At 38.0% G+C, this 144,179-nt stretch overlaps 1 protein-coding gene across 2 annotated transcripts; it reads right to left on the reverse strand.

Moving 5' to 3' along the window:
* Nucleotides 1-15,749: 15,749 nt before the first annotated feature.
* Snca (synuclein alpha) lies at nucleotides 15,750-118,605 on the reverse strand. 2 transcript variants are annotated; one of them, XM_042273384.2, is made up of 6 exons: nucleotides 118,472-118,605; nucleotides 116,192-116,338; nucleotides 107,975-108,016; nucleotides 102,402-102,544; nucleotides 17,793-17,876; nucleotides 15,750-16,337 (listed from the first exon to the last, which is right to left on the reverse strand). In XM_042273384.2, exons 2-6 carry the CDS (start codon nucleotides 116,310-116,312, stop codon nucleotides 16,305-16,307), a joined length of 423 nt encoding a protein of 140 aa, XP_042129318.1. In that variant the 5' UTR covers nucleotides 116,313-116,338; nucleotides 118,472-118,605; the 3' UTR covers nucleotides 15,750-16,304. The 2 variants fall into 2 exon arrangements, with proteins under 2 accessions (XP_042129318.1, XP_076422988.1); XM_076566873.1 differs by lacking the exon at nucleotides 118,472-118,605 and adding an exon at nucleotides 117,534-117,714.
* Nucleotides 118,606-144,179: the final 25,574 nt, after the last annotated feature.

Raw genomic sequence — 144,179 nt, forward strand, 5'->3', positions numbered from 1 at the left:
TTGTTTGTGCTGAAATGTAATTTTGTCTGTATGTTAATAAATAAAGTTGCTTGGGGGTCAGAGCTAATAGCAAGACATTTAGCAAAAGTCTGGCAGTGGTAGCACACGCCCTTAATCTCTGTGTGTTCAAGGACACAGCCAGCATGGAGATACACGCCTTTATCTCAGTACCAACCATAGAGACCTGGAGGTCTGTATAGAAAGGCAATGATGAAGAAGTCATGTGGTTGGGTTTAGAACCAATGAGAAGGCAGAACAGAAAGTCAATAAAAAATAGACACACAGGAAGTAGGTCTCTTTTCTCAGGGGAAGGAAGGCAGCGGCTGGTAAGCTAAAGGCTATTGGCTAGTACTCTGACCTCTTGGGCTTTTAACTCTTTTTTTGGCTCTGTGTTTCTTATTTAATAAGACTGTTTAGAATTACATCTATAGTTGCTTGAATACGTCCTTCATAATATTAAGGCAATCAACATAACATAGAGCTAGAAGGAGTTCATGAGTTTCCACCCCTAACTGAGAAGCTGTGGACAGTTGGCTTCTCAGGCAGAGACAGTTTTCTTAAGGGTCTAGATCTGATACCTGATGGCCATGGTCCCCAGGGTACCAGGGCATGGCCCCACATCCATGAGTGTATGGGCAGAACAAATTGAACTCAGTTATTCAAAATAAGAAAAGAGAATGGAACATGAGGTTGAGAGGAGTTGGGAGGTGGGATGCTTATGGGAAAAGTTAGGGGAAGAAATGTAGGATTAATAACTTCAAAATATACTTTTTAATTCTCAAAGAATTAATAAAAATATTACATTAAAAACTGTTAACAGCTTCAAAAAATACTTTGGTATAGAAGGTTAATTTACCTTTCAATTTTTAATATCTACCTAACTTTCTGAGAACCAGTACTTGAAATAATATATCTTATAAAAACTGACATTTTAGTCTTTGATTCGTGAGGCAAGTTTAGTAACTATACATTATTGCGACGCTCCAGCTTCCTAACCTTTTCTGGGTCATGTCCATTTTAGAAGTGGCTGAAAATAGGAAAGTATCTGGCCTAAAAAATTGCATAGACATATGGACATTGAATTTTATATAAAATGCACAATTTGCATATTATTTAAGTGTGATACTTTAATCTAACATTGGACACTGTAATGAGGAAACCTGAACTTTTCAACTCTTAAAAAAAAATAAGATTTATTTCTGGTATTTTTTTTTCCATTCAACTGTGGATAATTTAAATTTAATTTAAATTTTGAAATTTTATTCCTACCCTTTTTTTAAGTAGGTGCTTTTCACTCTTGTATGCCTCTTTTGAATGACCTGAAAAGGGAATATATAAAGACAAGAGTGTTGCCGATCCTTGACCACATCCATAAGAGTAATGAAACATGATATAAATATTACAAATTCTTGTGGCTTAAGCAATAGCTCTGTGTAAAGAGTGCTCACTGCTTTTCCAGAGGACCTGAGTTCAGTTCCCAGCAGCCACATTGGGTAAACCATAATTGCCTGTAACATAGCTCCAGGGGATTCAACACCCTTCTTTGAACTCTGTGGGCACTGCACTGGTGTGCACATTCACATAGACACAATTAATAATAAAATAAATACTTTTAAAAGAATAGAAACTCTTAAATGTACTTCTGTAGTGTAAACTTCTGACACATTTAGGGCAGTGGTTCTCAACCTCCCTGATGCTGTGACCCTTTAATACAATTCCTCATGTTGTGGTGACACCCAACCATAATATTATTCTGTTGCTACTTCACAACTGTAGTTTTGTTACTATTATGAATCATAATGTAAATATCTGATATGCAGGATACCTGATATGCTACTCCAAAGTGGTCAAGACCCACCTGTTGAGAACCACTGCATTAGAGTCTACATGCTCTTGTTACTGATTTCCAAAGCTACAATACTGAGTTCAGCAACAGACTTATCACAGCCATGTGAGTAGCGAGGAACTCACTTTTTATGTTATTTTCCTCTATGTGAGTTATGATGCTGTAAGGTCATATTTGTAGATGTAACAGTCTTATTAAATAAGAAACACAGAGCCAAATGCAGAGTTAAAAGCCCAAGAGGTCAGAGTAGTAGCTAAGAACTGATACTAAAAACCTTTTCTTAATCTTCACTGCTACTGCCATCTTTCCCTTTGAAAGAGACCTACTTCCTGTGTATCTGTCTTTTTATTGACTTTCTGTTCTGCCTTCTCATTGGTTCTAAACCCAACCACATGACCTCCTCATCACTGCCTGTCTATACAGACCTCCAGGTCTTCTATGGTTGGCATTGAGATTAAAGGCGTGTATCTCCATGCTGGCTGTATCCTTGAACACACAGAGATCTGTCTGTCATGTGATCGGGATTAAAGGTGTATGCCACCACAGCCCAGCTTCTGATATGGCTTGCTATTAGCTCTGACCCCCAGGCAACTTTATTTATTAACATACAAATAAAATCACATTTCAGCACAAATATCACCATACATATTTACATGCTTCTTTGCAACCTAACTTAATACCGTGTTTATGGAGTTATTCTGAATCAACAGACATTTTGGAAATTACCAATTCTATATAAGATGAAGTAAAAGAAAATATTTCTGCATTAGTAATACTGCTTTAAACTTTATTTCAAAAATCTTTCCAGTTTTTGCCTTAATCTCTTATTCTTTCAGGTTTTATTTATTTGTTTTTAAAATAATCCTCACAGTAGCAATAGAAAGAATCACTATAATGTAAATTCATAGGTATATCTGTTTAGATAATATTTTAGTTTGATGGCATCTTGCTCTTTTTTTTTTTTTTTTTTTTTTTTTTTTTTTTTAAGTCAACTAATACAATTTATTTTTATAAAGATGAATGCAGGAAATATTAATATATAGAGTTAAGAATCAGGTAGATTGAAAAGTTTAACTATGAAATGTTTCTTTTACATGTCAAAATGCATCCCTTATTGACACAGACATTCATATCAGTCAAACATCTGAGTCAAATAGTGAAATTACAATTTTCCAGTAATATTGAAGAAAATCTAAAGTAAAAAAAAAAAAAAAAAAAAAGAAGGCATCTTGCTCTTAAAATTTGATTTTTTTCCTTTTATGATTTTTTATACCACTGAAGGTGAGAAGACAAAACTCTAGATCTTACTAACAATACTTTAGTTATAGTAAAGCTTATTTCATCTCTAAAAATGCATAAAATGCCCAAATTCTCAAGTTATATCTAATGTTCAGAGGCTAAGATATTTCCTAGGTTCACATGAGAAGAGTGTCAGAACAAAACCAAAGACTAAGAACACAAATAGTACCAAGATGTTCATATTGGGAAAATGGAAACATGTTTCCCTTTTTAATAACTTCAAAATTGTAGGACATGGTCGTGCATGTCCATAGTCTCAGCACTTGAGAGACAGAGAACAGAGTTGTTTGAATCCATGAGTTCGAGGCCAGCCTGGGTACCGATGGGACTGCATGCCCAGAAGTAGATGGCCAATACAAAATAAACTCTGACTTTTTGGAGAATTTTTATCTCATATCACTTTGTTTGGGCATTGGTTTAACCTTAATGTTCTTTTGCTTGTATCATATGGCTTCTATTTCTTTCTTTTTCTATTTTTTTATTTATGTGTTTGTTTTCTAAAGAGAGAAAGAAAGGTGGTGTGGAGTTGGATGGATGGGGGAGTAGGGAGGATCTGGGAGGAGATGGGCAGTAAAACAAACAAACAAACAAAAAACCCAAAAAAAAAACTGTGATCAGAATATACTGTAGAAAAAATCAACTAAAAGAAAAGATGGTGTCTCTAAAGAATAATAATGAGTATGACTTCAAAACACTGGGTCAAACTTGCTGAAATAAATAAGAACTTGTCTTTGGGGAAAACATCTTGAGGCTAAAGCTCAGTGACTGTAGCCATGCTTGGTGGCATAAGGATATGCTCAGAGCGATACATCTCTGGGCAATTCCATCACTGTTCACACAGTTTAGAACTAGAAAGTGCTAGTCTCTCATTATTAACTACGCACGCTGTCTTGTGTCAAGAGGCATGGCAAATGGTGCAAGACTGTTTTCTAAGTGAACTTTTGTCCTAAGTAGGATTCTAAAATGATTAATCACAATCGAAAATGATGAATAAACACATAAACCGGCCAAACCATTATTCATTGTCATTATTGAGTGTTTGGTATATAATTTTGTGCTATGTTCTTTTCATAACTGACAGCATGGTAGGTTTGTTTCCCGTGCATTATCATGAATGTAGACTCTGTGGCACTTGATGATGACAGTGCCATCATGGCACAGAGCAAGAACAGCTCTGGTCTCCATTGTGATTGTGATCTTACAGGAACACTGTAGTCATGTGGTCTGATGTTCCCAAACATCACAACTGTATAAAATTTACACAGTATTCAGGGTTCAGTTTCCTTTTATTTGGTGTTTCCTAGGACTGTGGAGACTGTGAAGAGGCCTGCTCTGATATCCAGATCTATGGGGTGCATACAGAAAATCCCTCTCATTATTTTAATACATTTTGCACACACAACACACACACACACACACACACACACACACACACACACACACACACACACACACATCTGTATCTTTTCAAAAGTAAATCTCCAAAGAGAAAACCCTTCTGTGGCTGGCCCAGTTTGTAGTCTTGTCTCTTGTGTAGTTGCTTAATTCACACCTGCTGCTTCTCCATCTGCTAAAATTTTAGATCAGTGAGACCTTCCCAAAATATATGGAAAATGTCAAACATAATCCAAAAAAGCACTGTCTTCTTCAAGATTATGGTGTCCTAAGCTGACTGATGCTTTTCCTATATTAGCACTGCTTCTCCTTTTTTTTCATTAACCTGGAGTCTCTGAATTTAAAGGATCAAGACAATTTGGTCATGGTTTAAAGAACAGAAAGATAGCATTTCCAAAGCAAATGCCATTGTGCTCAATGGGAAGCACTTGAAAGGTTATCTCTCCTATACTTAGATGATATTAATCACATGCTTGAATAATATAAGAAGCCTTAATGATGCATTTTGACATTCAGAGAGTATCCAAACAGCTTCTATCTCCACCTTAAATATCTAGTATGAGAAATTTTACAGGAACAGTAATATCCAATGACTTGATTTTTCATGTGAATATTTACTCTGAGCAAGATGGCTACAGAAACTAATATGAGGGATCCAAAAATATGTCCAGGAACTTGTTGACATCATATTTTTGCAGATGTAAACTTGGCTCTTAGCTGGTTGTATGTTTTGTTCTTATTGCTTTCTGTTTCTGGAGAATTTGGTGTTTACTTCCCCACACATTTATATAAGCCTTGTACCTAACATTTCATTACCTAAAATTTGTCATTTCATGGTTCACAGCAATAAGGAAGATCTAGGGGTAAAGATGATCACAATGGCTCAAAGGAGTAAGATGCAATGAATTTCAAGCATTAGAGAAACATATGTGTGTTTCTCTTCGAGTTACATACTGGGGTGATGTCAGTCTGTAGCACTGAATTCACTAATTGTTTTTGTAACAATAAAGTATTGATCCTAGAAAGTTTTATTTTAAGTCACAATGGTGAATTGTGCAATGTTGGGTATTTCAATGAAAGCACTGAGTAATTAATAGGTTATACAAATCTCTAATTCTGAGCCAGTCCACAGCTTTATGGTTATGCTGGTGTAGAAATTCATGCCATCAGGCAGGACTGAGTTGAGGCAAAAAGTAGGATTAGTCTCAGGGAGGGGGTGTGCTATCCGATTAGAGACTATGGAGATTAGATTTTCTTCCATCTGTATTACATCCTTGAAACTTCATTTTCTATATCCTTTATCAATGTAGACTCTATCAAACTGTGTCCTTACCCGAGGCAGGCTCCATCAAGCTGTTATGACTTTGCTGCCTCTTAGGGTATCTCACTGGAATAATCCCACCTGTAACTCCTCTTTGAACCAAGAAAATAAACACATTTGCCAGGATGAATAGTAATGAGCTAGTTGATGCTCCACCTATAAACCAGAACTTTTCCAGGGTGTGCTTTTGAGGACATTCACAGTGCCCAATGCCAAGCAGATGCCTCCTTGTAATTTGTATATTACAGAACCTTAGTTTATCCCTGAAACAAAATAGAATGAAGTGCACATGGGGTCTTAGAATATGTGACTCCCATGTAAGCAGCAAGTGGAAGTTTTCAACGTCCTGCCTTGCCTTGGACTGTGACATGTTGGAATATTTGTTTCGGAACAAAATTCGTAGCAACATTTTAAACTTTATTTGAAAAATAGACATTTGTTCATCTCTCAAAGTATCAAGGCTTTCTTTTTAGCTGGCTGAATGCCTGCCCTGCATCTGAGTACTTTACTTGATATGAAGATGCTGGGTGTTAAGAAGAGCTGATTGTTAATCATGTCATAACCTTCATGTCGTGTGTGTATGTGTGTGTGTGTGTGTGTGTGTGTGTGTGTGTGTGTGTGTGAGAGAGAGAGAGAGAGAGAGAGAGAGAGAGAGAGAGAGAGAGAGAGAGAGAGAAAGACAGACAGACAGACAGAGTCATGTTTTGATCACATTCACCCCTACAACTCTTCCAGGATCCCCCCCTTACTTACCCACCCAATGTTGTGTCCTATACAACTATTCTTGGGTGTGTGGTCTTTCACTGGGGTGTAGTTAACTTACCAAAGCTGAACTCTTTAGAGAGAACTGTCTCTTTCTCTCCCAGCAGATAACAATTGCCAAGAACCCCATGGCTAGATGTGGAATTTTGTGCCCAACTCCCATGTCCATGTTGAGATTTGGTCTGACTTGGGCTTGCCCAGATTGTGTATGTGCTGTTGCACCCACATAGGGGTTCATTGTGCAGCTGTCCTGATGTGTCCAGAAGACACTGTTTTGCAGTCTCTCTCTGACTCTGTCTCTTGCACTCGAAACACTCCTTCTTTGACAATGATTGCTGAGCTTTTGAAGGAGGGGATGCTGTATATATGCCCCACTTGGGCCTAATCATTCTGAAATCCATTACTCTGTGCACCTTGACCAGTTGAGGCTCTCACTGTTAATCACTGTCTATTGCAAATAGAAGCCTCTGAGGTGAGAGGGCTTAAAAACCCAATGACCTATGGGTATAATGATAAAACATTAGGAGTCAATTTAATACTATTTCCATTTAGCAAAATAATAGTAATAGGTTCTCCATTAGGGCCTGTGACCCTCTAGCCATAAGTCTTGATTGGATAGTGGTGCAAGGTATGGATTTGATATTGCGGAGCAAAACTTAAATCCAAGCAGAAAGTGATCTGTTATTCCCCTCCCCCATGCTTGTGCCACTACTGTACCAATAAGCACGTCTTGCCAGGCCAGTAGTTATTACAGCTCACAAAGCTCACAGTTGGTATGGTTTGTGATTATTTTTCTCCTTTGGCAGCTGCATAGCACCTTCCAGCACTACGGAATCTAACCAATAGGGATAAAACTTCCAGGTCAGTACCACCTTGATTTATCTATGTTCTATGACTCAAGTATGCAGTATCTTCAGCAACAGCATCATACCCTCTAATCAACTTATGGGAAGCTCTGCCATTCTACTGGTGATCCTCTGGCTTGGGTGAATGATGCTTTCTGCCATCAGACTAGTCTGGTAAATGCCACACATTTTTATGTCCAGAGTGCTGCTTTACCTGTATGCTTTTGTGACTTTTTGTTCAATTGTGAATCCACTATCTATTTTCTATTTATATATACCTATACTCTTCCCTGACAATTCCTTTTCTCCAAAGACAAGTCAATTTTACAAAGTTTTTCCCACCGGCATGATTCATACCTCTGTACCTCTGTACTGCAGTGCAGTTACCATGCCTTGACAACATATACAGGTCACTCTACTGCGCCCATTTGTTATGGAAAAGTGTGGTAGTGTTTTTAGGTCTGTCACTATGGTGGCACTTGGGACTGGGGTAACTAACTGCTTTGGGCAACATAGCAGAACTGACTATCTGAAATATGCTCCTGGGTGTTTTAACTCCTAGACTAAAGGGGTAGGAAGTACAATTGGTTCAAATCCTTTGCCATTAGTAAGCCTGGGGACCACCAGTATTTCTTCTTCAGGAAAATGTCCTGGTGATTAAGATGTATTTGACTACTAGAAAGTATAATTTGGAAGGGTATCATTTGATTGTGCCCTGTCTTAAAATAGGCATTTGGTGATAATATTAGAAATTTAATTAATTATTATATGCTACATTCTCTAGTTAAATTGTTATTATTTAGAAATTTTTTATATTAAAAAGTCAGCATTATTTCACAATCTAATGTAGTGTTTTGTGTCTGGTTTTGGGTGATAGTTGCTTGTTACGTTGTAGGTCGGGTATTATTTGGAGACAAATTGGATACAGATATAAGACTAGCATTCAGCAGTTGAAAATGTTACACACATATTACATGCTAATTATCATATATGAACATATCTGTTCTTAATATACTACATAATTAAATATGCAGGATGACAGATGGTCTGTGTTAAGCTGAGATGGGTAGGAGTAGGAGTGGGAATGGAGAAATTTGTCAGCTGAGGAACTGCTTCAGGAATTCAAGTCAATTAAAAACTGTCAATAGAAGTTTTCATCTACAAAAAGGGAAATAGATGTCATTCTGATTTCAAGAAGAATTACTCCAGAGGAGGAAGAACCCATTTCTAATGCATTCAGTAATGGTCATGAAAATGATGATCCAAAGATATTTCTAATGGCTTGCAAGTAGGTCTGGAGAAAGTAAGCAAAGCATGGCATTTGAATATCTCTCGTCACCACAGACAATGACAAGACAGCCATAATAATATGGATACCCAGAGCTCTCCTGAGACACAGCTTTGAGATATGCTAGACTCCTTAGACTGCATCAAGTATTCACCAGAACATTTCTGGTGAAGAAGCTGTGATTGCTTAGCCTCAAAATCCATTACCAACCATCTTGAACACTGGTGTTAGTTCTTGTATCTTCACTTACCTGAGAAGATCTTTGAAGTTGTGAGGAAAGTATTATCTTTGTAATTACTGTTTTGTTCATCCTCCTCAGAAAATGGCCTTGGGGAAATTATTTCATAAGTTGCTAAGGTCTCTCAAGGCTGGTGGCTAGGGACATCTGCCAGCAACACTTGACAGTTTCTCATTATTCAATATGACACTCCATCTTCTGCAGCAGGAACCAGTCCTGCTGAATTACAAATACTGGCAGCCTCTCAAGATTGGCCCTACCATTTCCACAGAGAACTGGGAGAGGCCTCATACAACAGACAGAGTCTGTTTGTAGGGATTATAATTTAAGAGTTAGTTTTTGTTAGGAGTTATAGCATTGGATAATAATGTTCTGCTATTCTTAGTTCCTGAGGCTGTAAAAAGGTGTAAGTGTCCAGAATGTGAAATATTGTCCAATTCACTGGCTTCCAACACTACCCCTCAGGGTGGTCCACAGGCAGCTGCCACAGAAAATACCTCATCTGTCACTTTCCCTTGGCTGTCTTCAACCACAAGCATAAAAGAAAACAAGCAGTACTTTCCCTGAAAATATACCTGCTGGCATCTCAGCTGTTTCTGGGATAATGTAGAAGCTGTCACATAAACATTACCTTCTTTGGGGTCAAACATTTAACCCAATAGGAAAGACATGGGGGAAGATTAAAAATGGATTAGACTTAGGAATCTGATGGACACTCATGTCTGGCCTTTAAAGTCATTTTTTTTCTAGTTGACAGATCAACTAGATCTTTTTACCATGATGTTTATCTTATTACCATGATGACCAGAACTCTAATCTAAAGCACTCTAAAGACTGTTTACCTATATGTATATATGTATCCCCCTTTCTATCAGCCTATTATCTCACCCGGTTGAGAAGCTAAGTGGCATGATGAGTATAGTTGAGTCTAAAGATAAATGTGTTCCATTAGCATACTGTTTATGGATAGACACATATTCATCTCCCAGCAATTTATAATTGTTCTGATAGCTTAACAATATTCAGCTAACTATATATGGTAGCACTGCTATTTATTAAGCTATTACAACGTTCCAACTTCAGTTAGTTAATAACTTATGGCTCTAGTCCCCAACACAGTTCTAACATCATCTAAATCCTGTTAGGTGTGTTCTGTTAAGTGTATATATAAATTATATAACTGAGTGCATGTGACATTTCTTCCATAGCTTAAAAAATATGACATATTCTAACCAATAATAGCAACATTGGCTCACTGTTCATTTACTTTAAGCCAGGAATAATCCAAAGCATTCTACTTAATATTTACCTTTTGCACAGTAATGCTTTGAAGTACTATGATTCTGATATGCATTTTTTTGGCAGATAAAGAGAGCCACCCATCTGAGTATCAAGGAATTTGCTCAAAGTAACACTAGCAGTATGTTAACCAATCTTCAACAGGCTTGTCTTCAACACTCCTTCTGCCAGCCTCCCCAAGCATATATCACTGACTTTTCTACATCAAGAGTATTATATCCTTCCTAAGGTAAGCACTTAGATTTGCTATTATATTGCTTAGATTTGACTTTTCTGGATCCCAGCTTTACTTTTATATTTATGGACATGGGTCAGATTCTATGTCTTCTCAAGTTATGAACATGATATTTATTTACCTACAAAAGAAGAAGGCTTAGAGGGACATAATTAAAATGCAACAAATTCCCAAGGCACTGTATCTTGCTGTGTTGCCATAGAAACAGTGGGAATTTCTGGTCACTGACCTTTGAGGGAATCCAAGGATACATTTTCATAAGGCTTATAAGAGAAGCCAACCGAGGAAATTAATCTATAGTTGCAGGTGCAGCATTTTGAAATGTCCTATGTAATCCTGGATGATTTTAGAGTTAAATTGTATTATTCATTCTTACTATAGAGTTAAAATGGAGCTTTCTGAAAACATGCTTTTAACTGATTTTAATAGGATCTAAGATAATCACAGCTACTACAGGAGCAGCAAAGAAAAGGAACTCTTCGATGAGTGTACTGGGATTATTAGAAGCAAGTCACCTTTAAAAAGTCCTGATGCTGTATCTGTTTGCTAAGCTTAGGCTTAGGCAAAGCATAAAAATGGCCTCACTGTATCAAAAATGTAAAAAAAAGAAGCTTATAACAAAATATTAAGTTATCAGCATCATTTACCAATGGAAATTCTTAGTTCACTCCCTTACTATGTAATATGTTTATACATTAAGATATTTCAATGATAAATCTGATAAATAAGCATAATTAAAATCCTACTTATGTGGATACTAGATGTAAAGCAAAGGGTAACCAGACAACCCACAGCTCCAGCGAAGCTAGTTAACAAGGAGGGCCCAAAGAGGGATGTATGGATTTCCCTGGGAATGGCATATAGATGAGACCTCCATGAGTAAATTGAGGATGAGGGATAGGCAATGGAGAGGATAAGGGATGGAGGATGAGAATATAAGGGAACAGGATGGTCTAGTTGGAAGAGGGATGTAGTGGGAGAGCAATGAAAGAGATACCATGATAAAGGGAGACATCATGGGGATAGGGAGAAACTAGTTGCTGGGAAGTTCCCAGGAATTCACAAGGATGACCCCAGCTTAGACTACTAGAAATAGTGGAGAGGATGCCTGACCTGACTTACCACAGTAATCAGATTAGTGAATACCCTAACTGTCATCATAGAGCCTTTCTCCAGTAACTGATGGAAGCAGATGCAGAGATCCACAGCCAAACACCAGGCCAAGCTCCAGGAGTCCAGTCGAAGAGAGAAAAGAGGGATTCTATGAGCAAGGAGGATCAAGATCATGATGGGGAAACCTGCAGGGACAACCAAACCAAACTAGTGGGAACTCATGAAATTTAGACCAACACCTAAGAAGCCTCTACGGGACTGGACTAGGCCCTCTGCATAAGCAAGACAGTTGTGCAGCTTGATCTGCTTAAGGGGCCCCCTGTCAGTAGGATCAAGATCCATCCCTGGTGCACCGCTGGCATTTTGGAGCCCAGTGCCCATGGTGGGACACCTCACACAACCCTGAGTCAAGGGGAGGGTCTCTAACCTGCCTCTACTGAATGTACCAGGCTTTGCTGACTCCCCATGGGAGGCCTTACCTTCTTGTAGGAGGAAATGAGAGGTTGCGGGGTAGGGGGTGGGGAGAAGGTATATAAAAATTTGTTATTAAAAATCCTACTCATGAATGAATTTATGTATTTCTTTGGCCATTTGGCAGAAACCAAATACCAATGAGGAAGTGACAAATCTTGCCTTTTTTAGACCATTGTTACTCTTACATCTATATTTTCATTTTCTATTGAAAATAAATAACTAAAATCATTTAATTTTAATAAAATATCCATTAGAGGATGAGTAGTATTCCTAGGATCAGAAATCTCTCTTCAGATATGAAATTCTCATAGCACACAAACACCTGAAGGAAAACAGAAACATCCTAATAATTGTACCTTGAGAAGTAGATTCCACACCACACTGCTTAGAGTTCTGGAAATTTCTCTTATATAGTTGCACATTCTTACTCTGAGAGACATTGTGAAGGCTGGGACTCCAGGCCCTGCCACTTACTAGTGAGACAGCCTTGAGCAAACTTCTTATCCATAAGCTGCTTAAGCTCACTCATGGAGTATGTGAGACAGAAAATTGAATCTCTTAGTGTTGTTTTGAGAATTAAATGACCTAAAATTACATATTAGAACCATACCTAACTCTATATTGGGAAAAGAATGTTTTCTTAAAGTATATCCAAATCCAAGGACAGGGCTTGCATGATCATGCCAGTCCTGATGTGTTGCACTGCCCAATGCAGAAAGAACAAAGTGGATGAGCTCATCTTACATAGGAATATAGCTTCTCCATGGCAAGGAGAGGACCAATGTGTTAAGTTTGTAGTTAGAAGAATATATTTTCTTCTTTGGGATGGGTTTGGCTAGCACTGTCTTTGGTAAAAAGAAAAAAAAAAAACAACCCACTTTTCTCCGCACTAAGGCTCAGGGTTGAGTTCCACAAAACTGTCTCTAACTTCAGATGCCAATAGCTAGTGCCGGGTCTTCTAGTTACTTCCAACTTCTGACTTGGCTCCTAGTTATAGGTTCCCAAGATTCTCTGCTTAGTTTTGATAATTTTCAGGAATGGTTCACAATTTAAAAAGTATATCATCAGCTTATTCCAAAAGATACAACCCAGGAGCAGCCAGATAGGGGAAATGCAAAGGGCAAGGTGTGGGGTTGCTGCTGTAGAATTTCAGACTGTTTCTGGATGCTTACTTGCTCAGAAGCTCTCTGAACCCAGTCTTTTAGGGACTTTTACAAAGAAATGGGGAAGATGGGTCTTGATGTCTAGATCTTTTCCCTTCCTGGGATACTGGAATAGGGTCTGAAAGTTTCAAGTTTGTAAACATGACTTGGCCTTTCTGGTGAAGAAGGCCAGGACTCAGCACACATGCCTTGAAATATCACACCTTGGCATTCTGTGTATTTTAAGCTGAAGGAAACAGAAAGTTTCACAAGGGTCTCTCTCTGTATCCCCCTTCTCCTCTCTCTCCTCTCTTTCTCTCTGACCTCTCCTTGTTTGAAGACCCCCCCCCCAAAAAAAAATAACAGGCACCTGCTCCCAAAGGAAGAAATGCCGAAAGAAGCAAGACGAATACAAACAGGATTTGCCAACTGCCCCACCCCAGTATATTACCTGAGATTATACCACATTGTTATTTAACCATAGTTCTATACAACAGTTTTGTTTACACAAAACTCAAGCATAAAAATGCATAAAAATACAGTTTCCTTGTATTTTGGGCCCTTGACTCATGAGTACTTCTATGTCATGTCAAACTTTCCTTAGCTAAGTTTGTTGTTCATTTTGCCTGTCTTTGTTACAGGGATGTTATTTGCCATCTTTGTGGTGAATGAGGAAAATATACTACTTTCTCTCATATACCAGCTTCAGATGCCAGAAGTGTACTTCATCAGAACAAGAGTCAGAAAGTTCCCTGACATTGGGTGCTTGTCTAAACCAGGGATATAGATCAACTATTAGAAGAAAAGACACACTCAGCAAACTTAGCTGATGTACACAAAATCACAATGCTTTTAAGTACTCTGTCAAGAATTAGAAGCAGAAACTATCTGCATATGTGTTTCTTGAGACAGTGACTCAAATACATGATCCTCCTGCCTTTGAATAGATTACAAATGTACTAGGTGTACGCCACTATTTCCTGGCAAGTGTGTGTGTATATGTATATATACATACATGTTGTGCATGTGTACATATGTGTATGTACATATATTTTCCATTATATCACTAATAGCTACAAAGTTAAATATACCTACATCTTACAATGGAGAAGAGATTTTTGAAAAAAAAAAAAAAGTTGGAATTCCAAAGTATACACTTGAATATGGTGTTCTGCCTATTGTGTGCCCAAGCCTGTTGTGGAAGGCTTTCTTTAAAGTCCTTGGTGGACTCATGACAGATCGAAGAGATTGGACTTGGGATTTACATCCTCAAAGCTCAAGCTTTAGACAACAGCCTCCTCAGGCCATACTAGGCAGGTCCAGGACTCCTGTCAAGGCTTGTGTGGACTGAGGAACTTTGTTAAGTGCTGAATGAAAAATAAACTATTAAGATTAAAAAAAAAAAACTAATTAACTGCTCACACATAAACAGCCAGAATCTGCTTGAGGAAGCAAAGCTTTATAATATAATTTCTATCAACAGAAGTCCTCAAGCTCAAACAGTTTCTTTCTCCACCCTACACTGCTGTCAATTTGATTTTATTCTGTTACTTATTACCATTTATTTTTCTTTTTTTTAAAGAGATGGTAGATTTAAAACATACCTTAACAACATTGGGAGCACCTTAATGGTGACGAATCATTCATCAGCTCCCAGGAAACGTAACAGAATTGTCCCTTCTCTCCAGTGTCAAAGCACACATGCCTCTGAACACCCTGAAGTCGTCATCTCTCAGCTGGGCAAAGGGAACTTCCAATGCTGTCTTCAGAGTCTCTCCTTCGTCTTCCTTTGCTGTCACTGCCCAACAGGCGTCAAAGCACTCATCATCATACATAAGCCACAGCATCCTTTACTGACATTATGCCGTCTGCAAACAGCTTCCACCATGACTCTGCTATTTTTCTCCTTAATAACCAGAAAGATGAACTGAATAAGTTTTCGATCATAGTCAAGTTTTTTTTTTTCTACACTCATGGGGAATTAATTAATCCTCTTTAAAGGAAGTTTTTCCTAAAAAAATATTCTCAAATCCCTATATTCACAAAATGAGATTTCTTTTTGGTCCATTTTGCTTTTGTCTTCCCATACCTGCTAAGGTATCATATATGCCAGCCTGCTAACTGGGAACCCTGAGGTATTTTAGGTATATATGTAAGGAATTCCAAGGTCAGCCGTTTCTTTTGGGAGACCTTTGATATGCTAATGTGTCTTATGAATATGTAAAAGGGAGGTAGTCACTACCACTCACACTTCTTAGTTCCAATGAACTGTTTCTAGGAGCAGCCAGCACTCAGAGCAGCACTGTAGGTCAGAGCTGGCTCTGGGCAGTGGCATTGGGGAACTCCTCCTGCAGCTGAATGATCCATCTCTCACTCCTCTCAATTTCTTAAGTCAGTGTTGAAAACTTTAAATTCAGGTTCTTTGTGTCAGTGGTCATTTCTGTTTATGTTCCTTATAAGCATGGTTTCAGTACTAAAGGGAAATGGGAAAATTTTTTTTTGCAATGAGATGATTATTTTATTTATTTTTCACAATTTATATACAAACACAAGTTAATAAAACACATCACAAAACTGTAAAATTCATAACTGATATTTATAGGTGCATAGTTTCATGCTCACATATTTTAAAATATATATTAACAAATTTCACAATACATCATTCTTAGACAGAAAGAATCCTTAAGGACACCTAAAACTCTTGTAAGATAGCAAATCACAACTCCTCAAGAACAGCAACAAAAAATAGTGAAGATTTAGAAATAAGTGGTAGTCACTTAGGTGTTTTAAATTTCTTCTAACGTTTTAGGTTTAAAGCCACAATATCCACAGCACACAGGACCCTGCTACCATGTATTCACTGTAGTGAGAGGGAAGCACCGGGATGCTGAGGGGCAGGTACAGGACGTCAATCACTGCAGATGGAAGACTTTGAAACACACTGTACAGCTTTGATAAAGGTCATGAATGGGCACGTTGGAACTGAGCACTTGTACGCCATGGAACAGTGGCCGGCAGATCTCAGGACACTGGGAGCAAAGACATTCTTAGGCTTCAGGCTCATAGTCTTGGTATCCTTCCTAACATTAGGTAAGAAGAGGGGAGAGGGAGAGAGAGAGAATGACTTGTCAGTGAAAGTGACAATTATCAAGTGTCTACTTCACAGGAGAGAGAATCCAACCTTCCACTCAGATAAAATTAATCCTCAGAACAGTGTTTGGAACATTTCTGTCACAAACATTTATTTGTTTTTTCATACTGATCATGTATAAGTTATGGGAGTTGTCAGCGTTAGTTTATTAGGCCTAATTCCATATGTATCATTTGATTTGTGATCTTGTCCTACAGTATGAATCAGCTGGGGCTCTGGATTTGTTTCCCTAGCTGTGCACTGTAAGCTGTTAGCACCAAGGTGAACTGCCTGGGACCTCTTTCAGACCCCTTGTTCCCAGAAGCGACAATGCTTAGCGACAAGGGGCACTTCCTCTGCTTTCTCTCTCCCATTAGGAAACTCTGTTGGAATTCCTGGCCATTCCCCCAGCTGCATGACTACACATGTGCAGTTCAGTAGCCAAGTAAGGGGCCTTGCATCCTACGGAGTAATCCTTGCGCTGAGTGATTACATAATTTGTGCCCAGTGTGATCACACAATCTATGCGCATGTGTAGCACAGCTCCATAACCCCATATGCGCATGTGCAGAGGAATCCATATGAAGCAGGACACAGACTCCTCCCATCTTCCTCTTCTCCTCCTCCCCGCCTTCTCTCTCTGCATGTGTTGTCTTCCACAGGCCTGATCACACTCTCTTCTGTCCCTCTCTTCTCCTTATAAAGCTCTGACAGTGCGTTTTGTTGTGCCTTGTGGCCTTTCTCACACTGTAACAGCACCACCTAATAAATAACATTTGCACTGCCACTTTAAAACCAACAAACTCCACCTTCATGGAAGGGTTTATTGGCTCCTTTTTCTTCATTCTAAAGCCCAAGCCTCCTGGACAAAATGTGGATGACGTTCGCAATGGTAATAGCCCTAACTGACTGGATTAGGTAGCCTTCCTCAAGAATAACTCCAATTATATGGAGATTTTGCTGTTAAACTAAACCTATCTTCATACACTTGTTTTTGTTTTGTTTTGTTTAATTTTGTATTGTTTTAAGTAAATGTAAACTTAAATGACAAAGTTACCTTGGTGTTCCCCAGTTTGTCCATAACCTTAATTATGTTCTCAGTCTTAATTTGTCATTTTTCTGTTTTCTAAGCATGACTAATAACTGTGCACTGTTGCTCAGACACATCCATGTGCCTTTGTTTCTGGTTGTCTCTTATACTAGAATGTTCTCTTCTCATTTTTACCTATCATATCTCCTGCACAGATCAAAATCATTTCCTCTAAATTTTTTTTCTTGGCTGAACTACCCAGACCGTAATTCTGGAGAAATCTGATAGTCATAAGGTTTTGGTGGTACCTGTTGGCATGATCCAAATTCAACACCTCAATCATTTTTCTTAGTTTTCTGTATATAGGCCATTTACCTCTGAAGGCATTTCATAAGCCTCACTCCCAGGATCCACAGGCATGTCTTCCAGAATTCCTTCTTGTGGGTACCCTTCTTCACCCTACCATCAAAGAGGGAAGTGAAAAGTACAATGAGATGGTATCTTAACTTTTGAAACATCTATGGGATACTGGAAGGATTGTTGTCAAAACTGCACTCTTTAGTACTGCCGATGGAATTCTAATGTATCACACCTCTGGAAAAATACTGTGCAAGCATGGGTTACCAATCTGAAGAGTACAAAGTTTTTACCCAGGTAACTAGGAAGTCACCAAAGCTAGAGTCCATAAATTCTCTCCATAAAAGCAATGCAGTCATAACACAATGGTTTACAATCAATGGGTGATGATGAATCAAATAATGGTGATGTATTCAAAGTATTATAAAAAACATGTTAATTTTCTAATAATGAGAACCTACCTATGGATTAATGTTTAGCAGGACATCATTTTTGGACAGAGCCCATGTAGTATTTGAATGTAAAAGTAAAAAACTCCAAAACAGTAAAACAAATATTGACAGACAAATTATTATTTATTTTTTCCATAAATTTAATAAGGTAAAGTATATATAGTTTGTAATTCACTTAAAACTTATTTCTATTTTATGTGTATGGGTGTTTACCCTGTATGTATGTCTGTGCACTATGTGCATGCCTGGTACCCATAGAGGCAAGAAGAAAGCATTATATTCCCTAGAACTGGAGTTATAGACAGTTGTGATCCTCCATATGGATGCTAGGATTTGGGCCCTCTGGAATAAGAATCTGTGCTCTTAACAACTGAGCCATATCTCCAGCCCCAATAATTCATCTTTAAATGCTGGCAAAGAAATAAGCTCTCTTCTCAAATATGAATTTGAAAATATACGTACTTGGAGTTAAAAAACCAAAGATAAGATTGAAACAATTTTTCAAGTTATCTCTCCATAAATGTAGACATCCTAACATTCAGCCCAACACAATGCAGCTTATTTGTATTCTCCATCAAAAGTCTTCTGTTCCTTCCCATTTGTTCCAGCAAGACAATTATTAAATGACTGAGTTCAGTAAAATTTCAAAGATTAGAGATGCAGCCAGAGTCTAAATGGGCTCATTGAACATGTCAAAAGATACTCAGCTTATGTGGACAATATCCTTAGGTAAATGTTAACTCCCACTGCTTTTACCATAGACAAGATGGGCCAGTAGGCAGAGGAAAAAGACAATAGTCGACAGTGAGGCATGCTTTTGGTAGCTGGGGAAAACAGCTTATAGATCATCCTATCGTGCTTTCTGGACACCACCAATCTCTGTTTACAAACCCAGAGAGACCAATTTGCTTATAAGTTAAATAAATTACAAACCATCCCACAAACACCTCACTTCAAAATGTGGAGTAAGATTACTTTCACAGTATTTCATACTGTAATATAAGAATCCAAGTTTTTGTTATGTGGTGGTTCAGCACCAGGATTTGGTCATAAGACTCATGTTACAATTCTATTCACACTAGATTATCAATCTTCTGTGACCCTGGACACATTTCCTATGCCACTCCTCAGCATCAATTAGCTTTAGTAATAAAAGAAAGTGGAGAGATCTTTTTATTAGTATACAACTGGAAGAAGCAAGTGATACCATTGACCTCTCGCACTGATGTTTAAATGCTTCTTAGAGACAGTCAATATAAGGGAAATATGGTAAACCACCAGCTCTGTGCATTTTTAATGTAATCTGTGAGATTTATGTTCTGAACTGGATGAGACAAGTGGAAAGCCAATCTTGGGGACTGCTGACTCTCAAAAAAAAAGTGATTCTGCATAAGTAGGCGAAGAGAAGACCACTGCATGTTGGTGTTCATGTCCATGAGGGAGTAACTGTTTTCACTTCAAAGTTCAGCCAAGCAATACTGGATGTTGCTTGTGGATTTCTTGTCATGTACTATAATCAATTAAAATCCATCCTTGTTTCTTTTAAATATAATATCAGCCAAATTGTAAATGAATAACGATTGGTTATATTTTTAAAATACAGTATATAAGTTTCTGAGTATAAATTTTTCTTGTGCTAAAGACTGATGAAGCAAAATATGCACTTATATTGAATTAAATTCAAAGTATAAAGATTGTACTCTCCTGGATCTCATTTAGGTAACATCATATTTCACAAATTCTTGAGGAATTATCTTTGTCAACTTTTTTTTTATCTTAAGACATTCAAAAAATGTTTGGAGGCAAGGGTTTTAGAAATCATAAAGGAACCAGAATTTCTATAATAAAAGTGAAATCATAGACATATGTCCATAAGTTTATCTGTGAACATGTTTCAAGGGAGCATTATATCTTTATGGTATGAATATATATCCCCAAAGAACAAAACAAAATGAAATATTTGTTTAGATAAAAAGCAATAATGTCTTAATAAAACACTCTGATGGGTCACCAGCATGTGTAAAACACCAGCCAAAGGGCAAAGATAGAGCAAGGTTTTGGGACAGATGAAGTAGTCATACAAAAAACAGGCTCACATCAGCCATTGTTCCTGCAGAGAAAGTTGTCAGAATCCTGTAACAAGGATATTTTATATTGTACCTCCTCTTTGTCAGGGAGATCTGTACTGTAATACCACCTGGCTCCTTATGCATAGCTTGTATCCTATCTAAACTTTTAATGAACAACATGCATGCTACCTGGCCCTTAATATGTCCTGTGTCCTATCTGGCACCTAATAAACAGCCTGCATTTCATCTTGTCTTTAATGCACAGTTTACCTCCCACCTGATCCTCCATGCATAGCTTGTATCATATCTGGCCCTTACTGCATAGCTTGAATCCTCTTAGGCCTTAATGCACAGTTTTCAACATGCCTGACTATTTGTATCAATATACAAGAATCCATAACCATGCAAATTATTTAAGGCTGATATTTTACTAAATTAGTTTACTACCTTCATATTCTATAACTATCAATTTTATAAAGTATCAGCCTTAGATAATTTGCATGGTTATGGATTCTTATATACTGATACAAATGTAAACTATTTTTATATTCCTATTTAAGATCATTTGTATATTGATACAAATGCAGGACTATATTTGTTGCAATGTACATATATTTCTACTCCTATTTCAAATATTTTGTAAATTGATACAAATGTAAAATTATATTTGTATATATTTGTATAGATATTCATGCATATCTCACAGTTTCTTTGCCCTTACTGTATAGCCTGTGTCCTAACTGTCTCCCCATGGGTAGCTTCCATCCTACCTCGCTCCCATGTATAGCTTACATCTTACCTCCCCTTAGCTTGCACCAAAATCGTCAATGAAGTTTGCTACAGAGCATTCTGTGTAGGCTGGTTCTTGGTGGCAAAGTAACAATACAGAAATATAGAAAACATGGATTTATTCATGAAGTTAGAAGGAGGAAGTTAAGACCAGAACTGACCAATATTTCCAACTGATCTTGGAAATTATTGTCCACCATGTGCAATCATTTGTAACCTACATGGTGTCATTTAGTATAAAAACAGAACAATATACTTGCTGCCAGTGTGAATACAATAAAATAAAAGATGTTCTCTACTTCAAAGTTTATGGAGGCTTATGAACAGTTGGGGCTTCTGAAAGACTGTACAACAATACATAGTGATATCTTCAATGGCAAAGGTTAACCAATTACCTGCTATCTACAGCTAGAACACTGAAAGTGACAGACTGAGATTTTGCCCTGCTGTTCTTATGCTAAGATGGGTTTGGGATATAATCACTATTTTGTTATAATGTCAGGCAATGTTCATCAGGCCCCTGAATAAAGAAAGCAACACATTTGCTCAATAGAGCAGATCACAAAGATGGAGGAAATAATAACCATAAATACAAAGGAAGAAATTTAAAAGAAATAAATTTGACATAAGAGGGTAAAGGTTCTATTATATGTAATTTTACTATGTTAAAGTTAAAACCTTCCTTTTTGATTAGATAGAAAAGGGGAGGTGCTATGAGACATCTTTCCCTATGTTGTGAATATGTGTTGCTTTGATTGGTTGATAAATAAAGTGGCATTGGCCTATGGCAAAATAGCTTAGAGGCAGGCAGAAATCCAAGCAGATAGACAGGAAGAGGAAGGAGAGGCAGGGAGACACCAGTCTGTTGCCCAAGGTACAACATGCCAGCAGACCGGTAAGCCACGGAACACATGGCAAAACATAGAATAATAGAAATGGGTTAATTTACGTTATAAGAGCTACCTAGCAAAAAGCCTCCCATAGGTCATGCAATTGGTAATTAACATAAGCCTCCGAGTAATGATTTTATAAGCGGCTGTGGGACAGTGGGCCAGGCGAGACTGGAGAAATCTTTCAACTACATTGGTTAATAAGCACACATATTAGTGTGTTAGGTGTTTCTAATATAAAATACAACCCAGAACTCTGTTTTAGATGAAAATAGCACAGATTTCTTTAAAATGTACATTGCTGAACAAAATTTCTCCCCAAAGCCTTGGGTTATTAAATCAAACATCAAATGCCAGAGGTGGGATGTTTTCTTATGACTTATTGATCACAAAGATCCCACAAAACACCCAAACAATAGCAGCTCTTGTCATTCTTCTTTGTTGTCTGCCAGAAGTAGATAAGGCTCTATTGTTAGACACACTAACCATCTTGGATGCAGGACTAAGAGAAGTCAGTCTGGATCTGAGCTGGAAGCTTCCTCCCTATGGCCTAGCTTTCACAGTATTAGAAGGTGCTATGCAAGATACTGGAAGTAAAAAGACATCAGTGTTCTTATCTCATTCCATGATCTATGAGGCCAACTTTCCAAGCACAATATACAGTAGTGCCACTATTGTTCGGGAGGTAACCCATTGCTCTCTGGTTGAATTAGAGTCCTACTTCCAATGAAGGAATCCAAGTCTAGTATTATGAACATGACAAAAACTGAAATCCTAGTAGGAGATATCATAGGTCCTTGGGGAGTATTGAATAGTGTTGTTTAGCAAATTGACCTAGTATCAAGCTGCCTCTAAATATTTGTTATGCTCTTAAACAAATGATACTTTGAGCCTTTAGCAGAGAAGCCTCTTTTTCTAGTGAACAGTGGTGAATGTAGACTCATGACTGTAAAAGGCACTGAGAATTGGTAATCAGCCTTAAACAATATATTTATACTATCCCCTTTAAAGATCAGTGGACCTTGAAGAAGTAGTGACAGAAAGAGCCAGAAGAAAGAGCGAAGGGCAATGAATTGTTATTTCCTTGTCAAGACAGAAATTTCAATCACGAACTCATAGCAGCTGCAGGTGCCTGCTCTGAATATGCATAGAAATGAGCCTGTCAACAGGCAGGCATAGATAGAAGAAGGGCTCAGGTGACCCCATCTCTCACTACTGAACTATTTTCTGACTAATTTAGGGAAAGGGTAAATCATTGCCTTCAGTTTTATAACCACTGATGATTCCACTATGTAATAATAGACAATTCCAGCCAAATGTTCACATAAAGGGGCCTGATTAAACCAACTGGGTCACAAAACCAAACCCAAAAGCCATTAATTTGGGAAAGGGGCTGTTAGCAATGTTAGGAGTAAGGTCTTGAATGGGATGAGAGGAAAATATAAAAATGTTAGAGAAAGAGAATTAGGAGGTGTGTGTGTGTGTGTGTGTGTGTGTGTGTGTGTGTGTGCGCGCGTAAAATAGTCAATTTTAATTGAAAATGATGTAAATACTATATATTCCACTTCTAATATAGGGAAGTCCACATATGTATAAATTAAAAAGCACATTTTACTAAGAAAAATAGCTATGTACTTATGGTCATATTAAAAAGTGAAGTTGGCAGGAATGAAAAACTTGTGAGGAAATAGGTATAAGATGTATTCCATGTATTCACCTTTTTTTGTTGTCAGTTTTGCTAGGGCCTAGACATTCACCACCATCAACAATTTACAACTTGGAAGGTCTTTGTTCGATATGAAAAGTGCATGGGGCTGGAAGATGGCTCAATCAGTGAATTGCCCTCTCTAAGCATGAACATCTGTGTTGAGTAGCTTGTGCTTGTAATCTCTGGGTAGGGTATATGGAGGGTTAGTGATGGGCATGAAGTGAGGATGTGAGAAGTTGATCCCTGGAGCTTGCTGACCAGCTAACCTAGTGTACTAGTATATGAGTTCCAAGTCTGCAAATGACTGTCTTCCTGGCACCTGAGGAACAATACCTGTGAGTTGTCTTTTGATATATACATGCCTGTGACTAGGTATACAAACACTCCTATTCACATGCATGCACCCTATATTCATAAACACATAAAATGCAACTATGAGTTCAGTGGTTGAGGTTTTTCCCTTGACCTTGAGGTCTACTATTAAATTAACAAAAACACAACTATGGCTTGATTTTAGAAGAAACAACAACAACAAAATGACTAGCACAAAGCTGTCTGAAGATACATGGTTCCTGGCTCATCTGAAAGGCTACTTTGCTATCATAGTGACTAATCTGCCCTCACTTGTTACATCTAACAAGATTTCCTCAATGGACAGCAAATTGCTATGGCAGCAGCTACATGTGTCATGTGGAAATAGCAAAGGTGTGGAGCACTGGTAAGCCATGCAGTAAAATACACTGTTCCCAGGTCACACCTGTAAAGAGCTTTTTGAGATTATGAATGCAAATTTATCCAGTTAAGTGACATATGTGGAGAAGCTAGTCCTAGACAGAAGTAAATGTGTACTCATGTTCTCATTGAACATGGGCATGTTCTCCTTGGGAAGACCGATAGGATAGCTCATTCCTCATTTTCTTGTCTTCTTTCCTTCTGGCACAGTGATTTAATCTCAGCAATCGTGTCTCAGATGGCTAGAACAGCATAGAGAAAAGATGAACACCCACTTATCTCATTGTTTTAAAAGGTTTAGGAGAAGAGGAAAAAGGTAAGATAATATATTAAATACATTTGAGGAATCTCTGTAAATGCTTTCTATCAATTATCAAAAACCACTTGTATAAAACACTTGGCACATTAAATAGGTGTCTGTGTAAAAGCCTTTTTAAGGAGGGTTTTCAGTAGGTAGCATGCTATCTTAATCCTCATTCTCTTTGGGAAGCTGTGTAGTGCATGCCATATTGAATGCACAACCATGTCATTAGCTGACTCATCTAATGAGACTGCACAGCATAGCAACAACTACCAGCATTTGTTCCTGTTCTTTGGATCTGATCTGGTTGAAAATACTAACACACAATGGAACCCAGAGAATAAACTGTGTTTTTCATGTTTAAGGACTGTTGAGTGAAAATATTATTCTATATGTTTAAATATATGTTTGAGATTTTTACTCTTCTTTTAACCTTGTATGGATTGGACTCATAAAGATAAACTCCCTGGTTTGAGAGGGCATAGGACATCATCAGAGTTCAAGTGGGCTGAGCTGAGGAAGATTTGTTGCACACTGCACTCAGAATCAGCTACATCCTCTTTGCAAGCACACTGATCTTTGAAAGCAGGTCCTAAAATCAACAACTGAATGAAAGGGTAGATTTTGCCCCAAGTATGAAACAGGATCAGTGCTTTTATTTCAGGTGACTTTAGGGAATCTTGAAGATCTTAGAGGAAAAAGTAGGAAACATTAATAATTTAATGAGCCAAGGCACAAGTGTTTGCTTTAAACAAACAAACAGCAGACATTCTCTCTTACTATCTGACAGGTAGGAAATACTTCAGGCAAAACAAGCTGTTTGTCTGAAAAAGATGGACAGGAGTTATGGGGCTCTGAAGCAGACCATGGAGGCTTAAAAATCAGTAAATATAAAATCAAGAAATCTCAGAGAGCAAAGGAAGGCCATGTGTTCCTTACCTAAGTGATTAAAAATATTTAAGAAATTTGGAGCAGTAATTCTAACAGAGACCAAGTAAAGTCGAACAGGCCTACGGTCTAGAAGGAAACGTTCCTCCACATCTTAGGGTTGAGTGTGCTATGCAGTGTCTACATGGGACCAGAGAGCACTGAGTAGCTAGTGCCTCAAAGGTCCTAACATTCTACTTCAAAAGGACTTGAAATTTCTGTCACAATTCAATATTGTCACAGTGGTATAGTCACTCTCTCCTCCTCTGTTTTTTATTTTTTGTTTGTTTGTTTATTTTTTTGTTTTTATTTTAACTAGATTTTTTTTTTTTTTGGAAACTTCTAACCACGTCTGAACAGATTTGTGGTAAAGGGAACTTTTTACCAGATTGTAAAGAAAGCTGATGAGCAAGGGGAATCCTTAGGAGGGAACTGAAACCCAGCATGGTGGCTCATGCCTGTATTACCAGCACTGGAGAACTGAAGCAGGATTTCCAAGGATTTTAGACCAATCTGGGCTTCATTGTAAGCTCCATGCAAATATACTGAGACTTGCTTATAAAAATAAGTAAATAAATGAATTAAATTAAACAAATAAAGAAAGAAGATAATTGGTAAGAAATGTTACTAAAATGTTTTCTTTTCCATCTTATTTATAAATGAGCAACAGTTAAAAAATAAAAACAAAAACAAAAAACAGACTTTCCTCGGTGCTTCATAAGGTTCTGGGCACATTCCAAAGACCTTAGAAACTTTACCTGAACTGAGAGTTCCTGTTGAGTATTCAACAAAAGGAGATCTAAAGGAACCAAATTAAAGAATGGTCCTTTGAGAATGTTGAACAGAGCAGTGGATTGACTTACTGAGAGTTTAATAATATAAGTAATCCAGAAATAATGGATGCTTTAAAAGTAATTAAAAGACTACAAAGAAACACTTAGTACCTTATTATAAAGAAAGGAAAGACAACATTGAGCTCATCAATTGTGATGAGGAACTAATCTTTTCTTCCTCTTCAGATCTTACATGAATAAATAAGCAAACTAACATGATGACTAATTGTGGCATCTGCCCAGTGGACTTACTTAATGGATCATTATGCTTTATTGTAATAATCAAAGTGGACATAATACAGGGGCTTAGGAGGGATTACCATCTTCAGTGCTCAGCAAAGCTTTGCTCCTTGTCAGCATGGGAGAAGGAAGCAACTTAAGTGATGATAATTCAAACTATCCTGCATATTTTTAGTGTCGGGGCCTCTGATAAAATAGCTTACCACAAATTCAGAAAAGAATGCTGTCTGAGTAAGGCTCTTCATTAGCAGAATTTTGTTCATTGTCCCCTAAATAATAATAATAAAATCTCTTTTTGTCCGTGGCAAAATATTACACACACACACACTGAATTCCCTTGGCAGTCTGAGATTATTTTTCCTGCTGCAAATAATAACATGCTTTAATTAATACCAGGGATAGTTCAGGTATTTAATAAAATGTTTTACATTTTTAGAAATTAATTATTCCTTGTTCATGGAGTCTGGCTTAATGTTTTATTATGAAGATTTTATTTACAAAAATATTTATAAAAATACAGCACAAGAATTAAGAGGGTGGGCTTTGGAGCCAGGTGCACTCTGTTCAGTGGTAGATAAAATCGGATCATAAGGACAGCCTTATCTAAGAGAACAATGTAAGCATCTCCATGATTGTGAGTAGTAGCTGCAGGCACTCTTGTTTGGTGAGAGAAAAGTGTATGTGAGAGAATGTGTATGTGAGAGAAAAGCCCATCTAGGGAAAACTGCCAGCTCAATCAATTTGGGGAGCAAATAAAAGCTTCCTCACAAAACCACTCCAAGCATCATGTATCAGGTTCCCCTCCTAGAAACCATATACACATGTTTGGAAAACTGGAGAAAATATGCTTTATCCTCAGCTAAGTATTTGGTAACCAAATAACAAAGTGGCAAATGGTACCTGTGACATCACAGATATTAAATATGATGACATAAAGTAGCTGGTAATGAACCAGGCAGTGGTGGCACAAGCCTTTAGTCCCAGCACTCGGGAGGCAGAGCCAGGCAGATCTCTGTGAGTTCAAGGCCAGCCTGGTCTCCAAAGCAAGTTCCAGGAACACAAAACTGCACAGAGAAACCCTGTCACGAAAAACCAAAAAAAAGAAAAAAAAAAAGTAGCTGGTAATGACTAATGGTTACATAACAGAATATTTGTTAAGAATTTACTAGGTGCTAGCATAGCATTTGATTTTGTTATGTATTTCAATAAACACATACTATTTCACTAATGAGTACTCATTTTTACATTATCAAGTTATAGCTATTTTTTTCTTAGAATAGACTAAAGTTTAAAAAAAAACTCTATATTTTAATAATAGAAACTTTTTGTCTGTTTTCATCAATTAGTTACATTTGAGTCTATAAGGAACCTCTGTGTTTGTCTTTCTCAAACTGGTACACAGGCCCTTCCCTATCTCCATCTCTTAGCTGCCCAGGAATGTGTATACAGACTACAGTAACAAATGCTGAAGTCCTAAACATGGATAAGAAACATCCAGTACATCCAGTACGAGACTAACAAAGCAGCAGCTAAAAGCACAGTGCTCTCAACATCCTTCCCTGCAGGCTTATTCACAGCAGCAGGAGCAGGGCTTACAGTGGACTGCATGGAAGTGGGACTCTCCATCTTGGTTCTGGAGAATGAGTAGACTTCTATTAGTTTGTGTGATGGTACTAAGAAGTCATTTCTTAATCTTTCTGTCACTGGTCCTCTTATGGAAGGCAAAATAAGAACTCAATGAAAAGCATGACCTTTCCTTTGTAGACCCTGGGTTCAAACTCACAAATAGACTAACTAGCATGCTGCCTGTGAAACTTTCACAATGGAGACATGAACACGGTTGTGATCTTAGAGCTGACAAATAATTATTACATGATATTAGTGGCTATGATAGTGACTGGTTGCATGGTGGCTAGCTTCCAAAAACATGACCTATCTTGTGTTACAAGGTTATATAACTTCTACAAATGTAGACTTAATGTTATTTTATTTGAAGAACTGACCAAATCATAGAGATGTTGTGATATTTTTATGTACCAGTAAAGACTTCAAAATTGGTGAAGGTCTTTTCCCATTCTGTAGGCTGTCTTTTTGTCTTGTTGACTGTGTCTTTTACCCTACAAAAGCCTCTCAGTTTCAGGAGGTCCTATTTATTAATTGTTGTTCCCAGTGGCTGTGCTGCTGGTGTTATATTTAGGAAGTGATCTCGTGTGCCAATGTGTTCAAGACTACTTCCTACTTTCTCTTCTATTAAGTTTAGTGTAACTGGATTTATGTTGTCAACTGAAGACTTGGTTAAGAAAATGTGGTATATATACACAATGGAGTACTACTCAGCAGAGAAAAACAATGACAGCATGAAATTTGTAGGCAAATGGATGGAACTAGAAAATATCATCCTGAGTGAGGTAACCCAAACCCAAAAGGACAAACATAGTATGCACTCACTCATAAATGGATACTAGATATAAAGCAAAGAACAATCAGATTGCAACCCACAACCAGGGAGGCTATATACCAGGGGGGACCCTAGGATGACTGTGGCTTATAATAAGTTTTGGTTTTACTCAATTACTGGGCAAGCCTCAATGAAACATTTCACTATTAGGATAAGAATTGATACTGTGTCAAGCTGATAATAGAAAAATAAATAAATAAATAAATAAATAAATAAATAAATAAATAAATAAAATGAAAAAGAAACACAAAAAGCAACATTTTAAAAAGTCTTCAAAATTTTCATAAAATTGAAATAGAAAATGTTATTTCTCACAGTCTAATTCAGTGATGGAATCTATGTTTTATGCTACCAAAACTGCAATGTTCCTACAATATCAACCTATCTGTCTCTTCAAGTTCTATAATAGATCCTAAAAAACAAATTAGAAAGAAACAAACCAACCACTGAGAAGCAGTATGTAATAAGAGAGACCTTGCATTGTCAGGGAAGACACGGAGCATAAAAAACAGAACCTGAGCATCACCATTTGAGGTCTGCTCAATCAGTCCAATATTCCAAGTTTTCTCTAACAGTTAAGACTTACTGCTGTGGGATGGTCTGTATGTCAAATGTGTTGCTCTGATTGGTCAATAAATAAAACACTGATTGGCCAGTAGCCAGGCAGGAAGTATAGGCGGGACTAACAAAGAGGAGAATAGAGAGAACAGGAAGGTGGAGGGAGACACTGCCACCCGTCGCCATGACAAGCAGCATGTGAAGATGCCGGTAAGCCATGAGCCATGTGGCAAGGTATAGATTTATAGAAATGGATTAATTTAAGATGTAAGAACTAGATAGGTAGAAGCCTGAGCCATTAGGCCAAACAGTTTAAATAATATAAGTGTCTGTGTGTTTATTTTATAAGTGGGCTGTCACTTGGCAGGACCAGAGAGAAAACTCTCCAGCTACAACTCACTCTAAATTTTTAATCTTTGAAGGACAGAAATTCTTAGAGGCTGTTTTGCGTCTATAGTTAAAAAATAAATAATGTCCAAAGTAACAGATAACAAAGTTTCTTCAAGGAGAATCTTCAGGTAGGTTCTATACAAGAGTCAGCAATACTACAGTTACTAAATGCTGAGTCAAACACATGTGTAACATGTATGCAAAATAGTCTGCTATCAAAGTCCTAAATTAAATTCCTACTTATTAGTCATAAAAAAAGATTTAAAAGAAAAATGTCACTTAGACATCAAGCAAACATATAAAAGAAAGCCTATACGCAATGGACTTTAAAATTAAAAGTTGGCTGCAATAGGAACAGGATCTATCCCTGGTGCATGAGGGGGCTTTTTGGAGCCCATTACCTACGGTGGGACACCTTGCACAGCCTTGGTGCAGGGAGAAGGGCTTGTATCTGCCTCAACTGGATGTACCAGGCTTTGCTGACTCCCCATGGGAGGCCTTACCTTTTCAGAGGAGGGAATAGGGGATGGATTGGGGGGAAGGCTGGAGGGGGTGAGCAGGAGGAGGGAAGAGAGGGGGCTCTGTAGTTGATATGTAAAATGAATAAAAAAATGTCTTAACAAGGAAAAAAATTTCCTCTCAAAAAAATTAGTTGTTTTTTGAAATTAAAAACAATCAGGTCTGTTTTTATTTACTTGTTCTGGACAAATACTGTTTTGCCTTCTCTCTTTTTAGAAACTTACTACTCTGCTTACCTATTTTGATACATCCTTGCCACTTTAATTGTTTTAATTAAATTTTATTTTTACTTCTTGAGACTGTCAGACATGGGTAAAATGCACATTGACTCTAACACTTAGTTTTGACAACTCTCTACTCTGAGTTATTTCCTGGTGACATCTGCTGAATGACAGCAACCCCCTCCCCCCTGAAAGTGTGTCTCTTCTTCGTTACTATTGTGCCTTAAACTATAATTTTTTGTCTAGTACCTGAACATCGGATCTCTTCATGATCAATTATGGTGTAAGCAACACCAAGATGAAGGGTGAGAAAGGCCACCACCATGTGGGGGGACGGCAGTGCACGCCACTTCCCCAAAGCTTTCTTTTGAGATGTGTCCTAGGCATCCTAGTGGTGAAAGCTTCCTTGAGCCATGGATATTTTAAACCACAGTACACCACATTCAGGTTGTATAGCTATATGTCTATGCTTCTGCTGGGAAATAAGGCAGGTTCTCTAAGGCTGAAGGTCATGACTACTGCCCAGATGGTCCATTTGATTGACTTAAGCCTCACTGCCATCATCATTTTATTTCACAGTTGCCATTACGAAAAAATGCAAAACAACACTATTTATAGTGTTGCCTTGGCCCAGAAGACTTGGACACAGAAAATGAATCTATAGTGTCCATGGGGGCAAGCATGACAACTACAGCCATGAACTCACTAGTGTTTCTATCACTGATATGATAGTTGATAAAATGGAGTGCTGCTGATTAATAAATGAGGTTACTTTCACTGCACTAAAAGATTGTTATTTTACAGAGTACTGAATATGCTGCATATCATCAGCATACCTATAAAATTGGGGGTTTTCAAAACAATTACTCAATGAGAGCCAATTAGGAAAACTTGGGGTTTCCCTTTTATTTTCTTCACAGTCAAGCAAAATATGGACTGGATGAGTCACCAAACTACTGCAACTGGTTGACATGTCTTATTTTTTGTCACATAGAGAAGAACAACCATTTGTAAAGAGTATTTAAAATGAACCGGCTCATGTATTGCTCCCAAATCTCTCTTACACTATTAATTCATCTGCTTTGCATGTTAAGTGCTGTTCCTGCCTCAGGCCCTCTCATCAAATGTCTCCTACCTCTGAAAGGAAGGATGACTAACCTTGCTTAGTGAGTACACACTACTGTAGAGCAGAAGGCACCTGCAAGAAAAGGCTACCAAAACCAGGAAAGCAACCCAGGAAAAGAAGAAAGTGCAGGTAACAGAGCAGATACATATGGTCCAACTTGTAATCTACTGTGCATCTGTCACAAAAGGAACACAAGGTGCTTTGAAAACACAACATGACCTGTGGTTAAAGTTAACACTGTGACTACTCAATATAAAGCACAATGTTCCTTCTTTCTTGAAGGACATGCAGGACATCTAGACTTGAGAGCAAGCTCTGTCTCTAAAGTAATTTTACACGCTTATCTTGAGATTCATGGAGAAGATAACGCTTATTATTTTTAGGAAGCAATGCCATAATTCAAGTCAGACAGGGTCACCGAGAAAAGGTTTTTTTAAAGGCTTAGAAATAAACCCAAACACTTTTATGTGGTTTCAGATTGACTTAATGTGTGAAGTCCAGAGAGATTCCATTTCTTTTTAACTGAAAAGATGGAAAACAAATTTACTTGGACTACTACCAATTATGAATTTAAGTCAACAGGAAATTTAGTTAATGGGTATTTGAATATGCTATCTTAGCAAGATTTTTCCAACACTGCCCATCACTGGAGTACTAAAAAATGCTGTCCTAAGGAATGCCACATGTTAGGAATGCAACACATTAGGAATGCAACACATCGATGTCTGATCTCAACCTTAGCAAATAATGCTCAACTGTTTGCTGTTCTGGACAGATCTTATTTTTTTTTTTTTGCCTCACATTATTCATTTCTATACTAGTACTTCCCAACTTTATTTTTAGTTAATCCTCTAATTTGCAGCATTTTACTTTGTATTGAAATCCCCCCATGGAGACTTTAGTAATGTTTGAGTTTCTGATATGCAGCTGACTTTGTCAAGTACAAACACCAACACAAATGAAAAGATTTTAACAATAGAAGGCCTAAATCAACACAGAAGGTCAAGTTTCTCAGGATGTCTTATGTCTTGAAATTACTCCCTCCTGTAATTATCTGAAGCTTTGGTTGGATAATTACTGAGGGACTCTGCAGTTGTCCCTTCTGTCTACATAGGTCACCACATTAATTAAGAGAGCTTCACTGGGGACAGGTTGCTGCTCTGCATTTTAAAGTATTTTATTTTTAGTCTTTTATTTCCAACAGAGGTGGAGAAAACATTAAGGGAAAAAAAAAAAGCTGCTTCTCAGCTGAGTTTCTCACACAGAGATTTAAGAAAAGGCGGGTGGAGGGGAAGCAAAAGCAAAGGAAAGAATCTTCTAGAATGAGCCTTCACATTGGTACTTTTACACATTTTAAAAATGAGGTCAGTTTGGAATTCACACATCTTTCATAACTTCTAATATACTTTTCTGGCTGATTCGTTTGAATTAGCAGAAACATGTGAACCAGGTGCTGACTGTTGGCAAGGGGCTAAAGTTGTCTTCACACTGCATCACCACCACTATCGAGTGTGAAAACACAGTGGGACAATGAGTAAGCTGAGAACTGAACTGACCAACAGGAGACCGGTCCACACCTACCCAAAGGGCTCCTCTTGATCAGATACGATGGTGATGGGGAAAGACAATTAAATCATGTTTCCCATAGAGCTTTCCCAAGGCTGCCTGTGTTACAGTAATACTGTAAGCAAAACAAGCCATCTAAGTGATATACTTGAACTCACTTTCATCACCAGTTGTCCTAACTACCTGTGCTAAGGCTGGCAGACATTCCCCTAGAAGAGAAGGGGTGTGAGAGGAATAACCTAATGGTGTTCCCTATTCTTAGATCCTGGAAGTGGTAACCAATAGCCAGCCTTGGTGATCTTCTACAATTATCTCTTCCCTGTGTGCTTCCTCAAGTACCCTCCCACATACACCACCAGGCTGGAGAGTTCTGGTATAGGTGAAAAGCCTTATTCCTCTAGGGTGGTGAGTATCTAAAAGCAAGGGAATCACAGACTCCCATCTGTACCTTCTATAGTTCTTTCTTCAATGCCTAGCAAAGCCTGCCAATGAAAAACACAAGTATGCAAGACAATTTAACTATTTTCAAACAGCAAACTCAATGTTTTGTGGCTGAAATTTAGACTCAGATTTAAAAAAAAAGAAAAATATGAGTTTTTTATATCATAGGCCAAAAATGTACATTGCTTGATGTTGAGTTTTTATTTCACTTTTTTTCTTTTATATTTTGAGATTATAATATAATTACATCATTTCTGACTTCCCTCTCCCCCCAGCCCTCTCATATACCCCTTGCTCTTTTCAAACCTGTAACCTCCGTTTTACTAATTGTTGTTACATGCATATATGTGAATGTATTTCTAAATATAACCTTCTCAGTTTTATAGCAATACTGACACGTATGTTTTCAGGGCTAACTGTCTGGTATTGGTTAGCCAATTGATGTGCTCTTCCCTTGAGAAGACTATTTCTTACATCTTACACTATGGGAATTCCTTAGTTGCCTGTAGTTCTTTGTGAAGGTTTGACATCTCATGGGCATTTTTTCCTTCCACTTAAGCCTCTCTTGTTGCCCTTGTTGAGCTCATGTTTAGGCAGTCATGTTGGTGAAACTTTATGGGTGCAGCTTCTGACACTACTAGAAGACACAGTTTCTCAAAATTACTAGAAGATAATTTCTATGGATCAGGTTTAAATCGTTAGCATCTTGACAATAAAGGAAGCTGTAAAGCAGAGCACTTATGTTGACATACTTTTGAAGATTTGTTTCTTGTCAGGTGAACATTAGGAACATTACCTCTGTCTTAGTAGCTATGCTCCAGGATTAGGCATACTCTGTAGATGATTAACCTAGAGCTCTCAGTTACAGTGGATACAATTGGAAGTGTGGCTGTGTTCTGAGCTACCAGGCTTCCATGCCTCTCAGAGCACACTCCTGTGTGGCTTCAGGTTTAGGAGATGAACATGTCAGCTTGACTGAAACCACTTCCTAATATTTACCTTGTGGTCTGAAATTCCAAGAAAATGAGAAAACCCTTATACTTTAAAAATAATTGAAAGTGTCATTGAATTCATCCATAACATACATGATACATTTTCCAGCACTACAGTAAAAGTATAACAGGTAGCTGGGAACTTTATAATTGATTTGTACACAAATACAAAAAGTACTTGTTTATATATGAAAGTTTTTTTTTTTTTCATTTGACATCTTATTCTTAAGTCTGAAGTTCTCTGGATTTGGCTTTAAATTCTGCCACATTCCTCAGAAACTAATATGTCTTCTTACAAACTTCTATTAAATGTTTAGGAAAAAGGAAACAGACTGAACACAGTAATTCCTTACACTACCAGCAGTCTCACATTGCTTCTCTAGAGGGTAACACCTCTTCCACAGTGGTCAACAACAGGCAACTCTGTCTGTGTTAGATACGGTTAAAATGCAGCTGTGTAAGCAGCACATTTAGACCATGCTTGTGGTGGGCATTCTTTCTGAGAGCTGGTTCTGGGTCCCTGAGTGGTTCTTTACTTTGGTCAAGTTTCTTAGTGTTCATTTTCATGAAAAAATAGATTAGAACTAATGAACTGCTGCATGTCCTCTATTTTCCTTTTTTGGTTTTGTCTATTTATTTCTGTGTGTGAGCAAATGCATATGTGTGTGGCGGGGGAAGGGGAGAAAGGCCACAGGACAGCCTTGAGTGTTATTCCTCAGGATCTATCCAACTTGTGTCTCGAGATAGAGTCTCTTTTTGGCCTGGGACTCTCTGATTAGGCTAGGCTGGCTGGCTGGCTAGAGAGCCGCAGGAATCCATCTCTCTATGGTTCCCCATTGCCACCACAATGAGGCTCAAACTTGGGTCCTTGTGCTGTGAGTGACAAGAACTTTATTAACTTAGGTATTTCTCCAGCCTGATACACGTCGTGTCCTTTAAGTGTGATTTTTATTAATCCCTGGGTTTGACTTTGTTAGTAACAATTTGACTAGTGCCCCAACACCTTACAGTTATATCAATAACTAGTAGTATTCTGCAGTAGAAAGCACAGGTTCACTGCTTTGTAATGGTAATGTTAACCAGTTCCTGATCATTTGTCAGGCTCACCCCCTGGTAATGGTAATGCTAATCGTCTCTGCCCACTGGTCAATTGATTTCAGAGCCTATGACCCACTGTTTCATTCTTCCCACCAGTTTGTTAAATAGTTGGGCATCATCTTTGACATGTGTTGGTTTTGTTTCTGTGCAGGAATAATATTCTATAGCTTTTGTAAAAATGATTCATCAACTCTAGTTCAGCAACTGCTGAACAAAACTGAAGTGTGGTGAAATCATTTTCTTTTTTTAGTTTTAATAATCTGTATAATTTAAAGTGTTTTAAACCTCAGAAAATGCCTTCTTGGTCTCTATTTATAGACTTTGTCAGTACTATAATGTCATCCAAGTAGATGAGAAAAGCTCCACACAGACTACAAATGCCAGAGAAAGCTGTTTTCCAGGTATCCAACTGTGCTCTCTATAATGGATCTTGACTCTAAGCTCGATGAGATTGAGCGGATGGTTTATAGTACACTCCAATGGGATATCACTGTAAGTCGATTTTAGAAATTGCATTGTCTCTTTCATTTATTTTTGTATTTGAAAATATTACATCCTTTGAGAATTACAGAATAAACATGCCACTTACTCAAAAATTTTTTTTTTTCTGAAGAGTACAGGTAAGTGTGCTAAGAGAAGAAACAAGAATAAGTAGCTGATCCTCTGTTCAAATGGCCTCAGAGCACACAAGCCAGAGCTTCTCCAGCTGGAGGAGAGTCTAACCACAGGGAAGCCCTGGAGAGGCAATGCTTTTCATAGGCAGCATCTTTCTGTTGTGCTCCAAGGACAAAAGAACTCTCCAGATAATACCTTTTCTCATTCCCCATTCTTTTCTACACATAGACCCAAAGAGATCAATTAACAGTTGTTCCAGGAAGAAACACAGACAATTGCATCCGTATCACGATATTCCTTTGTGAATAAGTTTGAAACTTATGGAGAGGAAGAGAAATGTTTTGAGAAGGCAGAATAAAAACAAACCCCTTGGCCTTGTTGCTTAACAAGGTAAAACCTGTGGTAAAATAAAGCAAAAGCATGGTGTATTGAGTGTGGAATGTAATTGTAGGCCTGGTCTTCTGAGAGGATTACATAAAATAAATGAAGCGTCTAAAGTCCATTGTGCTCAGAGGAGGTCAGAAGATTTAGCAAGCAGACAGGAATGTTATGAGCAGAAAGGCAGAATAGGGTCCAAGTATAAATAAGCTTACATAGTACTGGTATAAATGGAGCTTCATTTTGTACAACAAAATCTATGGCATATCCTCAACAGTTTTAGAAGTGTCCTTGTTCTTTCAAGAAATCCAATAAAACCAATGCTTTGAAGACTTGGATAATTCTGAGCCCATTTCAATTGGTAAATTCCAAGTTCACTTTTAAATTAAATGTTTAAGTTAGCATGTAAAGTGATTCATTTCCTTATGGTATTTTCAAGCATGTATATCACTGTGCTTGATTATATTCACCCCTATTGTCTTCTTGTGACCCTCTCCATCATACCGGTATCTGTCCTCTTCCTAAGTGCTCCTCTTCTCTTTCCATGTCATAGTCAGAGCAATATATATTTAAATCTAGATTCCATGTATGAGAGAAAACATGAAATATTTGTTTTTCTCCCACCATTGCTGTTTCAGTATCCCTCTTTCCCTCATTGGCTCCCTTTCTCCCAAGATTAGATGATGGATCAAGAATGTATGTTCATTAACCAGATGAAACTAAGGGGATACATAATATACATCTGCTTTTGTGTGATGGTTTGGAACCCATCAACCAGCCAGTTACAACCTATCTATTCATAAAACTACTTGAAAGTACTTAGATATAATTTGAATAATTTTTTCTTCCAGAATTCTAAGAAGACTAAAAAATTATACATGGGTTAGCTCAATAGTGATATAATGTTTCTCATTAGCAAGTGGAAACCATTTTTAGCAACCATCCCCAATAAAAATTAGTATTCACAAACACAGGCATATAGAAATTTATAAGCAAAGTAATAAAAGGTCTTTACATCTTTATACTGCATAAATACATTTGTGACCCAGTTTACCACTATCATTCCAGTGTTTCTGTCCAGGTTTAATGTTCCTGGAACATGTCTAGTTATAAGTAAAATATGTCTTAAGTTGGATTATAATAATCTCCTTCATAAAATACAACAAGTCTATGCACAAAATCAAAACTTCTTGCTATGGCTGTACTAAGACATCTACCCGCAGGCTGCATATCTTCTCTCCCTCACTCTCTCCCAGTTCTCTGCCCTCTTTCAAGCCTTTATGACACAAGGTTCTCATATCTCATTCAGGAAATTTCTCTGCTTTGGATATGTTGGTCCTACAATCTAATGGCATCATTCCCAGACATTCTGTTTTTGTGATATGGCTTGACTCTTTGCTTGTCTAATCTGCACTGAAATGTGGTCCTTCTGTATAAGCTTTATATAAATTGGGCTGCCTTACCCTCCTATTTCATATGCTGTTATTTTATGAAAATTTGGAAAATATGTGAACATGTGCATGCATGCATTTACAATGGACATAAATAGCTATGGGAGAGATTCAGGTAACATTGCCTGTTCCCAGCCTGCCTTGAAGGATCACACTACTGTCCATTATGGGTACATCACCAGAACTGTTGATACTCCAGCTTAAATACTCCAGAAACAAGAAACAGGGTCACTAGTAAGGGGAAGAGAGTGGCATTATTCCTTGCTGAGTAACTCATAGGTAGCTGGTTACCGCAAGGACAGCCAAGCAGATCAAAGTGAACACATTAGTTCTCAAGTGCATGAGATGCCCTTGCAGACACCAATAAATCACCAGTGATCCTGGAAGGGTGGCTTAGGGCCCAAAGATAGCATTTACAATGGATGAAAACCATGTTTAGCCTTGAATCCATCATGTCTGAAGATTTTCAGGTTAAGTAGATGAACTTTGGGATGGAAAGAGTGACGATTAGCAGTTACAGATCTATCTCTATACCAAAAATAGATACCACCGTCTAGGATTATAAAAAGCTACAAATCCATTTCAGTTCCTTATCAGGAACTCACTCACAGTTCGCCCCTTACCTCCTTGCTACTCAACAGCTACTGGGCAGCTGTCAAACAGACAAGAGGTGGAGATGCACGTTGCTCTGTGATTTAAGGTGAATAATTAATGAAACTTGGTATTAGCAGGAATTTCATCTCTTTTTGAACAAGCTTTCTTTTAGCAAAGCCACAAATCCACCTGTAATTGTCTTGAACTCAATGACTCACTGCATATAAGCATTCATTTGCCTTTCAACAGTGAAAAACTGCAGCTAATTTGACAGTAAGGATCTGTTCTCATCTCTGTACATATTGCATGACACTATCAATACACAAGCTTTGAGGGTCTTTTTTTTTTTTGCAATGTCAGAGAGCTCAAATCATTTTATATCTTCATTGACCTGCTTTAAGTAAAATAGAAAGTATTTGAAAGGCAGTGGCTGTGGCAGAGTATATAGTTGGCCATTTGACTATTCTCTTATATCAAACAAATAATGTTTTTAGAAAATAAACACAGCATATCTATTCATTTTTAAGACACATATGCTATCACATCATCAGTGATGAAATTATATAAAATTCTGTAATCAATAAGAATAAAGATTCTGTTAAATTGAGATATTGGATTGCTGTTTTAATCTCAAGGGTTGTCATTTAAAACAGGTATATAAACATCTATTTCTTAATCTAAAAACAACTTTAAGCAATTAATTTATTTTAAATCATGTTTATATTTAATAGGTTCTACAGTAAATAGTAAATGTTTGTGTATTTTAAAAACATGTTTGATATCCTCTACATATTTCTGAACATGGGCAAGATTTTGAAATCTCCAGGAACTTTTATTCACTGACTGAATCAAATACAAAGAAACTTAAGGGTTCATCAAGTGTTAATTTAACATCTCAGGTTTTATTCATCAACTCATAAGGGAGGTAATGAGATTCAAAAGAAGAGGCATCATCTGTGAACAACTCTGTTTCCAGACTCCAATTAAGCCATTTGACTATTTATGGCCCTGAGACTGAGTCAGACAGGTTTGTGTACCCTTCTATGTGGCCATATTGTGCAACAGTAGGGGGTTTGAAAAAATAGGCTCACTCATCCTTTAAGGCTCCAAGAGAAGTGGAGGAAGCTTCAGTTTGCAGCTATGATGAATTTCAAAATAGTCATGCTATTTACAAGTCTATGTGGGTCCAAAAAGTAAAAATACACAACAGCAAAAGAAACTAATTAGAACTTAACTGGTTGCTTCAGACATAATTATTATGATATAAATATAAAATATCAGGACACTTTTTTTTACTGAAAATAGATTATTTTCTCATATAATATATCCTGATTACATTTTCCATTTCCTCTATTCCCCCCATGTCCTCCCCACCCCACTCCCATCCAGAGCCGCTCCCTTTCTGTCTTTCATTAGAAAAGAACAGGCTTTTAAGAGATAATAATAAAATATACAAAACAAAATATAATAAGATAAAACAAAAGCAATCACATTGATGTTGGACAATACAAACCATTAAAAGGAAAAAGCCCAAGAGAAGGCATAAGAATTAGAAGCTCACTCATTCTCATACTCTGGAGTCTTATAAAAACATTAAACTGGAAGTCGTAATATATATGCAGAAGACCTGGTGAAGACCTATGTTGGCTCTATGCTTTCTGCTTCAGTCTCTGTGAGTTCATAGGTGCCTTGCTTAGTTGATATAGAGGGCCTTGTTCTACCATCCCCTTTGGTGTTAATACTCTTTCTGCTTTCTTTTCTATGGGGTTCCCTGAGCTCTGAGGGGAAAGATTTGATGGAGATATCCCTTTTCCAGCTGAGTATTCATGATACACTTGTTAATAATATATTCCCCTTATAATCCATTTCATTAAATTAAAATAATTAGCATATAGGTTTCTGGTCAATGGACTTCAAGAAAATACAGACCCAAATATATATACTATCATTGGGCACAGGATGGTGAACTAGAAGCCATGTCAGGACATGGCTTTTGCTAAGAAAAACAAAGATGTAGAAACATTCAATAGCTCTCAGCTTTGCTAACCTTTGAATGGGTTTGATCAACACCCCAACAAACATTTATTATTGGACTCCCAAAGTTTCTCTGTCATTGGACTGGATTTGTTGCTAGGTCTGCAACCAACACAGCTTCCACCACTACTGCATTTCTTACCACCTTCCAGAAAGATGGCCTGAAAATTCCTGTCAAGATATCTACAAAAGCTGTGCTGATGAAGATGTTATAAAGGGGATTCCCAGTGACTGCTGCTCAGGCCATCATTATCATCCCATGGGGGAAAGCAAGGTGGTTAGTGCTTAATGAGAGCTTGAAGCATTCCTGTGGGTACCACAAAGCCAGCCTCCTCGACTGGTCCTGAAGCAATATAGCAACTCGGTTTCAAAGACTTTTCCTCCACCATCTACAGTTTACAGAAAATAGTCAAGAAAATGCAAGGGGAGATGTGAGGACTTGACCAGCAAAAATCAACATGGATGTAGCAAAGACCAGAACCAGGGAGACAAAGCCTCAGATCTGCCAAGGTGATGAAAACAACACTCAAGACAGTGGCCTCATTTCCTTATATTGTCCTCAGTTCTCTTCCCCACCATAACCATCACACACCTGTCAGAGATTTCATATATCCATGTAGCTCTCCTCCTGGCACAACTATTTCCTACCTAAACAGCCTAGTAGGTCAAGTATCAGGCCAACACTGGTCCTCTTTCTCTTTGCAGCTTTTACTTATTTGCATTCTTTCTCCTAGTTTCTTTTTCTCCTCCTGCTTGTCTTCCTCATTCTCCCCTTCCTTCTCTCTTGGTTTTATTTTTTCTTTTTCTTCCTTCTCTCTTTTTCTGTACCTTTTCCACTTACTGTTACATCTCCCAAAGTTCAAAGGCTGATCTGGTTAATGATATCTCAGTCCATATTTTTTTAGTCTACTAAATAAAACCTCCACACATCTATGACAATGTCCCCCTTTACATCAATTATTCCCACTCATACATATGTATTTCTCTCCTACTTCCCCTCTAACAACCTAATATTTGTCAATACTCTCACCATGATTCCTAAACTCTTCTTTTCCTCTCCAATTATAACCACACTAACTAACATATTAGTATACACAGTGCTATTAGAGTCACCTTACCCCCTAAACCAATCAGTACTTAACAAGAGTCTTTTTTTAGTCACCTGTTATTCAGAGTGGGTTAGCAGTTGGATAGAGACTGCTGCCATAGGCAGTACTCAAGATACAAGGGCAGATTAGAGATAGAACCTGGTGCTTGGAATACCAGTCTAACAGACAAAATATAACTAAAGAGTACTACAACCTAGTCTCCTATGAACACAGCAAACACATCCACAGAAAGAAAAGAGACTGAATTAATGGTAAGTGGATGTTACTCAATTAGTGGTACCAAAGAATTTTAACTATTGGTCAAACTACAGATTGTTAGATACAATGCAAAACCAAAAGTCCATATAAATGTAGTATAACAACTGCTTATAAAGCGTTTAGTATTATGTATTATAAGTATGCTAGAGATAATTGTAAGTATGTAGGAAGATACAAGCTGAAAGTATATATTACACAATTTTATATAAGAACTCAGGCATCTTCAGTTTGGCATCTGAAGGGGATCTTGGAGCCATCTCCAATAGATATAGATGGATGGTAACATATGAATCATAGGCCTTAGAAGGGGTTCTATAGCCTTGTCCTAGAGATAAAGAGGGATGATGGCATATAAATAATTAGCATCTGAAGGGGGTCCTAGAACCAAGTCCAAGAGATATAGGGAGATGATGGTTACATGACTCATTGACATCTGAAGGGGGTTCTGGAGCCATTGCCTACAGATGTGGATGAAGAATGCCATATGAATTAATTGGTGTGTAAAAAAGAAAATAAGAAAATGTCACAAAACTTACTTTATATAACCACTGGGAAGGAGTGTTATATGGAGGGACAATGACATAAATTATTGGTATATAAATAACAAAAAAGAAAATGTTACAAAATTTGCTTTATATGTCCACTGTGCATGAGTATTTGATAATTATTAGAAGGAAAATGTGAACAGATACATTAAATACACCTAAGGCAATGTATAATTTTAAATAAAGAAAACATTGTTTTAGTTTAAATTTATTAAATAAATATATTACATGATAACGTGATCATATTTTACCAACATTAATAGCTTCTAGTTTTAGATGTATTATTTCCCCCAAACATATAATATTGATTATCCCTCAAAATAACCACTTTAAAAGAATTTATTGTAAAATTTTCCTGATATGCTTTGAGAGATGTCAGGAGATAATCTTTCAGCATCTGTGGAAGGCAGCAGTAAAGGAAGGAAGAGTTTCTTTCCAACAAAAAAGTAGTTGATGTTTTGTTGTTTATTTTTGAAACTGTATTTTTAATTACAATATTTCTCTCTTTCCTTTCATCCCTCCAAATGTATATAATTTTTTCAAACGGTCTTCAGTAGCAGTTATTTCCATATTCCCTCCTCTACCCACCCTTCCATTCCCCAACCCACTCCATTTAGCCCTTCATGTTCCATAACTTCCATTTAACTTCCACCATGTTCCTCCTCCTGTCCCTTGAAATCCTCCAGATGGCCTCATAATTTCCTCATCTTTATGAACAGTCCACATAAAACACATTATCTAAGGATCTAAAACTAACATGTATAAATGAGAGAAAACATGGGAATTTATTCTGGGTCTGGATTATTAGAGGAGCTACTTTTTACAATAGATGGTGATAACAAAGAGACCCACAGAGAATAAGCAATTGTGGAATGCTCAACCCTAAATGAGACATCCTAATCCGATTGTCTCTTCCCAAGGCTCAGTGATCATAAAGGAAGAGAGGGCAGAAAGATTCTCAGAGCCAGAGGCAGCAAATGACTACAAGAGAAACAGTGATTTCTGGACATAGCAGAGCTTGTGCACATATGAACTAACAGTAGTTTCCACAATATGGATAAAACCTGTGTAAACTCAAGCCAGACCAAATCCCTGCCTGCATGGGGGAGAATGTGAACACAAGGTCCCACCACTGGCCAAGGAATTATTGGACATTTTTAGCTGCTGGGAGAGGTGGAAGGGATTTTCTTTAAGTGTGTTTCTCCTGGTAACTAGACCACAGTGGAAGACCACACATTCAAGAGTACATAGGCAGTACAGATTTTATTTGATAGTTTTGTTGGGTTTTTTGTTTGTTTGTTTGGTTGGTTGCTTGGCTGTTTTTGTTTCTTTTTTTGATTTTGTTTTTTAGAAGACACAAAGTTGGATTGATATAAACAGATGTAGATCTTGGAGAAGTTGGGGGCCAGTGAATATGATAAAAATACATAGCACAAATTTCTCAAGGAAGTAATAGAAAAGTGGGGAAATATTTTTGATGGAATTAAAAAGTTTTAGCTACAGATTCTTATTTCAGAGGTGGTGGGACAGTTTATAAGAATTCTATGGCTATAAGAAATAAATTCACTATGCAAACTATGAGGAAAGAATAATGTCAACACTGAATCACAAAGTGTTTTGAGACATTGGAACTAACTGTTCTGAGTCATTTTTTTAGTTGTGTTTGACTCACAACTGACACATTATCTTGAAATAGCCTTTAAAAGAATGTCTTCAGCGAGGCCTTAAAACCTGACATGGAATGTGTTGGAAATAGCAATGTGGGGTAGCTAGGGAATAAACATGGTTATGGGTACAGTGGGAGATTTAAACTTTAGGCTGCAAGGTGATGTCATGATAGTTATGCTAAAGAGCTGTGTTTAAAAAATGAGTTGGTCAGCTCCATCATCAATGTTCTAAAACATGAGGTAAAGATAAATGTCAGTAATTTATATATTACAATAAAATAATACTATAAAACTAAATTTTCTAATACATAATAGAAATATATACTATTTGCAGTGTGTATGAAACTGTAAATTCTGCCTTTTGACTTAGAGACAATGGGGGGGCAGGGAGATTGTGGTTTTTATGAGCCAGAAATCAAAGTCTTTCCTTCTATTAGCTGTTTTCAAGGGAGATCTATGTGTGTGTGGTGGGGAGCCAGAGAAATTTAGCTTGTAAGCCATTATCTGCTGCAAAAGCAAACATTTATGAATTCATCCATGAGGCGATAGTTTGCTAATAGCTAGGCACTCACACAAATCTTCAGGGACTCAGATTCTCTAGAGTGTGACAGAATATTCATCTGAAATGCAGCAAGCTCATTTGAAAAGATCACATGCAGCAAATGGCCTTGGTATTGTGAGTTCTGCTCAGTGACAGGTTAATTTTCAATCAGGTTAACATGTGAGGATGAAAAATGATCCTATATCAAACTTCCCCTTCAATACTTCTATGTGAGCCCTGCTATCAATAGTCTTTGACTGTAGTTAAGAATGATCTTGAAAGCATTTAAAAGTGAAACTAACTTCTGGGAAGCCATAGACATCACTCTGTTCATTCTGCTCTTAGATGATTATCTGAGGACTATAGATGTGAACAAATGTTTATCTCACACCACCCAAATCCAAAATGGATTTGTCATCATTGAGCAAGATGTGTAACAGCCTTGGTGTAAAAATAGGTTATACTGACAAAATCCATTTCTTACTCAGCTCCTTGCTTTCATCCAATTTATTTGACATCCAGTTGTTTTATGTCTGAACCTATGAAAAAGGCCCTGTTAAAGGCTATCAGGGTATACATACATTTCCTGAATTGCATCTGTTTGTAAGCCACAATTATCATCTTTGTTTGCTTTTCCAATTTGGTCCTATGAGTTTCAGAGCTATTTGCATTAGGAATGCCTCATGAAAATAAGTAGTGTTAAACCAACTGGGACTCTAAATGTTGGAAAAGGGTCATAACATATAATTGATAATTTTTGTGTAATCTTTGTGTTTAAATGACAAAAGGAACGTTTACTCTGTCATTCTTTTATGAGAATAAAAAGATCAAGTTCATATTATCACAGACAGAACAATGGGAATTATTCATTCATTTATTTCCAGACTTGCAACTGTAGTGATTCTTTATACCGGTGCTTTCACTTAAAAATATTTTTATTTATGATATAGCCTTCTTTTCTTAAAGGATACTTTAGCACATGTATATAATCAACATCTGTATTCTTTGTTGTTCTATACATTTCCTATAAGTATAGCACTAGTTGCTCAGTTTCAGTCTGATTATATTTGTTGTTAATGGCACATGTATAAATCTTCTATCATCATTAATCAGGAAATATTTAGGAAATGTCAAATTCTTTTAGACCAGAAAAAAAATAATGATTTGCCATGATGCACAAGCTTTTAATATTGACAGTGATCTGTACTGGCTGCAGTCCTACAATTGCTGTTAGAAGTGAAGAGGGTATGAACAGACCTGCTAGCTGGCTGGCAGACTATTCTTCCTCCTGTCCCTTCCTAGCAGATCTACAGTGATACTGGATAGTTGAAGCTAGTTCCTCTCCTGTGATGCAGCCAAATGAGTCGCATGAATAGGGGGCTGTTTGTGTGGACTGGACAGTATTGCCACAGGCAGTGGACAATAGGAAGGATATAGGCTTATAGAGGTCTTGGAGGAAAAGGTCAGGAGTTAGGGGCACTTCAAAGACAGCATCTATTATTTAGGAATGGGGTCATCAAAACCCAATATTTCTGTTATATTTGATAGCACTCATTCATAAGAGCTCATCCAAAAGGGGCAATAGAGCATAAAATACATTCCAATTTCAGTTGTCACCTAACACCAGCTTTCATTTCTCTTACACCATTTCCCCAAGTACACAGTGAGAATGCCATTCATATTTCTTGCATATTTGTTATAGCATCCTTGTGATTTTTGTTGTTGTTGTTGTTTGTCTGCTGTTGTTGAATGTTTTGTTTCATTTAGATAGACAGTCTCTATGTGTAAGGAACTGTAGGAAATCCCAGAGATCAGAACATCACTAACAACAATGGGGGGAATTAAGTATCATGAGAGCTGCTGGACACCCCTGTTCACAACTGGTCAGGGAGATGAGTAGGAATGGGAATCTTCTATCCCAGTGCTGAAACTCTTACCCTCTAAAAAGAACAACTGTGTTCTTGCCAGACAGAAATCACCCTCAAGCATCACTGATGAATGACTTAACTCTTTTTCCTCAGACATTTTCTTATATTCTGTATTTACAGGATAAGCCTACATAACAACTTACCTGCCTGGGCTAGCCATGTCTCCTCCGGTGCTCAATGTTTGTGCAAGGAATAAATAAGGCATGGCTTATGAACAATTATATTGTTGAATTTAAAATTAATTTGGAGGTGATATACAGCCATTGATTTACTAGGGCTAACATACTGCTGTATTTTTACTGTTGAACTCCCCACAATTCATTAAAGAAAGGTGGTATTAGAGAGTTATGTACTTGATAGGTGAATTATCTATAATCTTTCTGTAGCACTGACTTTCTAAAATTAACGTTACAAATACAAATTATATGGCACTGAAGACTATAAAACTTTCTATTTATCCTTTCTATAAGCAAAGGTCTGCCTGTATAAAATCATAACAAAATATACTGTAATGTAAATTGTATGAATTGTCCCTCTCAGGAATCTGTAGGAATGCACTTATGCTTATAAATACCAGTAGACCTGAAAGGATGAATATATCTTTCAATAAAGCTTGTATGTACCAAAGACATTCAATTTCTAAAACCTCACTATGTAAAACTATACTGAAAGTGATAAAAAAGACCAAAGCTACAGAGATAGTACTGAATCGCTACAGACCAATTACTGTAATGTCTGCAGGGGATCCATGCCAAATGTTTTAATCCTAGCTAATGAGTGCTTCTACAAACATTTCTATGCAGATATGTCTTCAACAGGTTAAGATCTTACTGAGAAGAAGAGGAAAACAGAATGATAAATTTTTTCATTTCTCTCTGATATGGACAGAATTACTTCATTGATACTCAATGATTGTAAATTCACATAGAATAAGATTATTCCTTGTTAGTTGGCATCTTTAATGACCTTTCTGAACCTGTGGTTACCAGGCATGTACTAACTGAAAACTTTATCAAACACTGACAGGTCATAAACGCTCCCTCCACAGACCTGGAGGCCATCCTCAGCAGGCTTTGTCTCTGGTCAGCTACCACAACTTTAAAATATGACTTTTACATGGCAAGTTATTTATTTGTGCTAGAAACTTAAAGTATGTTTTTGATGAATAAAATTTAATTTCAAAGGAAGGCTACTGTGTTTTAGGATCAGAATTATTTGGAAACAAGATACAAAAGAGCTATCATTCTTAATCCAAATCTTCTCACTTGCAGTTTAACAAAACAGGCTTAAAATATGAATAGCCTTTTGAAAATAAAAAGGTGGGCATGGTGGTACACACTTTTAATCTCAGCATGCAGCAGGCCAAGGCACGAAGATCTCCATGAGTTCAAGGCCATCCTTGTCTACATAGCCAGCTACAAGACAGACAGCTAGGACTACAGAGAGAGAGACCTTTCCTTAAAAAAACAAGAAACAAAAAATTGAGAATGACTGTAGAATTTATATTTATGAATAAAGGGTAGACTGAAACAACTGGTCTTTGTAGAATTTCTATTTATGAGTAAAGGGAACCCTGAAACCACTGGTCTTTGTGGAAACTGATACAGGGAGAAACAGGTGAGAAAGCTTTCAGCTGTGGCTCTCTGTGATGAGCAGTAAGAGCTACACTTACTGCTGGTCTAAGAATAACTAGAATGCAATCAGGCCTTACACTGAGATTTTAATTCTTTGAGAATTCCATACAGCATATTTGGTCACATTCACCCCAGCTCCTTCCCCCAGTTCTTCTCAGATCTGTCTCCTTTTCCCTACCCCCTAAAATTTGTGTCTTTTATTTTATTCTCCCCTTTTAAAACATTTTTGGTAAGAAGATCCTATATGTTAACAAACAACCTGGTCCTCTGGTTCTGGCCATCTTTCCAACCCCCATTTCACAATGTTTCCTGGTCTTTAGTATACAGGTCATTTGGAAACATATTGACGGGGGACAAGCAAACAGAGTCAATTGTTTTCTGCATTTGACCAGATATGGATTTCTGTACTGGTCTCTTAGTTGAACTTAGGGTCTGCTCAACAGGAGGAAATTTGAGCTTGGTACTGTAAACTCAGCCAAATACCCGTGGCTGGTGAGGCAATGGACCCCAGAGGTGAACCTACTGCTGCCACTGTTCTAAGTCAGTGTAATTACTAGCTGCATTCCAAATAGCTACCACTCATCAAACAGCTGTTAGCAGCAGCAGCAGCAGCAGCAGCAGCAGCAGCAGCAGCAGCAAGAGATCATCACAGAAAGCCACAACTGAAAGCCCTTTGAACTATTTTTCCCTCAGTCAGTTTCCCAAAGACCAGTGGTTTCATTCTTCCCTTTATTTGCAAATATGAATTCTTCAATCACATATTCAGTCATTCTGTGGCCAGTTCTTTCCAGGTCATATCTAGTCTATGTTTTATATCTTTACATCTATAGATATCAGAACTCTAAAGTGCAATTAAGGTCAACTGTGTTCCCTTCAAACTACCATTGAATTGAATTGTTATGTGAAACCCTTTATTTAAATCTGTTGAAGCAGGAGTAATTTTTATGCTCATCTCACATGTGATGAAACCAAGGAACACAAAAAAAAATAAGAGATATTGTACAAGATCTCAGGGCATGTGAATAGTCTATTTGACAGGAAGACAGTTGGTCAACAACTGCAATCAGACATTTGGTCCAGAGTACAAACTAAACACAGGCTCTTCGGGCTTCATGTTCACCCCTCATGTGCCAGTGATAATAGGATTTTACTTGCATTGGAAGTCACTTACTGAAAAAAATAGCAGGAGAAGAAAATGAAGGTAGACCACAGAGAACCTGAGTTTGCTAATAAGACCCTTTGACATTGTTTTGTATGCTTTGGGAAAACATTAAAGGGCTGTAGCTAGAAGTTTATGGAAGAGCAAGGTGGAGATATCTAACTGGAGACCAGGGGAAAAATAAGGAGATGCTGAACTATGTTATCTTGGGGAAGATGTGTGTGGAACTACTAGTCAAACATGGTTGACAATCACTGTGGAAGGCAAGATGGCATACATCTTGACTATCACTGTAGAGCTGGAAGAGAGACTTGTTTCTGGTTCTGCTCTTATTGCCACTGTTGGCATGGGCAGTGCCTTTCATGGGCAGCTTCCTCCAACAATAAATATCCAATCTCATAGTATCAAACAGAAAGCACAGAAAAAGGAAATATGAGGAAGCCTGAGGCTGCTAGGCTTTCTAAGTGGTAGGTTAGGTGTTGGTCTCTATGTAGGTATATATCTTAGGCTTCCTTTAAATAATACTATAATCTGTCTCTAACTAAAATACTAAAATCTTTCTAATATTCTATTTAAATAATACTGAAAAAGATCAAAAATAGGATTTAATATGTTCTTTATATTTTCAAGTAGAAGTCCTCACCATGAAGTAGTATTTGAACCTGCAGCTATTTACCAAACAAAAATTATAGAGATGATGATGATGCCTCTGTATCCAGAGGAGAGCCACATCTTACCTATGGGGACATATTGTTAAATGCTGTAGGATTAAATATTATCTAATGAGTGTGCTTTCAATGTAGCTCTTAAGTGGCAAAAATAAAATAGTTGTCACAACTTTACCACATCAGCATACAGGCTCATTTAAAACTGAATTTTCCTTAGAACATCTTAGAAAATCCCACAAGCCTTGTTTGATGGAAGAAGGGTTAGCCAAGGAAGACTTTGGAGTCCTGTAAGCTCTGCTCAGGCAGATCAAGTAAAAAAAGGAGGTCAGAAGCAAAATGAAATAAATATGTGCCAGCCAAGTATGTGTGCAACCAAGCATCTTTAGTGTGAAAATTGGGGAAGAAAGTGCATATGAACATAGGAGTGTAAGCATACACATGAGAACCTTTTTGGAAAGACATATCCAAAACATTTTTTTAAAGTCAAGCAAAGCCTGAGTTTATTAAAACAGGGCGATTTTATTTAGAGCTCAAAAGGAAAAAACCTAAGGCAAGCAAACTGTAATTCTCTCAACAGGTGCCCAGAAAGGGAGAATAAGGAGGAGAAGGAAAAAAATTCTGTATGTTGGGGGAAGCACATTTAGAAAAGACAGAAGAGCTGGGCGGTGGTGGCACACACCTTTCATCCTAGCACTCGGGAGGCAGAGGCAAGCGGATCTCTGCGAGTTCGAGGCCAGCCTTGGCTACAGAGTGAGATCGAGGAAAGGCACAAAGCTAAACAGAGAAATCCTGTCTCACAAAACAAACAAAAAAGGAAGAAAGAAAGAAAGAAAGAAAGAAAGAAAGAAAGAAAGAAAGAAAGAAAGAAAGAAAGAAAGAAAGAAAGAAAGAAAGAAAAAAGAAAGAAAAAAGAAAGAAAAAAGAAAGAAAAGACAGAAGAAAGGGAAAGTTATGGTCCTCTGTATAATTTGGCAAAGCAGACCAATTTGTGATGATAACTATACTCTGTACAAGACTCTGCCAATGGGTAGGAATTCTGAGATGTAAAGCTATCTCAGGAAAGGGATAATTATTCTGCCTATCATTTTAGCAAGCCTTGAGCTGAGTCTACTACCTGTGGAGTGGCCCTTTGGCTAGGTATCTGTATAACCTAATTCTATTCATTTATTTATGTTTTGAGTAGTTTGCAGTGTTAGTTCTTGCTAGGAAAAGCAAGAATTCTAAAGAGAGGCCACCAGAAAGTTTTTACTTTTTTCTTCATATGTTTACCTGTAGGGAATGAGGATACCAGAAGACAGTATAGAAGAAGGCATAAACCCAAACACATAGTAGGCTCTTGCTGAGTAGATAGCAAATGATGAATGAAAACCAGGTCATAGAAATGAGTGCTGTGCAAGTGAAATACAGCCATCTGCTCAAACTCTACATCTGAGATGCAGCTGTGACTCTGGCTCAGGAATTCAACTGTTTTATTAACAGGATGTATAAAACTATGTAATAAAAATCCACCACACAGAGAATTCCCTGAACTAAAAGTATCTCTATAAGAATAGAGACTACTTAAAATGGAAAATTGCTTTCTCTTAGCTGGGTACCTCCAGCTGGACCATCTAACTCTGAAAGCTGTGGTGGATGGTGTCCCTCACCTCCTTTAGGAAAGCTCCTGGAACCAAGCTAAAGATTCTGCCTTGCCCAGTCTAAGCTTCTCCACCTCAGGGTACTTGGAGTCATATAGATGCTCTTTTTGAGGCGGTCCTAAGAACATTTGTCAGGACTCTAGAAAAAAAACTTCTTAAACTCAGGTAGTCTCTCCTGTATTTCCTATGAGAATTCTATGGAAGCTGACTTTGCTCCTTTGCCCTCCATCACAAAGAGGTGTGACCACATGACATTTGGAGCTCATTCACTGTGTGTGAGGCACTGTTCCCAACATGAACAGGTTGCAGTTTGTTCAAATGTGTAATGCTTTTATTGTCCTCCTTCTGAGAAATTTGGGAGAGGACAGTAGAACATTAACACCAGCAAGAGCAAAAACAGTCACTGTTTCCACATGTTATTTACATGTCTCATTTAAAAAACTCAAAGAAAACTGAAAATGCACCACATCCCATGAACTTGACATAGGGGGAAGGTATGAAAGAAAATAATCTAACATTTGATGAGGGCTGCATATAGATTTAAACACAGCTTACTCATATAAACAAACTTTCTGTGAACTTTGCTTTAGAAGTTTTGTCTCTTGTGTTGATAGTTGTTTCCCACTGACTCTGTGACTAAATTAACGGCCTCTGTTCACTGGCACTGTGTGGCACATGGGTTTATTTCCATCTAGACATCACACGATTGTGGTTATTCACACACTGTAAATTTGATTTATTGTTATTCTTCACTATCTTGAACACAGGATGACCAGTCTGTAATCAGGCCCTTGAGTATGTAAAAAGTACCACTACACAATGTAAAAATACAAATGAAAGTATGCCAAGCTCATTGCATTGAGATAAAACCACCACTTTGAAAATAAAGCTTGGTAAATAGTAGCTTGGACATGCTAAGGTTGTGACTTGGATCCATAAGCTAATGGTGACACTATGGGGTCTGGAACTGAGGCTGTCTGTGGCTTGTCATTGTTAGGAGTCTGTTCAAGGACAAATCCTTTAAGTTCACAGGTGTCTGCATCCTGAGCAAATACAGGTAAAGGTGACCAATGGTATCAACTGATCACTGTTCAGTACTGCTATTCTGTCAATTTAGGAGTTTACAGGACTATGCTTCTTTCCTTTTTAAAATTCTGGTATTATGATACATATTTTGAATTAGGAAATATATTCTCCTCGTTGCCTGTTTCACCAGTCTTTCCAATGTTACTGAATCGGTTGTATATTTTACTGCTGGTTTAATAGTCAGGAATATGTGAGGACAGGATATGTTTGATTCAAAGACTGAAATAGAAAGACAATGAACCCAGAGAGGAGGAGACATCATTATTGACAGCTCTGAATTGTTCTTTATCTTAGTCGTCACATCTCCTCCACAATGCTAATTCTGTTCCTTGGCCATGTTCTTATTTAATACTCAACAAAAATCTCTTTTGTGATAATCATAAGTGGTATGAGAGGTGCAGAAAGTGTACTGTGCTACCCCTTACCTGCAGGACACCAAAGCTAGCATAAAGCAAACATGAAGACATTCTTGCAGCTTTGATTGAAGAAATAGGCCGACTTCCAAATGATGGAAGTGATACTGGGTAGTCAATTCAATATTTTTCATTTTATGATTGACTATAAAATGCCCACCAAAGGAATTTTGAAACTGTGTAACTCCCTGGACTTGACACTGAAATTGTACATTTCTTATATGAAATGGTGTAGCTACTACTCATGAATGTGTTGCTTCCTGGATTCTCCATGGACTATAAGTATGTGGAGTGGATTAACATGTAATCTACACTATCTCATGTCAGGGAAATAGATGGCCTGGCCAAGGGTGTATTGACAAGCCAAGTGTGTTCCCTTCTGCTGACATCAGGATCAAAATGGGCAGTCCTTAATTATTCCTACCATGAAGGTGAGAAGCCTGATGATTGATGGATTTACATAATCAAAGTTCATATTAAATATTGTTCTAACAAAAGGTGAGAAAATAACTGATTTTTTGCTGGGCGTTGGTGGCACACACTTTTAATCCCGGCACTCAGCAGGCAAAGGCAGATGGATCTCTGTGAGTTCAAGACCAGCCTGGACTACAGAGTGAGTTCCAGGAAAGGCTCCAAAGCTACACAGAGAAACCCTGCCTCAAAAAAAAAACAAAAAACAAAACAAAAAAAAAAACCAAAAAACCTGATTTTTTTTGTTTTTTTTGAAGAAGGGTTATTATACTTCAGTTAACCCAGGGCTGATGTCAACTGATGTTTTATTTATCTTTAATTGAATACATTGTGTTACTAGACTCTGGATGTAGAACAAGTTGAAAACTCAAAAGAAAGTGAGTGATTCTAGATAAGAAATGAATTGCTTCCGTCTGTAAACTGCTGACATGTCCCATATCTGAACATGTGAACTGTTTTGTTATCATGGGTATTTCCATGCGGTAAGACTCATGTATAGGCATATGGAAGTTGCTGACAGTTTTAAATAATGTTGGTTAGTGACAGTAAAAAAAAAAAATCACAGTAGACAGACATTGTCTCTTACTCTATTGAGAAGATACCTAATATTGAAATGAGGGAGCAGTTGGTTTGTGGTTATTTATCTAATTAAAATAAACATATATAGGTATAGGTATGGGCATTTATCTCCACAAAACTGATAAAGATCAAACTCCCAGGTAGCTTCAACCATGTGTAGCTCTATTCTTCATGCATGTGAAACATTTGCTCAGAGAGACACACAAACTCATCTTTCAGATTCATCTTTACCTGGGTGAAGCTATAGTTGACATGGTACAAGCTATTACCACCAAACCAAATAGCAGAACACTTTTAAAAATGAATGCACCAACATGGGACAGCATAAGCAAAGACTGTGTTAGGTTCCTCTTGCTCACAGGCAGTTTTGCATAGCGAGGCTTGGGCCACATTCAGAACCTTTCTAGCGTCTAGAAAATACACAGATAAAAGAGACACCTAGAGTTTGTGTCTTTCTGAAGTGATCTCCTCCCCAGGAATTATAGTGAAGACTGGAATGGCTTCCTAAGCACTGAGGAAGCCACAGCCCTCATTCTGAAGAAGAAGGATGAGTACTATTTTGAAGCCTTCTCTATTTCCTGATTTCTGAATAGAATTCTGGATCCAGGAGCACAGGATTTCTGGCCTTTGTAACAGAATCATTTTGCAGATCAAGCCTGATATTTGATGCAAAGCACAAACAGTTTGGCATTTGGCTTCAGAAATATCCTCAGTGTTGACAGTTTCTCCCCTCAGCAACAGGCACGCAGCCAAATCATTTTTAACCAAATCCCAGAGCCCAGTTCTGCCGCTGCTACCGAGACTATTTCAGTTGCTGTCAAGACACAGAAAAGAGTGAAATATTGGCACTTCTGAGATAAATAAATTGCTCACCAGTTATATTCTAGCTTAAATCCAAGTTGCTAAGAGTTTTTTTGTGGCTACTTTGATCGTTTTGTTTTGAAGCTGAAATTGGTGGAAGTGGGGAATAAACATTTCAATCAGAAATATTCAACTTCTAGACTAGCAGCTTAGGTAGAACCCTAACCTAAATACCCTCCTTAGACTGAATCTTTCATGCTTTACACAAACTGTGAGGAACTTGAATTTTATTCTAATATGAATGAGAAAATGAATAAAATGTCTGTTGCTATTTTCTTACAACACTGTTGTTGTCTGATATTACTTTAAAATTCTGTTTTTTCTTTTTCCTGAACTTCCACATTGTAATATAATGAAGCATTTTCCCATAATTCATTGAAGTTAGTGAACGAGAATCCTGTATTTTCCCTCTCGTGGTTTAATTATGTAGGTTCTAGAGAAATGGTTAAGGTGCACAGGATGCTTTATCAAGGCTTAGAGGACACGTTAGAATAAAACTAGGAAATTCTTCAACCAACATCATGAGAAATAGTAGACAGTATGTACATATGTACATATTCTAGTGCTTATAGGACATTTTAAGTGCATGGGGTATTATTATGATAAATTATTGTATTAAGATCAGTGATATGTAGATATATTCTTGATTTCATGGAGGTAGAGAGTAGAACAGCTGTCAAGAGAGGCCAGGAGTGGCAAAAAAGGATAGACGAGGCTGGAGGAGGTTGGGTAAATGCCAGAATATAGACCAAATGGAGGAATGATCTCTGGTGTTCTACTGCAGCATAACACGACCACAGTTTACAATAGTTTATCAGCTATTTTATAAGGGACTAGGGGGATGGCACTGGGAGTTTCCTAACAAAATAATGAAAAATGGCTGAGGCACTTTTTCAGCCTGCACTCTTAAAGTGAGTAGTGTGTGTGTGTGTGTGTTTGTGTGTGTGTGTGCTCATATGTGAGTGAAGGTGTGCATTTATCTGCAGGTGCATATGTATGTGTGTGTGTTCATGTGTGAGTGAGGATGTGTGTTTCTCTGCAGGTACGTGTGTGTGTGTGTGTGTATGTGTGTGTGTGTGTGTGTGTGTGTGTGTGTGTGTGTGTTAGGCAGTGAACATCTTCTGATGTTGTTCCTCAGATTCTGTACACATTTTTTTTGACAATGTCTCTAACAGACTTGAATTTTGCCAAGTCCATTGTGCTGGCTAGCCAAGGACCCCAGAGGTCTTCCTCTTTCTACTTTTTCAGAGCTGAGATCACCCACATGTGTCTTTTAAATAATGCCCAGCCTTATTTTAATGCAAATTCTGGGTGTCAAAATCAAGTCCTTGTGTTTGTGAGATACCTACTGAGCCGCTTCTCTGGACTGGGATCCCTAATTGATCATCACACATCAGATATGTGTGCATCAAATCACTGTGTAGCACTCTGTAAGGATACACAATGTGATGCCAACGGCAAGTATTCAGAAAGACTGTTCCTCAACTTATGATTAGGAAAAGGTAATATGCTGTTTACATAGGGTCATGGGCTTAGTAGAACTCACTTCTTTTTGCTGGTCTGGGACCTCAGGAGAATTTGGTGGCAATAAGGACAGACTCCTTTGGCAAAAGTGGGATATTAAAGATTATAGAGTGAGAATTTACACTTCTTCATTTTTCATTGTGCAGGTGAACTGTTAAAGTCACAGCATTTTCCTTTGTTCAAAAGTAAATATCGGGCCTGGTTAGCTCAAAGACTCCCACTTTCATTCACCTTTTTAAAAACAGACATCCTTACTCATGCTTCATACTGGAACTTCATACTCCTATCACATAATTTGGGAGCTTTTCTCTATTCTCACCTAACAGTTTGTGCCAGGTCTTCAGTAATCCCTCACTTGTACTTACACTTTCAAATGGAAATCCTCTGCCTGAATTTATTAATTCTACACAGATCATGTTTCTAAAACCCAGAAGCAAGTCTCCCGTTAAAAAGCAACTTTCAGTAGGTGAGCATAGCCCACTAGCTATAGGGTCCAAACCAGCACACAGCATTCATGCACCATGGAAGATGAGCAAGTGTCCAGCTTTCATCAGCTGGTGTTGTGCAGAGGGTGCAAGAAGGTGGCAGCCATTGTCAATGAGCTCACAGTGCAACTCAGGAGCAGGACCTGCAGACCGTTGTAAAACAGTTCCGCTGCTGCAGAAACAGAAATGGGCGTATGTGACATGGAAAGAAAAGGAAGGACAGATAAGCAGCCAGAACTGGAGGGAAAGTGGGTTTAAGGAGACTTAATGGAGGATACAACACATAGAATGAATGTGTAAAGGAGTTGGCTGACGTACGGAGAAGGGCAGCAGTGTAGGAGGATAGACCATGAGCCAAAGAAGTCTGTGTTGAAGCAGTTTGGACACTGACAGTACGCGCATCTGCACACTCTCCTCCACAGGTACTCCAATCTGCACTCTCCTTCACCCGTAATCACGTCTGCATGTTCTTTTCCACCAGTACTCCCATATGCACACTCTCTCGTCTCCACCAGTACTCACATCCACACACTCTCCTCCACCTACACTCACATCTGTGCACCCTTTCTCCTCTACCTGTGATCACATCTGCACACTCTCCTCCACAGGCACTCACATCTGCACACTCTCCTCCACCTGTACTCATATCTGCACACTCTCCTTCACAGGCACTCACATCTGCACACTCTCCTCCACCTGTACTCACATCTGCACACTCTTCTTCACAGGCACTCACTTCTGCACACTCTCCTCCACCTGTACTCACATCTTCACACTCTCCTCCACACGCACTCACATCTGCACTGTCCTCCACCTGTACTCATACCTGCACACTCTCCTCCACCTTCGCTCGCATCTGCACACTCTGCTCCACAGGCACTCACATCTGCACACTCTCCTCCACCTGTACTTGCATCTGCACACTCTCCTCCACCTGTACTCACATCTGCACACTCTGCTCCAGTGCTCTTGGTATTATCTGTGTTCTTCTGTCAATTTAAATTTGATTCTCTGCTCATCTCTGCATCACTCACCTCTGGAGGATGACCATAGAGTGACCACACAGATGTTCTGTGGATTTGGGTGCTGTGGGATGGTCTGTATGTCAAATTGCTCTGATTGGTCGATAAATAAAACACTGATTGGCCAGTGGCTAGATAGGAAGTATAGGTGAGACTAACAGAGAGGAGAAAAGAAAGAACAGGAAGACAGAGGGAGACACTGCCAGCCGCTGCCATGACAAGCACCATGTGAAGACTCCACTAAGCCACAAGCCACGTGGCAAGGTATAGATTTATGGAAATGGATTAATTTAAGCTATAAAAAGAATTAGCAAGAAGCCTGCCACGGCCATACAGTTTGTAAGCAATATAAGTCTCTGTGTTTACTTGGTTGGGTCTGAGTGGCTGTGGGACTGGCGGGTGACAGAGATTTATCCTGACTGTGGGCAAGGCAGGAAAACTCTAGCTACATTTGGGGGTCACAGGAGATTAAATGGCTAAGGTGACATGGAAGCTTTACGACTTGTGCCATCCCATGGAAACCAGGAGACCCAAATATCAGTTGTTAAAAAGCACTTGCTTGTAAAATCCCCTTATTTATGATGCTGAGGCATCAAAAGCATATTTTAACCAGGGATGATGGGGTACAAACAAACAACATAGTTGCTAACAATTTAATACTTGAGATCCTTAGCTATTATGAGAACAGCTCTGGTCAAATAAACCACTTCAAGAGCTTCACAGAAAGGTGAGAATCATTGGACTCATCAATTTCCCACAAGGCCTGACTTCCTTTTACCTCCCAGACCTACCTGAAATATGGCTTGAAATACTTAAGCAGCACCAAGTGCCTATTTAGGTTGCACTGGGCAGTCTCTGCCTCTGTCTTGCTGTTAGCTTTTCCTTCATTCACTTCAGTCATAGCCAAGGCACATAAGGCACTAGCTGAAACCCCTTAATGCCTAAGAGCTGATTACTAGGAACCTAAATTGATATTCAAGTTTCACTTAATGTAGACTTGTTATGGGCCAGTGGCTTTTAAAACTACCTCCTTTCAGCCATTATCCAACAACACACATGTAAAACCCTGTATGGTACCCAGGTCTCTGATCTGAAATGAGAGGTTTTAAGCCAGTATTCCAGAAACCCTGTTAATCTGACCCTGTATTTCATGTTGTCCAACTTGAATCCCATTTTACATCTTTCTTTTCATCAAGTGTGGTGGTACATGCTTTTTAAAAAATATTTATTATGTATACAGAGTTCTGCCTGTATATATACTTACAAGCCAGAACACAGCACCTGATCTCACTATAAATGATAGTGAGGCACCATATGGTTGGTAGGAATTGAACTCAGGACTTCTGGAAGAGCAGCCAGTGCTCTTAACCTCTGAGCCATCTCTGCAGCCCTTGGTATATGCTTATAATCCCAGTGCTCAGGAGGCTAAGCCAGGAGAATCATGAGTTTGAGGTCAGCCTGGGTCTTTACCACAGCAAATACTGGCATCTGCTTAACGTGAACCCATGATATATTTTCTGGAAACTGATACTCCCTGATGGGCATCCAGGATACATTTTCTAATACCATGGACTTCCTCCCTGCATACAAATGTGTGTATGTGTGTGTGTGTTACTTTATTTTACTTGTATCCTGAGGAAAATCTTCCACAGAACTGCATTTGTGTGTTTTGCCAATTATTGATCTGTCTTCAGTAGAATCCACTGGTACCAATGACACGGGCTATCCTTTTTGGATGCTGGTTCATTCAGCTTCTCTATTATGGATGAACAGCCATAGGACAATCTCAATTGAGAGATAAGAAACACAATGAGGATGAAATAATTTCAGACTTTTCATGAAACATCTGAATGCCCTAATATGGTTTGGAGTCAGTGTATCAAAACCATCGACAAATACTTAACATGCTATTTAAGATGAGGGCCTTAAGAAATACTACAACTGCTTGTAAAAGTTTGACAAATAGTAATAGATTAAATTTCAAAACTCTTCTCCACACCCAAAATAAGAAAATGTTACTTTAAAAATGCTCTACATAGGCTATGTTCTTTAAGTTTTATTTATCATTTGTACATACGTGTGTGGTGTGTGTGGCATGTGGGGGTGGATACAAGTGCAATGTGTGCATGTGGAGGTCAGAGCCCATCTTTGTGCACCCGGTTCTCTCCTTCACCCTCCTGTGGGAACTGAACTCACTACATCAGGGAAGCATTACAAGTACTTCAACCTATTGAGCCCTCTTGCCTGATGATATGCAAGCCACTGTAAACAGAAGAATTCCTGTTACTATTTTAAACATTTGCATAGCATTCAGTGTACACAACACTGTTATGTAAAGACATTTCTGATGAATTTACTGTAGATTTCAATTTTTAGTTCCTACTTCTAAATTCTATCCTAAAGCATTTTGCACTTGCCGTCAGAGTACCTTCAAGTTTCATGTTACTTTTTTTTTTCCTAGTTTTGAGGGACCAGATGAAGCTTCACTATTGTATGCTTAGTTCTCATTCCACCCTTCCCTATTCTCCTCCAATACATTTTCTTTAACATTCAGTGTGTGTTTTACTTATTAATCCCTAATATTACTTCCTTATCTTTGAGTATATACTTGAGTGTTAGTCATAGTAATTCATCTGTTATTACATGTGTTGATTAATTCTTAATATCTCTTTTGAAACTTCTTTTTATTTAGGGTGGAGGTGCACATGTGCCACAGTGGGCATGCAAATGTCAAAGGACAATTTGTGGGATGGCATTCCCTCCTTTTACTCTGTGGGTTCTAAGGAATCAAAAAGGTCATCAGGATTGGCAAGAAGTTTCCTTACCCACCGAATCATCTCACTGACCCTAATATCTCTTTATTAATTGCATCTTGAAGCATCTAGTCAACTGAGTAGAATCACTCTGTGAGTGATTGCTGATTGAATTATTCTTAGCATACAGAGCCCCACATGAAGGAAAAGAGTCAACTATAAATCAGTTAATTGATCAATCAACTCACTGCATTTCACAAAGGCTTGAAAAAACAATATCTCACAGGGAAGTTCACCCATATTTTAAAATAAAGCTGGAAGTCCTGTGGCTCACTGATTTGGAGTTAATTCACAAAATTAGAGCTTTTCTAGATCCCCAGGGACACAGTCACTCTTTCACAGTGAGAGGAGCGCTAGGCCTGAGTGACAGCCCTGCAGTACAAGCAGTGGTCACAGGAGGTGGGCTTTGCAGTGCCATTGTAAATAAGGGAATTATGAACCAAAGTGTGTGCAGAATCTTGACTGCAATTCAGATCCAGTCTGCAACAGAGTCCCGCACCTCACAGTCCGATAAGTAACTACAGGAAGACAAACTCACAGAAGTCTACCCAAGAGCACTGGCATCCATGCTGCCTCAGATTGGGACTTTTCCTCCCCTCATCCACACTCCCCAGACAATTTTTAATCCTTTCTACTTTGTATACAAGGCAAATACCAGGTAACACATGTTTCATAGGCACAGTCCTCAAAGTAGATATATCCAAACACCTAAATTTTGCTACTTTTTTTGCCTGTGTCTTTTATGACTATAACCTGAAACCACCCACAAGTGGTATAAAAGCTTGTCGAGTAGCATGCAGAGTAGCATGCGTGGTGTCTGCTTCCTTTCTCCTTCACAGAGGTCAGCATTTAATTGGTAGTAATATGTAGAAGCTAAAGAACTTGCAGTTCATACATCTTTCTATTTTGTGTGTTTTGGTGGCACTGGGAATTGAAGCTAGAACTTATGCCATGCTCACTAGAAAGAGTGCTTGCTACCAGGGAGGTAACATTCTCAGACCTCGAATCTTCAAATGTGGTATAATGATTTTAGTGATGGATGGGTGTGTGAGATCTAGAAAAGAAACATTCTTCAGATCTGAGAACAGATGGCTAATCATTGTGACAGGAGAGAACATATCCCAGATGAATGGCTGTCAGGCTGAACTTGTTTTAATTTTTAAAATCCTCCATCAGTTGAAATGCCCTGCATTAGCAGAGATGACACACACAAGCCTTTAGAATGGTCCCCCTGCTTTGGTAAGTCTCTTATTGCCTGTGCTCAGCAGAGCAGCAGTGTGGTCTCAGGGACTGCTTCTTTGTGACCTCAAGTGTCCACACAGAATTGGTTGTTTCTGCATGACAGACAAAAAATAGCTGCCATACTAATGCAGGCCTTAGGTATAATTATTTTTCTGTAGTTATTTTATCATGTAGAATTCTGAGCCTAATTCATCACTAATTCATTTATTTGTTCCATGATCAAAGGCTAACTGGAGGTTTCATTGTAATGTTTGAAGTTGTGAGAGTCAGGTAAGAACAAAAGTGAGATGTTTGTTTCAGTCATGGTGCTAAGACAAAGATTTTCGGAATGAGGATAGTGGTTTCGGTTTTTTTTACTTGATACCTTCTACCAGGAAGTGGGAAATACATACAGAGGATTTTCAAGGTGAAGTTTCCAATCTTGTATTTACTTTAAACTATAGAAGCTTGAAACAAAATTCACAGACACATCTTGTGAATGACAGAAATGATTTCTATTTCTTTGAATCCAGATGGATATAGTTAAGGCAGTGTTATGGGGGAAAAAATTTCATCACATTTTTGCTCACAAAAGATGAAAAAAACAGTATTTAAGTTTTTCATTAAGTGCCTTTACCAGAATCTATAAATATTTACTTTAGTGAATCATAATACCATATTGGCTATTAATTTCAGAAGTCTAGCATTTAAATTAATAATTAGGCAGTCATATTCTTAACTGAAGGTTTTGGACAAACACATTTATAATTCTGAGCATTTTTCGATGGTAGACACCTTGAATATTTTTTCCTTTTAAAAAGAATTTGGCCTAGAGTATGGATGAGTGGGTAAAGTGTTGGCTGAAAAGAATGAGGAAATGAACTCAGATACCTACCACACATGTCAAAAACTAGGCATAGCTGCGTCTATAAACCCAGTGCGGGGGCACTGAAGGAGTTCAAGGGACAGCCTAACAGTCTAACTGAAACAGTGATTCCAGATTCAGTGAGAGAAAGTGTCTCAAAAAATACTCTAAGAATGGTTGAGAAAGAGGTGATGCAGACCTCTGGCCTCCACACACAAATGCACCGAGTTGTACAACTAGATACCACACACATATGTACACACTACATACATATACATACATAAGTACATGCATATGTAATGTACATACATGCATACATATCTGGCATGAAAAATGAGGAGAAGAGTAACAAAAAATCCATTTTTTATAGGAGATCTATTTTTTAACATTTATATTACAACATTATATAGCACTGTCATATAGCACAAATATATGTTTACTATACCTTACTATTGTAACTCACAATTAGTGACCTGACATAGACTTGTGAAATATTTTTGGAATTGATTGTTTGAATGGAGAAACAGTCAAATTAACCAAGAAAATTGTTCTTGCTACAGATACAACTTTAAAGAGGGAGAATTCTGAAGTATGCCCCAGGTCAGGGTCAAGAGTAGACAAAAAAAATAAGTATGTGTTTTTACAGGAAGAGATAATGAAGCAAACAGGATGTGTTGATGGTCTCTACATCCCTCGTGGGGGGAGAAAAGAACTGACATCTGAAGTTTGACTCAGTAACAGCCAATAAACAACTGAAGTAACAGATGACTAGGGGTTGATCTGATAAACAGAAAGAGGCTTAACCTGGGGACCCTTTGAGTCTTTGTGCATAAGTAGTCCAAGTCTCTTAGAAGGAGCATGTGACAGGTGTCCTCAACTTGTATACAAACATGGGGATGAATAATACAAGGCCATGAAGCTCAGAATAATATAAAAAGGGAAAAGGAGGAAAGCCGAGAGTTCCTCTGCACATGGGACACAGCATTTCTTCTAATGAGTTAGGAAACGCTACCTTGATGTGAAAGAAAACATTTATATTGGGTATTGTTACTACCAAGTATCTTGCAGACAATGGAGCGGAGATGGATGGCAGTATTTATTTTTTTTAAAGAGTTGCCGCTATCATGGGGTGGGATGGACAATGGGAAAGTGTCATTGTTGATTAAACCTATGCAACAGGACAAAGAAACATCACAGGGGATAGAATGCTTGATGACATCAGAACACAGAAAGCTTTGTAGGAAGATGACTCTGCCAGCCAAGGCTACACCTGTGCAGATGCTCATCTCATCGGTCCAGTTGAGTGACCACAAACCAGTTAATCTGGGTCTCAAGATTAATCTGAAGATGAAGGACAATGCGAGTCCTTCCAGAACTAGAAAATTCTACAATATGAAGGGTATTGGACCTATATATCATGTAAGTGTGGGGATGAGGCGATTATTTTTTTAATGTGCTTAATATTTATTTATTTTGTATATAAATGTTTTTTCTGCATGTGTATATGTCCACTATGTGCATACCTGGTGAGCATAAAGAGTGGAAGGATGTGGACTATTCCCTGGAACTATAGTTACAGACAGTTGTAAATCACCATGAGGGTGCTGGGAACTGAGCCCAGGTCCACTGCAAAAACAGCAAGTGCTCTTAACTGCTGAGCTGTCCCTCCATCACCATGGTGACAACTTTTTATTACTTTGTAGGAAATAAGCTGTTTCCTACATAATACATGGTATGATGTAGCTTCTTCTTTCGGGGACCTGTATGCCCCGGCCATGATATCATTGTGCCAATCAACTACACCCAGAAGAAGGGATAAGATGTCAAGGTAAACTTTCCATAAGCTTCAAAGGTGCTCAGATGGTTTTCTTTTACAACTTGCTCTTTAAAATGGACCATATGAGGTACATCTTGGAATTGACCCTTTACTAAGGATCTGTGTTTAGAGAATGCTTAAAGTAAGTCCATGTGTTTATTTCTTTTAATGTAATTTTGTAAGTCTGTTCTCTGTAAAGAGCTTCAAAATTTCACCATTTTTTATTTTTAAATATATATAATATGTTCAACTAAAACACAAAGGCCAATGGACTTTATTTTATATGTTGCTTAAAAGCAGTGTTATATGTTTGAGTTTAAGGGGTAAGTTATACAGTGAGTTTCAGGCTAGCCTGTGCTGTATTTTGGCACAAACTCCACCCCTACCAAAAAAAGCACCAGGTTGGACAGATAGCTCAGCAGTTATAAAAATACTTGATGCTCTTGCAGAGAATCTGGATTCTGTTCCCAGTACCTCTACTGTGGTTCACAACCTCCTGTAACTCCAGTTCCATGGGATCTGGCACCCTCTTCTGTCCTCTGCAGGGACTGTGCACACAGGTGATGCACATATTGGTGCTCATATACACATAAAATAAATAAAAAGTGCCTACTAACAAATATTATGACTTACTAAAAGAAAGCTAATATAAACTGAAATTAAATCTAAAGACCCCTAAGTTTATTTTTCCACTTCATTAATAAAAAATTAATAACAATCAAACTATATGGGTCATTGTTGCTTATAAAGTGGTATTTTTACATGTTTCCAACTGATTAACACATTGCCTTACTATGATGCATATGAGGTTGACAGCAATTCTCCTGCTAATTAGATTCTGAAAGGATAAGTGACAAAAATAAGACCGTGGATTTCTAAGACTATGTTGTATTGATAACCCCCATATTTCCTTTGATAAAATCAAATGGTTCCACTGACATAAACCAAATGTTTATGGATAAATGATTCCATGAAATTTTACTGACATTTTCATGACCTGACATGCATTTACTTAGAAAAGTATTTTAAAAAATAAAAATGAATAAATATTGAAATGAGAAATATTTACTAATTATGGTGCATTTATTTATCCATCAGAAATCTATAAGATTCTGAGTGGCAGTTTTGTACTTCTAGTATTTACTACAAAATTTCCCAAGGATCAGTTAAAATATAACAAGGGCTCTTGAACAAAACTGTATTTATAATATATAAAATGGTTCTTAACCTAGTCAAATGGATTCAAATTCAAAAATGGGTGGACGAGGAGGTTTTGTTTTTTTGTTTTTGTTTTTTTTGTTTTGTTTTTTTTTGGTTTTTTCGAGACAGGGTTTTTCTGTGTAGCTTTGCGCCTTTCCTGGAGCTCACTTGGTAGCCCAGGCTGGCCTTGAACTCACAGAGATCCGCCTGCCTCTGCCTCCAAAGTGCTGGGATTAAAGGCGTGCGCCACCACGCCTGGCCAGAGGAGGTTTTATTCAAAGGTAAAGGGAGGCCAGAGAGGCTGCCAGACTTCCTGACTGCACTGCCGGAGGCAAAAGCAGATGTGGATTAAATCTTTGTTATCTGTCCAGACGCAGATTCACCCTGCCAGGATACTGTCTGTATTCTACCTGAAGGGCTGGTGGTTTGTGCAGCTGCACATGTGAATTCTGTCTTGTGTATACTTTTGACTATGACCTAAATAAAACACAGGGAGCAGATGGATAACTGACTAGCAGAACCACAACTTATATGCTGCTATTGTGCCAAATGTTAGATAGTAAGACAATGTTAAATCTCTTTCCTGAGTCTTTTTGTTATAGTTTTTGCCTTTGGGTCTATTAAGATAAGACCTCACCATATAGTCTAAGTTGACCTTAAACTCACTATGTGTCTCAGTCTACCTAGAACCCAAGTCAGCCTGCCTCTATCTGCTATGCTGGGGTATAGTTATGCACTACTGTATCCCATATCCAAGGTGATGATCTACATCTTATGTCATAGTAGTCCAAGGTATTCTATTAGAAATTAGTCTATGAAGGCCTCACTCACCTGAAAACTAAAGGCATGAGTGATATGTATTGAAAAGTAAGGGATAAACCAACATAGACATTTTAACTGAGTTTTTTCCATAATTAAACTTTTCTTACCCACATAATGCTTTTGAGTTCCTAAAACAAATTAAATCTAAAACAAAGTAAATTCAAGAACAATTTCAAATAAAAGATAACTCAGAGTTAATAATTGAAAGAGACTTCTGAGCTCACATTCACAGAGGCTGCCAGTGTTCAGCTGGCAGTAGATGCTTCTAGGGATGAATCATACATAAGAAGCCAAGTTCAAGCTGGTCCACAAGCTGACATTAATTACTTGAATCAATTCCCAGTAGGGCAATGCCTAACGATGTTTTAGTTAGAATAGCATATAGATTTGTTTAAAAAGGTAATAATCTAGCCAAAAGGTGTCTGACCTCCAAATATGCCATTAGTAAAGAATATGTGAGGAGGATTTGGATGTGAGTGGGTGGAAATCTGCAGCACAAAATGAGCATCTTCATATTCTGGTCATGGCTACATGCATGGCCAAGTCAATTTACCAAGTCTTTAAGAGCAACCAAGATGATTAGATGACTGCCAGTGGAAAATGCAGAATTTTCATTGATAACATGTTCTCTTCCTGTGGTTATAAAACTGTAATCTTTACTTTCTGAATGTTGAAAAGTATAAATATCTTTAAACATAAAATTGTAAAAAAAAAAAACAACCTATTTTAGCAATTACTATCTTTCCAACTTGTCTTTCTTTCTTTCTTTGACATGATTGCATTAAATGATGGGTTTTAGCCTGCCTACAGAAATTTATTGCTAAATTGTATTTGAGAATACTTCATTTTACTTAAATGATACAAGTTCTATGTAGGCATGATTATTTTTCAACTTCATCTTATTGTGAGTTCACCGATAGAACTATGTCCTCTTGTTAAATTCATAACTAGCCTAGTTTCAAGCAAAAGAAAGACACCCCGCTCTCTTTTAGCATCAGCCCACATATTGTGCTTAATAGGGGGCCTATTGTGTTTTTTTAGTGATCTGCCAAAAATCTGTTCTCCCTTCTCTGTCAGACATGTGCTCTACAGGACACTTTTCCAGCCTCCTTAGATTGTGAATCAAAGCCCATGGCATGGAAAAACAAATGATATGTGCTACTCCAAACAAGTGGTGGAGTGGAGGACACCCTGGGAGAAGACAGTGGGGAGGCATTAGGGAAGAGTTTGGCTGCCTCAATTTCTCTGCTCAGGAAACTGTCACTTGCCAAAACGCCCACTATGCACATATTATATTTCATCATTTTTATAGGAAATTCAATAAATCATCTTATTTTGTAGCTTAAGTTTTTCTTAATTCAAAATACATTCAAGCCCACAGAAAAGTTTCAATAACAGTTCAAGGGGCCCTATACTCACATCTCAGAATCCCTAATCATCAACATTTTACCTTATTTGTCTTCCTATTCATTGACACATTCTCTCTCTCTCTCTCTCTCTCTCTCTCTCTCTCTCTCTCTGTGTGTGTGCATTTGTATGTGTAGCATGATGGATGATGGGACATAACCCTCAACACTCAGCAGGCAACCCCTGGAAACAGGAAGACTAGTCTATACAAACAACATTCTACTTCTCATAAGTCAGGAAGCCAATGCCAATATAACACCACTATCTGAGCCAGAAAACGTTAGAATTATTTCACTTACTATTTGTTCAATTATTTTTGGACAAAGATGAAGCCATACCTTCTTTTACCCACTGTCTAGACACCTTTTTCTTTCCCACTTCTGTGGCTGCTGAACACTGGCATTGATCATGGCTTGATATCATTTTTCCTTACTAGGCCTTCTCAGACACCAGGTAGTGGTGTTTTCATATCCCCATACCGAGAAAGAAAAGGTGTGCCAGAAATATCAAAGGGCAGATGAAAAAACAAGGGAAAAGGAGTGAACAAATCTATGTTCAGTGTAATGCTAGCATAATTTTGAAAATCAGTGCTAAAAATGACATCCCTCAAGGACACCTAATATGGACATTCACATTTCACTCAAGCACTTGTTGGAACTGGGATGGTCTAAGTACAACTTTAGAGCAACAAATATTCTTTCGAACCACCCAGTTACTACATTCAGATGGCTGACAAAGCAATTTCTGTATGCTTGACATTTAGCTTCGTATATCTTTTATTAGAATCCGTAGCACTGCTTACTTATAAAATATGTATGTTAAGTCAACATGGCTTGGTCAAAGCAAATCTTTTCTCTGAACTCTTAGTTCCAGAAGAAAAGAGGTTTGGGCTTAAAGCAGAGTATAGTACACACTGAGAAACATTTGCCTCACAGTAAACACACTCTCCATGTAGGAGTAGAAGAGTCCTGCCAAAAATACGTTCCCTTCAGGGAATATTCACAGCAGCTTGTCAAAAATTCTCACAAATATGTTAAGGCAGGATTGATTATCAGGATCATGTTTCACACAATAATAATTTGGATTTAAATAATTCCAGCATCTATTCATTGTGTTAAATAATTGCAAAATTCTCCTGACTAATGCACTATGCATAAAATTTTATTGAGTATTTTGATAGGCTAACAGCAAAGGAAAAGTTTTCTTTGTTCTCTTCAATCACACTATTAGTTTCAGCTGAAACCACAGGTATGAGGACATACAAGAAGTCGATCATGATTGTTAATGTGACAAGAAGAGAGTATGTCTTCTAAACTATCATTGGGCTTCATCCTAAAAAGGATTTGCCAAATCTTTTGTTTGAAGAAAAAAAAAGGAATTTGTTTCCACCTCAGAAATATCATTAAGGATGTGGTTTGTTCCCAAGAAAGTCCAAAATAATCCTCTTAAATTTATTATGTCATAAAACTGAATGCTAGTCTTTACCCACTCCAAAAGTTCATTCTCAGGACACTCGTTGTCAGCAATAAGTCTTCCTAGTTTTTATTACAAGAAGCCCCAAAGCCCTGTAGGACTTCTGGAGTATGTGAAGGAAGGGCTTCTGCAGAGAGGGACTGGCTTTTTGAAAATGAGAGCAGTATATGTGTACAGTTGGCTGGTAGTAAACACTGTACTTCATGATACCCTGACTGAGCGTGATGAGCAGGGAAGGGAACTCAGTGCTAACGACTGCTGATGGGGGAGAAGTGACTTCAAAGGAAGCAGCTGTAGTCAAGAACTATAAAACAAAGGGAAAAGAAAAACTCCACAGACAGCCTATTGAAGTAACAAAATCCTCATCTCAAAAAATAGGAATTTATGAACTCAAGTGTAACCTAGTTCAAAAAAAAAAAAAAATAGTCGCCATGCAATATCTGTAGCCTGCCTGAGTCCAGTATTTTCTAGAATGTCTTCCGACAGGAATGAGAACTACTTTAAATAACGCTCAGGCACAAAGTTCCTATTCAAGGTTTATGTGCCTTGTAATGCTGTAGCTTCTTCAATCCTGTTTTATATGATAGCTCTGTATGTAATAAAGAAAACTCTAAAGAAACTGAGGTAGAGGTTAAGGTAATCACTTGGTGGACCTGATATCTCTACCAGCAGTCACTGAATGATAGGTTCTCATACCCTCCTCTGTATATGAAGAGAACAAGTTCATGTCCAATGGCAGCTTTGTTGTTTTCTCACAAAAGAATGGACCCCACTGTGATTTAGAATGTGACAAAGATGAATATGTTTCACTGTCCATACAGGAAACAGTACATGTTCAGCTGCTTCTGCCTCCTTCACCACTCAGATCAAAATGTCCTTAGTCTCAAGCACTTGAAAGGTGGTGACACATTGTCATCTCAGAATAGTCTTCAACTCAGTCTTTGTAAACTTGTGCATCACTGAATTTCTCTCTTCTACGCTATATGGCAATGATGTCTACAGATAAAGATGTCCTTTGGACAGGGAATTTTCCTCTAGTTGCCTTCAAACACTCATAGTGAGCCCTCCAATATGCTTTGATTTGAGGGGGAAATGTGAAAGTGTACATTCCAAATTTAGGAAAGAAAATCTTTCTAAGTTGCACTTACATCAGATAACTTCTCATCTGTGATGGTTTCCATTGTAAATGCTTCTGAGGAGAGACAAAGATTTGTTGGATCTAAACTTCAGCTATGTTCTTTGGGGGATGCTAACATCTGTGTCCTACTTTAGAACAGGCACTTGTGGGGGCCTAGAGAGATGGTTCAGTGGTTGGAAGCACTGACTGATCTTATGGGTTCATGTTTTAGCACTCACAGAGCAGCTCACAATTGTCTGTGACTCCAATTCCAGGAGACCCGACAACCTCTTATAGACATACGTGCAGTCAAAACACCAATGCACAAAATAAATAGATGATAGATAGATGATAGATAGATAGATGATAGATAGATGATAGATAGATAGATAGATAGATAGATAGATAGATAGATAGATAGATAGATAGATAGACAGACAGACAAATGAAAAACAATCAAATAAATGCAGGCACTTGTGATACTCTATTCGTCTAGAATATATGAAGGTTGTAACTTTCCACTATGGAAATGGTAGGGAATGGCAGTTTCACAGCTTCACAGCCGTCAAAGCCCTTCTGAGATCCTGTAACCCACATTCTTATATTCAGTGAGAGAACAATATTGTTAGGGCCATCATCCTCTTTTCTACTTGACATGAACCCAGTAAGGCAGTACCTAGGAACTGACTTCAAATTAGCCACTGTCTGGGTTGTGATTATTTCTGTGTACACACTGCTTGAACTACTGCTGGCATAACTCATTTCTTCTCATGGTTGTATTCTTGCTCATGACTCTATCACTAGCACATGGACCATGAGTATAGGTCTTGATATTTCCAGCACCTTTTAATTCTTACACACATTAGTCAGAGTCTCAACTCTTTCTCCTTGCTTTTTCTCTTGAAATGCTTCCATGGCTGACCCAGTCTATTTTTAATATAATACAATTAAAATTTAATTAATTTAATACAATGAAATTCTTTGTTGTCTTTTTGTTGATTGCTGCTACATACTGGCAATATCCTGGAATATAACTTCCATTTCATCACGGGAATTTCTGTGTATCTTCTTACACACATCATTTACTTGAGCCCTTAAAGATTTATGAGAATGGTCATAAGGCATTAATTATGGATTACATATTATAAACCTCAGAGTAAGTGTTCTAAATACGTTATTGTGTATAGTATTAACAAGTTTTGAAGCCATTATTTATAATGTACATTTTTTCTGTTTTATCATTTTTAAAAAATTGGATTATAATTTATTTTTATTGCTGCTGTTTAGTGACTTCAAATGACACACACACACACACACACACACACACACACATAATTTTAGAAAACTATAGTTTCAAACCCCATGGAAGTCTCACTGCTAAATGCAGTATATGGAAAGGATTGTGTACCCTGCTAGAAGGTCTGGGGAGAGTCTCTTTCTTTGCCTGCCCCAACTCCTTAAGGACATTCATCATTCTGATCATGATCTACTGTGTATCACACATGTTCTGCTGTTAGCTGTTTAATCTCTGTGAGAGGGTTAGTTTCCTAAGCAAACGTGTCTTTGTTTTTCTCAGAATCCCACCATGCCAGCATGACACTCAGAATCCAACATGAGTTCATGAATCACTGAGCCAAAATTTCCATTCCACTTAGTACTATGTGATCTGAAAGAAATACTTCCACTAAAAAGCTCACATATAAGCTACATGTATTAGCACTAAAATGTAAGCTAGAGGAATGGTAGCTGTGCTTATAAATATCTAGTGCCATAGTGTCTTCCACACATTAACAGATTATGTCATTGTTTTTATTAAAATACCCTTCCCTTTATTTCTATCACTTACATTACCTAGTTATCTAGATTATTTATTTGCTCGTTTAGTAATGGCTGCATTAAGAGAAATATCTTGCATGTTTTTGTCTCTGTTTCACCAATGTATTGAATAATGTCTGGCACAAGGTAGAAACTGAAGAAATGTTTGTTGAATTAATATAAGTCACCTGTAAGAAACAGGTCTTTCATTTGACCAAATGCCATTGCATCCCTTATTATGCTTGCGTAGCATTGTATCCCTAAGGACCAGTTTCAGAATTCAGATAAGGTGGAGATGTAGTGGGATTGTTGCATGAGGGCATAGACACTCTCAGTCCCTCTATAATAAACGTTTTTATGTTCTTTCAATACTTTAAACTTGTTAGACTCTAATTAAAGCCATGATATGTCAGATGTTCATTCTGATGACGTACATCTCTTCATATACATAACACCCTGCATAGAAATCCAAAGATGGATTGTGGAACCAATGAAAATACAGTAAAATCCCTTCTTCAGGTTAATCCTTTCCCGGGAGACTCCTTCCCAGATATAACAGTACGTGATGTACAAAGCATGGTGTGTCAGTGTAGCAGAAGGGCCAGGGGCAAAAAGCAGCTAGTGAAGTATTATTACATTCAAGGCAAGGTATATTTGAAGACTGGAGTAGATATTTGTTAAGGAAGTTTCATATGAATAGTAGTGAATTGTCTTGGTATATTGGAGTGAAGGATAAAATGTCATCCTTAACTTCAACATTGCTATGATCTGCAATCAATATTTTAAACGTTTTGCAGTTGTGATAAAGTATTGTAAATATTGGCTATACAAGGACTTGTAAAAAAAAAAGAAATAATCTAGGATAACTTTAATGTGATTTTTATCGATTTATACAGCATTATAACCCAGAGCTCATTTGATACAAGGTTATTATTAGAAGATTTGTTGTGGAACATTCCTGTACACTGTGTGAAAATGTGTTGCTGTGATTGGAGTAATAAAAAGCTGGATGGTCAGTAGCTCAGGGGGAAGAGGTTAGGCAGGACTTCCAGGCAGAGAGAGAAAGAGGTAGTGAATCTAATTGCGGAGGACATGGAGATGGAGAGGAAGCAGGACATGCAGGAAGAGAGGTGAAATCCATGAGCCACATGGCAGCACATAGAAGAATGGAAATGGGTTAATTTAAGTTAGAAGAGCTAGTTAGAAACAAGCCCAGGTAGGGCTGAGCTTTCATAAATAATAATAAGTATTTATTATTATAAGTAATAATAAATGTAATTTTTTGTGAGCTGGCGGCCCAAGGAAAAGCCTGTCTATAAAGTTTCGTTTTGTTTTGGTTTTGGTTTTTTGAGACAGGATTTCTCTGTGTAGCCCTGGCTGTCCTGAAGCTCTCTCTAGAGACCAGGCTGGCCTCAAACTCACAGCAATCGGCCTGCCTTTCCTTCTGAGTACTGGAATTAATGGCATGTGGCACAACCCTCCAGCTATTTGAAGATTTCTTAATCTATAACAAAATAGACTTAAAATTTGTTTAAAGATACCCAATTCTGTACCCTAGAAACCATTTTCAATTCCCACTGATCAAAGGTTATTGAAATTACTGCAAATCTGAGCGTATGGCTCAGTGGATAGAAGTGTCTGTGTGCCAGCCTGCTTACCTTAGTGGGATACAGGATGCGCTAGAAGTGAACCAACTCCAGAGAGATGTCTTCTGACCTCCACTGCCTTGTGGCACATGCACATTGTGGAACATGCACACACGTGTGCATGCACATACATAAACACACACACACAATATTTAGAAAACAATGCATACAGCTGGGAACATCATTTAGACATGTAACGCCTATAAGCTCCTGCTACTGATGGAATACTAGAAATTCCCAGAACTGCCTGAGCTTCAGATGGAGAGGTAAATAAATAACCATTCTAATAAGGTAGTCACTCCTTTGGTAGTGGTCAGGGCAAATCTTGCTCACTTGCAATGGAAGTCCCTAAACAGCCTGGCATCCCAGTTGATGAAGCAAGGTCTTCATTGGTTAACTATACAAATGAAGAAAATTCAGGCTTCCTTCTCCCAAATGAAGTCTCACGTGCAGGATTTTGGGTGATGCTTCAATGACATTCCTTTAAATATCCTAAAGTGGCTTTATCTTGTCAATCCTGACAAAAGTAAAATGAGATTTTTATTTTGCCTTTTATTATACTTCATGCTTTAAATTGTTCCTTTACTAAACTCAGTTGAAGGGACATTTTACAGTTTCATTTCCCAATTGTTTCTAATATGGAAAATTTCAACTAGTATTTATATATTATTCTTATAGTTTATATCTTATAATTGAACAGTTTTTTTATTATAACTAAGTCCTTAAGATTATCTCAGTTTACTGCTGAATCAAGATTTTTCTTAATTCTCCCATTTCAATTTTACTTTCTTTTTCTTTCTTTCTTTCTTTCTTTCTTTCTTTCTTTCTTTCTTTCTTTCTTTCTTTCTTTCTTTCTTCTTTCTTTCTTTCTTTCTTTCTTTTTTTTTTTTGGTTTTTCAAGACAGGGTTTCTCTGTGTAGCTTTGTTCCTGTCCTGGAACTCACTCTGTAGCCCAGGCTGACCTCAAACTCACAGAGATCCTCCTGCCTCTGCCTCCCAAGTGCTGGGATTAAAGGTGTGCGCCACCACCGCCCGGCTTCAATTTTACTTTTAAATTTACTTTTTTTGTTTGACTGCAAGGACCAATATCTCTATGTGGGCCAGCAGTGGTGCTGTGGAAGGTACTGGCATGAAGTTGGTCAAGGTATTTTGTATGTTACCACCGAGCTACCTCTCCAGTGCATTCCATCTAATAGAAATGATCACAGTGGCATTTTTGTGTTACTTTGTTTAAAGAAAAATAATGTTTAGTACCTCATACAAATAAAGATTGTATTTTTGACAATTACTTTGCATCAAACTTGAGAAGCAGGGCTTCTATTTCTACTTTTAATGACATTTTTAGGAATCAAGAATGAGGGCTGTGTGTGTGTGTGTGTATGTATGTACAAGTGCATGTACGTACATGTGTGTGTGTGGCCTCATGTGCAATGGCATGTGTGTATATGTCAGAAGACAATTTTGTGGAGTCAGTCGTCTCCTTCTAACTTTATGTTTATGTGGGCTCAAGGTTAGACTCTGGTGCCCAGGCCTGCACAGCAAATGCTTTACCGTTGAGCCATTTCTCTGGGCAAGGAATGAAAAATTGTGTTACTGTTGTTTGTCTACCTGCACCTATTAAAATAGTCCAATATTTAATTGTATTGGCTGGATTTTAAATATTTGTCTATTCCAACCACATATTAATATGGTTAAAAGCATCCTTGGCAGCTGGACAGTGATGGCACATGACTGAAATCCCAGCACACAGGAAGCAGAGGCAGGTAGATGCCTGGGTTCAAGGCCAGCCTGGACTACAGAATGAGTTCTAGGAAAGCTGGGGCTACACAGAGAAGCCCTGTCTTGAAAAAAAAGAAGAAGAAGCCATTGGCTTGAACTTGCTAACCTTTTAAGACTCTGTCTTTAGCCGGGCGGTGGTGGCGCACGCCTTTAATCCCAGCACTCGGGAGGCAGAGCCAGGTGGATCTCTGTGAGTTCGAGGCCAGCCTGGGCTACCAAGTGAGTTCCAGGAAAGGCGCAAAGCTACACAAGAGAAACCCTGTCTCGAAAAACAAAAAACAAAAAACAAAAAAAAAAAAAAAAAAAAAAAGACTCTGTCTTTATATTCCCGAAACATATTTGTCTATTAAAGCCTTTTGCAGTGTGCTTGCCAGATTCTAGCATCAAAGTTGTGCTGACTATAGAGAGCAGGTTTAGAAGTATTCCCTTGTCCCCTGAGAGTTAGTCCAAAACTGGATGATTTTCTTCCATAAGTAGTTCTTGAACTTCATCAAGAAACACATTTCCAAAAACCATGTTCCTCGTGGAAGGTTTTAGATACTGAACACAATTTCTTTAATAGCTCAGGGTTATTTCGCTTTTGTCATTCATTTTAAGCCAGTTGTAATACAGTACTTTTTAAATTACTTATCCGTTTCATCTGAGTTGAGTTTCTGTGGGTGAGTTTCTTCAAAAACTTCTCTCATCATCCCATTAAAGTTTGCAGACTCTGCCTGTTTTGATATTTCTAACATTTAGACATTTGTTTTGTAGCCTCTTTTCATTTGAGGGATATAAGTCTGTTATTTACATTTATAGAAAATTATTTTTTGGATTAGGGTTATAGTTCAGCAGATAAGAGTACTAGCTACGCCACAACCTGAGTTCAAATCCCCAGAACTCATCTAAGCTCTGGCATGATCACACTTGCTGCAGCTCCGGAGCTGAGGGGCAGACACAGGGGGGCACTGGTTTTTCTGGCTGTCCTCCTAGCTTCAGAACAATGAGAGACCCTGTCTTGAGGAAATAAGGCAGAGAATGATAAAGAGGGTAACACCATCATCTTCCCCTGGCCCTGTGAACATGTACATCCATAGGCATGTACACTGACACACATACATGATTATTCAAAATAAAATAAACAATTATGAGGTTTAAAACTAACTTTATTACATTTTCTATTGCATTAATTCCATTCTATTAGTTTCTGGCCTGCTTACTTCAGCTTTTTTTTTCTTCATCCATCTTAATAAAACAAAAAAATCTTACATTATATCATTATCATCATTATTTTAGGTGCCTGTTATTATTCCAATGAGAGAAAGAGGGGGTGTGGATTTGGGTGGGTGGGGAATTAAGGAAAATATGCAAGGCCTTGGAGGTGAGAAAACCATCATTATAATATATTGTATGCAAAAAATATATTTTCAATAAAATAATCTACCAAAAAATATTTTAGATCATATTTTTTTTTCAAGATAGAATTTCTCTATGTAGTTTTGGTGCCTTGTCCTGGATCTCACTCTGTAGACCAGGCTGGCCTCGAACTCACAGAGATCCACCTGCCTCTGCTGAGATTAAAAGTGTGTGCCACCACTGCCTGGCTCCATATTCTTTGCTAATACAGACACTTAAAGCTACAAGCTACCTCTAAGTCAGTGGTTCTCAACCTTCCTAATGCTGAGACCCTTTAATACAGTTCCTCATGTTGTGGTGACCCCCAACCATAAAATTATTTTGTTACTACTTCATAACTGTAATTTTGCTATTGTTGTGAATTTTAATGTAAATGTAAAAATTGCAGGATATTTGATATGCTATCCTGTGGGGGGTCCCAACTGACAGGTTGAGAACCACTTCTCTAAGTCTTGTCCCAGCTTCCTCTCACAGCCTATCAATTTTTTTCACTATTAAAAATAAGTTCTAGCATAATTTTGGTAATTTAACCTCTTATTGCAATTTCTTGCTATTTGGGAAATTTTGACATTTTTTATTTCCAGATTATTTTCTTCAATGTATTTTGCATGCTTTCAACTTTTCTAAGTAAAGAATTGTTTCACGGTCTTGAATGAGATCTCTTGGTCGCTGTTTTATATATGTCTGATAATAATGTGTACAATTATTTGTGATGGAGTAGTCTATAAATGTTGACCAAGTTTCAGGAAGTAAAATAATCCTGTTTTGCCAGAGTATACCTTTGCTAGGAATTTTAATTTCTTTTTCACTATCTCTGTGTGCTTGAAGTGTGTTCATATCAATATATGCATGAACATGTGTGAATATAGGTGTGTGTGTATGTGTGTGTGTACACATCTGCATTTCATTTTATGTATATGGGAGTTGGAGGACAACCGTGGGTGCCTGTTCCTGCCTGCTATCTTGTTCAAGACAGGCTGAGCTTGGCCATGAGCCTACATTGCTACTGGTGCCTCTACAATCCGTCATAGGAGACCTGGGATTACAGACACACAATGCTATACTGGCTCTACATTAATTCTAGTAATTCAAAGTCAAGTACTCACATTTGTTCACCAAGAACTGTATGCTCTGAGTGTTCTCCCAGCCCTCCATTTCTGTTGTTCTTTTTAGGCTTCTGGTTTGGAATACTTTATCCTACTTGCTTAATTAATTGTTTTGGATAACCAAGCAAAAGGTTATTAATAATCATATACCAAAATATTAATGAATAAGATTAATAATGAAAAGAATTAGAAAAGGTCCCTTTGTGTGCTGACATTAGGTATAAAATGATACTTACGCTGCCTGATTCAGTTTCATATGAAGATGATACTTGGATAGTTTCTAAATGAATCAAATGTTAAATTGTTAGAAATAAGTATAAAGAGTACAAAGGATTTCTAACACATAGTATTTTTAATTAGCATAGAATTTCTTGATAATCTTACATAGATTCCATGTAGAACCATTGATATGTAGATTAAATAGGTTTCTTTGTAGTTTCTAATGTAGTGGCCAGGAGCCTATTTAACCTATGTCTCAGTTGAGTGTGTACCACAACTATCTCAGTTCCAAAGGCTTAATAGCAGTATTAGTCCAGTTATAGACACACTAGACATACATGTGTAGAGATAAACAAGAAGTACTGATTAAGTACTACATTAGAAGGGAGAATTTCTTGTATGTTCAATAAATAGCTAATCAAAATGTATGAATAAACAAACAACAGGATATATATACATGTAACGAGGATAGCTTATCGTGAGGACCTAGTTAAATGTGTATTCATAGGAAATCATGTCTTTAGGTACACATGCAGCTAACAGTTAACCAGAGAAAAAGATCAACCAGGAAACAAGTTGCTAGTCTCCTGCTCTCTCCAGGTCAGTGTCTCATCAAAAGCCCCTGAATGAAAATGATGGGGGAGAGGATGGGAGACAGAGTGGGAAGGATAAGGAATTTAGAATCATTTTACAACAAAGAAGGATAATTGCAACCTTCAAATGCATCCATGTTTTGTCTTGTGGTTCACAGTAGAATATTGTTTTCAATGCTGATAATTGATAAGGCAGTGTTATTTGTTTGGGGAAAAGATTAAGTTGAACTTTTTGACCTCTTGAAGCTGAAATGGAACATCTTTCTAAGCAAACATGTGGTGTATGTGAAGAAATATTGTCAACGATGTAGCTAGAATTGTAAATAAAATGATAAATGGTTTTGAGAACATATGGCATTTCTGGTGGGAAATGCAAACCTGGAAAATATGTTGGCAATCTATACAGTGGCTTAAAGGCTTAAATTGTGAAAATGTGTTTAACAGATTTTGTGGACAATGCTTTGGGTAATAAAGGAGAGATGAATAAAAGAATCAGATAGTAACTATGTATCTTGGTGTACGCAAACATGTAAAGCTGCAAAAATGTCAAGGTTCCTGTCTCATGTGCTGCATCACTATGCAAATCACAGCTTCCAAAGGTGCACAGTGAAAGCAAGAGAATCAAGTGTAATATCATAAAATCCCCTGTGCAAACAGGATGTTATCCTATTACTTTCTTGTCCATGTTTTACATAACATGGTCTGACTGTAGTATGAGTGCTCTATGTGCCCTTTATTAACAGATCCTTATATAAATCCCACAAGGATTTTCTAAAGACAAACCTTGTTTGCTAAATATTATGTACTCCTTGCTGAATTTCAATAAATCTCATAAACACCACCAGATGTATTTCTGAGCCTTTTCTATTTTTCCTGTTGTCTCTCCACAGGTCTGTTTTCACAGGTTGTTCCATGACCATGCTTTCCTTCAGACACTGGCCTACTCCTGACATTCCCTGAGAACAGGAACCATATGGATGGCACTAGCGCTTGTTGAGTCTCACACTACTGACATCAAAGCAGGTGACTTATTCACAAGATGTGTTCTGTGCATTGGAGGCTGGACAGAGAATATTAAGCTTCTATGCAGTGATGGCTTGGAAGCACTCTTCTCCCATGGAGTTGAGGTGACTCAAATTTTCCCTTTTGGGAAACCTGTCCTAGATAAACAAATTAGTCTATGTCTAAATACTGCTTCACCACTATACAACTATGGGGCATTGGCCAATACACGAAAGAGAGGGATGGGAAAGGTCATGTGAGGTGATCTGTTCCCAGACAGTCACTCATCCCTCTCTGCCAGGCCAGGGCAAGCAGGCAGTTGTCAGTCCACAGATGGTAAGCCCAGCCAGGAAGACAACACTTACTACTTAATTCCCCCCTCTTCCCATCTCCTGTCTGCTGTCCTTCCTTTCCCAACTGCATCCCTCTCTTCCTCTCTTTATGGTGACCTCCTGCTTAATGGGTTGCTGTAATTTTATTACTAACCTGCATAAATTGTCATTTAATGGAGTTACTTCAAATTGTTTGATCTGAGAATACCATCTGTTTTTACAGGAATTATAATAAATACTGAGGAAGTATATACCAAAATATTTAGAGAGAAGTAAAATTCCAAATAGTTATTAAATTCTTTTAGCATTGGCTCTAGGCCTTGGGACATTTGTACACATAGCCTTGGGGTAATTGCAAGGTAACACTTCAATTCCCTTTATACCTTGATTTGCTTAGTTAGAAAGATTATTAAAAACTTGCCTTATCATTCTCATGTGAAACTGTACATATCTATAATAGAGAGTAGCTCATTGGGGCATTGTAAACAGCACTAAAGCCAGGAAACACAGAAGTACCCTGAGGTGATCTGGGGCCATGGACAGCATACACTTTCTGTAGCATTCTCTTGTCACATGTTATAAACAAACAGGGAAGTAGACATACGTGATTGGCTACTCATTTAATCATGGGATCATTTTCTGAGTCAGTACATTCTAGGTGCCTATTGATTGTGATCAGTACTGTAGAAGTCACAAAAGCAAGTAAAATGCAGTCTTAGCCTGAAGAAGAATATATAATCTTCTAAGGCATGACAAACAATTAAGATTGTACATGGAGTGGACATTAAATTACAGTGTCACTAAAAACTCTCCACAGTGCCTATAAAGGGACTACTTAACAGCCAACAACAAATGCGTGTTGAATGGATCCAGATTACAAGGCATCTGAAGAAAGAAGACAAAACATTTACTCAGTGCTTCAGTGCTGTGTAGAGCTAACACACTAAACCCTTTTCCTGGGTTCCAGCCGCACTGCAGACCTAACTAATGCCTACCAACCTTCCATGAATAAAGGACTCATTAGACATGTACCGCCCTTCTGCTCCTGTTCATTTGAGGAGCACTGTGACAACAAGATGATTTTTGAGATACAAATTATTTCCTATACATTTGAAATCTACATATTTGCATTTCTACTGTTACCAAAGTGAATCCAACTAGATGACATAGGCTAGGTGGAAGAATGCAAAATGAAGGTTCTAGTACTCTGGAAATAGATAAATAAATAGATAGATAGATAGATAGATAGATAGATAGATAGATAGATAGATAGATAGATAAAACCTGGGGGGGTAGATAGTTTTGATACACTATTTTTAGAGAACCTCTGGACAGAATAGTTACACAGCAAATAAAGAGGTTTTCCAGGTATTCCATTTTCTTCCCTCCCCCACCTGATCATCTTACTTACTGGATGTCATTATTAAATTTAATGAGAACTGATATAATAGTACTAAAGGTCACAGTTCATCTTGGGGTCCCCACTGTTTTATATGAGTCAATAAATGCCCAACATGAACAAACACAGCATCAAAAACTTCCCTGCCTAGTTATGCCCTCAACTCTACCACTCAGCCCTCTACCTATCCAGAAGCCATTGTTTTGCTTTCTTACTGTCCTCAGAATTTTGTTCTACAGCATCACATTTATATATATCATAGTCTTATAAGAATTGTCTTATTTTTATTGGTCTATATTTTAATTTTTACAGTAGGTTTTTGTGCTATGATAACTCATTTTTAAATCATCACTGAATAAAATTCCATTGAGTGGATTTATTGTGATTTGTTCATCCACTCACTTATTAAAGAACTTCTTGACTGCCTCCAAGTTTGGGGAATTGTGGATAAAACTAGTAGCAAACCATGTGCCAGTCCACATGTAAACATAGTTTTTCAACTCAAGTGAGTAATGTTTAAGACTGTGACCATGATAAGAGATAAGAAGTCCAGAATTAGCTTTGTAGGGAACTTAAAAACCACATTCCAATGACAGAACATGCTTTGTGTGTCCAGCTGCAGTGCACAGGTTTCTCTAGCTAACCACCCATCCTCCCCGGCACAACTGATATCCCTACTTTGTATTTGGTCATCCTATGGACACATGGTGAGCTTTTCAAGTGGCTAACTGTCATGCAGACTTTCAAGTCATCAAAGGAAAGCAAAGCCAGAGGCTCTGCTGTTTCAGGGAAGCACTGAAGAAAAGAGTGGATACTATTGAAAGGCAACACGCTGAATACAGAGACCTTCAGAATCACTAAACTAGGATGTTTAATGGTGATTTTTTTTTTTTTAAAAACTGACTTGTATAACACAGGATATACATTTTTCACTATCCATTTTTCTGTTGGTTTAAGTAGTTCATAGGATAAAAACTTGTTTAACTGTTAGCAATTGTGAGTAAAACACATATGTTGTGATATGTATAACTATATTCATGAGAATCCTGTGACTCTGGATTCAATTCCTGAGATGAACAATACTCCTGGTGAGTCAAGCAGACGGTGTATTTTAGTACAGTGGATCTATTTTCTTTCTGGGTCACTTCATACCATTTATGAGATTTGGAGTTCATTTAATTTTTTTGTAAGCTTTAAAATGTGTTTATAAATTGAATTGCATTATTTTTGTAATGTAGCATTAATGTCTTAATTAAGGTTTCTATTGCTGTGAAGAGAAACCATGAACACCGCAACTCTTATAAAGAAAAACATGTAATTTGGGCTGCCTTACAGTCCAGAGGTTTAGTCTATTATCCTCATCATAGAAAATAAGGCATCGTGCAAGTGAACACAGTGCTGGAGAGATAGCTGAAAGTTCTATGTCTGAATTGGCAGATAGCAGGAAGTAAAGTGTGACATTGGGCATGGCTTGAGTATAGGAGACTTCAAAGTCCACCGCCAAGTGACACACTTTCTCCAACAAGCCACACCTACTACAACGTTACACCTCCTGAAGTGCCACTCCATAAAGACCTATTTTCACTCAAACTACTACAATTAATGTTGACAATAAATAATAATTAATAACTGTGTTATGCATTTTAAATTATGTAAAATCTGAAATTTATAAAACACTATAAAAAGTGGATTGTCTCATAGGTAACATTCCTTAATTCACAGAGTTTATAATTTGTCAGGGAAATGTGATACTTATTGACCACAGTGAAATTTAATAAACGTCAAGATAAAGCATTAAAATTTCTAAACCACTAAGGAATAGAAAGTTCATAAACTCTAAGCTCTTTTTTGGCAGGAACTAGGACATTTATCACCACACCTCTAAAATATGATTTTTATTAGTTTCAATACAATTTAAATAACTAAATAATGAAGCGATGTGTTTCTAACCAAACAGCCAGTGAGTGTGTTCTCACCTTCTGCAGGGCACTGTAGAAAGGTACATTCCATAGCCTTAACTACACAGACTATTTCCAGAATTCTAATTTCTAGAAACCAAACCATCTGCATATATGATCATATAACACATGGATGGTGCCAAAATCTTGGATATCTCTGCCAGATGCTCTGGCAGGCAGGATTTGTACGTTCTTAAGTCTTAGTTTGAGCGTGGCTCTACAGCAATAATGCTATTTTACTTTTTTTTCTATTAAATAAACAACAACAACAAACTCTTAACCTCAATTCTGTTTTCCACCTTCAGTAAAGGTTAGCCTGAACATAACCTCAAGATGGATTTATAGAAGATTTAGTATCCTAGCCTTTCTTCTTCTTGGCTGCTGAGAAGTTAAGAGGTTTTGAATGATTCAGTGTGATCAGGAGGGAAAAGGCATTGAGCTAAATTTCTAGAGATAAGACACCCTGAAAAAAAAACGTTCTTTTCAATTCATTTTTTAGTTTAATATGGGAAGGGAACAGAAACGAAGAGTCAATGCTGCTCCATAAAGATGCTATGCTCATTATTCTACATCTAAGAACACATCTTGACCATTCTTGTATCTTAGCACTTACAGCAGCACACGATGTTGCCTACTAATCCATCACTCAGTCAAATATTCATGTCAAGAACATAGTAACAGGCAAGGATAATGTATAATTTTGTGTGCTTGTACATGTTATATATTTACCTATATGGTTGTTTTTGATACAGTTTTGTTGTTGAAATTCCTACCACTTGCTGTGTAGAATTCACCTTCATCTGTCAATCCAAAATCCTCTGCTTGAATGGAACCTTGGGTATTAATACACTTCCAGCTTAGATTATGTAAAGAAACGAGAGTGGGCAGATGAAGTATGACACTGCTGATACCTGTGCATTAATAGGTCCTGACACAAGGATTATTTCTACCAGCTTTTTGAAATATAACTGGGTAAAATGACAAAATGGTACCTCAGTGCATTCTAGGACACTGAGCATCAGCCAGGTGCACGGAAATGCACAAAAAACACAAATAGGGCTTATAGGGAAAACCAACTGCAGTAACTCTGACTCCATTGAAGATGTTGTAAAACATTTCAATTGTATCAAATATAAGTGTTAAGAAATTATAAGTCTCCTTTCAGTTATCCAAAAGGAAAACACGTAGAAAAACAATAAAGAAAAGCAAATTCCAAATTGAGAGAAAAGTTATAGAAGCTCACATGAAAAGCATATAAACATGGAATTTTATAAGAAAACTACAGATATATAATCAGTGGAAAATGAAGATAGCTCTTGCAAACCACCAGATAAAAAAATTAAAAACACATTTTACTGAATTTTGAAATGAATTTTAAAAGTAAAATTGTTTTATATGGAGCAAAGGACCTGCCATCATGTGAGACCTGACTTGGGTTTAGTTAAAATGCTGAGTAAAGAAGGGAAAAGTGGGGGAAGAAATACATCCATAATAAAGAATATGAATAAATCCAGCAAAATCTAAGCTGATGATTCACATAATCAATGACTCAACATTTTCCATAAGGCACAAAGTGTTAATTCCAAGTAAATATCCTAATATAGTAGGAGAAGGTATAGCTGATCTGTGCTTGCAGTCACTTTTGTATTAATGGAGCAAATGTCTGAGAGCTACATGGCCAGCTTTAAGCATCTCTGTCTTTTTCCTTTACCCTTTAGATGAGGGTCAATCAAGCATCGAAGTGAAAGACTGGTGTCTCTCAAGAATCTTGTTCACAATTCTCACTGACATCCAGGTCTCATAGATGTCTTTTGTATTTAAGAATAAGTGCACACAAAATGTGCCTTGGATGTGCAGATGACAACCCTTCAACATGATTGTGCTGTACAGCATCAGTAGATTTCCTCCTACAGAAGAAGAATTGTTAACTGTGGTGTTTTAAGTAAGAATGGCCGGATAGGCTCATATATTTGAATGCTTGGTCATTGGAGAATGACACTATTTAGAACAGTGGTTCTTAATCTTCCTAATGCTATGATCCTTTTGCCATGAGCTATTGTGGGACATGATGCAAACACATCTTATAGCAATTGATAATTCAGACATCAACCCACCAGAAGAATGATTCTATAATGGGATATCGCTGGCAAGCAAGGATTATGGACCACTGACTCTGAAAACTGTTGCTTCCACCTGTGATTTCACATGTGCAAAAACAGCTTAGGTATCTCTCCATTACCGTGCATTTTCCTATGATATGCATATGTAGTCTAGTAATTGCATCTCAATCTTATGGGCACATATACACATAGGTGGTCAGGAAGATGACTTCTAATTAAGCTGTATAATTTTGATGAATAGAAATACACTAAAATATCCTCATAACTAGATTCATTGTTCCATGTGGACTCTAAGACATTTTAGAAGCCTGTTCTCTATAATTGGCTAAGCTGACAGGGCATATTGACCAAATGTAGTATCTCTGTGGATAGATCACAAGTTGGACTTTCACAGATTTTACTCAAGGAGAGAATTACAGAATTCTGGCTTTGTTGAATCACTGTCCTAAAGAAACTGAATTGTCCCGAGCTTCCCCCACCAGCAGCTGATATCAGAACTCCCAACACTCACCTGCTCTGACCCTTTAGCAGTTAAAACTTCGTATGAACATTCTAACTTCAGTTTATGATATAAAACTGAAACTTCAACTAACTGTTTATTATTTAGGTCCCAAATTACAACAAATCAGTTAACCAAGTCCAGAGAGAAATAGTTTTAAATCCAGCTAACTGCAGATGTCACTGCCTGGGCAAGTGCCAAGCACCAAGTCCTTGCCTATGTGTTGCCATGGTAAAGGCTTTGCTCCTTATCTTCTCTCTAGGACTATGCTATGGCCTTGAGAATCAGCCTTGTAACTTTTCTGATTATTGCAAAGAGCCCACTGTTAGAAATGTATATATAGCAGATAGAGAAAAGAGCTTAGAAAAACTAGAGAAAAATTAAAACTTAGTAGAAATTAGAATGTAGGTACAATTAAAGCTGAAAAAAGCTATAGAATTAGTGCTGAAAAGAAGCTGTAGAATTAAAACTGGAGAAGAATAAAAGAAAATGACCCTCAAATCTTGTGCGAAGTTATTATAAAACTCTTTCAATCCTTGCCCCTGGGAAGTGTTCACTGAATTACCCTGGGTGCAGCACTGAGGACTGGACCAGCAGGCTGCTAAACCCTTTAATACAGCTGTGATCCTCAACCATAAGATTATTTTCATTGCTACTTCAAAATTTTAATTTTACTACTGTTATGAATCATAATGTAAATAACTGTGTTTCCTGATGTCCACTGTCAAAGGGTCATTCAGTCCCCAAAAAAGGTTCAAAAGTAAAGAACCACTGATTTAGAAGAAGTAGGACTGTGGTCTTGGTGGAGGAAGTATGTCACTTGGGGAGGGTTTTAAGGTTTCAGAAGCCCAAGCCAGGCTCTCTCTCTCTCTCTCTCTCTCTCTCTCTCTCTCTCTCTCTCTCTCTCTCTCTCTCTCTCTCTCTCTCTCCCTCCCTCCCTCCCTCCCTTCCTCCCCCCCACTGCAGATTGAGATATAGAACTCTCAACTACTTCTCCAGCACCATGTCTACCTGCATACTGTCATGCTTCCTACCATACTAGTGACAAAGGACTAACCCTCTGAAACTGTAAGTAAGCCCCAGTTCCTTTATAAGAGTTACCATCGTCATGGTGTCTCTTCACAGCAATAGAACACTGTGTAAGACACTAATCTACAGTAGTTTCAACCAGAACAAACAACACAGTAAACAGCATTTCTCTGGAGTTTTGAACATATTTTTTTAAGAAAAACATTTGTCAAACTTGAAGAAATGTCCAAAAATGAGAAATCTCCAGATAGAGTAGAATAAGCTATAGATAAAGGAAGTCACAGTTTTCCTTTGGGATCTTGACTAATTTCAGAGATAAATCACAAAAGATAATGTGGTTTGACATTTCTCTCTTCTTATAGTAAAACCATCATTGCTGAAGAATTTTTTAGATTTCAAGGAGCCCAGGGTTTCAGATGGACCTTCTGGATTCCACTCAATGGCAGAGTCCAGACAGTGGCAAAGCCATACTGTCCCATCCTTCAGCATAGTCTCATTCATCCTTCTCACCACACCTCACCTGTGTGTGTGTGTGTGTGTGTGTGTGTGTATGCATGCACACACACACATGTGCATGTGCATGAACACGCTTTTTCTCTCCCTCTCGACTCCTTGTCACTAGGAAAGCTGTAGTGTTCCCTGTCAAGCAATTTATGTTTTCTAACTAGCAGCCTGGAATAAAAGGCAGAAGGAACATGAGTTACTTTTTTAGAACTTCCTCACTGTTTCATTTTATTGTTTATATTCAAATCACTCCATGAAAGCAGTGGGTACATTTGGATTTGAGCCGGGAGAAGTTGTTTTCAAAGGCATTATTTCCAAAGGAAAACATACAGTTAAATTTTACTATCAAACACACATGTATAGTCAAAAAATTCCCAGGCTATACATGAGATCCCTGTTCAGCTGTGAAACAAATCCATACACTGTGGATTTGTCTAATTATTAGGAATAAAATGATGATAATTATAAAAAAATCATGTGCTTTTGTGACTTTCTGTACCTTATCAAACAGGATAACAAGCACATTGGGAATGATATGTAAGAGAGGGATTTTGCCATGTTGTGTTAATACAGAGAGGAAGACATTCTAAGGGTACTTGAAAATAAAGATAATTGCTATTATTGCCTGAATGTCCCCAAAACCCATTGCCTCAAATTTAATCACTACTGTTCCAGTATTATGAGGTAGTGCTCCTTAGAGTTAATTAAGTCCTGAGGGACCTCTTGTTCAGTAAGGGGGTATGAAGGGACAAGTTTACCCCTTCAGTTCTTTTCACCTTGTGAGGACAACAAACCTCCCGTCCAAGACACAGCAACAGGATGTCATCTTGGAGCAAGATGAGATCCTCCACCACCTTAATCTTCGAGTTTCCGGCCTTTACAATGTGGTGAGTAAATTTGTTTATAAATTACCCAAAATCATGTATATTATTACCATAGACCATGTTGACTATGAGGATAGCTCTCTCAGAGTCCAAAGGTTTTGTGATAAGAATTGACAAAGCTAAGTAATGAATAGGACCCAGATGATCAGAAATAGTTTTCCGATGTACACAAGCCAATAAATTAACCACTCAGGCAATACAATCTATAGTTCTTAGAAATTTTTTGTTCAAATGTGCTCTGATATTTGGATATGGCATGCAATTATCATAAGCTACCAAGAAAGAGAATTGCCAAAATAGAATTTATGTTGGTTTGATAATTAAGATCAAGATATATATATATATATATATATATATATATATATATATAAACTACTCCAGTTAGAAATTGTTAATGATCAGAACCTATATAATATCACAAAAAATCTGGTTTCATACTAGGAGGAAACAAGATCATTGAGGAAGATATTTTCAAGCAAGGTTCACACTTAATAAATGATTATCAGGATTCACAGCTATGTATAAGTGCATTATATCCCCAAAAGCAATATTATAAATCACTTCAGTTACAATTCATGGTAATTCATAGCATTAATTAACTAGGTGAACTTATGTATGTGTAGTTAAGTATATTAATGAACAGCAAAGGTCATAGCCATATAATTAATTTCAAGTCCTACAAAGGTAAAATAAAAAGCTTTATAAATCAATATAAGTTGGAATTTGGGCAACAATAAGGAAAATTTATATCTTTATTTTCTAATTGTAGTTAAAGGAGAATAGTGATTAGAAACAAACACACACATATGCACACATCACACACACCCATACACACACACACACACACACACACACATATGTATATTTGTAAGAACAGAAGTATTTATCACATTTAGTACTGTTTTATAATCAAGTCTTTTCACTTAATGCAACAATAACAACTTAATATGACATCCATTATTCTTCTGCACCTTTCTGTTCAAGTCATTTTTACATGGGATGAGCCATCATGAATTTAGCCTGGTAGCTGTGTCAAGCTTCTAGTGCTTAAGAAATGTATCATAATTAATGCTTTGATAAGTAATCTTATATATAAATCTAGAACTGCTAAACTCCTGGACACAAAATACACTGAACAGAAAAGCGTATTTGCAGTGTTTTTCCATCACTGTCCCATGTGTCATTAGGGATGCTTCTATCAATGCAATCTTAACCTGTGACATAGAGATGCTCAACATGTGGAGCATCAGCAGAAAGTACCATGCCCTTCCTACCCCAACCTCGGTTCCTGAGACTGAACACTAAAATGACAAATTCCTGAGTTCTCTGGGTTCAAATTATGCCTTAGAACGAAGTGTAGGCTGGCTCATCACAAGGAGAGAAGAGAGCAGGGAAATGTTCTCTTTCCAAGGCCCTAGGTAGGGAACAAACCAGCAAGCACATTTCAACCACAAGGAAGAGTGGTCACAGACAGAGCTGTGCAGGAGCCTGGGATGACTATTAAAAGCCTGCTAGAGCAAGGGCACTTCATGTCCCTCTTTCTTCCTCTTCCCTCTGCAGAGACACTTTCCTATTTTTTAAAGAACTTAGGAAAGAAGGAAACTCTAAGTGTCTGTGTGGAGTTGTTCTCTGGGACAGCTCTCATAACAGGAACTTCTAGCATCATGAATTAGCATGAGGAGACACTTTCTGTGTGCCCCTCTAATGTCTATGAGGAAAGGGGCTGAGACAATGAAGATGTCAGCTTCATAACTGGTCTTTTTGGACCTCGCACCATCTAAGCCATCAAGATCTTTTCCAGATTTGGTGTAAAAACCTCACAGGAATTATGGGATAATTTCTTTGTCCTTCCCTCAGAAATTTTTTTTAAGTGTCTACAAAAGAATAGATTGTGATACAGAATGCCATGAGGCTGATCACTTGCTCTGAATGTCCTTTTCTCTATATTCAAAACTAACCATTACTAAGAAAAGGAAGAACAGAGTTAGACAGGTTATTAACTCAGGCCATCTCATATCTGTGTTCCATTGAACACTTAGAATTGTTCTCTATGCACCTGGCACCAAGAGAAACTAAGGAAGATAATTATACCTCTACAATGTAATTCCCAACACTTAGGTTTTCTTCAATTTAAAAAAGGAGCTTTTAATCTTTGTTTATGGCAGTGTTTCTCAAAATCATTTAAGCAGACCCCTAATTACAACATGAGGATAACATTTAATAAAACCTGGTGGTTTTGAAAAATCTAAGGGAAAATAAAAGTGGTGTGATGTGATTGCTAATCTCAACTGTAAACTTGGTGTGCTCTAGAATCATCTGTGAGATGAGCCTTTGGGGATGCCTGGGAGTGGTTATCCTGATTGGATAACTAAAGTGGGAAAACTAGTCTACTATGGGAGGCATCATGCTGTAGGCTAGAATGTGGAATTGTATAAAAATAGAAAGTAACTGAAATGCTAGCATTCATCCCTCTTTGCTCTTGACTAGTCTCTTTTGTTTTGTTAGGTTTTATTTCTTTGTTGTTGTTATGACTTGATGCTTTGAATTTCTGCTCCTCAATTTCCCTGCCATGATGAACTCCACCCTTCAACTGTGAGCCAAATAAAGCTTTTCTTCTTTAAGTTGTTTAAGTCAGAGAATTTTATCACAGAAACGTGAAGAACTAAGACAAGGAATGTAATTCTTTTTTTGTTCGTTTTTTTTTGTTTGTTTTTGTTTTAGCCCAATAAAGTGTAATCTGCAATGAAGTCTATTCCTTTTGGTGTTAAAGCACTTAATAAAGGCAAACTATGCTAATGTGGGAAAGGGCCTGTAAAATCATGCATCTAAAACAGAGATAGAAAGAGAAACATCAAATTCTTTACAGAAAAAAAAAATGCCATGACTATGCTACAATCCAGCTGATTGCTTGTCTTTTGTCTGCTGCTGCATTTCCTTCTCACTCCAACTCTGTGCACTTGACTGGCCAATTACAGATGAAGAGCACAGCTTTAGAAAGGTTAAATGAGTTGCCAGGGGTCTGGCAATACATAATTGAAAAAAAAAAGGAAAAAGAAAACCTGGCCTAAAATGCAAAACATTAAATTGAGATAGAAAACAGTTTGAGCTCATTTCACTTGGCAATTCTACTCCACGGATAAAAATGCCCGTGCTCAAAGCCATGTGATGACCTCATCCAGCATAGCAAAAGAGAAGAGAAAAATGCCACACTCCATGACATATAGAGTTGCCCTTTATACCCATCCACATTTTATGTCTGAGCAAAGTAAACAGTGCACATAAACCAGGCACTGGCAATAAAGATCAGGGCCAGATGGCCATCACAGTGGGTTATGTAGCAAAAAAAAGTAGCTCTAAACAGAACGTGTATGAACTACCTTTGTTCCAAACTTAGAGTGGCTGCCCTCCATGGAAGGATGATTCCTACTTAAGCAATTCTACTAGTATTACTGGAGATCTTTTGAAATGTGTCTGCTCTACATATGTTGTAAAAATTAGATGAAAGATGAAACATTCTACTAATGTTACAGTTTGTATGGCAAATGTGTTGATTCCAAGCTTGGTGACCTAAGTAGGAAGCACCTGCCTTCTCCTGGAGACTTAGCAAATAACACATGAGCCACTGAGCAAAAATTGGAGCGTCAAAGTCATGCTGAGCATGCATTCCCTAAAGTTGTGTGACAGGAAGTCATATAACATATTAAAAAGGGAAATTTCTCTTTTTGTGTGTGGATACACAGCAATAAGATAGAAAGGTCTGTGTGTGTGTGTGTGTGTGTGTGTGTGTGTGTGTGTGTGTGTGTGCGCGCATGTGTAGTTGCTGATGGTTTCCTACTGTAAATTTTCAAACATATCCCTTCACAAGCATAGTTAAAAATCTGACATTCATTTTATTCCTTGAATATACAGACCTATAAATGTATTCATTTGTATGAACTGAATTCCAAATAAATTAGTCATATCGTTTTAATCAGAAAACACCAGTAAAAGATGAGGAAAAAAGAAATTGAAATACATTTGACTTCTCCCATTTTTTTCATTTATTTCATTTTCACTGATTCCAAACTCTATTGTTTGTTTGATTATGCACTATAGCTTTAATGGGAATTAAATACTACCATGAAAATTATACAAATATCTATTTAATGATTACACCACATGGTGGGGGGATCTTTAAAGTCTACCTAAAAATTAAAAAGTTGATAGAAATTGTAATAAAGTTTCTTAGGAGGTAATTACTTCATACTGGAATTGACAATTTATTTTCTCCTAAGAGAATGATTAGATTCATGATATATATCATCCAATTTCAGTTCTCATAAATATATATTCCCATGGAAAACCAAACCAGTCTCATTTACTTTTTTTCTATTCTTGAAAATATCAAGTGGTTGTATTACCTCCTGAATTGTTGTGTATTTTGAATATTTTGAGAATCATAGGACATCTGTCCTTTCATTTTGACAAGCGACAATACAATCTGTTTCTAGAGATTGGAGTCAAAGCCTACATATGAAAACGCAAATAATCAAGTTATTTCTTCCTTTTTGAACTTTGGATAAAACTAGTGGTAATCATAATATATAAACTTATCTTAATAAACTTCTGCCTCAATATGTAGATGCTATCTAAGTCTGCCATTTTGTTACAGAATGAAAATATGGGTTAGATGGGAAAAGAGATTAAAAAGAAAACAAACCACCTACATGAGCAAGTCTGGAGAATTCATGAATATAAAGACAAGAGCTAACATTGAGTGTGTCCAGGTAATGGAAGACAATAGCTTATACTGAGTATATACAAGTCATTTTCCAAGAGAGTAAATTTAGCTTCTGTTACTAAAAAATAAAGAAAAGTAAGGCTATGGCAGGCATGTTAACTTGTTTGATTGTAAGAGAGAGAGAGAGAGAGAGAGAGAGAGAGAGAGAGAGAGAGAATGTGTCAAAATGAGTGTACCATATTTTATCCCTTTAATATATAAAATAAATTTAATCATGTAAATTTGAAATCACCAGACATACAATGGTTGCAGCTCAAAGAAACCCTATCAAAAATATTACATAATAGTTGTACATGAAGGGGCCTTAGCAATAAATGTTCACACGTGTACAACTAAGACCAGTTCATGAAACTGCAGTCATTTCTGTTATGTAGCATTTATTAGAATACTAATCTACACCAACACTTAGGAAAAAATAAACCAGTTGCATAGTATAGGTTGTACCTGTTCACTGCTATGCTTAAGGTCATATACCAGGCCGACCTTAGAATGCATTTCTCTTGCAAACAGCAATATCCATGGTCTGGCCTATGACATTTTTATTCATGTCTATGCTGCTGAAGGTTTTATGCTGGCAGATTGTAAACCACTGAAACCTAGAACTTGAGTGGAAGCAGTTTTGTGTCCTTAAGTCTAAATAGCTGAAATATTACGGTTATAATTTGTCTAAGGCTACTTTACATACTGCTGACAAAAACCCAGCTTAACACTTGTCAAGATTTAATATTTATTTGAAATAGTAAAAATTCTTTTTCATTTCTAACAAAAGCCATTTAACTTTTCCTATAATAGATATAAACGTAGGGAATATACACACTGTAGTCAGATTTTCACAATAGGGATAATCGTATCTGTTGTCCTACATATTTCAAGGCAGGGGTTATACACTCATGATTCATTCACCCCTGCTGACCCATCTGCATACCCAGAACATGAGTAAATTATGCAATGCTATTGAATTACTACAACAACAACCAAAGCCCAGTAATCTTATTTTTCCTTACCAGTTTATAGGTAATTACAGAATGCCTTTGCATTTAAAGCCTTACTTGATTAAAAGTCACTAAGATTCACAATTCGTCTTCATCCATGTATGTCCAATGAAACAGTGCCAGACACAAGACAATTACCTAATAGCTGTGTTTCTAAATAGGGACAATACATATACATTTAGCAGATTCTCCTTTAAGTAAAAATATTGTTGTACATGGACCACATTGCAAAAAAGTTAACAATGGTATCTCTTTTGAAACAAATCAATTAAGTCAATTGTGTTTTTCCTTTTTTTTTTTTGGCATATTCTTATGCTTTAAGATTTCAAGGAAGTTTATGGACTCCACTCCCACAACAAATACAGAGCAGGTCACTCACTGTGTCACAGAGCTTTCATTTAGATTTAAATATTCATAACAATGGTGTTGACTATCCTCAACTGAACAGACAGGACTCAGAGATCTGATGATTTCAGATGACGTATTGCATTAACCATTATGAAACACTGAAGGAGAAAAAAATGACCGTGCAGGAAAGCATTTCACTAGTCCTGACATTTGATTCCACTTGTTATCTGTGTATTTCTTTGGAGAAACCTGAAAGGTTGCCTATGGCCTATGGCTGCTTTGCGACACGGGATAAAATGACTCACTTAGAGGCAGCACATGTCACTTGTTCGAGCTCTATTTCCGTGTTTAAGAATTCATCTGCATGATGCTGCATGTGTCAATCATGCTAACAGGAGGCAGGGAAAGGGACATGATGAAAAGCACAGGCCCTGCCAAACCTGACACTGAGACTGTTCATTCTGCCTTTATCTCCTTCCCCCAGGGCACACTTGGTAAGCCACCCTCTTATGAATTAAGGAATGATTATAGACTACATGTGTTTAATCCCGTTTTGAAATCCAGGTTTTCAAAAACTATTTATAGTCTCTTGATGAAATGTTTCAAAAATAGCAATGCTTCAGAACTTTCTTTTGATTCTGGAGAAAGATAATTAGCACTCCTGAGCCTTGGTGCTTCAACCTTACTTGTAAGAAAACTGTGAGTTACCATGTGGATAGGTCAATGCCTAATGGGGACAGGATAAGAAGCAGAGCAACATCATATATGCAAGGCAGCAGCTCCACAATTGACTCAGTACTTCCACACATTTTAAAAACATTTTTAAAAAAATGGCTACAACTTTTCAGAGCTCTCTAAATTGAATTAAAGAGATGTACATTTATTTAGCAATGGCCGATTTCAACAGCAGCCCCATACAGAACACCATTGAAAAGCTGTAGAAGACAAACAGGCCAGATATCCTGGCCAAATAATCCAGTGATCAGCTCTGAACTGTGAACACTGTACCATTACTTAATAGCATGGACTCCTGTAACGTCCTCTGTTCAACATTCTTGGTAAAAGCAGATCTTTCTCTCAGCCAAAAAATGGTTTGATCTGCTGTCCATAAAACCACTGCTAGTTTGCATTTTGACCAAAGTGTATTGGCTAGTTTCTACTGTAACCATCCACTGAATCAGTCTGGAACACATGATAAGCTTTTGCACACAGTTAAATGTAGATCAGGTCTGTCTATTATGGAGTCACCTATAACATTTTCCACATTTGGCATCACCACTGATTATCTCTGTTTGTGTACATACAGTATAATATATGTACATACATATATATACATAAATATGTATGCGTGTGTTTTATATGTGCATATTGATATATACAAATAAAAAACTGTAAATATTACACCAAACAGCTAATAAACAAATATGGTAAAAGTTTCAGACATGAACCCAATATGCAAAATTAAGAAACCATTTTATACAGGTACCTAGCTATGAAAGAAATCAATAATTCCATTTAAATAGTACCAATAGCATAAAAAGCATCAACAAAAGTACTTAGAAATAAATTTAATGCATGTTTTAAATTCTCTAAAAACTGCAAATTATAAAACACTGATGAAAGAAATTGAGATGCCAGAGGTAAATGGGAGGATAACCTATATTCATGGATCTGAAGAGTCAACGATGTCAGAGGTTCACTGTGGCCAAAATGGCTTAGAGTTGAGCTGTGCCTCTAGTCCAAACTAAAAGGCCATATTTCATAGACAGACAAAAGCCGCCCTAAATCCGGAAAAGTAAAATCAGAGGACCTTAAATGTCCAAAGCCACCTTGAATAATATGTAATCACAGCAATATTTCAGATTCATAACTGGAAGCATTCGAGTGCCTGATTTCAAAATCTGTTACAAAGCTAGAGTAACAAAAACAATAGCATATTGGCATAAAAACAGTCACATATCAAATGCAATGGAGAGAGAACCTGTAAACCCACAGACCGGACATCTCTCAACCTTTGCCAAGTGCATCAAAAGCACACGGTGGAGAAAGCGGCACTGGGAACCCTCAGTCAGCATCAATGGAAAACTGGATAGCCACAAACAGAATGGAAAGTGGGCTTAATCCCAAACACAGCATTCAAGCCTTGAAAGCACTATACCAAAACATAATGGAAAATTTCTTGACCTTGTTCTGAGCAATCAACTTTTTTAAATGGGACTAAAAAACGACAAGCTACAAAAATACACAAATGAGACAACATCAGACTGCCAGCTTCTCCACTGCAAACTAGACAATTCTCAGAATACCGAAGTAACGTGTAGAATAGCAGAAACAGTTCACAAACCATGTTCCTATTAAGTGTTAAACCGTTTTGTTTGTTTGTTTGTTGTTTTTTTCGAGACAGGGTTTCTCTGTGTAGCTTTGTGTCTTTCCTGGAACTCACTCTGTAGCCCAGGCTGGCCTCGAACTCACAGAGATCTGCCTGGCTCTGCCTTCTGAGTGCTAGGATTAAAGGCATGTGCCAAAACCACCCAGCAAATGTTAAACTTTTTAAAATGAACTTGATTTACTCAATAGAAAGAAAGTAAATCATTTGCTTTAAGAACGAACAAAAGAGTGTAAGAGCCAGAGGGGATGAAGACCACCATGGAATCAAGACCTTCTAAACACAGCAAGACTGACACACATATGAACTCACACTGTCTGAGGAAGCACACACGCACAGGGCCTGCACAGATGGAGCCCTAGCACTGCAAGAAGTGGACAAGAGTTCCAACCCCTAATCCAGAAGCCATCTCCAGTTGATAGCCACTTGCAAATGAAAACTTTGTTTTTTACAAAGGAGCCTCACTGGAGAAACTCACTCTTAAGGGCAGGCCCCATGCCCTGCAACAGGTGACCAACACACAAGGAACTCGGTGGCATCTTCAGAGGTTCTTTGTCTGATAATGTTGTGTTAGGGCATTTTTTTAATGTTATAGGTCTTTGAGTATAGATTATGGCTTCTGGTTTTATGAGGGTTTGGGGGGAATTCCTGTGTGTGTATATATGTGTGTCACTGTGTCCATATGTGTTTTTCATGCTTTTTCTTTGGCTCTTTTTCTTCTGTATGTTCTGTTTTATCTAGTTTTATTATTATTCCATAGTTGCCTGTTTGTTTTCTAAGGATAGACAGAAAGGGTGCAGATGTGAATGGGAAGGGAGATGGGGAGAAACTGGAAGCAGTTGGGCAAGGGGAAGCTATATTCAGGATATATCATATGAAAAAGATCTATTTTCAACAAAAGAAAAAATGAACAAAAGGAGCTGCACAGTTGGCTCATTGGGGACTGTGATTGATGCACTAACATGGGATCCTGAATTTAGAACTCCAACACCCACATGAAAAATCAGGCATGGCACAGCACATCTGCAAACCCAACACTGGGAAATGGACACAGATAGGTCCTGAGAAAACTGACTGAAAAAGATATCCTAATGTCAACCTATGGCCTCTGTACATGCCTGTACAACAAGTGCATTTGCATATCACACACATACACTCACACAATCCACAGATACACTACATACACCATACACACATGAGTACCACACACACAAACTCACATGCATATACACATATACACATGCAAACCACACATAACACCCACACATGCATGTGCACACACACATGCACACTCACAATGAATTAATTATGTAGATAAACATTTATCAAAGAAGACACACAAGTGGCCAAAGGGTACATGAAAACCATTCATCACTGACCATTAAGAAAATTCAATTCAAAACCATAATGACATATTGCCTTATATCCATTAGACTGGCCATCTAAGAAACAGATGTCAAGTATCATGATGGGGAGGACAGGGAAGCTTGAGCTCCAGCTGTTAAGAATGTAACTGATTGAGCCATTATCAAAACTGTATGCAAGTTCATCAAACAATAAAAGCATAACTACCATGTAGTCTGGCAATCACAGGTATAAAGAAATAAACCACTCACAATAATCAAGATATGCAAGCATGCAAAAAATAATCAGCAGCTGAATAGGTAAAGAAACTGGTGTGTGCACCTGTATGCAAATGAAATGCTATTCAGCCTTTAAAAGGCCTTTACAGAGAAGGAAATCCTTGCATTTGCCATAGCATGACTAAACCTTGAGGACATCATACAATAGAAAGTAATCCAGATGCAGAAAGGTGTGATTTCTCTTCTGTGTGAATCTAAAGACATTCTATTCTATCCTATTCTAAAAACTTCAAGGACATAAAAACAGATTAGAATGGTGGTTATCAGGGGCTAGGAGATGGGAATATATGGCCAGATAGTGGTCCTAAGATATAAAGATTCATTTTGGGGGAAGGGAAGGAAGGGAAGGACCTAGAAACCTAATATGCAACACAACTGTCACAGTTAGTAGTGCTTTGTTGTATACCTAAACTGTCACCGCAATAAGATAAAAAGTCATGTAAGGTGTTGACTATGTTAATTATATTGACTGAGGCAATCATTTGAGGATGTATGTATACTTATTAAAACATGGTGCTGTGTTCCATAAATACAATTTTCTTTAGTTAATTGTACCTAATTAAAGCTGGGGGCAAATCTCACCTTAGATATATGAAATCATATCTCTCCATTGATACTAAAATGGATAGAAGATACAAGAGCAGCGATGTCCTAAAGAAATGAATTTAGGGACTAACAGCCTAAAGAAATGAACTATTATAGCTTAGTTCTAGAAAAGAAAACACAAACAAGAAGGAAGGAAGGAAATGTGCCTGCACTCTCATCTCCCAGGAAGCAATGAGACAAATATCCCCAGGAAGCATGATGGATTAATTCAAAGTTTGTCACCTCTTTCCCTGGTGTTGCTGGTCCTAGAGATCCCAAACACCAAGAGAATGGCAGTGTGGTTAATCCACTTGTATGAGCAAGAAGTCTATGATCCCCACTGGTCAAATCCCTGTGCTTCCAAGTTTCTTAAAGACTGTACATAACCATTATTTCTTAAAAATAGGCAAAATGGGATCACTGACAATTGGCTATAAAATAAATAAATAAGTACTTATTTCTCTTTATAAAGATCAGTTTGATTAGAATCTGAAAGATGAAATAAGATATTTCACATTCCATTAGGAAAAAATTTGATATTTTTTATTTAAACTGTGGATATGTTTAGCATCAAGAAATATGGCCACAACTACTGGCATTTATTTGAGTATTTCTTGAGATTTTATAGATACTTAGAATTTCATCACTAAATTGGGTTTATCAGCTTTCTGATAAAGTAGTAGAATTTCCTCATTACTTATGGAAGGGCCTTAGGCACTGAGCACAAGCTCTCACACTTAGCAAATGGCCCATTATAATATGAAGATCAACCATTTAACCCTAAACCCACTGGGTTTAATCTCAATTTCTTCAATTTCCATGTTTATGGATTCATTTTCATACTAGAAAATTTTAAGAACATACAATACCCATAAGAGAAATATCTGAAAATGTTTCATTTTGTAACATTGGTAGGTTTCTGCTTTAGAACATTAAAATAAAGATTGGTACTTATAGAGATAAAAAACAAGCCCAAGTTGATAGGAAGTATTTTTAATGAACCATTTGCATATTTTAAATACAAGCAAAGTGGAAAATGGAATAATATATGCTGCCCAGCCTTTCTACATCCAAAGCAATGAATTCTTCCACTAACTGTAGTACATAATTCAATCTATATAACAATATGAAGTTATGCATTGGACATGGGTAGGAAAGTGATAGTTCAGATAGATGTGTGCTAGAATCATCCAGTTAACTCCAACAGGCTGAAGGATCTTGATACTTCCCCTCTACAAATTCTACATTGTAAAATCAGGAAATAGTTTTCAAACAAGATTATGTTGATGGCCTTCTTTTTGCCCTTTGGTATTTTGGTTCTTGTGTTTTTCTGATAGAGACTCCATTGTTATACCTCGAATATGTCATTGGAGCCCCATATTTATCCAGAAACAAATTTAAAATTCTGGAAATGTAAGAATCACCATATGAAACCATGATCTGTGTCTGGTATACACTTTAAGTCTCTCAGTTTGCAAAAGCATGTGTTTAGTAATGGGTTAATATCTGATATGCAAATATGTCATTTAGTAAGAGATTGTGTCATTACAAAGAAATCAAAGATCTTCATTCTAGAAATTCAAGAATTAGCACAGAAACAAGTTGCTATTTCCACAAAGAGGAATTCCAGACCGACCATTCATGTGAAAGCAGCCATTCTTTCTGAAATGTCACCAATTCTTTAGCACTTATGATATTGTTCACTTCTGTAGTTTTCTTCCAGAACTTAAAACAATCAGGGATATTGTACAGTGTGCATGACATTCCCTCCCCAGGGTTAACAGTTTGTCAAAATAAGAGCTATATAAAAGTCCTTCCTGCAGTGTACATCTTGTGGCTGCTTTCTGATGCATTAGAGGGATCATGGTATCCAAGGTTTAATCATTGTAATATATAACAGGCAGCCTTACCTTGCCCAGCTGGTCCTTCTTGACGAAACCGGTGGCAGCAGCAATGTTCCCAGCTCCCTCCACTGTCTTCTGGGCGACGGCTGTCACACCAGTCACCACTGCCCCTCCAACATTTGTCACTTGCTCTTTGGTCTTCTCAGCCACTTAAGAAAATCAAGAGCAACAGCATATTAAAAGATGGTGGTGGGGCAGACTTTAAAAAATCCCAGTTCCAGCAGCTGTCGATTTGTAGAGACACACATGCCATAGGCAACAAGAGTCTGGGGAAACAAGACACCAAGGTAGAAGCGACATGTTTCAGCCAAACACTGGATCTGAGTTATCATTATGCATAGATTAGAAAATATGGAGAGTGTAGTATAACACAGTGCAAACAAGATTTGGTTTGCATAGAAGCAAATGGACAGAAAACAACACACTAGGTACAGTGCCAAGTTGTCTGATCATCTCAGCATTATTTCAGGTTCAATGCCAACTCTTTTGGTCTCATTTACCAAGTTCACATCTGTGATCCCTTCTCAGTAAACACTACTCACACATTTAGTATCACTACTTGAATGTAAAAAATTCAAAATGTTCCTAAATTCTTAACTTTGGAGCACCACCAATGTGATACTAGCACAAAGTTTCACATCATGAACTTTGTTACATGCTCAGAATGATTCTAAATTAGAGTATGACATGGCCTTCAGACAGTATGTACAGGGTATATGTAATATAAGGGAATTTCACGTTTAGACTTAGGTCCCACTGCCAAGATGTCTCATTATAGGTGTGCAACTCAAAAGTAGTTGAAATATAAAGCAAGTCTTGCCTTTAAGCGTCTCTGAAAAGGAGGCCCTACATGCTCATACACACTCCTCAGATGTTTTGGGGATAGGTGATAGAAGAAGACATGGTAGAGGAAAAAAGTTGCTTCTTTTAAAAGATTATTGTTTTAATTAAGTGTATTTGTGTCTGGTGGGGGCAGGTAGGTGCCCAGGTGTGCAGGTGCACAAGGATGCCAGAATGTGCAGTCAGATCCCCTGGGGCTGGAGTTATAGGAGGATGAAGGCTTCCCAGCATGGGTGCTGAGAACATAATCCTGGTCCTCTGGAAGAGCAGCAAGTGCTCTTCAACACTGAGCCAGCTCTCCAGCCAAACAAAAATGTTAAGACAAAATTTCAGCCACTTTAATGGAAGCAGAGAAGCTAGAATTTTAGTAAGTGAGAAAATGAGGAGATTTACTGAGCATACTTATATTTTATTTCCATGAAAAAATAGAGCTCTTTAATATGTTTTTTAAACAGGTTAAAATTCAGAGAAGATACTACAAAATAGTTCAGGTGGGATTTATTAGCAGAGATTTATATTCATATAAATTCTCCCTGCCATCCTAGAAGTATGCCTAATTGCTAAGCCAGTCTTTCTTAACCAATTCCATGTATGTATATAACAGAAACTCAAAAGGAAATATCTTTCCACTAACTCCAGAGTTCCATGCAAGATGAACATGAGACCCCACTTGTTAAATAATTCTAAGTTAAATAAGTAAAAGAGCATGTCTGCAACCAAACGTCTACATTCTATATTCACAAAGCCTGATGTCTTCCAGCTCTCATCTGCAATGATGTCATGCTTGCCTTTCATTTACTCTACTTTTTTTTTTTTTTTTTGGTTTTTTTTATGGGGGGGAGGGAGGTTGCGGGTTTTTTGGTTTTTTGTTTTTGTTTTTGCCTCAAATTTCAGTTGTTTGAGTTCATACACTCCCTGTGTTTTCTCTCCTAAGCAAATTTTATGCTTGTTTTTCTTCATGCTCTCCTGAGAAGCCTGTGTCCTCATACCCTGTGGAGAGGAATCACACCACATCAGCTATTCACATGCCTACCGCACTTATACAGAGTTCACATCCTCAGCCAGAAAGGCCAGTAATCCAATGATGTGGGCAAAGAAAATTAATTTGGAAGGGACAAGTTCTGTAAATTGAAGTTAGGTTGGCTTATAATGGCACTGCCTTACCCCTTAGGTCAGGCAGTGTAAGGACGCCTGAAGGTCATGGAGACGGCAACCAGCATTCACAAAAGTGACTCCATAGCTGCCTTTCAGGTTTGAGCTCTGGAAGTCTGCCTATGGACTCCCTGCCATTCTGTATGCTTTCTGAAGAGCACCGGGTATCCACGGTATAATTTTAAAGGCCAGAGCAAAGCAATGTTAGAAAATTTGCTTTTAAATGTTGCTGGAATCATACTGAATTCTGTTTCAGGTTGTTATTTTTTCTTCCAAGAATACGATAAAAAGTTTTGCTTGAGATTAACATTTTCTTGTTATAAAAACATCTCAAAGCAAGGCAAAATAGGTTTTGCCTTTTTACATATTCATATTTTCTGCCAGCCATAAACTTTACTTTTTGTGCACACTTCTTTATATAAATATCAATTTTATTCTTGCTGTTTTTAAAACACAAAAATTGTACAGTAAGTGTAATTTATGCATGATTCCCATTTTTCTGTTTTATCATAATAATAAATAAATAACATTATAAAATGACAGCTTAGGATAGTGATACAGATATGCTTATAAAGATATGAATATAAACATCTGTAGGACTATATTTTGCCTTTAAGACCTTTACACTGTTTATGTATTCATCGACACTGCCTTAGAAAACTAAAGGAGACAAACTTACTTGTGCTTTCTTCATTCAATAAAGGACATTTACTTTGTAGCTAAAGACCTTATAATCAGGATCAAAAGAGTATTTTCCTAATGTCTTAGTTAGAGTATCTATTGCTGCAATGAAACACCATGACCATAAAGCAAGTTGGGGAGGAAAGGGTTTATTAAGCTTACAATTTCACATTGCTGTTTACCACTGAAGGAACTCAGGACAGGAACTCAAACAGGACAGGATCATGGAGGCAGGAGCTGATGCAGAGGTCATGGAGGGGTGCTGCTTACTGGCCTGCTTCTCATGGCTTGCTCAGCCTGCTCTTCTATAGAACCCAGGACCAGCAGCCTAGGGATAACACCACCCACAATGGCCTGGGCCCTCCCCCATTGACCACTAACTGAGAAAATGTTTTACAGCTGGATGTCATGGAGGCATTTCCTCAGTGAGGGTCCTTCCTCTCTCATGACTCTAACTTGTATCAAGTTGACACATAAAACCAGCCACCAGTGGTAGGTAATGGTGTAAGCTGTAGGAGAGTCTCTTGCTTCTTTGTGTAAATATCACTAACAATAATAGAAACATTTACTGAGCAGGTATGATGCACCTGTAATGTGCATTTTATATCTAGCACAATAAACCACCGACTCTCCCTCTATTCTAATACTAAGGTGGTTACCAGAAGCATTTGTTCCTGTAATACAAATTTAGGTTTTATATTAAATAATACTACTCAATAAATTAAGCAATTTATTTATATGCAGTGGGGAGGAATGGTACTTTCTGTGGCCTCTTTTTGACAATGCATTTATTCATAGCCAGACTAACTGTGATAGCATGTTTGATATCATACTACTGCCAAAGTTCTTAACTGCTGGAATGGCAGCACATGTTGCCTATACTCACATCACTATGTTCTTGCTGCCTAACAGTGTCTCTCAGAGTGCTTAGTGAAACACTAGATTCATATGATACAATAAACACTGAAAGGAAGTTTCATTAGTGAACGTTTCAAGATCCCTGGATTATAGGATATTATGTGTGTTTATTTATTGTAAGCCATCTCAAATTCTTTAGTAGACTAAAGCGAAACTACAGTATATAAAAATTTTAAACATTATAAAACTATGGAAACATAAGCTTGCTGACTATTATTCTTTAGAAAATATTTGCAAAATATTGTCTATTGCATAAACACACCTTCCCTCCCTCCCTTCCTCCCTCCCTCTTTCTTGCTCCACCTGCCCCCATTCTCTTTCACACACAGAAAAAAAAAAAAAAAAAAAAAAACCTCTTGTTCTACATCCTACTATTCAAGAGGACACTAAACATTTCCAAACTTGTCTACAGAGAGCTCTGCAGCCTGTCCCCATAGAAGACTCTAAACCTCTCCCCTTGGCTACCTGTACCCTTTGACTACCTGTGCTGTGAACAATGTGGCTTCTCCCTCAACTATCAAAACTGAAAACCATTACTCTAAGGTGAGGACTCTTCCTGATACTCACCACCTGTTTAATCTCTGCGTCTTATTACATTCGTGTTTAAGTTTGCCTTTCTTTCAGCCTCCAGAGACCAAGAAGCCTATTTATTTGTCTCACTGTCTGCACTTCCTGTTGGCCAGCAGCAGAGAGAAGAAGGCATCAGCACTGTGAGCTTCGAGCCTGTGGTCCTGGGCTTTGATTTTTACTCTTGAGGCCTCATTCTTTATCAGAACCTTGTACTAAAAGGGATGAAGCTATTTTCTTCCTCTGCTGGCCAAAGTTGCTCAGGAAAGGGTCGCTGGGAGACACAAGTTGTCCCTGTATAATACAGTGGATTTGCTTTCAGTTTTCAAGGTCGTTCATAGATGAGAAAATTAAACCCAGGGAAAGACAGGATGCCAGCAGAAAATCAGGCAGCAATGAAGAATAAACAAAAATCTGAATCAAGCCCTGACTCTGGCACTTGAATATTTCCCATGCTGAAGTAAGAGTAACATTTTCCCTGTTTCTGTTTTGTAGGTTGTTGATGGGCACTTGCTATGCTGCGTGGTTTTATCATGGCCAAGGCTTCCCGAACAATTACATTCCTGACAGGTCTGTTCTCACCACGGGAAGTCTGATGCATGATGAATGTACATTAGGAGCTGCAGCCAAGCTGTGGCAACTTGATCATATTTGTTTTCTCTTTTGTTTTCCTAGGCTTTTATTACTCATCCTCCTACCATTGCCACAGCATCTTTTCATTCTTGTTCTTTATTGTAACTCTCACTTTAGGGTTATTGAAATTCTTTCTACAATTATGCCAAATGGACATAAATACATTAAAAACTATATTTTTTTAAATAACATACTCCTAAAGATATTTTCTAAAAAGAACTCTTAATCAGATGAAAGGTTATAATTAGTTTAATTTATGGTCCAAATACCAAACACTGGAGAAATATTTATATAGAACATTAAAAGAAACAATAATATTATTAATTTTATTTATTTTGCTATTTGTGTGTTTTGTCTTGTTTTGTTTTGTTTTAGCCAAATACTCAAATACCAAACCATTAGGATTAAATACGGCTGGCAAATTTAAAGCCATTATTCTTCACCATTAGACTTTTGGGCTATAAGTCTTTAATCCATATTTGCCTATTTAAAAATACTTCATAAACAATAAGATTTAAACAAGGCTAGTATGCAAGGTACATTGGCACATGGCTATGATCCCAATACTTAGAAGGTTGAAGCAGAACCCAGTCTGGCCTACATAGCAAGACTCAGTCTCAACAAACCAAAATAAATAAAAAAAAATTGATACACTAAAAAATAAACTGGCCAATGTTCTTCTGCAGACAGTGGTTTTGACAGCTGTACTTTGAACCATAAACATAAGGTGCAGTTGGCCCAGAGGGCATTTTGTGTATCACCCCTGGATAAAAGCCAATGAAACTTACCTGTGGTGACTCCATGAACCACTCCCTCCTTAGTTTTGGAACCTGAAAAACAAAGAAATTGAATGCGTAAGTCTTAAACTGTCCTTTGATTTCAAGTCAGACAATTAAAATATCTCAATATTTAAAAGTTCATGTACAAAGATAACCTCAAAAGACAAGCAAAACCAAGCACACACAAAACCCACTGAACTGGGAAGATCCAACCACCAGAACATAGGAAAGCTAGCAGGGGCCTCTCCAGGTGAGTTCAGCAGGGAAGGCTGGAGAGCATAATTAACGTGCAGCAAATTAAGTTAGTCAGCAGTATGAAACTCCTGTGCTGTTCCAGTGTGGTGCTCATAGGCAGCAACAGGGCACTGTGTAACTCATAAAGCTACAAGAGAGTTTAATGATGCTTGTCATAAAGATCTGACAAGTATTTTGTTTGTTTGTTTGTTTTTGTTGTTGTTGTTGTTGTTTTGAGACAGGATTTCTCTGCATAGCCCTGGCTGTCCTAGAACTCCATCTGTAGACCAGGCTGGCCTTAACCTAAGAGATCTGCCTGCCTCAGCCTCCCACGTGCTAGGATTAAAGATGTGTGCCACCATGCCCACCAATATCTGACAAGTATTTGAGGTGAGAGATGTCTAATCTGACCACACTGTAAACATGTATGGAAACATCACAAGGAGATTCACTGATAGGTAAACATTTTGTGCCTTCGTGTGTCAGATAAATGTAAACTTAATTTTCAAAAAAATAAAAATAAAAACAAGATTTTCACAAAGCATAATGGCTTTTTATCTAACCCTTGCTTGATACTTCATATATCGACTTACCAAAGGGTGCGATATCATGGGGCTTAGGAAGACTCTGTGGGCAGCCCTGTACACGCTGCAGAAGCACAGCAGAATAGAGACCGGCCAGGCCACAACACACAAACAGAAGGAAAGAAGGTACCAGTGTCTGCCCAACCTCTGCTACAGGTTCACTTCATCTAATCTCTAAAACAGCCATTCAATGTCCATTTCATACATAAGGAAATTAAAAACCATGATTAAGTGATGTGTCTAATATTAAGTAATAGCATGATATGGGCACAATGTCTGTATGTAAGATAAGAATCTCACCTTTGTCATTACTAAACAAATAATGATTGCACATGTTACTAAAATTGTTTGTAAAGCATTTTAATCATAACCTCTCTAATGCTAAGTTTCTTCAGTATAATTCACACCTTTTGAATTAATGATTTCTGGAGATTTGAGGTTGATTTGAAAAATTGGTATATATATATATATATATATATATACCAGAGTCTCTTCTTCCATTCATCCATTGGTGAGTAGCTGAGTAGCTGGGCTGATTTCACAATGTTCCAGGGTTGAATGGACAAATAAACATGGGTATGCAGTATATCATTATTGTATGCTGGCTCTGGTATTTACACAGAAGTGGCAGAGAATTCTCCATGCACAATTCATAATTCATTTTTACTCAGTCATAATGAAGAATGAAATGATGATATGTGTAGGAAAATGGATGGGTCATTATGTTAAGTGAAATGAGCCAGCTCACAAAGATAAATATGGCATCATTTTTTTCTCTCATGTGCAATATAGAGTGATTAAAAAAGGAATGCAAAAGTAACAGAACACTACTAAAGATGTGGAAAAGAAGGGCAAGGGAGAGAAAGAATAGTAGAGGAGGGTTTAGAGTCAAAGTGAATATATGCATTGTGAATAATTATATTGTACATACTTATATTAAAATATCCTTATGGAACAGTACCATGAACAATGAGTATACACAATGAAAATAAAACAGCAGTAATAACAAAGGAATATTAAAAGGATTGTCTCTACAAACAATAAAAAAAACTGAGCAATAGAAGGGTGTATACAACCCCTGTATAATAAATGCATGTGTGGGAGAATCATAATGAAACCTCTCACTTTGTGCAATTAATATCCACAATTTATATATACACATATATACAATATAAATACACACACACGCACATATATATATATATATATATATATATATATATATATATATATATATACACACACACACAATACAAATTTTAAGTGCAAGTTATCCTATAGGGCTGAAGACATAATTCTTGGTACACAAATGTTTCCAGACGTCCAAGGCCCTGGATTTGATCCTCAGCATTAACAAGACAACAAAGAAGAAAAGAAGAAAGATGGGGAGAGAGGAACATTGACTATCATAATACTATCTAGACAGAGAAGAATGTGAAGGATAAGAGAAAATAAGGACATACAGACTGAAAAAGATTTAGGTCTGTGCATGGAAAAAATCTAACAATTTGTATTTTTAAAAAGCACTATTTAGAAAAAAAATTCTGGCTAAGTGTATAGGAAATAATTAGAAAAAAAAACTAGAACAAAACCATATCATAAATATATCTTCCTAGAAGCCAAGTGCAGAGTAAATATAAAGTACAGATATTAACATTTGTAATGAACTCTGTGATTCTTGTACAAATCAAATTCTTCTGTTTTGGAATAAACACTATGGCCAAATGCAACATGTGGAAAGGGGGTGTTTATTTCAGCTTGCAGTTTAGAAGTGCATCATCTAGGGAAACCAAAAGTAGAAACTCAAGCATGGCAAGAACCTGGAGGCAGGAACTGATTCAGAGGCCTTGGAGGAACAATGCTTACTGGCTTCCTCTCCATGCCTGTTTTCTTATAGCACCCAGGACCACCTGCCCAGGGGTGGTGCTGCCACTCACAATGGGCTGGGCCCTCCTTCATCAGTTAGTCATCAAGAAAATACCCTCACAAAAATCTCACAGGTCCATCTAATGAAGGTACTTCCTCAGGTGATATATCCTTTTCCCAGGTATTTCTACCTCATGTCACATTGACAAACACTAACTAGCATATGATGTGATTTCTAATTCCAAAATTGTTTAAATTTCAGGTGTGCATTCCTACAATCTGAATAATATGATCAATAAAATAATCTAATTAGATGTACAAAAGTATGTGAAAGCATTTAGAAAATATTTTTGAACAAATATAAGCATAGCCTCAAGTGAAATTTGTATATATCATATTTAAAATTATATTTTAAAAGGGGTCAATTCAACTCCCTACTTCAAAAAAAAGCATATGTAGGAACTTTCATCTTGAAAATAAAGACCCCCAATACAGAGTCCAGGTTTCAACACTCACTTCACTAAAGAATAATCAAATCTGCATCATTAGTAAAAGAATCACAAGAAATAGTTCAAGTAAAGCCCCAGACTTGATGAGAGCTCTGGTTCTTACACACACAACACTTACAAAGGAAGAACTGGAGCTGAAACCAGAAGATAGATCACCAAACTAGGAGAACAGAGTGAAGGGCATACTAGCTGGCATGAATGGGCATGCCCCAGTGTTTTACATGTGTGCTGTCTATGTGTATTTCACAGGCACTGTTCATTTTGCAAGGCACTCTAGAGCTGGTGCAGAGAACATGACCTAATAATGAATGGGTAAACTGCATAAGCAAGGGAAGGCTCGGGGCTATTATTCAAATTATTAAATGCTCTCAGCCATTTCTACGTATGTTGGGAAATGATAAAATATTAAAACTAATATTTACCTTACATTTTGTAGATTAAAATTTTTATTTTTTGCAAAAAATAAAACGTATTAAGTAGTTTCAACAGTGCTTGCCTTCTTCTTATTGCATATGCCTTATGGAGTGGGTATCTCTTTCATCCTATGTGTGGATTAGAGTCCACATTGGCAGAGGGACTGCAGGGCAGCAGGAACAACTGAGAGCTTGCATCTTGATCCAAAATCAGCAGACCAGGAGCACACTGGGAATGATGGGTGGCATTTGAAGCTTCATAGCCTGCCCCTGTGACACACCTTCTCCAACAAGGCCACACCTCATAATCCTTCCTAAACAGTTCCATTAGTTGGGACTAAGCTCATGAACCTCTGGGTAGCATTCTCATTCAAACTACCACAACGCTTCTTCATGTCATGATCTGTCCCTGACAGTTCCTTTAGCATGGGATTGAGATGGCAATACTTCCTTTGAGGCAATAGCTTCTGGTATATCACATTCTCAGTGTATGCTTACGCATTCACCTCCAGACCTTTAACTGCATGTATACTATCTAGGACTGAAAAAAAAAAAAAAAAAAAAGACCACATCTGCTATCTCTATTCTTTGTTAAATTGACAAACACTAACCAGAATATGAAGTAATTGCTAATTCCAAAATTATTTAAAATTCAGTTGTACATTTCTGCAATCTGAATAGTGAACTGCTTCTTCTACAAAGCAATTACTGGCAGCATTTTTTACTTTGTTGCTTTGATACGCTTTCACCTCTGCTGGTCAGTTTTCTTTTTCTGGAATGCATTTCTGTAAAATATCACATAGGTTCCTTGCCAGGGGACAGCAGACAACACACCCACAGGTGTTGCTGTTCGTGAGAATTGTGTAACAGATGGAAAGTGGCAACCCACCAACAAATTCCGAATGAAGTGATTTAACTTAGTCACCTATTATAATAGGCCTTGGTTCTTTGTGTGATGATTTTGAGGGTGAAGAGCGAGCAGTAAAGTTTGTACCTTGCAAATTTGCTCTTAATTTATGCACTGCAGTAACAGATATTTAAATTGTGTTCTTCGGGGTGGGTGCTATTAAAGTCACAACTGGAAGCTGAGTAGACTGCACAAGTAGTCATGCAGCTTGTGCAAGGGAAGGCTTCTCTTCTGTATCCTTCCCCTTCACTACAGCCTTTCAGACCATGACTAACAGAAAGACGTGCTCACTGCTCACCCAAGTCTATCTGCTCCGCCTCAGCAGTAGGGAGAAGTTGACATTTGATAAATCATGGAATGCCTTTTTAACGGAAGACAAATGAGACTCTGTTGAAGCTGCTGTGTCTCAAAACAATACCTCATCTTTGTTTTCATAGTTATCAGTTAAGCTATAAATGATAAGTTACCTTCAGTTTGCAGGTGATAATATATAGCTAAAAAGTAGGTGGCAAGTGGCAAGTGAGAAGCAAGACATGAAAGCTGGGGGACGACACAGAGGATGGCTTCTCTAAGATGAGGTGCCCTGCCCCCAATCTTGTCTTGTTTTTTCAGATGTCACAAGGGTGTAGACTGGAGAGGGAGGGCTGTGAGGACCCTGCTGTAACATTGTTTCCTATGTTGACTCTCTCCCCGCCTGTAATAAGCCTCACATGTGAGACTTAAGAGTTGGATACGTGGCCACAGCCGCTCACCAAGCAGTAAAACAGAATTTGAGGGTGATTATTCTTCAAATTAATGCTACAAAACTAACATTATGGGAAGAAAAAATTTGACTTTAATCTTGATTTATGACTATATGTCCTGTGATTGAGATTGTTGTTTATAAAACTGAAATATGTTAATCGAAATTTTCATACAACTATCACAAAGGGAAACAGCACATTGGCTACTGTGGCAGCTAGTTCTTCAATAACTTAAAAGGCAGCTGTCCAAAGCACTTGTTATACGGGGATGAGATGAGGCGTCTGCCGAGCCCTTTCAGCCATTAGTGAAATTTAAGTTTTTCTTTGATTACTTCTAATCTTTTTTTTTTAATCTTTTGATTTTCTGGTATAGAGATCTAACCCAGTGTTTGTTACATGCACACAGATAATCATTGTGCCACTGAGCCATAATTCCAGCCCAGATTATTTCTAAGCCTTCAGGCTAATTATTGGTAATAGTTTTATATATTAGATGAAAAAATAAGAAGAATTCATGTTGGTAAAGTAATTGTTGAGTTGAACAGCTTACCTGATAAAAGTCAAAGTTCCTAAATATGGAAGTTCACTCAGTTAACACATTTCCACAAAAGCTCTACAAAGCAATTGCATTTATCTGAACTAGATGTTTGTGGAAAAGGGAAGGAAGTCCAGAGATATTAAGTGACCTCCTTAAGATCCTAAAGGTAGAAGTTATGTAGCTTGGATTAAATTTAGGTTTTTATGCTAATAAGGCCATTGCCCAATTTCCTTTCACTTTTCCATAGCCTCCGAGTTAACTCCAGCTTATCATTTGGGTAAATAAAAAACAGAAACAGTGCCACACTGGTTACTTCATATGGTTATTTTCACACTTCAACAGCAGAGCTGATTATATGAAACATATTTGCTAAAATAAGTTTGAACGTTAACAAAAGTTGACCAAAGTCTGAACTATAATTCTTATCTTCGCACCTCACTTTTCATCCTAAATTCTATGCATGTGTTAAGCTTTTAATTAGACTCCAGAACATAATCAGCAATTGATTAATTATATGTGTTAAATGCAATAACAGATGTTGATAATTTTAATAGCATTAGACATATTGAAAAATTACACTTTCTATATAATTGCCTCACAGCAAACAACAGAATGAATCTTTGAAAAATGCAATCAACAATTAACAATAAAATACATAGGTGTTCTACTTGATAAACTCTGTTTATTATCTGGATAGAGTAATAAACTTCTAGATTCCCTTAAAATTAATGGTCCAGCCAAACAATGGTGGCACATGCCTTTAATCCCAACACTTGGGAGGCAGAGGCAGCCAGATCTCTGTGAGTTTGAGGCCAACCTGGTCTATAAAGCAAGCTTCATGACAGTCAGAGCTACAAAGAGAAACCCTGTCTCAAAAAAAAAGCATCAAAAGAGAAAAAACAAAAACAATAACAAAAAAAAGAAAATTATTAGTCTAAAAGGAAGAAAGATGTATTTATTAAGTAACTAAAGTAAAAAGTAAAAAATTTAGTCACGAGCCTATAATGGTTGAATGTGGGAGCCTTGAGCCCCCCCCAAAAAAATCTACAAATAACTGATTTCATATTTTGAATTCTATCTAAAACATTATACTTCACTGTTCACAAAAGAAGCACTTAACTCACACCTTTCTCTTGTAATATTCATTTCAAGACTTTCTGAAAAAATGTTTCAAGGTAGAAAAAGAGTGAAGTCAGCATAAAAATAATGTATGGAGAATGAGCAAAGGTGATCTGCTAGAGACTTTGAGGAGAAGCATTCATAAAAGTGTTCCCAAGTGTAAACTTCCCCACCAATCTGCTGGAGGCTCAGCACAGCTCCCTTCTCTTGACACTTCTCAGTGTGGCCTCACTGGCATTTCTGCCACCTGGTCTGCTCCATCTCCATTTGAACATTGACCCATTTGAATGCTGACCGTGGGCCTTCTACCAAGATAGATGTCCCCAGAGAAGGTGCGCGAAAGCTCAGAGACACCAAGAGGGGCAGGTGGGTCACACATCTGGGCTCCCGGGTGCACCTGTCTCCCTGCTGCAGATGAACGTGTGTACATGTGTGTCATTTCCTTCCCCCAAAGTATTGGAAGTGTGTCTAAGATTGCACCCAATTTACCGCAGGGGAAGACACAGAAGAGAGAGTGTTGACCTCTGTTTCAAGGTATACACTTAGGCACAAAAGGCACCAAGTGCCAACCTCTTATTGTTCCTGGCAGGTGACTACATACACACACACACACACACACACACACACACACACACACACACAAACTTCTGAGGTTCCTTGAGCTCCATCTCTAAAGGGAGATCCACTGAAGACATTTTCCTTTTCTCTATGTGGAAGCCAAAGTAGGTGTATTTTCACAGATATTAAATACAGTCACACTAAAGTCTTATTTTAAAATTATAGTTCATTTAAATTAGGAGGTATTATCTTCAATGATGATGAAAGAAGCCAAAGCCCCATGAGTCTTTGGGGCTCCTTGTTTTCTTTTGTGATAGGATTTCACACAGCCCAGACTGACCCTGACTTCACTATGTACCTGAAGATGACCTTCAACCCCTGATCCTTGGGCCTTCACTTCCCCAATGTTGGGATTGCAGGCAGGAGTCACCATGCTTGGTGCTGTGAAAGGGTTTGATTCATGAGCATAGTCTTAGCTATTTTTTCATGGGTTTCCAGCTCTAAAAATTCCAATGTAATCACACACAGGAACATTGAAAACTGAAATAAAAACCCTAAGTAACAAAATTAAGTACTCTAAGGAAAGAAAACATTGTTCCCATTTGTTTCTGAGATCTAATCAGCAGGTTCACATTCTCTCACCTCCACATACCTGTCACACTCCTGAGACGCAGTGATGTACATGAATCTGACACCACACACCGGCACTGAGTTATTAGCCATCCCAGCTCATCGGTCACAATGTCACTACCTACCTACATAGAGGACTCCCTCTTTTGTCTTTCCTGCTGCTTCTGCCACACCCTGCTTGGTTTTTTCAGCAGCAGCCACAACTCCTTCCTTGGCCTTGGAAAGTCCTTTCATGAACACATCCATGGTTTAAAGATGTATCTTCCTCCACACTAGAAAATACACAATACATTTTCAATTAAAAATTTGGGCAAAAGAAAACAAGATTAAAGCAGCTAGAGTGGGAAGAATAAAAAAAAAATGAGAAAGAAATCACTGAAAAATCAATAGGGACCACCCCCTCCCCCATACCTGTGTAAGTACACTTACATTTGTTTTTTGGTTTTGGGTTTTTTTTTTTTGTTTGTTTTTGTTTGTTTGATTTTTGTTTTGTTTTGTTTTTTAGGACTGGGAATGGTGTTACTTGTCAGCCGTTTCACTCAAATCTAAGAAAAGTCAAGTGACTTAAGGATGGGAGAGATCCAGATGGATCACCTGGCAGTTCTTACAGCAGTTGAGGAGTGGAGTTACATTGGAAGATGAATGACCTCTAACCCATCAAATCTCCGTGTCCCAGAGGCGGCATTCTAAGTAAAAAGCCTATCTAGAAAACAAGATGGTGTTGGGGGGGGGGGGTGAGGGTTGGGGGAAAGCTGAAGTCCGAGGCAAGAGTCAAAAGGATCCAGAGGGGGTTACTAACTGGTTAGTCTTTGGGGAGCAGAGGGAGGCGAACTGCTCACTTCAAGATGAAGGGAACAGTGGGCCAACTGCCAGCAGCCCAGCCTTTCTAATCTAGCAAGACCTTCCACCCACCACCAGCTCTCCAGTCTGCTATCTGCCCGGAGCAGGCGCTGTCCATACACTTAAGCAGTCTCACTTCGGCGCCACTCACCCTAGGGGCACTGTCCTCAACTGGAATCTGCTAGAAGACCACGCACCCCGGGCTCATTAACCCCTTATCACCTGTTGCCAAGTGTCCTCGGCACGTCTATCAATCACTGGCCAAATGCAGCCTCCTTACTCCACAGATAAAAGCTAGAACGCTCCCGGGGTGGGGGGTGAAAGTTAGATGCTCATGTTTCTCCCAACGCACAGCACCCAGCTTCCAGGACCCAGGACCCAGCACGAAACACCCTAGTGTTTCCTCTCGAAAAAGCAGATGCCACAGGCAGCCTGGCCTTTCCCTTGGGCTTTGCGGGGATGGAAGGGCCGGTCTCCAGCCGGAAGAAAGCCAAGTAATGTACTTTCCTCGCGCTGGCCGCGTTCCCACCGCCGAGGTAGCCTTGGCTGATCTCCTCCAGGCGTCCAGACTCCCCTTAGCCAGGGCTCTCCGGGATCCCCAGAGCTGTGAGATCTACAGGTACTTACCGGCGCCCTTGGCTTCCGCACAATTCCGATTCCTCCTCTTTCTAACGAACCCCTGATTTTAAATTCAATGGCAGTGAAAGGAAGGCTCTGGACGGAGGGGCAGGGGCAGCACCTGCTGGTCTCCTGCCGTCTGCTGCTGGGCGCTCTGGCTCCCGGGCTCCTCCACGTCGCCCCCGCAGCTGATTTGTCAGCGCCTCTCCCCGCCCCTCGCCTGCCTCGTGCCTTCGCCCCTTTCCTGGGGAGGGATGGGATGGAGACGCGGGAGGGCTGTGGGTACGAGGAGCGTGCTCCCCAGGAGGAGGGAAGAGAGCGTGGCCTGAGCTCCACCTCAAGTTCAGGGACCCTGGGCTCTATCGAGGGTGAACTTGGGCTGATGTCTGTCCTGCCCATCACCCCCCTTCCCTGCCTCCGCCTGTTCCAGGTTCCTCTCGGCGACCCTCCTCTGGGATGAGCTGGGACGCGGACCGCCTGAGGCTGCCTGTGTGCGGAGCCAGACCCAGGGGAGGGAGTACACACCCTTTGGGTTGCTTTTGTTCACACAGTCTGAGATTTCCATTTGTTTTTAAGCCTGCAAGGACCTCAAAGGGTTTTGAATGTGAAGAGGAGACGACTAAGGAAGAGTTACAGGTCGAGAAGGCAAGGGGAGCCTCAGCAAATCCTCTTTCCGACTCCACTATCACCATTTTCTTTTCCACCAATCAGCAGCTGCCAGGCGCTGATTTTTTTTTTTTTTTCCCCATCTGTGGAGCAAGGAATAAATATCCCCCAACCGTCGAAAACCAGCTGCCTAGAGTTGTTTTGGCTCTTGAAATGTGGCTTACTGTAGAGATCCACATACAAGCTTGGGAGATAACGCCTGTGGGATTCACCCTCCGGGACCTTCAGAGGCAGTTTCTTCCTCCGCCCCCAGGGATAGGCAGATTTTGCACACCTCTTACCTTTCCGACTTCTGGCTGCTTGGAGCTCCAGCTGACAAACCCTTCTCCCAGCCCCAGGACACACGCAGATGCACACGCTCCCAGACAGTCTTTGTGTTGCTTAACACATCTCCACTTCTTTCCGAGCTGAGCAGAATACCTAGGTTCCCATTGCTGACTAGAGCGGAGAACTAAGCTCCTCCCCCCCCGCGGGACGATGTTGTTGCTTCCCTTTCTTGTGTTCTGAACTTGTGTTGGACACTGAAAGCAAAATCAAGCTTTTGCTGTATTAAAAAAAAAAAAAAGTGTTGTAGAAGGAAAAAAGCTTTCTCTGATCTTTGCACTAGTTTGACTTCCGAATTCTGAATAACAAATAAATAATTAAGTTGAAATCTGAAAGACATTTTGAAAGGAGGGGAAAGGGGGAAAGCAGTTAATTTTTGAACCCTATAGAGAGGAGGCAGGTAGAACCACATATGCTGAGTAGAAGCCACGTGACCGAAATTCATTGCTTCAGCACCCCACGCATGCTTGGCTTCCTTTTATAAATCAACCTTCCCACGCAGTGGTCGCAAATATTGTGTTTACTTGAAATTAGAGGAAGAAAGTGGTGTTCCTGAAGTAGATAAGGTCAGATCCTGGGCCTTGGTATCCCTAATGAAGCAGGTTAGGACATCTGTCCTCAACAGGCCAGCTAAAGAGACATATAAATTGTACAGTGTGGGGGGCAGGGAGTTAGTCAATGTGTCCACATTGAGAAGAAGAGCAAAGAGGTCCAGTGCCCCCAAGTTCATCTTTGGGGACCTAATATGAGGTTCAGGTTTAAACAGATGGCAGGAAATCTGTATAACTAAGCAATCCTGGTCAAAGTGTGGTTCCAGCCATCACAGTTGTCCATGCTCCTGTCTCTTCTACAAGGTGTCTGGTTTGTGTGGACTCTGAAACTTCTTCCTAGGAGACATGCTGACCCTATATTGGGCACAGTGCTTCAACCTTTTCCTTCCCCCAGCAAATTCCTTTTCAATTTCAATTTCTTGGGGTCTATTGTTCAATAGTCTGAAGCCAGATGAAAGGACACACATGTCTCTTTAGGGTGACTTCTGCACAGGCCTATTTTGGTTGAACCTAGGAGCTGGTTCTCTGGCTCTCAGAACTTGACCAAGTTGTGTTCTGTTTTTCCTCAATTTTCTTTCATAAAAGGGAAAATAAACTGTGATGAAAATAAATTGCCACTCCTCTGAAATTTTGTTACGTAAAATGATCAAACTATACAGAGTGGTGTGAACAAGACTCCCACATGAATATCACTGGCTTCCACAATTTTTCAAAGCATGATTTTGTGCCATTAGTGTGGCTACTTTGTAACTAACACTTCCTCTCCTTATTGAGGTTTAAGCTTTACACATTTTTCCATCTGTGAACATTCCAGCACACATTCATAAAGATGAGTACAATGGAAATACCTCAATGACATCAGATGATATTCTATATTAAAATATAGTTCATAGAGTGAACTGCCCAGATTTTAAGTATCTCCCAGTTTTGAAAAATACATGTGATAGCATAACTTACACCTTTTTGAAGAGAGACTATTTTATCACCTAGAAGTCCCCTTGTGCCCTTGTTAAGGAAATATGAAAAACTAAGCAAGGTTTTCAAGGTGTGGTTCCTGCCTTCAGCATTGTCCGGCTCCAGTATCTCCAGTTATATGGTCTAGCCAGTTGTCTGACCTGTGTGAAATCACAAAAGATAGACGGAAAACTGTGAAATTTTGAACTATGCATTTAGTTCTTTTTTATTCTATGCATATTCATGGAGTATGACCTTTGTTTACATCAGTCAGCATAATGTGCTAGTTCACCCATGTTGTTCCATGAATCAGTAGTTTATTGCTTTCTTTTCTTTTTTTATTACTGCCAATAATACATTTTCACAGTGAACCATAAAACTCAGTTAGCTGGATAGACTACAGGGACAATTATGCAATATATTTCCTAATATGACATATTTATAAGTTCACAGGGATCCCCTTAAGCCCTGGTGCTTTTGGTTAAAAGAGAAATAAAATGGCAGAGGCTTTCGGGCTCAACAGCCCACCAATGAGGGAATAACCAGGATGGCTCTGCTTCCTACAACGTAGGATACAGTGGTTTATGTCTGGCAAAGGACCAAGGTGCTATGCCATTTAATCATAACAAGGGGATAAATTTAGTGTTGTGTCACTTTTCTAGACAGGAAAACTGGAGCTCCAAGATTGTGTTGGATTCAGATCACTTCACTCATGAGTCGGACATAAGATACACTAGCAGGCTTTTCTGGAACACACAATCCTCTATCATTGTAAACCACTCTCTAAAGTCTCCTAGATAAGGCATGTAAAGGAAAAAAGTAGGGCCCAGCTTTGTTAGAAATAGCCTTCAAATGTGAGTATGACCATGGAAAATCAGGAACATAGGTTCTCATGAAGGCACAGGAACCTTTGGAGTATCTGCATCAGTGGTCTTTGGTGTTGGGTGTTGGAAGACTATTTCTCTCCATGCACACACACACACACACACACACAGGGAGAGAGAGAGAGAGAGAGAGAGAGAGAGAGAGAGAGAGAGAGAGAGAGAGAGAGAGAAGAGAGGATGAGACATACTAGAATAATAAAATTATTTTCATCATTTTGAATTGTTAATATAGTTCTGTTTTATTCTGTCCACATCTCAAAATGCTGTGAGCACAGTAAGCAGCTGTTTTAACTGCTGATGTTACCGAAAATCCTCCTCTGGGTTCTTATATCTGCATTTATAATGAAGCTGAAGTCCTCTAGAAGAAAGAAAGGAACTGGAAGTTACTGCTGTTTTCTTTTTGTCCACACCCTCATCGGTAGCAAAGCCTTTCCCTGAAAATAACTTTAAAATTTTAAGTTGATAACTGCAGTGTAAGGAAGAGTAGCATTATGGGACATATGGGTGGTGTGCACATTGTTACCAGCTGCTCAGATGTGTTGGCTGTTCTTTCAAGAATGAAATCTAAGCTGGGCGGTGGTGGCACATGCCTTTAATCCCAGCACTCAGGAGGCAGAGGCAAGTGGATCTCTGTGAGTTTGAGGCCAGCCTGGTCTACAGAGCGAGTTTCAGGAAAGGCGCAAAGCTACACAGAGAAACCCTGTCTCAAAAAACAAAACAAACAACAACAAAAAAAACAAACAAACAAAAAAATGAAATCTATTGTTTTACCATGCTAGTAGCCTTGACTTAACTGGGCTGAATCAGATAGTTATACTGTAGATTAGCATTCTATTCAAATATATACTTAACCTGGACTTCCTTTGATTTCCCCCAAGAAACAAGTGTGAGGTTTGCTGTGCACTAAGCATTGACTATTACAAAGAGTGAAATGCCATGGTAAGAAGGACGCTTCTTATGTTGAGGTGAGTACAAGGATGAAAAACATTGACTTAATGTGTAGCATGAATCTTAAAAGTTCTTATTAATAAAATCAAACCTGAGGCCAGTTATTGGGGTCAATGCTGGTAGATCAGAGAGACAGAACAAGCCACAGCTACCTCACCTCGCCGGATCCTCAGCTGGTCTTGTCTCCTCAGACTGGAAGTCTCTGTGTCCTCATATCCGAATGGCTCTCAGCTGAACTGTGCTGCTAGAAGCCTTAAAGCTTAACCAGCCAAATGCTTAACCAGACAAATGCTTCTAGTTTCTGGTCCTCATGCCTTTTATACCTTTCTGCTTTCTACCACCACTCCCTGGGATTAAAGGCTTGCTTTCTGGGATTAAAGGCATGATGAGTCACTATGCCTGTCTGTATCCTTGAACACATGGATTTCTGCCTCTGGAATGCTAAGATTAAAGGCGTGTGCTACCACTGACTATCCTTTATGTTTAATATTGTGGCTGCTCTGTCTCTGACCCCAGATAAGTTTATTAGCATGCACAATATTTGGGGGAACACAATACCACATTAATGTGCTTAAGTGAGTACAGGAACAGTGTGTTTATCACTGAGCCTCTGCTTCTTAGTGTGTGTCCCTTGCCCATCTTCTATAATCATGTGAGACATGTATTGCCGAGATCTGCATGTATGTATCCTACAGTCTTAAATGGGAGGTGCAGGAGAAATGCCCAGTTCATGACTTTAGGATTGCATCATGTTTTGTTTTCAAGGGTCATGAACTTGAGACAGAACAGTGACGTTACTTTGAATTAAAAAATAAAAAAGGATCAATAAAGGAGAAATGTAGTACCTGAAGAAAACTTTAATTTGACCCCTTGTGCAATTTATATCATTTTCATTATTCCACAAGCAGAAGAAGGGAATGGACAACAATGAAGAACAAATGTAAATTCTGACCACAGGAAAATAGCATGGCATATATAAATAATTCAGTTAGATATCTTTCTAAACATCACAATCATTTTTGTAGTACTATGAACATGAAGACATACATAATTTTAAGATTAAAGACAATAAAACCAACACAAAATGCATTTACTATTTTATAATATAAGAAATTCATGGACATCAGAATTAGAAAAAAAATCATATTGATGAACCCAAGAAATGAACTCAACTCTGGTAAACAGGATGGACTTCTGGGAGTGCCCAAGGTAAGAGATTGACCCATGTACTGCTACTAGCCAGGAATAAATAAGGACTAGCACCTCACATTTCTAATCTCATCTGCAAAATAGGGTAGATAGTTTGTTTGTCTTGTGTGATGTCAGTAATTAATAAGAGGTTTCTTAGAAAAGCTTCAACTGAGTGTAATCTCAAAATGAGTGCACGTATTTTAATGTTGAAGTTTGTGTATGTGTCTGTATAGGGTATGTACACATGAGTACAGTGGCCAAGGAGCTTAGAGGCATGAGATCTTCAGGAGCTGGAGATGCAGGTTGTTTAAGCCTTCTGATGTGAGAGTGCTAAAAACTGTACTTGGGTCTCTTCAAAATCAATTTGAGCTCTTAAGCACCAAACCATCTCTCTAGTGCCATGAGTAGATATTTGTATGTAGACTGCTGTTTGACATGAGCCAGGAAGCAATTATTTTCTTTGTGGTAGTTTTGAGCCTGATTTGCAGACCTGTGTTTTCTCATTCCATTCACAACATGGCTGAGACGTCTGTTACTGCCATCAATGGTTTTGTCTTAATATACTAAGTAAACTATTTCCAACCAGGGATAAAAGTTGATGGGATGTGACTTTTAATACTTCAGATGAGCAAAAGTAGGCAGATTAATGAGACAGATGTACTTCAGTAATATTTTTGCTCAGAAGAACAGAAAATAAATGGATGAAAAGGCATCTCAAAGGAATTTATATCGTTCTGACTTGAATTGGTTATTATGTCTTTCAAGGAGAGAAATAACAAAAAGTCAATAAAATGAGCATTTTCTTGTAACATTAGAAACTCAGAGCATCTAATACTTTTTCCCTGTTTAGATAATTTGAGAGTATGAAGTGATATTTAAGAAATTTCCTACAACATTATATAAAATACATCATTAGCATTGTCAAAGCTTATTATTACACATCAAGTATGGAAAAAAGTTATTAAGCAATTTAGAAAATAAAATTATGAGCAAAATGATAATTTATTAGTAGATAAATACTTTAGTTTTCAAACATATCATTTTAAAGTCCATTTATATTTAAGTTCCACTTCAGTTTTCTCATTAAAACACTAATTATTATGTGTGTGTATTTATATCAGAATAAGAAACTCCAGGTAATTTTCAAAGAGACTTTGTGTGTAGCAGCCATGAAATGTTTGAATAAGACTGAAGGAATAGAGCTATGTGTTCTTATTTTACTTGTCAAGATATAGACTACAGAAATCAAACTTTCTAGATATGTAACTTTCTAATTCATAACAGAAGTATGTACACAACAAAGAAAACTTATTTAAACATTGTCATGCAATGTAACTATCCAAAGGAAAAACTCAATTATTTTACTCAAATGTACACAGTTCCTTTTCAAACAAAGAAATATTATATAATATTAGATAATATTGAAATGGAGAGGAGATGACAGAATATGCATGCGAAAACATATGTGCATAAATATATAATATATGTTATATATATTAATAAAAGAATAAAGAAATGATTTGACAACTTTTTCAAATGTAAAATGTACCTGTGTTTAATGAATTGATTATTGTGTGTGTCTGTAGCAATAATTAAGTCAGTGAGCATTCTGTCTCCTTAATTACCTTGTGCTGTGATATTACCTATAGAGTGAATTTAAATAGTTAAAATCGTACTCTCAAGACAGATGGGAAATCAAAGTGAGTTTCTGTGATAAGATGAACAGACTTCATACTTCACACATATAAAGCTTTTTTTGCTGCTAATTACAGAAAATTAAGTCAATGTAGATAAGAAAAAAATTAAGCTCATACTGTATTAATCTTCCTTGAAACACGTTGATAACCTTTAGATTTTCTCATTGAAGATTATTCTAGAGAGGACTCCTAGTAATGGAGGATACAGACTATGAGCCAGCCATCTTCTGTAACCAGGAAAGGCTTCCTTCCTGTGGTGGGACTGGGATACCAATCCGGCCACAAAACCTTCAACCTACAACCTGTGCTGCCTGTAAGATGTGCTGGGGCAATGGAGCCTGTGGGAGTGGCCAACCGATGACTGGTCTAAGGAGGCCCACACAGAAGGAGCCCATGCCTGACACTGCCTGGATGGCCAGGAACCAGAAACCAGATGGCCCAGAGACCTAGAGCAAAATCAAACACTATTGACAAAAACAAAAACAAACAAACAAAAAAGTTGATGAAATGATTCTTCATGATATTCTGCTATACTCATAGACAGGTGTCTAGTCCAATCATCATCAGAGAGGCTTCCTTGAGAAGCTGATGGGAGCAGATGCAGAGACTCACAACCAAACTTTAGGCAGAGCTTGGGGACCCCTATGGAAGAAGAGAAGGAAGGGTTGTATGGGCCAGGGGGGTCAAGGAGACTGCAGGAACACGGCCCACAAAATCAACTAAGCAGGGCTCATAGGGGTGAACAGAGACTAAAGCAGCAATCACAAAGTTTTCCTGGGTCTGCGCTAGGTCCTCTGCATACATGCTGTGGTTGTTTAGCTTGGGATTTTTGTGGGACTCCTAACAGTGGAGCTGGGGTGTCTCTGCCTCTTTTGCCCATTCTTGAGTCCCTTTCCTCCTACAGGATTATCTCGTCCAACTTTGCTATGTGAATTTGTGCACAGTCTTATTGCATGTTATTATGTTGGTGTTCAGTTGATATTCCTGGGAGGCCTGCTCTTTTCCAAAGGGAAATGAAGGAGCAGTAGATCTGATAGAGAAAGGAGGTGGGGGTGGGGAGAATTGAGAGGAATGGATGGAGGAAAGGCTGCAGTTGGGGTGTATTATATGAGAGAAAAATAAAAAAAAAACTTTCCTGAATGATCAGAAAATATATGTCCTAAGAATATTGGCATATGTCAAAGAAATACTTTACTTTTACCATTTTACACACTGTTGATAATGATCCTGCATTTTCCATAAATATTTTTATTAAAGCAATTGTCCATGTAAAATTCTTGCTTAGGGACTTGTCTAAGTTACCCACTCTTTATGTGAGAAAGCCTTACACCATCAAGACGGGGTGAGATGCACCGGCCCCACAGTCTTTTCAAGCAACATATAGTAAACTCAAGTGTACAAATAAGTGTCATAATGATGGGCAGCCTATTTAGTTTATACAGAATACTTCAGAAAACAAAAAAAGAAGAGTAATCAGAGTGCTACATTTTTCTTAGCTGTCACCAGTGCATATAATACAAACAAACTTGCCCAGCTCAAGGGCAGATCTGCAAATATGCACAAAAGTGCTACTAACTGGTGAAAAAGAGGAAAACTTATACCAGCTTCTCATTAGTCTTACTCTGATAAGTAAATTATTTCCAACCATAAATGAAACAGTGGTTAAAAATCTACAAGATATGACTTAGATGCCAAAGAGGACTGACTCATAAATGTCTACATTTATTATACTGATTCCTAAACCATGTATTCAAAGCAGATGAAAATATAATTCTTTAAGAAGTGGTTGGTATTAGAATGTGAAGCTCAAGGGGACGAAATTAAACCTTTTCAACATATAGTATCTCTCATCAGATTTAAAAACAAAATTAAGGAAATATGAACCTTTGAAATAAACTAAAAACACACAAAACAGTTCATGGATTAAACTATTTGAAAGCATTACAAATGTGTCTGTTGAAAACGGTTCCGTTTGCTTCTCCATCATTAAGCAAATATGTTTGAATAGTGTGCTGGTTATTCTTATCAATTTGTTCCAAACTGAGACATACTTGAGAAGAGGAAAAGCTCAACTGATGCATTATTTCCATCAGATTGGCGTTAGGGTGTATACGTGAAGCATTTTTTTTTTTTTGATTGATGATTGGTGTAAGAGGGTCCAGTTCACTGTGAGCAATGAAGTCTGGGGAGATATAAGAAAAGTAGCTGGATTCTTCATTCTATAAGTTAATTTGGTCATAGCATCTTACCACAGCAACAGAAAAATAAATAATACAGATAGCATCAAACACAAATTCATCAGATTGTAGAATTATAGCCATATGCATAAGGCAGTTACCACTGAACAAAAATCAAAGAGTTTTAAGCCTTCTTTTATAAATGTCATCTTTAATTAATAATCCTATATGTGCATTTAATTAAGACAGTTGTTAACAGGAGTGTTTATAAATTCTAATTTTGCTTCAGGGAGACATGAAATTTGTGTGAGAATATAGCAAGTAGTCAAGTTCCCCATTTTCCATCACACCTGCAGAATACATCTGGTATCCACAAACAGTGAAGCTTAGCCAAAGATGAGCAAGACTAACAACTTCAATGCAAAACAGCAGAGCACATGCTCCTCCAGCAAAGGTTCAGCATCTCAAAGACCAATCTCCAGGAAAATGTTTCTGCATGAAGCAACTTGTTTCTAGCAAAGAAAGAAGCATGCTCCTTCATCCCAATTCAGACAAGAATAGCATACAAACATTTCTTCTTCACCTTCTTGCTGATAATAAATACTGCCATTTGTGGAATGCATGATAATTTCCACTATTACTATAGTGGATATGGCCCATTTCACCGGGGCCTCATGATCACAATATTCTACTTCTCAAGATATTTTCTACCTCTTCTTTTTCCCAAATAGGCAAAATGAACTTAACACCTTTTGGAATAGAACTTAATAGCACAGAAAAAAAAGTTGGACCTTTTAAAGTGTTAATACTGGTGACATCTTTCCTATAAAATTATTCTACACACACACACACACACACACACACACACACACACACACACACACACACACACAACTCTATCTGGATGCAGAAGATAGGGAATCTATTAGAATCTTCATGCAATAAAAAGTATGTATCCAACCTGTATAGAAATGATGTATCTCAGTCTTCCTCCACCCCTTTCACCTAACCCTTCACTTTGTCTTTTAAATTTAAAATTTGTGATATCCTTTTCTCTATACATCAGGCAGAGAAAAGAGAAGAATTTTGTTATTAAGATACTGTTTTAAAATTCTTTTACCTAGGCACCAATAACTGCCATCACTAATACTACAGTGTTAAGGTCTGAGTTGACTCTCATAAAATTATATATCAAAAATAAAGTATCTTAGGATAAATCTAACTAGGGAAATAAAATATTTCTACAGTAAAAATGTTAAGACATTAAAATAAAAAATTCAAGAAGATACCATGAAATAGAGAGACTGCTGATGCTCAGGGATTGGTTAGGATTGATATTGTGAAAATGATCATCCTATCAAATGCAATCTAAAGATTCAGTAAAATTCCTATCAAATTCTCAGGCCAATTCTTCAACACTTTTGAAAAACAAATTTTAGCCTCATATGAAAATAAAAGAGCGAGGATATCAAAACAATTCTGAACAATAAAAAATACTTCTGGAGGTATCAGCATACCTGATTTCAAGTTATACCACACAACTATAGTACTAGACACAGACACACAGCTCAGTAGAACAGAGGGCAAAGACGTAAGTCCACATCCCTAAAGCCACCTGATGTTGACAAATGGTCCAAAAATATACACTGAAAACATGACTATATCTTTAACAAATTGTGCTCACCAAACTAGATAGCTACATGTAGAAAAGTGAAACTAGATTCTTATCCCTCACCCTGCACAAAATCTAATTCCAAGTACATCAATAACCTCAACACAGATCTGATAACCTGATTCTTTTAGAGGAGAAATGGATTATATCTCAATTTATAAGTACAGGAAAGACTTTCTGAACAGGGATCAGCTGTACAGATATTAAGAAAAACTGACAAATGAGGCCATGAATCTCTAAAGCATCTGTACAGCTAAGGACATTGTCATTTGTGTGAAGAAACAACCAGAATAATGGAGAAAATTTTTACCAGTTGTGCATCTGAGAAAAGATTAATTTCTAGAGTGTATAAAGAACTAAAAAAATATAATCTAAGCATCATGAACACAATCTAATTAAGAATGAGTCGTTGGGACTGTCTTAGTTATAATTTCTATTGCTGTCAAGAGACACCAAGACCACGGCAACTCTTGTGTAATGTTTTGTGTTCTGACAAATAAAGCTTGCTTGGAGTCAGAGGATAGAGCTAGTCACTAGCTGACCAAAGTTAAATTAGTATGGAGGACTGTAGATAAACAGGAGACAGAAAGTAGTAAAGCAGGGCTGAGAGAGGATTTCTGCCCTTTTGGAGGAAGGTATGGAAGAGATAGGAGGTGATTGGTAGCTGCTCTCCTGTTTCTCTGAATTTTCAGGCTCTTACCCTGATATCTAACTCCATTTTTTTGTGGGGGGCGTGGTCCAGGACAGGGTTTCTCTGTGTAGCTTTGGTGCCTGTCCTGGATCTTGCTCTATATACCAGCGTGGTCTTAAACTCAGAGAGAGATCTGCCTGCGTCTGCCTCCTGGGTGCTGGGATTAAAGGCATGCACCACTGCTGCCCAGCGCTTACTTCAATTTTTTTATTGCTAAAGAGTAATTAGATAAATGCTTCAAACTCTTATAAGGAAAACATTTCATTGGGGCAGTGTGCTTACAATTTCAGGGGCTAAATTCATTATCATCATTTCAGGGAACATGGAGGGGAGAATAGCAGCAAATAGATAGATATGTTTATGGTTACATTTTGATCAGAAGACAACAGGAAGTCAACAGAGAAATTGGGTGGTATCCTGAACATAGGAAACCTCAAAGCCTACCTCCACAATGACACACTTCCTCCAATAAGGCCATATCCACTCCAACAAAGCCACACTTCCTAACAGTACCATTCCCTATGAGCTTATGGGCACTGATGAGATTCAAACTACCACATTCCACTCCCTGTCCCCCAAAAGCTTTTAACAATATCATAATGCAAATGCATTCAATCCAACTTCAAAAGTCCACATAGCCTCTCATAGTCTCAACAATGTTTAAAAGTCCAAAGTTCAAAGTCTTTTCTGAGATTCATGCAATCTCTTAACTGCAGTCCCTTATAAAATCAAAATAAAAGAACAAATCACATACTTCCAACATATAATGTCACAGGATATGTATACCATTCCAAAACATAGAGAAGGATGGTAATACCAAGCCTCTTGGAGCTGCTGCTTGACAAAGATCACAGTGCTTGGATGAGTTGGACTGACCTGACCCTTCACTGCCCTTGATGGAATTTGCTGCACAACTTTTGTCTAAGTCTTTGACTTAATATTTGAATTCCTTGCTGTTAAGGGTCCCTCAGTTAAGGCTAGAACTGGTACAATATAACAATCCTAATGAAAGATGATTTTAGGAATAAAACTTACAGTGATTCCTTGGTAGAATTAGCTATGGAAGAAATTGAGTCTTCTATAGAACTTATTACTTAAGTATTATTAATAAGCATGAGACATAGAATCTGGAACAAACCAGTTAAGAAGAAAAACTTAGGGAAATTTTAGAAGCTGACAAACTACAACTGAATCATTAGGTTTTTATGCTTTGCCCCAGAAAATATGGAACTGGTATGGGAAAGGAAAAGATTTTTGATAATCAAGTTAGCCACAGGCCTTGGTACCTTCCAGAAGGCAAAGTAAGCAGTTTTAGTGTTCTTTTCATCTTTGTAGGTTTGTAATAAAGATAGAGACAATATTTAAACAAGAGTTTATGACAGAGACACACAAAGAAATATCTTGGCTCCATGAACTGCCTGGCTTCTTGAGCAGACTTGTCTAATCAGGGATTCTCTGATTGAAAAAGAATAAAGAGCAGAAGATGGTATTTCAGAAGTCAATGGAAAGAATGTTGGTCTTATGTCAGATATAAAAGAAAGAATTTAAACCAGGGACCAAGGAATTAGATTTCTGTAGAAAGATCAAATATTCCTTATAGTAGATTAGTAGAATAACACATAGTAGGAAATAACTTCTGATTTATTAACTTAGTCAAACTTAAATAGAGACATCCTGTCCAGTTTTCTGTAACTGCAAGACATTACGACACCAATGTTAAGGGAAATTGATTCTATCATAATGTTAGACTTTAGTTCTCATGACATTTGCTGTTTGCTCATTTTGTTTCTTTTACTTTGATGTGCTTATATAATTACAGAAGACTTTAGAAAATGTATGTACCATGGAGAGACTTTGTAATCAATGATTAAAATCTATGAGGAAATGATTTTGTATATAAATAAAGCCTGTGAGAGATGCAGGTTGTCATAGTAGGACAAGTCACACCAAGATGTGCTTCCTCTCTGTCCATCTCTCCTAAAACAAAACTGAGAAGTGTCCCATGTCTGACTTCTCTGTCACCACTCTTGCATCCACCCATCTTCAGACCTGCCCTCATCTGGAGGTGGACTCTGGCAAGAAGGGAGCATAGTGAGGAAATACTGGACCAATGCAAGACTGAAAACCAGCTAGGCAAACTCCAAACTCTGCATCTGTGTCTCATGTCAAAATGCTCTTCAGATCTCTGTTCAGCTTTGTTGACTGCAACACACTTCTTTATTTGGGCTGATTCCACTCCCTGCTAGGAGCTCTCTGTAGCAGGTATCTTACAACTCTGACATCTAGAACATACTGGGTTCTCCAAGGCAATCCCAGCTTTAACTCCACAGCTTCATGCACCTGACCTCAGAAGCTTCCCTTAGTCTCAGGAGCAAATTCCATAACCCCTTTCTTCTATCCTTAACTCCTGAACCATGTGGTCTAAGCTGCCTGCCAAATATACCATGATTGGTATATTTACAGGAAGAGCAGACTAGAATCCATTAGCAGTAGACAGTAAGGCTGTAGTGTGAAGATGGTAGCCTATGAACCAAGGACAGTAGTGTTAGGATAAATCAGCACTGTTGACACCTGATATTAGACATCTCACCTTCAGAACTCAGGAAAAACAAATATCTCTTATTTAAGACACAGCATGTGTCTTTCTCATGGCTGCGTTAGTGGACTAAGGATAATACTTATTTTTACAAAGTAACATTAAATATCTACCATTAAATAATATCACATAGGGCTTTATCCAAGGTACGTTAGCCATGAAAAAGCTGTATGCCTGGCTCAAGATTAAACAATAGGAATCATATTTATAGCTTTCATCCTATCTACAATGTCATTGTCTACTCCCATAATGCAATAAACTAGGGTGTAGATGAAATTCGAAACAGTCTTATTAAATAAGAAACACAGAGACAAATACAGAGTTAAAAGCCCAAGAGATCAGAGCCTTCAGTTTACCACTCGCTGCTGTCCTTCCCCTGAGAGAGACCTTCTCCTGTGTGACCTGTTTTTTTATTGCCTTTCTGTTCTACATTCTCACTGGCTCTAAACCCAGCCACATAATTTCCTCGTCACTGCCTGTCTATACAGACCTCCAGGTCTCAATGGTTCATAATTGGATTAAAGGTTAGGGTCACTGTAGCTAGAGCTTTCTTGCCTTGCCCACAGTCAGGACAAATCTTTGTCACCTGCCAGTCCCACAGCCGCTAGGACCCAACCAAGTAAACACAGAGACTTATATTGCTTACAAACTGTATGGCCGTGGCAGGCTCCTTGCTAACTGTTCTTATAGCTTAAATTAATCCATTTCCATAAATCTATACCTTGCCACTGGCTCGTGGCTTACCGGCATCTTCACATGCTGCTTGTCCTGGCGGTGGCTGGCAGTGAGTCCTTCTGCCTTCCTGTTCTTTCTTTTCTCCTCTCTGTTAGTCCCACCTATACTTCCTGCCTAGCCACTGGCCAATCAGGTTTTATTTATTAACCAATCAGAGCAACACATTTGCCATACAGAACACCCCACAGCAGGTCACAACTTGGCTGTGTCCTTGACTACACAGAGACTCTGCCTGCCATGTGATCAGATTAAGGGTGTGTGCCACCACGGCCGGACTTCTGCTAAATGGTTTGCTTTTAGCTCTTATCCCCAGGCAACTTTATTTATTAACATACAAATAAAATCACATTTCAGCACAAATAAAATAACACCATACTAGGGAATAAAATACATGGAATTGGTCACCAGCTTTATAAATTCTTTTTTGTGCTCTGTGGCCTTTAGGAGATGAAGAACAAAATCTTGGACAATGGGGCTATAGAGATGGCTCAGCAGTTAAGAGCATAGGCTGCTGTTGCAGAGGACTGGATTTTTGAGCCCTAGTACTCACATGGCAGTTCACATCTGTCTATAACTCCAAGCCCAGGGAACCTAACACCCTCTTCTGGTCTCCACACACACCAGGCACACAAATGGTGTGCAGACATACCTACAGGCAAACACCAAACATTAGAAACCATCTTGGGTAGTGTACACAGACTGATGCTATGACTATTTCTTAAAATATTGTGCATCCATGCACAGGATTCTAAGTCTCGATCGGAGGCTTTGAAACCAGTGCTCTCAGCAGATCACAGCTGGTATTATTTCACCCATCCCTTTTTAAAAGCAATAGTTGAAGGGATTAATCTCCCAAATTGTAACCCACCAAATCATCATGTTTTTACTTGAGACAGTAATGAACCAGAGTACAGTCAGGTTTTGAAGACTGTGCCTAACCTTACCACTGATTTTAGGATGAAATGGAAGAACAAAAGAATTCTATAACATGGACTCCCCACACTATTCAGTAGATAATGGGCATGCTGACTGCTAACTAGAGCAGAAACAGAAATTTGACATATTCCCAGGGACTGGCTTTTTTTTTATATATTTAAAAACAGATTGTACTTTTTAACAATGGTAGTAAAAGCAAAGGGAATACATGAATCTTAACAGTTGCAATGTAATACCAAGCAAGGAATTTTTGTGCTTGAATTTGAAACATCACAAAGTTTTAAATCTTCCTAGGACAAGATCTCATAGAATCCAGAGGTGCTTTGTAAGCTTCCAAGGGAGAAAAATGCAGCTGAAAGTTTTCCTGTGTCTTGCCCAATCCACAACTGCTCAGACCCAAATAAACACACAAAAGCTTACATTATTTTTGAACAATGGCTATGGTAAGCTTCTTGCTAGCTTGTTCTTATAACTTAAATTCACCCATTTCTATAAATCTATACCTTGCCACGTGGCTCGTAGCTTACCTGTGCCTTTACATCTTGCTTCTCATGGTGGTGCCTGGCACCATCTCCCCTTCTCTGCCTTCTTCCTTCCTCTCTCTCTCTAGTTAGAATGCCTGCCTAATTTTATTCTGCCTCACAATTGGCTAAAAAGCTTTATCAATGACTCAGAGCAGCACATATCCACAGCATAAAAACAGTATCAACCATCATTTCCCCTTTCCTTTGTATTCAAAAGGAAGGTTTTAATTTTAACATAATAAAATTATGTATAACAAAACAGTTGTCAAGCAAGAATTATAATATCTAGTCTATTTGGTGAAATTAAATAAAATAACGTATCTATCCTATATTTGTGAGTCTAAGGTTTCATATCTAACTTATCTCTTATCATAACGAAGGAAAACCATACTTATATCTAACTAGTTTTCAACGAGGTCAAAGACCCCAGAAGGATATCATATTACCTAAATAAACAGGAAGAGAATTGTAAGCAACTTCCAAAAATCTAAAATGACAGAGAGAGCTGTCTGCCTGGACAGTCATCTAAAGTTCCTCTGTAATGACAGGGCATCCATATTCAGCCCATAGGTCTAGATGCTCTTAGCCATTTCTTTCTTTTTTTCCTTTTTAATAAAATTTATTTATTCTATTTGTTTTTAACATAGACAGTAACTTTTTATTCACATTTTTAATTTTATAGTTTAATTTAATTTAATTTTACATATCAGCCACGGATTCCCCTGTCCTCCCTCCTCCCACTGCCCCCCACCCCAATCCACCCTCCATTCCCATCTCCTCTAGGGCAAGGACTCCCCTGGGGATTCAGCTCAGCCTGGTAGATTCAGTAGAGGCAGGTCCATTCACCTCCTCCCTTCACCCAGGCTGAGCAAAGTGTCCCAGCATAGGTGACAGGCCCAAAAAAGCTAGATCATGCACTAAGGACAAGTCCCAGTCCCACTGCCTGGGAGCCTCCCAAACAGTCCAAGCTAATCAACTGTCTCACTTATCCAGAGGGCCTGATCCATTTCCATGGAGGCTCCTCAGCTATTGGCTCACAGTTCATGTGTTTCCACTAGTTTGCTGTTTGTCCCTGTGCTTTTTCTAATCATGGTCTCAACAATACTCGCTTTTACAATGCCTCGTCTTTCAGCTGATTGGACTCCTGGAGCTCCACCTGGGGCCTGGCTATGGATCTCTGCATCTGCTTCCATCAGTCATTGGATGGGGTTTCTACCACAACAGTTAGGGTGTTTGGCCATCCTATCACCAGGGTAGGTCAGTTCGGCTTTCTCTTGACCATTGCCAGTAGTCTATTGTGGAGGTATCTTTGTGGATTTCTGGGGACTTTGCTTTGCTTATTCCTATTCCCCTGGGGTCTTCATTTGTCATGGTCTCTTTTTCCTTATTCTCCCTCTCTGTTCTTGATCCAGTTGGGATGTCCTGCTCACCTAAGCACTCTTCCCCCAACCCTTGCCCTTCATTAACCCCCTCACATCCAGTTTGCTCATGTAGATGTCATCCATTTCTCTGATGTTGGGCAATCCCTGTGTCTTTGTTAGGGTCCTCTTTACTAGGTAGTCTCCCTGGAGTTGTGAGTTGCAGTCTGGTTATCCTTTGCTTTACATCTAGTATCCACTTATGAGTGAGTACATACCATGTTTGTCTTACTGAGTCTGGGTTGCCTCACTCAGGATGATTTTTTCTAGATCCATCCATTTGCCTGCAAACCTCATGACATCATTGTTTTTCTCTGCTGAGTAGTACTCCATTGTGTATATGTACCACATTTTATTTATCCATTCTTCAGTTGAAAGGTATCTAGGTTGTTTCCAGGTTCTGGATATTACAAACAATGCTGCTATGAACACAGCTGAGCATGTGCCCTTGTGGTATGATTGAGCATTCCTTGGGTATATGCCCAAGAGTGGTATACCTGCATATTGGGGGAGATTGATTCCCAATTTTCTAAGAAAGCGCCATATTGATTTCCAAAGTGTCTGTACAAGCTTGCATTCTCACCAAAAGTGGAGGAGAGTTCCCCTTGCTCCAAAAACATAAATTGTCTTCAGTGTTTTTGATCATAGCCATTCTGACTGGTGTGACATGGTATCTCAGAGCAATTTTGATTTGCATTTCCCTGATGATTAGGGATGTTGAGCAATTCCCTAAATGTCTTTCAGCCATTTGAGCATCCTCTGTTGAGAATTCTCTGTTTAGCTCTATAGCCCATTTCTTAATTGGACTGTTGGGCATTTTGATGTCTAATTTCTTGAGTTCTTTATATATTCTGGATATCAGCCCTCTGTCAGATATGGGGTTGGTGAAGATCTTTTCACATTCTGTAGGCTTTCACTTTGTCTTGTTGACCATGTCCTTTGCTCTAAAAAAGCTTCTCAGTTTCAACAGGTCTCCCATTGATGGATTGTTTCTCTCAGTGTCTGTGCTACTGGTGTTATATTTAGGAAGTGATCTCCTATGCCAATGTGTTCAAGACTACTTCCTACTTTCTCTTCTATCAGGTTCAGAGTAACTGGATTTATGTTGAGGTCTTTGATCCATTTGGACTTAATATGTGTGCACAGTGACAGATATGGATCTATTCGCAGCCTTGTACATGTTGACATCCAGTTATGCCAGCACCATTTGTTGAAGATGCTTTCTTTTGTCTGGGGTAGAGCTTTGGCTTCTTTGTCAAAAATTATATGTTCATGGATGTGTGGATTAATATCAGGGTCTTCAATTCGATTCCATTGGACCACATGTCTGTTTTTATGCCAGTACCAAACTGTTTTTTATTACTGTAGCTCTATAGTAGAGCTTGAAGTCAGGGATCTTGATGCCTCCAGAGATTGTTTTATTGTACAGGATTCTGTTCACTATCCTGTTGTTTGTTTGTTTGTTTGTTTTTCTGTATGAAGTTGAGTAATGTTCTTTCCAGGTCTGTGAAAAATTGTGTTGGGATTTTGATAAGGACTGCATTGAATCTGTAGATTGCTTTTGGTAAGATTGCCATTTTTACTATGTTAATCCTATCTATCCATGAGCATGGGAGATCTTTCCATTTTCTGATATCTTCTTCAATTTATTTTTTCAGGGACTTAAAGTTCTTGTCATACAGGTCCTTCACTTGCTTAGGCAGAATTACCCCAAGGTATTTTATATCATGTGGTTATTGTAAAGGGTGATGTATCTCTGATTTCCTTCTCAGCCTGTTTGTCAATTGTATATAGGAGGGCTACTGATTTTTTTGAGTTGATCTTGTATCCTGCTATGTTGCTGAAGGTGTTTATAAACTGTATGAGTTCCTTGGTCAAATTTTGGGGGCCACTTATGTATACTATCATGTCACCTGCAAATAGCGAAAGGTTGACTTCTTCCTTTTCAATTTGTATCCCCTTGATCTCCTTATGCTGTTTTATTGCTCTGGCCAGAACTTCAAGTACTACATTCAATAAGTATGGGGAGAGAGGACAGCCTTGAACTGTTCCAGATTTTAGTGGAATCACTTTGAGTTTCTCTCCATTTAATTTGATGTTAGCTGTTGGCTTGCTGTAAATTGACTTTATTATGGTTAGGCATCTTCCCTGTATTCCTCATCTCTAAAAAGACCTTTATCATGAAGGGGTATTGGATTTTGACAAATGCCTTTTCTGCATCTAGTGAGATGATCATGTGGTTTTTTTCTTTCAGTTTGTTTATATGGTGTATTACATTGTCAGAATTTCTTATGTTGAACCACCCTTGCATCCCTGGGATGAAGTCTACTTGATCATGGTGGATGATTGTCTTGATATGTTCTTGGAGTCTGTTTGCCAGTATTTTGTTGAGTATTTTTGCATCAATGTTCATGAGGGAGATTGGTCTGTAGTTCTCTTTCTTTGTTGCATCTTTGTTTGGCTTAGGAATCAGGGTAATTGTAGCCTCATAGAAGCAGTTTGGTAATGTTCCTTCTGTTTCTATTATGTGGAACAATTTAGAGAGTATTGGTATTAACTCTTCTTCGAAGACCTGGTAGAATTCTGCACTGAAACCATCTGGTCCTGGGCATTTTTTTTTTTTTGGTTGGGAGACATTTAATGACTGATCCTATTTTCTTAGAGGTTATTAAACTATTTAAATAATTTATCTGCTCTTGATTTAACTTAGGTATGTGATACCTATCCAGAAAATTATCCATTTCTTTTAGATTTTCCTGTTTTGTGGAGTAGAGGTTTTTAAAGTATGACCTGATGATTTTCTGGATTTACTCAGTGTTAGTTGTTATGTCTCCCTTTTCATTTCTGATTTTATTAATTTGGATGTTCTCTCTATGCCTTTTGGTTTGTTTAGATAAATGCTTTGATTTTCTCAAAGAACCAACTCTTTGTTTCATTAATTCTTTGTATTATTCTCTTTGTTTCTATTTTATTGATTTCAGCTCTCAATTTGATTATTTCCTGGCATCTATTCCTCCTGGGTGACTTTGCTTCTTCTTTTTCTAGAGCTTTCAGGTGTGCTGTTAAGTCACTAGTGTGAGATTTCTCCAACTTCTTTATGTGGGCATTTAGTGTTATGAATTTCCCTCTTAGCACTGCTTTCATAGTGTCCCATAAGTTTGGGTATGTGGTATATTCATTTTCATTGATCTCTAGGAAGTCTTTAATTTCTTTCTTTATTTCTTTTTTCTTTAATTTTATAATTTAATTTAATTTTACATATCAGCCACAGATTCCCTTGCTCCCCTCCACCCCCACCCCCCGGCATTCCCCCCAGCCCACCTCCCATTCCCATCTCCTCCAGGGCAAAGACTCCCCTGGGGATTGAGTTCAACCAGGTAGATTCAGTCCAGGCAGGTCCAGTCCCATCCTCCCAGGCTGAACCAAGTGTCCCTGTATAAGCCCCGGGTTCCAAAGAGCCAGCTCAAGCACTGAGGACAGGTCCCAGTCCCAGTGCCTGATGCCTCCCAAACGTATCAAGCTAATCAACTGTCCCACTTATCCAGAGGGCTTGATCCAGTTGGGGGCTCCTCAGCTATTGGTTCATTCTTAACCCATTGGTGATTCAGTTGAGCATTATTCAGTTTCCATGTTATTGTAGACTTTCTACAATTTTTGTTGTTGTTGAATTATAACTTTAAACCATGGTGGTCTGATAAAATACAGGAGGTTATTCCAATTGTTTTGTATCTGTTGAGATTTTCTTTGTGGCCAAGTATGTGATCAATTTTAGAGAAGGTTCCATGGGGTGCTGAGAAGAAGGTATATTCTTTTTTGCTAGGATGGAATGTTCTGTAGACATCGATTAAGTCCATTTGAGTCATAACATCAGTTAAGTCCTTTATTTCTCTGTTAAGTTTCGGTTTGGGAGATCTGTTCAGTGGTGAAAGTGGGGTGTTGAAGTCTCCCACTATTAATGTGTGGGGTTTTATATGTTATTTGAAAGCTTTAGTAATGTTTCTTTTACATATGTGGGTACCCTTGTGTTTGGGGCATAAATGTTCAGAATTGAAACTTCATATTCGTGGATCTTTCTTGTGATTAGTATGTAATGCCCTTTTGATTGATTTTAGTTTAAAGTCTATTTTGCTGCATATTAGCATGGCTACACCCACTTGCTTCTTAAGACCATTTGATGGGAAAGACCTTCCCCAGCCTTTTATTCTTAGGTAGTGACAATCCTTGAATTTGAGGTGTGTTTCTTGTATGCAACAGAAAGATGGGTCCTGATTTTGTATCCATTCTGTAAGCCTGTGTCTTTTTATAGGTGAATTAATCCATTGATATTAAGGGATATCACACCAGTGATTGTTCATTCCTGTTATTTTTTGGTGGTAGTGTGTGTGTACTGTCTTTTAAATGAACCTTTGGGAGTTTGAAATTTAAAATGTGGCCTGGTATGTCCCTATATAGTATGTATCAATGGCTGTTTAGTGAACAATGGAGGGTCACCTTGTGACCTCAGCTCATTTGCTGGAGGTCCCCCAATATACTTTGACTAGTGATCTTCCATTCACACTACTATGGATCTCATTCCATGATTTCTGTTTGTTTGTTTGTTTGTTTGTTTAGTTGGTTGGTTGTTTTTGTTTTGGTTTGATTTTTAGTTTTCTTTAAATGAGAAAAAACTCACCTAGAGGCCTCTGTGCAGACTGGCATTCCAGCTCACTTAATTGTTCTAGATAATATTTTTTTAACCTTGTTTAACCTTGGAAATTCACCCTAGAAACTTCTTAAGTGGAGATTTCCTTGCATGTGAAATGACTAATTTTGATTTTTAAATGTCATCAAATCCTTGTATCCTTGTCAAATGATAATTTTCTGAAGAAATTTAGTTTAACTGTTCTTTTTCTTTCTCTTTTGTATCAAAAGACTCCCTTTAAGCAATGTTGTTATTCTTCCTCTCTCAATAATGAGCCAAATTTATCCACATATCAACCCTGGTAGGAGCACACACTGCAGAGACAGAATGATTGGAGACTCCAAAGAGAACAGACCCTTGAGTGCTGCTCTGTAGGAGGCTGCAGGTTCACTGGCTCTTTGGGAAAGTCAGTCCTCTTTGGCTAGCACATAGTGAGACACAGTATTCTTCAAATTTCCAACTTTAACACTATAGCAGTGATTTGTGTTCCACCATGTATATTCCTCAAAAAATTGTGACTGATAAAGAAGTTTAGAATGTCCACAGTTTATAAGATCTAAAAACCAGAATCAGAGTCAAGCCAGGTAGCTCATGCCTGCAACACTAGTGCTTTAGAGGTTTTGGTCAAAGAATTACTGCAGCTTTCAGGCCAGCCTTGTGGACACAGAGAGAGTCTGTGCCAAAAGGGAAAAAATATGAAAGCAGAATTGGGAATAATAGTCATATGATCAGAAAGGTGTTTGGTAACATGAAGGGTACTGTTTTTTAAAGAAAGAATATTTACAAACACAATAAATTTCCATCATCAACCCAGTAAGATTTTGAAAGCAGGTAAGACATTTAGTGTTGAATTGAAAATGTCAGTAGGTATTAATCAAGTTTCCATAAACACCAAATATTCTATTACTTCTTTGTGAGTTCTCAAAAGCATGTGTGGATATCTGAGGGACCGAATTCATGAAACAAAACTGCCAATGAGAAAGCTTCCTGTAACCCTGTAACGGATGTCTGTCTCATCACCGTGCCAAGTCCAAAGCCACTGCTTGTTGAGTTCGGGTTTACTCTTCCTTTTTGCAGCTACATCCTGACAATTGTGTATGTTCAACACAATGTTTCTAAAATATCTCCCAGGCTAGGTTCTTGCCTGGGTAGTGGCTGGTAGGGGAAAAAGAACTTAATTCTCCTTAGCTAATGGCTATAGTGTCCATGTCTACCTGGCCCAGACATCTTCCTCCATGCCCACAGCAGCAACTGCTTCTGGCCTCCAACTTCCTTCTGCATTTCCAGAAGCAGGCTCATTTACCCTGGCTAGGGATTGGAGGAAAAAGAGGCAGCGCTCCCTAAGTCAGCTTAAGTCTGAGGCTTAAGCATGTGAGCCCCTTCACTCAGGCTTTTGGCCTGGTAACAGCTATGGTCCTGCTGGGCCCAGGTCTTCCCCAGATCCCACACAGGCCGGGAAGCATGCTACAGGACTTGGAGGCCATGATGGGAACATACAGGCCTAGTGGCAATGCAAACACACAGCATTGTTTTAAGCCTTTTATTTTGGTGACCCTAGCTTCTGGCCTTGCTGTAGAGTAGGAAATCTCTGCATCCTACGCTTTCCGGCATCTATGACTGGACTGTTCTGACCTCTGACAGTTCTTTATAACAGCTGAAGCAATCACTCCAGGGGAAACCTTTGTGTTTTTCTGTTTTGCTTACATGTTACTGTTAGAGCTTTTTTAAAATTAGATAAAAGATAGTAATGATCACTCTGAATTAAGGTTACAGAATAATTTATAGAAACTGTATCTTGGACACGTAGAAACAGAGTAACACTTTTAAGTCTTTTTGTAAGTTATACAAAAAGATTTTAAAAGAAACACTAATATTAATATGTAAAAAATTAAATAAGTATGCAATAAATCACATAAATATGAAATAAATCAAATTAATATGTAATAAATATGTAATAATATTTTGCGATATATTTTTACTCTTTTTTAGCTTTAGCATCTACTCAAAACCTGATTTAAAATTTTGGAATAGGATTTTTTAATGTAATAAAGCTTTAGAATTCTGCAGGATTAGTGCTGCTTAGAATAATTGTCATAGTTAGATCCAGGTGTCAATGACACACAAACCTAGAGTTACCCAGAAAAAGGAACCTCAACTGAAAAAATCACTGGTCAAGATTAGCCTGGATCTGTCTCTGAGGTATTTTCTTTTTCATTTAAATTTTCACAGGCTGGAGAGATGGCTCAGAGGTTAAGAGTGCTGACTGCTCTTCCAGAGGTCCTGAGTTCAATTCCCAGCAACCACATGATGGCTCATAACCATCTGTAATGAGATCTGGTGCCCTCTTCTGGCCTGCAGACTTACAGGCAGGCAGAACACTATACATTAATTAATAAATAAATAAATCTTTAAAAAAAAAATGCCGGGCGGTGGTGGCGCACGCCTTTAATCCCAGCACTTGGGAGGCAGAGGCAGGCGGATCTCTGTGAGTTCGAGGCCAGCCTGGGCTACCAAGTGAGTCCCAGGAAAGGCGCAAAGCTACACAGAGAAACCCTGTCTCGAAAAATCAAAAAAAAAAAAATTCACACAATATAATTTGATCATATTTTCCTGTCCTCCTATTCCTCCCTGGTGCTTTCCACCTGCATACCCACCCAACATCATGTTCTCTCTCTCTCTCTCTCTCTCTCTCTCTCTCTCTCTCTCTCTCTCTCTCTCTCTCTCAACAATCAAAACAAGCAAAAGACAAAAAAAGAAACAAACAAACAAATAAGAAATTAGAGTCCGTTTTGTGTTGGCCACCTACTCCAGAGCATGATGTCTTCCCCGTATTGTGGTTAACATACCTAGCTACCTATCATTACTTCATTGAAGAAAATGATTTTTTACCTATCCCAGTAGGTATCCCAGTAGGTATCAGTAGCTAAGAGCTTCTTGGTTAGGAATGGAATTTTGTTTCCACTCCCCACTCTCCTGCTACAATTGTGTCTGTATTGAGCTTTTGTATGCTGTCACAGTCTCTGTGAGTTCAATACAGGAGAGCAACCAGGTGTAGGAGGTACTATTCCTAGGAAGGTGGACCTGGCCTATATAAGAAAGGTTGCTGAGTGTCTAGAGGAAACAAGGCAGTAGGCAGCTTTCCTTCATGGTCGCTGTTTCAGTTCCTGCCTCCAGGTATCTGCCTTGAGCTCCTGTTATGGCTTCTGTAGATGATAGACTGTATCCTGTAAGACAAACAAACCCTTTCCTCCCTGAAATTGTTTTTTAGTCAATGATTTATTACAGCAACAGAGAAGAATAACAATGCAGAAATTGGTACCAGAAACATAGAATATTGCTGTGATGGCTCTGACCACCTTGTTATTTGGAGAGGATTGTGGAAGGATTTTTGGAGCTTTAGACAGGAGAAGCTGTTGAATGTTCAAAGCTTATTGGGCTGTTCTCTGGAAGTTTGGAAGATAAGAATGCTAAGAGAAATGCAGACATCAAAGTCCTGTTTTGTGGAGTTTCATAAGGAAGTTAGTTCTCTATCAAGGCTGTTTATGTTATATTTTAAACTGAGAATCTGTGGAAGTGAAACCTTCTGTGCTTTACTGGGACAAAGCACAGAAGATGGACACTAGATACCTGGGGCTGAAAAAAATCAGTTATGATTAATAAGATACTAGCATAATTGAGGTGAAATCTTGCAGGAAGTGTTTCTGCCCAGTCAACAAATAGAAGTTGTGGTTGAAGGTAAGAGGTAGAGGTAAGGCTGCACCTCAAGCAGGTAGCCAAAGTTATTAATGCATAAGAGTCTCTATATGTCTCTGGCTTTGAAGGTGTGAACAGATCAGGAGGGAAAGCTAAGGTGTAGCACTGTGTGTAGCAGGGTCAGAATATCCCTAAAGGGAAGCCAAGAGGTGCCAATGATGAAGGTACAGGCTCAGCTGCAGTAGAAATTCCCGGATTGAAAGGGACATGGAGAGAAGCTGACACTTGGCACCATATGGCAGGATTAGAATCCCCAA

The sequence above is a fragment of the Peromyscus maniculatus genome, chromosome 3 (assembly GCF_049852395.1).
Source record: "Peromyscus maniculatus bairdii isolate BWxNUB_F1_BW_parent chromosome 3, HU_Pman_BW_mat_3.1, whole genome shotgun sequence".
Taxonomy (NCBI): domain Eukaryota; kingdom Metazoa; phylum Chordata; class Mammalia; order Rodentia; family Cricetidae; genus Peromyscus; species Peromyscus maniculatus.

Coding starts and splice junctions, on each gene's coding strand:
- Snca (XM_042273384.2), bottom strand. CDS start 116,312: ATGGATGTGTTCATGAAAGGACTTTCCAAGGCCAAGGAAGGAGTTGTG. Junction 17,877..102,401: donor AGAAGGACCAGCTGGGCAAG/GTAAGGCTGCCT, acceptor CTTTGATGGTAG/GGTGAAGAAGGGTACCCACA. Junction 16,338..17,792: donor CTTATGAAATGCCTTCAGAG/GTAAATGGCCTA, acceptor ACCTAATGTTAG/GAAGGATACCAAGACTATGA.